The 144179-nt window shown below is 33.0% G+C and overlaps 1 protein-coding gene across 6 annotated transcripts; it reads left to right on the top strand.

Moving 5' to 3' along the window:
• The first annotated feature begins 28106 nt into the window (after window positions 1-28106).
• Oxr1 (oxidation resistance 1) lies at window positions 28107-142399 on the top strand. 6 transcript variants are annotated; one of them, XM_077800437.1, is made up of 15 exons: window positions 28107-28126; window positions 77022-77104; window positions 81930-82037; window positions 82995-83108; window positions 87720-87872; window positions 98707-98891; window positions 101757-102523; window positions 105611-105779; window positions 108512-108674; window positions 124834-124914; window positions 126745-126870; window positions 127617-127769; window positions 134579-134674; window positions 135710-135783; window positions 140522-142399. In XM_077800437.1, the coding sequence occupies exons 1-15, from the start codon at window positions 28108-28110 to the stop codon at window positions 140655-140657; spliced, it is 2427 nt and encodes an 808-aa protein (XP_077656563.1). In that variant the 5' UTR covers window position 28107; the 3' UTR covers window positions 140658-142399. The 6 variants fall into 6 exon arrangements, with proteins under 6 accessions (XP_077656563.1, XP_026240308.2, XP_026240306.2 ...); XM_026384523.2 differs by lacking the exon at window positions 28107-28126 and adding an exon at window positions 63130-63352; XM_026384521.2 differs by lacking the exon at window positions 28107-28126 and adding an exon at window positions 63171-63452.
• Window positions 142400-144179: the final 1780 nt, after the last annotated feature.

Raw genomic sequence — 144179 nt, 5'->3', positions numbered from 1 at the left:
CTCATAAAGAAATGGCAAAGATGTCCACTGCCATGTACAACTAAAAAGAAAAAAACTAAAACATGAAAAATAAAAGAAAGAAATGGTAAAAATGAGTAGAGACTTGAAGGGAGCTAAGGATTTAGCAATGTGGGTATTTGTGGAAGTAGAATTCCATGAAGAGGGAAGGTAGACTTTAAGGCAGAAACTGTCTTTGAATGTTTCAGAAATAATAGGTAAGTGTGACTGGGATGAAGAGAACACAAATAGAAAAAAAAAAATGAGATGGGTTTAGAGTGCAAATGAGGCCTGATCATATATTTGGAAGTTTTTATTTTGAATTATAAGAGTATGGTTCTTACTACAAGTGAAATAAAAAATGATCAGTGATTTTGAGCAAAGAATTGACACATCTATCTCACATTTTGAAAGACTTGTTCTAGCTCAAATGTGGAGAGTAGACTGTTAGACCAATAAGATTAGAAACCAAAAGACTAATGAGGAAGTTATAGCCATGATTCAGATGGGAAATGATGATGGTGATGGAGGTGAAAAGTGGTCACATTTCATACATATTTTGAAGGCAATCAACTGATTTACTTGGTGGTTACCATATGGAATGTGAAAAAACAGAGAGAAAATGAAAACAAAAGAAGGAGTCAAGTATTCCTCTAAGGCTTTTGAACTGAGAAGATGATGGATTTTTCCTCAAATAAATTGAGAACAATGAGAGTGAAGCCAGTGTGAAGAGAATTTGGGAATTCATATCTGAGCATGTTAAGTTTCTTATGTCCGTTAGATTTCCAAGTAGAGGTATTTTAGAATAAGCTTGTTGGCAATATGAATCTAGAAAATGGGGGAAATCTGCTGGAAATATTAATTTGGGAGTCTTTAACATACAGACAGTAATAAAATCTATGGTGGAGCTCACCAAAGGAGGAGCATACACAGATGACCAAGAACCTCAGCCTAGGGTCTCCAATGATGGCTGAAAGTAGACCTGGCAAAAGAGACAGAGAAGGAGCAGCCAGTGGAGTAGAAGACCCTGAAGATTGTGATGTCCTGGTAACCAGTGAAGAAAGCATTTGGAGGAGGTAGTGAACATTGTGTTGAATGCAAACTGATGTAACTGTGATTTTGTCAAGGTAGAGTTCATTGGTGCTTTAATAAGAGTTCAGTGCAGAAGTGCTCCTTCTCTTTTTTAAGAGAAAGCATGGGAAGGAAGTGCTTAGAAACAGCAAGTATAGAAAATCTAAAGGAATTTTTCTGTGAAGAGGAGCAGCACAAGGAATGGTCAGAAAATGGGGATAAATAAACTTAAAATAGTGCATGAGAAATCAGTGGGTGCAGATGCTGGTAGGTGGGTTGATGTTGTACTGAGAGTCTGTAGAAGTCTCTGGATACTCCATTTTTTTCAGTAAATTAAGAAGCTAGGTCTTTAGTGAAGAAGGACAGAGTTAGAGTTTACTGGGACTTTATGGAAAGAGAAAAAAGTGTGAAACCATCGTCTAGGAGAGTGGGAGGGTGATTGAATAAAGAATATACAGTGCAAAGTCCATTATAGTAGTATTAGCCCACTTGAAGCTCAGCCTCAGGTGGGGAAAGCTTGGTTATCGTGGCTATACTTATATTTGAACACACAAAGGAAGCTTTACATAGGTTGCTCTTTTAAGATGGATTTTAAATGAAGAATGTTCTCAAATAATAGACTGCATTTCCTTTATCAGGCCAAAGCAACTGATTTGTAATCATCTGCAGAGTTTGTTCAATCACATGCACACATGTAGCTGCTGCTGTACCCAGACCAAGTCTACAGCCTGGCTTGTCCTCTCCACCTACTCAGAAACCTCTCTGTATACCCTCCCTGCATGTTTCCCCTTTCTTGTTGGTATCCTGATGGAAACATTAATACCTGAATTGCTGACTCTAACTACTATTTTTGAATTGAGGAGAAGGTAAAAGGTACTCAAATGAGATAGGAGAAGAGAGAGATACGATTTATATTAGAAATTGCTCACAATGATAGACCCATGAAGAAAGGCTGACTGAACATTGTTCCGAATTTAAAAAAAAAAAAAAAAAAAAAGCAAGCAGGATGATAGAGCAGAAATTCAGTCTTCTCAAAGGATTCCCGAACACTCTTGAGCTCCCTTGGGAACTACCAGATGCTGTGTTAACTGAATACTGAACTTCATATGTAAAGATCTGACTTTTTAAGCAAGGAGAAAAATACTTCTAGGTTCTTCATTTTTATTTATTGATAAGAAACTAATATAATCCCTCTTTTAATTTTAAACCAAGAAGTTACTTATTATGTTACAAAATAATTGAAAGCTTCCTATCAGGGCTCATCTAGTTAGCTGCATGGTTGTGGGCAGTTTACTTAATCTCTCACTGTTTGCTGTTTTACTACCAAACTCAGGTTTATAAGTAGTAGAGGTATAAATAAGTTACATTTTCCTGCTTGTTCCCAGCCTCCCAAGTTCATGCAGTTAGTAAGCAGCACATAGCTAGGAACTAGAGACCCTATTCCCATCACCACACTCCATCCAGTTCTTGTGGTACTCCTGATTTCCCACCTAGATGAAATGAGAAGGCAACAGTTTTTCTTCATCCCTGAATTGAAAACTCTGTTTTTACAGAAATGAAAAAGATGGTTTACAATTTTTTTTCTCCAAAGACATCAGTTCTTCCCTTATATCACAAGATGCAATGATGTAATGGAAAATTTAAATACAAGGTCATTCTTTTAGTGGGAAGATCATTCATTTAGAAGACACATGGGTCTTAGAGCTGCAGGTGCTTCTGTCAACACACTGCTGCCCTCTGCTGCCTGACACGTGCTTTTCCTCCTTTACACATAACCTTACAAAACAAGCAAATTTGTAATCAAAGTTCCAGAGCCATACTAAAGCAGAAACCCAGGCCCTGAAAGTGACCACGGGGACATGGATAGTGGAAGGTTCAGCATTAGACGACTGGAAAGTCCTTTCTTCCTGCTTTATCTTCTTGGGTTTTTTTTCCCCTATTAAATTAAATATCATATCATTTATTTTGTAGCTACTTAAGAAGCTCTAAAGATTTTTTTCACTACAGAATTCATATTCTTGTGGGTGTAAATACACAATAAGTATAGGAAGGACACAGATAGATAAAATAATTTAACATGATAATAGATATATAGTAATGAGAACATGGAGCACTGGGACAACATAAAATCAGAGGCTCTCTACCAAATGTCTTTCATGATTACTTTTTTTTTTTTTGACCCTACAGCAGCTTTCAAGTAGCTCCTTCACTTACAGAGCAAGATACCAAAGCAAAGGAAGAATGATCCTAAGGGGTGGAACCAAGATCTGAAACAAAACCACTTCTGATTCCAAAAATGTTTAGGGCAGGCTTTTCTGGAAAATAACACTGAAATGAAGAGACAAAGACAGGTGTTTGAATGTCTAGGGGAAGTGCAGGAACAGAGACCCAGAAGTGGAAATGAGTTTGAAATATCAAGGTAGAAGGAAAAAAAAAGAAAAACCCATATGGTTGAATTCGAGAAGCATGCAGAAAGACTAGCAGAGGTTGTGGTAAAGAGCTTGAATTTTATTCCAAAGTACAAGAGGAAAATACTGAAGTATTTTGATCAGAGGAATGACCTGATTCATGAGGTAAGAAGCTCATTCCGGATGTTGAAAAGAAAGTAGATTGTAGAAAAGAGTAAAGGGCAACAAGTTAGGAGAATAGTAACTTAAGTCTCACCTGGGTCCCCTCTAACATTCTGAATTCTCTCACTCCCTCTCACCATAACCTAAAGCCTGGTCACTTTCTGATGGCTTCTGGTTTTTTTACTGTCCTTTTCATGGTGTGGCTCCCAGCACTGGTACCCTCTCTAAAAATCATCTGAGGATGGAACAGTAAACTCTCTTAACCACATCATACCATCACCTGCAGTTGAGACTCCTACTTTTCTTCCTAATGACCCCGAGGAGGTGAGATTGAAGGTGGCCAGTTAAGTCACCCTATCTTTAGTTTGATCTTCACAAAGCCCAGAATCTCACATCATGTCATTAGCAGTAGATTTATTTTGATACCTCTTTTTAGAAAACCATGAAGACCAACTCTCATGTATCTAAATGTAAAAATTAACTTTGTTCCTAACCTTTCTTCCCAGCAACAAAGATGCTTTGAATTTTGAATGCTTCTGATTTACCCTTTTTTTTTAGTTGAAAATGTTCTCCTTGCCCAAACTTTGAGTGAATCATTCTAAAACCTCTTAGCTAGGTTATTTAACTTTACCTGGACTAGCATTTTATGATAGGGTTGGAGGGAAAAACCCTCTTTGAAGGCAATAGCAGAACGGGAGTGGAATGGTAGAAACTCCTCAACTTTATTTCTATAAGATGCAAATCTCAATGAAAACAGCATAGTAGAATGGCATTTTTCCATTATAAGTGAAAATGTGTATCAAAAGAAGTAGGATTAGCTCTTGATAACAGAGACCCAAGTCCAGTATATAGAAAAATTAAGCCTTTATACTCATGTAAAATGGTCAGGAGTAAACAAAGTCATTGCCTGCTTTCTATCTTTGGTTTTGCCATCTTTGGTGCATGGCTTCCATCTGTGACATGTCTGCTAGCTGTCCAGCCATTATGTCTACCTGCTATCGTCAGCTGAACATTCCTCTAGATCATTAAGCTCAACTGTCCCTATAACCCCTGATTTTCTTTAGCACCAACTTTCTGCTGAGCACCCCACCAAATACCTTTGTTTTCAATATTTCCCTCTTCTGAACATCCTCTATTGCCAAAGTGAAGCTCTGGCTTATTTAATGAGAACCCTTGTATTTAAGGCCTTTGGAGTCAGAAAGGAACTTGACTTCTGCTTTCCCATTTACTAGTATGCAGAGCCATGGAAACATTAACCTTCCTAACCTCAGTTTCCTAATAGGTAAAATGGGGACAATGACAGTACATATTTTATAGGACTCTCACAAGATTTAAATAAGATAACTCATGCTAAAGGCATAGCAAAATTCTTGACACACAGTATTTAAAAATTATTAGCTGTTATATCTATCATTAGCTTCTATTCAGAATACTTAAGAGAGTGACCACTGAATGAGAAGCAGAATCTGCAACTTGGCCTTCAGAGTCTTCCACATCATGGACCCAATCTACTTACAGAGCCTTATAACTTATATCCTCTACTTAAATAAATATCACACAAACGCCAGCAATATTGAACCCTATGATGTTTCCCATGAGTACATCTACATTCTCTGCCCTGCTCTTTTTCAAGTGTTTTCTTCTATTTAGAAGTTCTCTTTTGAGTCCTCACATTCTTTCCATTGCCACCTAAATTTTGAGAGATTCTAGAAGCTTTTCCAGAACCCCGGACTGTATAATAATTGCAATCTTTGTTGTAGTATTTCAAATGTCCTGTGTTGACCTCTGTCCTAGGAGATTCCTCACTTGACTGCCTGCTTCATTGTTTAGAGTTCGGTCTTAAGACCAAGCACAAGGACTTCAGAGCCACCATATATGAGCATGCATAGTCCCTTCAGGAAGTCATCTGACCAAGGCTGTTTATGGCTGAAATCCAAACTATACTCTGTTCATCAAATTGAGCTCCTTGACATAGGATGCATCTACCAAAGGGGAAATCTTCTTTTGTCTGTTTTGCATTAAGGCAACATATAGAACAGTGGATCCAGTAGCTAATAGACCAACATGGTTTAATTGATTCTGAGTAACTAGGTACAGTGGAAAGTGAACCACAAGCTCAAGGTTCATGATATCATGGGTCATTTTATAGGGGTGGATGGGGTAAAGGAATAGGCTTGGACATTCTATCAAGCTCCACTGAAGGTATCCCATATTTCAGTTGCTGTGCCTTAAAGTGGTGAACTTGTTTTAAGGCATAAAATGGAAATAGCCATTGTGTTGAAACATTACAACCCTGCATTGCAGGGCACCGTACTCTGGGAGGCCACAGGTTAGAAACGTCTGTTCATACTGGTGATGACACATTTCAGAGGAGGACACAGAATGTCCAGGGGAAGTAAGACAAAAAGGTTCTATTAGATTGTTGAGACTTTAATTTTTTTCTAACAAAAGAACATGTAGCTCTGATTATTTTGAAGTCTGATTTTTTCTTTGTCCCTGATAAAGTGAAATCTCAACAGGGATATGTCAGCTAATATTTCTGTGTACAAGAACCTTCTTGTCATCTTTTAAAACTACTCAGAATCAAATGCTTTGATTATCTATTTCATCTTGTGGTGATAAAGGTGGCCCTGAAACCAGCAAAGTGAGAGACAGGGCTCCTTTTTTTTTTTTACACACTAGAATGTAGAAAGGATGTAGGCCCCTCATGGAAGCTTTGGAGACCTCTTCTATTCCTTCAACCTGCTTAGCACTCTGCTACTTTATTTGAAGAACTTTATTATTTAGTTGAGAGGTATAGTTCCTGTTTGGAGACATCTTGGTACTATCATCTTTCTGCCTTCTCTGTGAATATGTTCAAAATCTCTTCTAAGAGCAAGTTTAGTTGAAAAATAACAAAACAGCAGACAGGGCACAATTGAACCAGAGCTGGTCTATCCTCAATGCAAAGGTGATCAGCCTCCCATGCTTGCAGAGGCCCGTACTGCATGAGAGGGAATGTGGCCTGGGAGAGATGTTACAACCTGAAAGCACCTGTCTGGTCCAACAGGCAGCTTGTGCTTTGTTTCAGTAAGCTACTGCCCTGCAGAAAGGCCTGCCTTTGCTGTCCAGTTTTTTAAAAGGAGTTGGCATTCTGGTTTTGGTGGAAAACTTGCTCTCTTTGAAAATTAACAATAAATTCCAAAAGGTTTTTTGAAACATGTAGACAAAACAATAGGCTTCTTTGTGTATGGCCTGTGGAACACCAGGTTGCAATTCTTGCTTTCTTTTTTTTTTTTTAAAGAATTAAAACAGATTCCTGAAAAGGAGCATGCATAGAAAGCATTTTGCTTTATGAATGACTGGTTGCATCATTACATTGCCATTCAAATAAGACCTCATTTGTCTTTAAGAATGCAAAAACTGTAGCACATGGGGAATAGACAGCAAGAAAGGCAGCATTTTTCTTGTTTCTATGGTCACTGTTACCAGTATGCAATAATGGCAGAAACGAATTTGTCCTTTTTGCTTGTAAATCTACACACCCAGGCATAATAGGGACAAGGTGTGTCCAATAAAAGTGTCAAATAAAACTCCTAGAGCAGGCTTCAAAGTATTCTCTATAACCCGCTGGAATCTCAATTCAGTACACACTTGAGTATTTTTGGAAATGAAATCTGTGGCATATCTAGCTGTAGACAGTTAGAGACCAGGTCAGAGAAGACTAGTTAACAGGAAATCTTGTAAAAGAAAGTATAGGATGAGGCTTTAGATTTTTGAAAAATGCATTCACATTGTTTCTTTTTATAATTCATCATATTTTATTTAAAAAATATAAATCTTAGCAAAGCTTTCCCTGAACCATTTTCTAACATCTATTCATTTAATTTATTCAATAAATATTCACTAACTACTTAACTGGTATGAAGTATCCATCTAAAAATATAAAATTACAAATCATGAAGATCCTGCCTTCAGGAACTTAAATTCCAGAACTAATAAATAATCAGTTTCATGGTGTGTTAGAAGGAAATAAGTACAACAGAAAATGCAACAATAAAGCAGGCTCAGAAGGATTAGGGATGTGTTTCTAAATAGAGAGGGTAGGGAGGGCTTCAGCTGACTGCTGAGCAAGGACTTGCAGAGAAGGGGGCTGGTGTTTTTAGTTTTCTACTCAATAGAATAAGTGGTTCTCTTCATTTATCAAGGTGCATAAATTAAGTGGTGAGGAACTAGCATCTTTTGTTTACTAACAAATACTTAGTTTTAAAGGCAAGCAAAGAAGCACTTGATGTGAATATTAGCAGCTGAGGCCTATCTGTTTAATTAAGTTACTCATCTTTAGAGGTTCCTGTGGATCCCCCAGATTCCCCATATCTTTGATCATAATCCACAAGGCCCTTCATGATGTGGTTTCTGCTTAACTTTTCATGTCATCTCTTGACAGTTCCTTCCCTGTCCCATGCTGAGCTAATTCCTTCCCTGTTGGCTAAGCTCTCTTTTTCTTGCCTCTGGACTTTTGCACATGCTATTCTCAGTCACCTCCCCTGGTCACCCTCTAAAGACTCTTCCACTCTCTATTTGGGCATCGCTTCTTTTGATGAGCCTTTCCAGATTGCATAAAAGGTGAAATTGGTGACCCCACACCTATGTTCCCTAGCACCCATGCCAGTCTTCATCATGGTGCTAACTGCTGTTTTTATACTTGCTTGTGTCCTTGTGTGTGAGCTCCTTCAGGGGAGACTGCATCTCGTTCATCTCTGTATCTCCAGTGCCCAGCATGGTTTATTGCCCATGTGGGTCTTTCAGCCAACAAATAAAAAACTTGATTAATCAGTTGTTCAGCCTACCTGTGGCATTGTAGTGCTCAAATTTCCCATACAAAATCTTCTAAGTCTAGGGCCTTCCTCATATCCCATGCACACCTCCTGGTCCTTACAGTCCATCTCAGCACTGCCCCTTAAGAATCCCACATGGTGATCCCCACCACTTACCTGAACCTTCTAAACTTGTTCTGGGGGAGTCTTATAGCTTAGATATGGCAAACCCTTAATCTGACTGGCCAACATTTCCCCACCGAGTTTTGAGTTCTTTCTTGAGCTTTCCAGATGATAGTTCAGTCACTTCATGCCTCCTATGCAGGGTTGCTGTTTAGGTGTCTCCTGTGTCTCACTGTTGCTAACCTTGGTTTTTTCCTGCCAGGTGCTTTTGGCCTTGTTACAACTCTGTCCCTACAGGGGAGAAGGTAACACCCTCTTCTCTTTCTCTGGGCCTCTCTAGAACTCCTCCAGTTTGGGTAATTACTTACCAGTGCCCTGCAATTTCCTAGTCCCATAGCAATTGTCCTCTCTTCACTCTGCGCAAAAAAAATCCAATAATGCTCAGTGGTGTTTGATTTCTACTTTCAGAATTGTCTGCTGCTTCCTTTTCTCTTGGCTAGCACAGATCTTGCATGTAGGTGGAGAATGTCCAACAGCTGTCTTATGCATCTAAATGGCTGAGACTTTCTTCAACAGAACAATTAGCAGTAAAGATCATTAACTAAGAGAGAGAATAAAGATCATTAGCATCATGGTCCAGTTTTTCTGACGTATATGTTTGGGTCAGGGCATACCAATACTGCTCAGCTATTTTCTTTTCTCACACATAGTAGAAATAGAACACTGGGAAGCTGATCTCATAGAAGTAGAAGGTAGAAGAGGAGTAGGTACCAGATGCTAGGGAGGATGAGGGAAGAAGTAATAAGGAGATAAGGGTGGGTACAAGGTTACAGTAAGGGGGAGGGATTAAGTTCTGGAGTTCTATTGCAAAGTATGATGACTGTGATTAACAATATTTGTGTTGAATATTTCAAAATAGCTGGAAAAAAGAATTTTGAATATGCACATCATAAATAAATGATAAATATATGAGATAATGGATGTACTAAATACTTTGAACTGATTATTATACAATATATATATATAAACACAACACTGCACCCCACACATATGTATAATTATTATGTGTCATATAAAAAAAAAGAAATAGAACTTTGAAAATCCTTATCCTTGATCACCTTTTCCAGGAATACAGGTGATGGATGGCTGGTTTCAGAGGAGAGAAAAATGGACTGAGTTGTTTTAATTTGGAAATTTGACAGTTAATATATGAGCTTTCTCGGGTCCTTCAAGAAGACAAAACTCTCTCACCCACATTGTTAATTTGGTTCTCACAGCCCCATGAAGCCTATTTCATAGATGAGGAACAAAAGGCTTAGAAAAGTTGAATGATATTTCCAGTCCAGGATTGTGCAGAAGTAGCAGGACCAGGACCTCACCCCAAAGTTTCTTCCATTGCATCAGACCACCCCTCCAGAGCCCCTGTTCATATCCCACCCATGCTGCTCTATAGTGCCAGGGACTTTTCAAGGGACCAGAGCCTATCCAGCAGAGTTCTTTCATCCCTTGCTCTTGCTTAGACTTTCGCTTCATTATGAGTTCTTATAGAGTAATTAGCATTTCAATATTGGTACCAATTACTTAAATCCCCAGCCCTAAGCTTAGGAAAACTGTTAACCAGAATGTGCAGACAGTTTTGCTTAACTGAATTTTCAGATTGACAGAACTGAGAGAAATATATTGGAAAGATTATTCTGTGCCTCTGTTTTCTTATGTTGAATTTGAAAATGTATGTAGAATTTTGAAATGTAGTGAAGAACTAAGTAGAGCTCTTTAAAAAAAAAAACAAACAAGTGCAAGTGCCAATGATAAGTAAATATTCTACCCAATCATAAATAAAATTGGAACCAAAGAAAAAGGTTATTATAATTGATGGTGTTAGTGATTCTCATAAATGTGTGCTGTGTGTCTTAACTGCATGTGTCTTTTAACCTCCTAATGTTGGGGAATTTTCTAAAAATAATCAGATATCTGAGCAGTCAGGCCTGTTTTTCTCCAAGTCTATGCCATTAGGAGTTTACAAACTGATTGTTATTAATGCATTAAATTATATCCTGGCAGCTCAGATGTATCCTATAAAACAAAATTATTCATGAATATCTGAGATTATATTTTAATTTTGACTTATGTTTAATATTTTGTGTTAATTGAACCAAAAGATTGCAAAAATCAAGGCAACTGTCTTTCAGCAACATATAACATAGCTGTATTGTAATTCTAACTAGTGCCTTTTAATATTTATAGAAAGTACAAAAATATCTATAAAAATAAATCTCATGAGCAAACCACTGCTAATTTTGAAGTGCTTAATATTCATATTTACATAGTCCAGATGGAATATATTCAGGATGAAGTTTTAGTTTAAATTTTGCTCCCAAATTATTCTTCAAAAATATAATCTCACAACTGTGGAATATCCTGCTCTCAGAAAATTCAAAGGAGGTACCTGATGTTTTACATAAATATAGCTTCCTTGAATTGAGACTGATTTTTTGCATGTCCTTAATTTTTTAAAAAAATCCCTTATAGACATCATTTGATTAAACCTAGGAAATTACTTTAAAATTGGCACTTAAAAAGATTGTTTCAAGTTTCTGGGAAAGGTAAAGTTACAGTTTTTGAGAAAATTATAAACAAATAAGAAAGAAGGGACTTTACAGACAAGCTGGATGGCTTTTCTTAGGAGGCCTCATTTCATATAAAGGAACTAGCTGAATGGCAGGTTAGAAGGATACTGTTACCTCCTCATCACAATGAACAGTTTTCTTTCTTCCCAGTTGCTGTTTATGATTGAGAAGAAAAAAAATGTCATCATCCCCTTTGTGAGTATCTCACATGGTAAAACTAGGTGGTGGGATACAAAGTCACTCAACAACATTGGTTTAAATTTGTACACTGATAAAATGGAATACAGTTATAACTCAGGGTATGGAATCAAAAAGAACACTGAGCTCAAATTCAATATTTACATCATCAGAGAGACTTCTTACTTTATATATCTTCCTTCTAAAGTCTGAACTGGGTCATATTTATTTTTCAACCAGGAACAAAAAGAGATTCTTTGATTTTCCTTTTGGTCCACATGTGTATTGGATTGTTATTGAGTTTCTTACTGGGAAAGGTTAAGTTAATATTTTGATAGCAGATAAAATCTTCAAAGTGAGCCACAAGCTTAAGTAATGAGAATTAGATTTCATGGGCTAGTGTGTCCAGGATTAAAGGATAAAGAAAGGATTTGAAAGACATCCAATCATGATTAATCTTAGTGCAAAGTTTATATCCCTCGCTACCAACAAGTTTTTTAGCTTATTACCTTGTCCTTTAAATTCAGGTGTCAGAAAAGACCTTAGAGAATCCAAGAGTAGAAACCCATATGCTTGTTTGGAGCCAAAAGCTATTATAAATGAGGGTATCCATCATTTCTAAATAGTAGGAGTGACAGGAACCATGGGAATGAGAGCAGATGCCCTATCTAAAAATATTCAAATCAATTTAAAAATAGTGTTCCTTCCAAACAAAACCTGTCCATAAGCCAAATGTAGCCTATGGCTCCCCATTTTGTCCTCTCACACATTAGGATAGTCTAGGCTGCAGTTTCTTGCAAACTTCTCGTTCAAGGCTCAGGTGCCTTTTTGAACATTCCTTCTGGTGGCCATTCAAATTCTGTTTGAATAATTCCAGTGACAGGAACTCATCAGCTTTTGGAGCTACCAAGTCATTTGTGGGCTAACTTAGTAATGATATTCTCTTTCATGCTTTAGGGTAAAAATAACAGCAGATTGATAAAATTAAGCAAATTGCCATGACCAATAAAGGCCCAATGGGCCTGTTTTTGTTTTGACTGTTACTTTAGGCTCTGTGGAAGACTACAACTCTGTGTTTCACGGGTGATACAGGTTTTGAAGTAAAAAGAGTCCTCATATTTTATTCCAACTTTACTTATGTGATTTATTTCATATTAGCTAATCTCAAAAAGGCCTATTTGCCATTAGTATTTTTTCACCCCATCACAAACTAGCAATTTCTTCATGTTAGACATTGTGTATGTCCTGGATAGTGTAAAAACAAACACATGAAGGGCTCTGTTTTCCTTGCACTTATATTCTAGTCAGAAAAATGAACAATAAGCAAGAAAACAAAATCAAGACAATTAAAAGTACTAAGTTCTCTGAAGGAAAAATGTCTGCAGAGCTGGGCAAGAAAGGGCTAGATCATGCAGGGACATCTAAGGCAATAGGAGTCTGGAGTTTCCTAAGAACACAATGAGAAGCCACCGGGGAATTTTAAGAATGACATGGGGCTAGTAGGTCTGCAGTAGAGAACCTGCCTAGCCTAAGTTCCCTGGGTTTGATCCCCAGCATTGCAAAAAAAAAGAAAAAAAAAAGAAGAGAAAAAAGGAAGCAAAAAGCAGACATGGTCTTAGATAACTATTTCCTTCTATCCTCATATAACATGTCCCTTCATGTAATACAATAAAAGCATAAATCCCATCATGAGTTTCACTCTCAGGACCAAATCTAACCCTAATTATCTATCTCCTTAAGATCCCACCAGCTAATATCACCCCTCGGACAGTTAGGGCTTCAATATCTGAATTTTGAGACAACCATAAATATGCAATCCATAACAGCTCTCACAATTCCCATTCTCTGACATGTCTTCCCTGTGTAATCTTTCCCTGGAATCTGAAAGGGAATTGGAATGTGAACATGAAAACATATATTCCTGATTATGTCATGAGACGAAGGTGGAGAGATTTCAGAAATATAATTAAGGTCCTTCCCCAACTGACTTTAAGTTATTCAAGAGGGAGATTATCCTGAGTGAGCCTGTTGTAATCAAGTGAGCCCTTTAAAAGGGTGTCTAAAGGTCAGAAACAGAAGGCAAAGTGATATGGAGCTTTCTTTCCTGTTGGCTTGAAGAAACAGGCTGTCATGTAGAGAAGCCCACATGACAGGGAACAGCAGGTGGCCGTAGTTGCTGAGGGCCTCAGTTCTACAACCAAAAGAACAAAAGAAAATGATGCATGCCAGTGATCCGTGGCTCCATGAGGACTGTGGCCTGAGTCCCATACCTTGATCTCCAGCTGATAAGATCCAGAAGAGAGAACCCAGCAAAGACATGTCTGAACTCCTCAACCACAGAAAGGATGGTTAGTAAATTGTGAGGCTTTATTGCTTCTAAGGCACTAAATTAAATAGTAATTTGTTACCCAGAAACAGCAAATGAATGCAAAAGGAATGGCATGATCTTCTCTATGACTAAACTGATTGGGGAAGGACAAGAGTGGGAACCACTTAGAAAGCCACTGTCATGATCAGGCAAAAGACAATGGGAGCTTGAAATCGGATTCTGGCATTGGAGATGGAAAATAAATGGGCAGGTTTTAAATACATTTTAGAAGTGATAGTGGGCTAAGCTGATATACCAACTTTGGAGGGTCAAAGAAAGGAAATGATCAAGAACACTTCTTGGGATTTTGGCATCCTGAGCAAATGACTAGATAGGGATGCTGTTCTGTAAATATTGAAAAAGTAGGGAATGGAACATTTTGGCCTGTGGGATGACAGGCAAAAGATGATGTTTATCTTAGAAATATTTAATCAAGTTAGCAGTTAAATACATTTTCTACACCTGAGCATGTGTAGATAAAACACAATTGGATATTTGTCTTTCAAATATTTCCGTATGGTTCTCCACTTTAATTTTTCTCCACTTCATTGTAAAAACATGAATATTAATGATTATAAAATATTCTACTGTGTGATATGCCAAGTACTTAACCAGTTTTTTATTTCCCTATTGCTAGTCAGCTGTTTTTGTTTCATTTACTTCTATGAATGATGTCCTAGTAAGTATTCTTATTGGATTTTATAATCTCAAATATTTATATCACTCTTTAGAAATGTGACTTATAATTATATTCCCTCTAACAGTATATAAGAAAGCTAGCTGACCTCACTTCCTCCACTGAGTATTATTATTTTAAAATTTTTGCCAATTTAAAGTGAAAGAAAATCTCACTTATGTATTAATTTATCACCACCCTTGTTATCTTGATGGCATGCTTTAGGGGTTTTTTTTTGCCAGTTTGTTTTGTTTTGTTTCTTCTTTCTTCCCAGCCTGACCTGAGCTCTTTCACTGGATTCTAGTGCCTATGTCTGGAGTCAGATCCAGCTGTCCATAGCACCATGCAGAGATAGAATGAGGCCAATGTACCCAGCACCCTCCATGAAAAAAACATGAGCATTTCTTCTAAATTTTCCTAAGATTATGTCTAGAATCAAAAAGCCTCAATGCTGTCCTCCTCAGTTTCCCCCCCCCCAAAAGCATACAGAATAAAATACTTTTTATATATTTTGCCTACAGAAAAGAAAAAGAAAAAAGTCCTTAACTGTTTTTTATCCTATATATTTTTTTTATTTCTCAAATGGTACTATGGTAAATGATAAAACTATCAAGGAAAAAAAACTGGCAACATAGTTCAAGAATCAGTAATAAGTAATTAGAAAATTATATTCAGTGTCTGAGGACTGTGTATCATTTAATAGTAGCTTCCTCTGGGTAGTGGGCATGGGATGAGTGATTTTATCTTATTTTTGTTATTTTTATGCATTGTCTGAACTATTTAATATTGAACATGTAATTCTACCTAAAAAATAAAAACTTGAATAGTGCTTTAAATTCTATAAATGCTTTTTAAGATTTTTCTGAGGAGTGATTCTTTGAAAAATCCTTTAAAATAAAGATAAAAACAGAAGCAACATAAACAACAGGAATTAAATGTAAAAACTTTTGTAAAAATTAGGGGTATGGGGTGTACTGCTAATCTTATACCTTAAGATTTATCCTCTAACAAAGTATACTTTTTAAAAACCCCAAACTACCCTTTAAATATGTTTTCAAACACCTTTTCAAAAGATGAAAAACAATGGAAGGGAAAAAATATCAAGAACCACCACAAGAAAACAGAAGGGAAAAAATGTCAAGGTCCATGACTCCTATGGGTGAAGGATAAGTCATAATGCCGTTGAGTCAAAAACCTTGGCTTTCAGAAGAAAACACAAAACTTTTGCAGCTCAGCAAGCACATATAACAGTTATTAAATGGCATCGGCAAACAACATTAAAGAACCCACGGGCTTCTCTTTAATAGACTGATAATGATATATTTATTATTTGAGTTTTTCCATGCTCTGAGTAATCAGCTACATGCTTTTACATGCACTTGTTTTATTAAACACTTAAGGCATGTTTTTCAATCACGCAGTTTCACATATGGGAAAACTCTCAGAGGCAATTTGCCAACTTCACCCCTTGGTAAACAGTGAGCTGAGCATTTGACCCCAGATTGTCTGGCTCCTGATTCTTGCTCTCAGTGAATATCTGTATTCCTTAGACAGCTGTCTTTCTAAACTGCTTTCTCCCTAGCAGAGGCTCAGGCTCAGCTGTGCTCTGCTTCTGTGCCATGATCATCGTTTATTGGGCCCCTCGATAAAGTACCAGGGAGGTGCCTCACTCGCTGCCTAGGTTTACTTCAAGGTGGAAACCTCAGCTTCTTTCCTTTTGACCCTGGAACACAATCAAAACAATATTATGGGTGTGACTCACTTTATTGAAGGTTGGAGAGTAGGAAGAGGTGGTAAAAGTGGTTACTGCAAAGTACAGGAAATAACTCAAATTTAGTATCAGACACTACTCTTTCTAGGAATGTATGGCTAATTCCCCCAAACAGGGGACTTCTTTCTCAGGTTCGGGCTTCTTGACATGTTGCCAAACCTTCTGACTTATCTTTTGCAGGTTGTTTGTACAACCCCCATCTTATGTCCTATTCTCCAAAACCCTCCCAAACGGAATAGTTTGTTCAGCTGATTAGCTCTATCCCCTACCTCAGCCTAGGCACTGATCCTATGTTTATATTTCAATAATTCATGAAGATAATCTGTTGGGAAAAGTGCTATCCATTGAGGATCTCTGCCTTTATCTTTAAAAAAGATTTAATGTAAATTTGAAATTATAGTTTTATATATCATCTTTTGAGTCAAATTATACTCCCCCAACAATCTCAATAAGCCCTGCATATCAGAGCTCTCCAGAGAAATAGGCCCAACAGGATATGTTGATATAGATATAGACATGGGTAAAATAGGTAAAAATAGAGATACAGGTAGAGATATAGATATGTATGCACATACATATACACACATGTGTATGTCTTTTATCCATCTGCCCAATCAGAGATCCTAATAAATTTGAGTGGATCATGGATGAATGAATAGATAGGCAGATTGATTTATGGACCGATTGATTTTCAAAAATTGACTTATGTGATTGTGGAAACTGGAAAGTCTGAAATCCAGAAAGTAAACTTTGGGTATTCAGATATTGATACTGCAGTCTTAAATCCAAATTCCACAAGCTAGGCAAGGCAGGCTAGAAACTCAGATAGGGTTTCTATGATGTAGTCTTCAAACCAGATACTTTCTTCTTTGAGAAACCTCAGTCTTTTCCTGTAGGGCCTTCAACTGATTAAATGATACTTATACACATTATGGAGAGCCATAATTTTTATTAAAAATACACTGATTTCAATGTTAATCACGTTTTTAAAATTATATTCACAGCATCTAGACTAGTGTTTAACCAAACATCAGGGAATCTTAGCCTAGCCAAGTTGACACTTATAATTGGCAGTTACATTCTAGTTATTTGAATTCTCTGATGGGCCAGGCACAGCATAATCCCACTCTTTGTATGCTTAGGTATTATTGAAAAGTGTGTTTCAAATAGTACACAGTCTAAGAAAGATTCACTTATGCATTATGTCCCTCAAACCCTGTGCATGTCACCATCAGATTTATAATCTGGTATGAAGAATAGGTCTCTAGTGTTCTCTTTGGCATCATTGTGTTAGAGGTAAGAAAGCTCCACCATCCTAAAGGGATTCTGGACATGGTATCAATTATTAAGAAAATAAAAGCACTCATGTTTGTAGAGGAAGCTTGTCAGATACTGAGAAGAAACTCTTTTTGAGCCCAGTAGAGGAAGGTAGTCCTGAGTTGAAAATTCAAGTTCTTCCAGCGATGGACAAAACTCTATAACAAAGAACAAGACCCTCCTGTTTACTTTTCCTTTTCTTGGTCTGTAAAATAGGAGTGATATACTTTTTAGAGTTTTAATGAGGGTCAAATGAGAAAACTATTTAAGTTTTCAACAAGATGTTTGATGCTTGTTCAATGGTAGTGTTCTTTCTAGTCAAGGGTCTGTAAGTCATAGAAATTAAAACTGATCCAGTCAAAAAAGAAAGAGATGTTAATGATCAAGAAAGTGGCCCCATAGATACTCACAGGCCAGTCTTCATGGGTACAGGACTCCGTTCTAGAAAGTTAGCAGCCAAGTTTAATTATCCCTGCATTTCAAGGTCTTTGGATTTCACTTTTGCCTGTGAATATTGTCCATTCTCCTGTCCATAACTACCTTCTCTACTTATCATTAGCTTGCACATGGCTTTGTTCTTCTGACTTCAATTAGGTTCTAATTCTGCATGGTCCTTAAGCCTAGAAAATCTCTCTTATTTCTAATTGAGAGAGTATCTGATTGGCCCAGATCATCTGAACATGGAAGAACAACCCTTGGGTCAAGAATTTAGTGAGAACTCAACGTCTAATCAGCTCTAAGGAGGTGGTCATGGAATACCACATGCAACATGGACCCATCTCTTCAGCAAGGGAGCTAAGTCAGTTGTGTGCTATTCCTCAGTATCTCTACCATCTGTAGCCACAGTGGAATAACATCACCTTGGACTTATCCAGAAACTCCATATGGGTTAGGTTCTAAACTCTACATAATATGTCAAATAAGTTTTCCAATAAGTAAACCTACTAAAATTATACAATGTTACACAAAAAACAGAACCAAAAAAGTGGAGTACACCTATAAGAAAGTAAAAGCACTCTGGACTCTACTACCCATGCTCCATTCACCACTAGGGTTTCATAGTGCCCTCAAAGGCAGTGTAGTTTAAGCATTCAAATATCTGTATGTAGACTTTCCTTTTGTTTATCTAATGTGCTTAAGTTTTTCTCTACATGTGATATATACACAAATCTGTGCATACCATATGTAAAAGCGATTTAATGACTTATTCAGTATTAAATTTGGCATTCCAAGTTTTCTGGCTATTCTATGTTGACTTTAGAAATTATCCCCATGTAAGCTGGAATTCCATGTGATGGGTTTTTTCATAGTTTATCCAAGGGGCATTTAACTATTCTGAGTTTGTAAGTGGTACTTATTAATTAGTATTTAAATGTTAGAAAAAGGAAGGAATAATCCAATGAACATTAGAAAAGGAAGTGATCTTTCTCAATTTAAAATTCTTAACTAAGTTTTTATTACTAGTTATTTTTTTTCTTTACTTCTTGATACTGAGAATTGAACTCAGGGCCTTTTGTTCGCTAGGCAAGCACTCTACTGCTGAGTTACATCCCAGCCTGTTTTGAAAAAAATGTTATTTGAGATAGGATCTTGCCCAGGTTGGCTTCAAACTTCTCAATCGCCTGCCTCAACCTCCTGAGTAACTAAGATTATAGGCATGTGATACCAGGTCTGATTCCCTAATTAGTTTTATATCCTGTACTACAGTTCTGTCCTCTTTCCCTCTTGAATTTATTGTCTACCTATAAAGTTTGTTGTGTTTCATAGTCATAGTTACTTGAAAAACATAGGCCATTAATAACCAAGAGCTGTACAACAGGAAAATAGGCTATGTCAGGACAAGGCCATTGCTATTGATGGAAAGAAAGTGCACAATTTGTTCCTTATGTGCATGACTTAGAACTGTCTTTCAACAGGGAAAACAAATTGGTAATTCATTGGACAAATGCATAATTTATGTGAATTTTATGAACAACACTTAGATGCCAACATTCTTTTCCTTTCTGTTATTGTGGATAGCCTTCAAATTAGGTAAGATATTGGATTTTATCTTTTTGTAAAATTCTGTGACTATCACCATTAGGACATGCAGCATTAAACCTTGAACTCATCCATTTGTTTTGTATTGACAAATGCAGACCATTTGTGCAGTAACAACACTCAGTTGCTTTGCTAAAGTGTTAGACCATCTGATTGTACATGTGGGACGTAAAGGAGAAAAGAAGAGTTTTATTGAACAAACCTTTCCAGCACACAGTTGCTTGACAAATGGTTGTGCAGCTGTTTGTAACAGCATGGAAGACATGCCTAACTTTTGATAATTTTTGCATAAGCCCTCCTTCTTTGCTCTCATAGAGTTCTTTGCAAAAACATTTATGTAATTTGCCTGAAGGTTCTACCAAGAAGAAAGCATTTCAGAAATGATTTAAGCTGGTTACCTATGTGCAAAAACCTGTGAGTGTGCTTATATGGGTCTGTGCTATGTGCATGCAGGCAATTCACACAAGACTTTTGACAAAGGACTTGAGGAAGCACAGGTCATCATTCATCCTGGACAGAAAGCCATTTAGATAACAGTGGGTTAATAGATCAGAGTCTATGTAGTTCTTTTTTCAATTTCAATTTTTTTGTAATCTCATAAATTGAAGGAAGTAGGATCCTGGGACTTAATTTGTACTGGGGTAAAGCCATTCCCATGTGCTGGAGAGTTGTGAGGAAAAGATTCCACCAGAGAAAGCGGCTTTTAGAAGAATTTGCTGTGTAATTCATAAAGATAAAACTGTCATATTTTACACTTAGAAACAATATTTCTAAAAAACGAATTAACTATCAAAATTTAAGTTAAGAAATTAAAACTCAAGGGCAAGGTATGGTTGGCCTCCTGAGTTGCTGATTTGGTTTCCATCTGAGTCTAATCTGCATACATCAGATATTCCTCTTTCCTTTTCAACAATACTCAGCCTAGACTTGCCTAATGGCCTGCTTGAATTGGACCAATCACTTTCTGTAAGGGAGGAGCCAGGATAAAAATGGCTAGGTTTTAATGTTGAGAATAAAAAATAGCTAAAAACCTCAACTAGGATATCTCCTATTTCTTCTTTATGTTCAAACAGTCTAAACACTAAGCTTCAAGGAATGACAACTAGTTATCTGTGACAAATCATTTAACAGTCCTGGTTGAGAGTGCCTAATACAAAGTAACTAGTCATCTTAATAAAAACACAACCATAGTGTTTTTATTAGGTATGGTTATACTCCATTCTTGTTCCATTATATCATGATGTCAGTATCTTTAGATAATGAATATGTTGAGGACTGTCTTAAGAAAGATGAAAGATTCATCTAATGATGCACCTCACTAGATGTTTTGAAGGAAATCAATAGGGGGGGGGGACATAATAGGGCCTTGGGATGTAGCTCAGTGGTACAGTATTTGCTTGGTGTATATATAGAGAGAGTCCTGGGTTCAATCCCTAGAACCCCCCTCCCCCCCACACACACATTATCTATATCTATATGCAGTTAAGAGTATGGACCTTTGATATCAGACAAGGGAATGACTTCTCTAAACCTTCATTTTTATTTTCCATGAAATGGTAATATAATAGATCCTGTTTCAGACATGGTTTGTAAAGTATTTACCAGATATATTAGTTCCCTATTGTAATTATAACAAATTAATGAAAAAGTTAGTACACAAAATTATCATTATAAAGTTCCAATAGTCCAAAGTCTAAAATGCATCTCACTAGACTCAAGTCCAAGGTTTCAGTGGGGCTGCATTTCTTTCCAGAGGCCTTGGGGGAGAATCCATTTTCTTGCCACTTCCAGCTTTTAGAAGCACGTGTTCCTTGGGCCATCCCTTGCCAAGTACCATCTTCAAAGCCAGCAATGCCAGTCAAGTCTTCCTCACATTCTGACTCTCCTGCCTCCCTCTTGCATTTGTAGAGATTCTAGTTGGGTCTACCAGGATAATCCAAGATAATTTCCCATGTCAAGGTCAGTGGAGTAGCAACCTTCATTCCATCCAAAACTTTAACTTGAATGTTGGAAGGTAATATTTACAAGTTCGAGGGATTGGGATAAGGATGATTTTAGGGGTCATTATTCTGCCTACCATGTCAGAGTGCCTGCCACTAAATAAACACCCAAGGAATGTTAGTTTTTGCTGTTCTTAACCTAAGGGAAGAAAGAGCCTTCCCTGAATACTTTGTGTTTTTTAGGTAAAAAGATGCCAACTGACCAATGTCCCAGAAACCTGTTGAGTATAGAGCCCTAGCACACTCAGTTTCAACGCCTTTTACAAACAGTAGTTTGGGCACTTTACCTATTAAGTCTGACCTAAATGCACAGGTTTTGCCACTGTCTTACTTTCTCCCCTCTGTGTGCCTCCTGCTTTATTGAGGACATTTCACTGCTGTGGTATCAACTTACTCTGTGTAGCTGACACCTCAAAAGTGGAACTTTAGTGCAGATATTTTCTGTGGAGCTTAAAGCACCCCAAGTCCTGCAGTGAGCTACGTGACCTCCCCTAAGATTCTGTCTCCACAGAACACATCTTCAGAATTCAAGTGACCATTTGCCACTCAAGCCATCCCATCCTCCCTGCTAGTTGTGAGGGAAGCACTCTTCTGTCAAGTGCATGTGAACATTTGGGGTCACCTGCCTCCTCGTACTCCCTAACCTCCCTAACACTCTTGCAAGTCCTCAAAGTACTCCTCCTCACTGGTGCTATCATCCAAGGTCAAACTTTTTGTGTCTTTGCATGGACAACAGACATAGATTTCTGCCTCCTGCTTTCATTCCTCCACTGATTTGTGACATCATATCCAGGAAGGCTCAGTTCTCTCCTTCCCATTTATTCTATCTTAAATCAGTCCTTCTGCCTCACATGAAATCAGTCTTTGTCAGTATGGTAAAGGGCACAGGGAGTTATTTTTAAGCACCCACCATATGCCAGATGCTGTGTTGAGGCATTTTGCATACATTATCTCATTTAATCCTAATTTAATGCCTTGGCAGGTAGATGTTATTTCTCCTCTTTTACTGGTGATACAAGTGAGACAGAGAGCTCTCTATAATTAAGCAGACACAACAGAGTAAGTGGCAAAGAGAATTCAAACTCAGATGTATCTGGCTTTGAAACCCCTAATTTTACCCCTCCATTAGGGGCCCTATCATTTGACTTTGGTTTTAAGGTATCATTTGATCAAGGCTTGCTTGAGTTCACGTTCTTGGGGGCAAGTTTCCCAGTAACCTAATGACAAATGTGTTATGGTTTGGGCATCTTGGTGGTGGTTTCTGTGGGCAGCTGAAGATTGCCATGTGTATTATTTTTATCATAGGTATAGTACTTTTCAAACATCTCCCTTTGAAGTAGCTTGCAGATTAATCCAGGTACATTTATTATATATTTTTTAAATGCAAGGGTAGTGAGGGAAGGAAATAATTTTTCCAGGTGTGGGTGGCTTTGAGCCACAGTAAATTAGGGCTCTTGTGGAGGTAAATAATCCTGACAAATCTGTTCTTTTTCCATTAGAGATCAACTGTCTGTACCCAGTGACAGGCCAAAACATGCTTTTCTTCTTTGACCAAAACACCCACAAAGGAAACAAAAACCAGTTTAGCAACTTTGCAAGTGGGTGTAGAAGGATTCCTATAAATAAAGCTTCCCATTGTGCCTCTCTGGTCATGTTAGGTTTGGAATGCTGCTGGTTTATAACTTCCTGCTCTGAACCCCTAGTGGTAACATCATGAATTTAGTTCTCGCTGATGCTTAATGAACTGCATTTTGTAATATTCAAATTTTGATCCTCCTTAAAGGTTACCTATATCATAAAGTCTGTAGAATGAACTTTGCATCCCCATCACCATTCCACCTGTCCTTTCCTCATTGGCTTGTATTTACTTTTTTTTTTTTTTTTTTTTATTGTGGTTCTGGGGATTGAACAGGGCCTTGTGCATGTAAGGCAAGCACTCTACCAACTGAGCTATATCCCCAGCCCTGTATTTACTTTTTTTAAGACAGAAAAACATAATTAAAACCAGGTGATCTTAAAAATAGGAAGAAGGGTTTTTGGGTCTTAATCAGTTGTTGTTGTTGTTTCCTTCTCATGAATAAGCATCAAAGCAAATGCTGTATACAAAGAAAGTCAATTTTTATTTTTTTAGTTTTTATTTACATAATAGCCTTGTCCCCATGGATTCTATGAAGATGATGGAAAAGCTGGAAGAAATGGCCTTCAGAAATACAAAGACATTATATTTCTTTTATAGGAAGAAAAATGCAAATTAAATCAACCATTAAATGCTGTTATTAGATTTCCATGTAATTGTGGAAGCTGAAAATAACAGAAATAGATCTTAACCTGGGAATTTTAAAAGGTTAACCAGAGTCATTATTGAATCAGTAGTCAAGATTGGAACACAGATAATAGATTATAAAAAGGTGTTTTATCAATGAAAAATTTATTAAAGTCTGAAAGCTTTACTGTGGTTATATATAAAAGAATATATGTAGAAGAGATAGACATTTAAGTATTTAAAGGCAAAGGATCATGATGCATGTAATTTATCCTCAAATAGCTCACCAAGTACATATGTGTTTATATATATATATATATATATATATATATATATATATATGTGTGTGTGTGTGTGTGTGTGTGTGTGTGTGTGAGTGTGTGTGTGTGTGTGTGTGGGTGTATGCATGTTTGTGTGTATATGTGTGTGCATATGATATATGTATAGATATGAATGTGAGAGAAAAAGAGAAAGCAAATGTAAAGCAGATGGTATAAAATATTAACAATAATTGAAACTGAATAGGAAGTACATGAGATTACATTCTTCATAAACAATATATATATATATATATATATATATATATATATATATATTATGCCAAGTCCTATTCTAAGCATCTCCAGTGTAAAAAGTTACTTAACCCTCCCAACAACCCATATTTGACAGATAATGTTAAAATCCTAGTTTCACAGTTTAAAAAATCTGAGAAGCAGAGGGTTTAAGTTATGGAAATAGGCTTGAACCCCGGCAGGCAGTCTCCAGAATCCAAACTGTACGTTGCTCTGCAGTTTTTGCTCCCAGAACTTACTAGCTGACACAGTGTAGATTACCCAGCAGTGTAACAGAAGGGACAAACAGAGTGGAAAATGTCCTCCCTACATAATATGACACATTCTTCCAAAGAGGAAACCACAGAACATTAAGGGACTTTTTTCTTAGTCGGAAAGTATGTTCACAGGAAGGAAAATAGAAGAAAATATAAAGGTCTGCATATATCCAGTAGCTGAATCACCATTATGAGCCCAGTGTGGAGCCTACCTCCAACACATAGTTGTTCACTAAATAAAATTAATTTTATTGCATGGTATGTGATCTTGCTTAGTGGAAGGTCTTTTTATACAAGCTATCACTTGGAGGAACTTTGTGAGCTATTTATTTTCCATGCCTGATACACTTTATATGTCTTATAAATATCAACTAGTGATAATTGCTGCCATAAGCACTTCAAAAGTTCTTTTACGAATCACTGAAATACCCACTCTACTCCCCAGGAAGGAAGTTAAATCTTGATAATTAATTATTCTGACAGAGTGAGGCTAGGTCTTTTATCTGGACCAGAGTGGATCACTCTTCCTTTTCATCCATCCCTTGGAGATTCTGTTTCAGAATTGATGACATTCATCACTGCTTCGTGACGACATTTTATTTCCCATTCAGCACCATTCCTGAGAGGCAAAGAGCTCCTTTTACTCTTCTACAGAGCACATTTTGATAAGAATGCATGTTACAAGTAAAATGCCCCTCTCAGTTTAAGGCTACATCCTTAGCATTGTAACATGATATTAGCAAAAGCATGTTTATAATTCTGTTAATAATTAGGAAGATGATTGCTAATTTCAAAATCACCTAAGTCTTAGAAAGATGTTTCTTTAACCATAAAGTTACTTTTTGCAAAAGATCTATTCTTACCAGCTTAAAATAAAAGAAAAATTCATTCACCTTGAACAAACTGAAGCAGATATAACCAAGTAGACTTACTAATCTCATAAAAACAAATCAACAAACCTGGACATTTAAAGACACATTATCATAGATTGATCAATGTCTATAGTGTGATAACATATCTATGTTTAATAAAGTACTAAACTAGAAAAAAATAGTCTCAAACAAAAACAACAGGAGATTTAGAAGCAAGGGCATTCCTGACAACATTAAGAATGCTTTTAAATCGGGGCTTCTTAGCAACCTGCATCCAAAAGTAATGGACAGCCAACATTGAGTCAATATTCATCAGAAACTATGTTTATTAGGTACCTAATGGAAAGCTCTAAGCACAATGAAGAGATTAACTTAGTGTAACTTAGGTGAATGATGACTCAAGTCTATTTCTTATCAGATTCCTAATGAATGCAAAGAAAAGCAAAACGAAAAAAAAAATAGTGGGAAGTATGTATCTTATGTAGATATTGCACATATATAGATAAAATAGGTATATTTATTTGTATGGGTACATGTCATATGATCAATTCACAGGGGTGTTTGATATGGGTAATATGAGTGTATGCTTGTGTGTATGTGTGTGTGTGTATCTTCATAGCTCTTATTCATATTTAAACACAATGAAGGTATCTATGTGACATGTAAACATGTATAAGTCTCATATTTACATATTTTGCAGATGATGAAAACCATATATGTTTATAGTTTGTTTGGAGTGTTGTTTGTATATTTTTCCTTCTTGTAAAACAAAGTCTTGCTTTAAAAAAGAGATAATTCCTTCTTGCTTTCTACCTGCTGCTATTGTTTCCCAAGAGTTTGCAGCTAGGCTGAATTATTTGAAGTTGAATATCAGGGTGTCTTTGAAACACTTCTGCCCTCTCCTTTTAGCTCACCATATAAAGCTGCAAGGAAACACTTTATCATTGATTTTTCTATACATAGTTGGCTCTGCAAAACCTTGAGAATAAGCAACATCTCCCAGGATAATTGTGTGCCTAACAAGAGATTAGTGGAAGCACTTTGTAAATGATAAAGCACCACTGATGAGCAAAGCACTGCTATCCTTAGCATTACTTTAATGTGATAGAATGGTGTTTAGGACTGGAATAAGCCAGTCATGTTACTAAGGAAGGAAATGTAAGTTAATACCTACTAAACACCTATTTATAACAGAATGTCAGGAACTTAAGTAGAAGTTTTGCATAGGTTATCTTATTTATTTAGTAACATTCAAAGGTAATACCGCTGCAGCACTTAAAGGAGTCGAGTAAAGAATATGTACTGAGTAAAAATGCAGCTCCACAGAGAACATAGACATCATAAATTTTCATTTGGGAATGAATCATATTGCCAGTTTATACCACTTACCTTTCAAAACAAGTTGACTTGGTCATACACTTTGGTAGTCAATGAGTAGCTTATTTTGGAGCAAAAAAAACATGTATTGCACGCAAAATCTTGGGTGTTATTACTATTAATTACAAGAGCATCAGTGTTGTGAATTGTTGGTAATGTGAACTCTAGTTTCTTTATGATCATTGACTTTTTTTTAACAATGTAGTAACTCACACAGTTTTCAATACCTTGTGTGTCTTTTTACACCTGTGGGGACATTCAGTAGTTATTGGACTCAGAAGGATCTTTACCTAAGAATTGACATTATATTTCCTATGGTTGCTATCCTAGACCCAAATAAAAGAATATTATAAATGTATATATCTCAGTATGTTGCCATTGAAAGATCTCATTAAAAAGTGATAAATGGGGAAAATCAAGGGAAATATCCACAAAAATCTTTCTCCAGGATTCTAAAGTTTAAGGTCATGAACAGCGAGTCAGAAAGAGCCAAGCTGTAGATGCTGCCATTTTTGCTTCTATAGGGCTAAGAGTGAATGTGGATTAAGAGGATGCCAAATAGGAAGTAGAGTTATGATTACTCTTACCATTCATCCAGTTACTGTTCAGCACGATGTCAAAAAAAAAAAAAAAAGAAGAAGAAGAAGGAAAATAACTATAATGCAAAGAGTATGAACTATACCATGATGATGCAGTTAGAGATTCTGGGGGGAGTCAAACTTTTTCTGACCATAGCTAGCAATATTTAAATATCAGAAAAGGTACAAAATACCAACCTGGTTAATGCCCATCTTATCAAATCACTGCCTGCCAGAGTCCATTAGGACTATAAAATACACATTTGTTAAAGGTGGGTATTCCATGCATTTACTTTATGATAAGAAGCTATACAGAAGTTAGAAATTGAGTTCAGCTATCTTCCTTCATGATAGACTGTACAGGGCCAACTTAGGAACGTACCATGCAGAGTGTACTGGCACTGTCCCAAACTATTCAGTGAGCCAAGAGCAAGTCCACAGTTACAGGGCAGGTACAGTGGGATGCCTGTATGCAGAAACAGAAACCTCTGAGCCTTGCACACTGCCACCAGGGGTCAGAGACTGGGCAGGAAGAGAGGCCACTCTCCCAGAAAGGAAGTGTTGTGTTACAAAGGGAAGCACACAAACCAAAATTCTCTCTTCTTGAGAGCAGTGTATTGCTGGCTGAGAAGGATTTAAGGAGAGGACTTCAGAAATGTTCTGCCCACGTAAAGGTATGTGTAAGTGCTCTCACCTTTAAACAAGGCATTTGGGGAAGTTAGATAAGGTAGAATTTGGATATCTTGGTGTATGTTATATTTTTGAAATCTAGACAAGCTGTGCAGATTGATGATGATGCAGTTGGAACTTCTATAGCTACTGCCTACAGAAAGGGAACGTGTGGTGGGGAGGCCAGATGAGAGTATATACTATCAAAATACTAAATCTACGTAGAATTTATTTTTTTAAGGATTTTATGTGCATGTACATTATTTCATTATAATTTGCTCTAGGAGCTGCTAATAATTATGATACTATAAGAAAGTGGTCCCCAAAATCTTTCAGACAGTGATTTTGAGTGTTTCATACTCATTTGTAACAAAGCATTAGTGACTTTAATTTTTATTCACCCACAGGAAATCATTTATCAGTAGAACTTCCATTTTGCTTTACCTTACTCTTAACGCAAAATTGTGCATGACTAGGGTAATGATCAAGTCACGTGTTCTTGCTTTTATCACTAGCCTATTCTGGGTTTTAAAGGCTGGTAATACATTGCATTATGGCTCTTCGAACCATTCTTTTAAAAATTTGCTTAACTGTCTAGTTTCCTTCAGCATTTTATTACTTCAAGTTATCTAGGCTGGAGAGAAATAGGTAGGATTTTTTCGCCCTTTTTAATTTTTTAAAGTTTGGGTCAAATAAGCCAAAATAACATTATCACTGATGGATCGACCTGTACTTTTAAACGGGCAGAATAAAGATATAAAAAGAACTGAGGCATGTAAGTATCCTCTTTGATTGTTAATGGCATGCAGCAGTTGGAATTCATTATTGACTTTTACAAATGAAATTGTGGTGCATTATTATTTATTCATAGTTTTTGCCTTTCTAAAGAAGTAATTACCATTAACTAGTTAGTCCTTTTTCAAACACAAGCAACTAAGTGACAATATTGTAATGTATAATATAATATAGTTTACCCTTAGTCATGAAGCTTAATGATGTTTCAGGATACTATTCCTTTGAAATTAGTATTAAATTTATGAACATAATGAACAGCTAGAAGTTTGGCCATTTTATCATTTTATTTAGGCAATTTCAAAAACAATTATTTCATATCAGGTGGCAATTTATTTGTAAAATTCTCATTGCAGAGCAGAAATATTTTTAATTACAAATAAACTATCTTGTGTCATTTTTCAGATTAAGTACACAAATACTGTGGGGATAATGCTAATATATGCAAAATCCTCAGTTAAAATACTTAAGTGATGGCTTCAGCCCAAACAATTCTTTGATTATAATTACAAATTCTAAAGCTTTTAAGTCATTGGGAAGGTGGATAACCAGTCAGAATAAAATTTTGTTTTCAGTAGTACCAAATATTTAACCAGATACATTTAGTTCAAATTTGAGAGGCATTGAAATTGTCTTTGTAATTTTAAAAATAAGCAGAAAGAGAGAATCTTCAGTATTAGACATATGAAGGTATAGATGCTATAAAAAAAGAAGGCCCCTTTCAAAGATGATGTTTTAAAGTATCATTTCATATATAGGACAGCATTTGCATTTTATGAGGTCAATAGATTTGGTATGGACAGGACTCAGACCACTTTTGAATTTCAGTGAAACTCCTTGTTCGATTAGATCCCTCTTCCTGTCCCTTCTTCCTACCTCTTCCATGCTATCCTCCCCTCCCCCAGTATCTTCCTATGCTTTACCCATCCCCCCTGCATGCCTCCTATTCTCCTGGTACTGCACACTCAGACACATTTTTGCACAAGTGGATCTGTTTTCTTTAATATGGTCATCACTGTGAAACTGAAGGCTGACAATGAATATTTCATATGTAGCACTTAAGCCTCCTTATCTAGATTATATATTGAAATGCTTTGTAACCATCCATAGGCAATTAATAACAGCTTATTGATTCTCTAGAAAGGTTTTATTATGACTTCTTTTTTGAGAAATTTCAAGCCCTCTACAGTTACTAGACTATATCTTCCTTAATTCTAATATGCATCTTTTTTTTTTAAATTTATGTACTTACTTTTTTTGCAGTGCTGGGGATTAAACTCAGGGCTTCACCAAGACTAGGCAAGTATTTTGCCTTTGAGCTATATCCAGCCCTAAGATGCAGCTTTTTAAAGATTTTAACTTTTCAAAATCAAAAATCATCTTAGGATCAATGGTTTATAGTGATTTAATTGGCCGTTTTTAATTTTTTTTTTCCTGAAGTGCTAGAATGAAACCCAAGACCTTCTGCATGGGCTCTACCATGAGCTGCACCTCCAGCCCCTCCCTCACTCTTTTAAAAGTCTTTCTTGGTGGTGCATCACATAATCAATGATGCCTGGTTTGATGAAGTGCAATAGTAAAAAAAAATATAGATAAACGTATTCTTCAGTATGCTGAAGGCTATGCATTTCACATTCAGACATTATAAGAATATTCTTTTATTCTTATGTGGCTTATCCGTGGCAATTTAGGCCTCTCTTCACTGCTTATCTCCACCCTGATTCCCTGGTTCCGTTGCACTGTGGTTCTACCTGTTCTGAGACCAAATCTCTTGACTGAACACCCTGAAAAATACTCAGACAATGTTATTAGTAATTTAATTATCAGCATTCAGCTGTAATGAAATGGAAAGGGTGCAAGATTATTAAAACTAAAGACCTAGGTTCAAGTTATGATTCTCCTCCTTAAAACTTTTTGTGCTAAAAAATCCAATAAGTATTCTCAGAACTTCCAATTATATGTCCAAAGAACTGAAATAATATATATAATTTCTTCATCACAGAATTATTATAACAATTCATAAAAAATATTGTGCCAGTAAAAATATTGAAAATTAAATATATATGGCAGCACTTTTAAAACCACCAAGTAATGTCAAATTATAAATTTTAAATATTGACATTAAACCAAACATTATTAGACAGGCTTATGTGTGACTAAAATGTTGGCAAGAGGACAGAGGAGAAATTACATAATTCATTCCAAACTTGAGAGTAAATGTAGCTTTTTAATTATCATTGGAAATTATGATATGAACCCATTAAATGTCTGAATTAAAAGAAGAACTGTGAAATTTATCTTGAGAGAACTTCCTGCACATCAAGAGTCCTATCTACTTCAAATCCCAGTGCTGAATGCATGCCAGTCTCTGTGCGCTTTATGCAATTAGCAAGCCACAGTCCACGGCACCTCCGTGGCATTAAAAATAAAAGACATTACTTAAGAGCCTCCAATTCCTTTACTATCTTTGTTCCTTCTATTTAAGAAATAATGTAAGTACATTTAATAATGGATTTTTACATTATCAAAAACCTCCAAACAAGGTATACACTTTGGGGTTAGTATATTAAGAGGCTTTGTTCGGGTTACTTTGAACTTCCGACAAAGGGTTTTATTTGATCCTCTCTTTCAGAGGTAAAACTTGAAGGGTGGTGCCAGCAATTAATGTTCTTTATGTGTTTGTTTTAGTTGTATGGTCAAACCAAACCTTATCTTTTTTGTTTATTGCACCCCAACCCCCACTGCACATGTATACATAAAGACATAAAATGAAATAACACGAACCCACATTTGAACAGAATCTTTTCTGCCACAGGAAGAATTATAGGCATAAGCTAATTGTCCACTGGAAAAAAAAATGCCAGAAGTTTTAATAGTAATTGTGAGAAGGTGCTACTTCCAAGGTCAAGATATTCTTGGATTGGAAATGATACAAAATGAATCAAACCAAACGGGATCAGTCACATAAGTACTTCCATAGGCATGATCCTTTTTTGGCCACAAGGAAAATTTCAGATATTTTCAGCTTGAAATATCATCTTACAACTTGTCAATGAAAAATAAATTCACATAAGTACATAGGTACCCTTGCCTACAAACCAAAGTCCTCAAAGTCATCATTTAGGAAACAAAACAAACCCCCCCCAAAAAAGTGGTTATGACCATTGCATATATTTAAGCATTCTGTATGACTTAACTTTTATTGTATTGGCTTTCACAGTTTCAAGAACATAATATAAGAATAAATGTCATTGTTGTATCTTCAAAACAATTTACTTAAATGATACTTGAAATAATACAAATCCCATGGCCACAGTAACTATAAAATGTAATATTTCTTCAAAGGTAAATGTTTAGTGCATGTGTTGTTTGAGAATAGGGATACTTTTAAGAGGCAGGAGTTCGGAAATGAAGGGGTACTATGTTAAAGGCATATGCGGACGAAAAGGGGAATTGAAGAAGAGGGAACTCTTAGTCATTTCCTGAACATCTTGTTCTCTTCTTAACTTTATCTAGTGGAAAGTCTGTCAATATCTCACATTTAAGTCATTTTATTTCCCAGAGACTAAAGTTATGACTCTAACATGAGCATTTTCACATTTAATAATATACTAGGACTTAAAAAATGTATTCCCAACTCAATCTATTATTAACAACATCAAGCACATCAGGCTTATTTGACATTAAGTATTCTGTGTTTATTAACTTATTAACACGGACGAACATGTTTTAGCACAGTGACACATTCTTCATACAGTAAGTTGCATTACCATTTCAGTTAATGGAAGTACCATTTTTCTAGTTGGTCAGACCAGAAACATTAGTGTAATTCTAGACTTTTCTTTTGCTCTCTTATCCTGCATCAAGGATTCTATTCTGTTGATGCTATTCTCAGAATAAATCCAGAATCTGTCCAGTTCTTCTCACCTGCAGTGCTCCCTCCCAGGTCCAAATACCATCATCTTTCAACTGCACTGTAGCAATAATCTCTCAGCTGTTTTCTCTGCCCCTGCTCTTGCTCCATATGCCTGAGGCCAAAGAGTTTTCAGTAAGGCAGTTAGAGGAATATGGTTAAAACATGGTTCTCATTGTGCCACTCCTTTGCACCAAGCCTTTAAGGGCCCTTGTGTTTCTCAGAGTAAAAGCCAAATGAGAGTTCTAATTTATGGCCCACCATGTCCTAGCTGATCACCCTAGCATATCTACACACAAGTGCATGTGTGCACACACACAAGCACGCACACATAAACACCTTACTTCCTATAATCTCCCCCTCATTACTCCACCTCTGCTGGCCTCAGTGCTATTCCTTGAGACACCAGGCATGCTGCTTTCTCAAGGTCTTTGTACCCCCTGTTCCTTCTGTCTGAAAATTCCTCCCCTATAGTTGGCCATGACATGGCTCCCTCTCTTCCTTCAGGTCTGTATTGAGAAGTTGTCTTTTCAGTTCATCTCCTTTGACCACTTTATCTAAAACTTCAAATGCCCCAGTTCTCTCAAGCAGCTTTTATCTGCTTTTCTTTTTTTCCCCCTTCTTATCACTCATCACTAGCACAGACATGTGGGTATATTTTGATCTTCCTTACTGGAATGCCACTTTATGAAGAAGAAGTTTGTGTCTTTTTTTTTAAATATTTTAATATCAGAGTAGGGCCAAGTACATAGTATGTCCTTATTAAGTGTTTTGTTGAGTTATCCTCAGATCAACCCTATTCATTAGGTACAATCATTTCCCCTATTTTATAGAAGAAGAAGGTAAGAAACATCAAGATTAAGAAATTTATTTAAGATCAAACAAGCTAAGCAACTGTGAGATATAGGATTCAAACCCAAGACTTCAGAGTTTATGCTCAAATTTTCTTATAGCATAGTTTACCTTTTTAGGTAACTGAATAAATTAATTGGAAGAAAAGAGCAACATCTAGATTCATTTATTTTCTGCAATATTCTTCCTTCCTGTTAAATGGAAAACATGAATGTTGTCTGATTTAGCAGTCAGATGCAACATGGCTTTCTTACCTATTGCTTTTTATTTTTATTTTTTTCTCAAAAGAAGATATGAGTTTTTATACATAAAATAATACATAGGTACATGGGTAAGATAGTTAACACTAAGGAAAATATAAAATGAAAACATTTATTCCATACCTACTCTGTTCTATAATAAGTAGTCACCAGGACTACATATTTGATAATACAAATAGAGTCTGATGAGAGACAGCTATTCAGTCAATTACCTGTCACAGAAGGGTTATAAAAATATTCTAAATTGGAATTGAGTAGAAACATCAAAGAGAGATAGGCTGATAGCCAAAAGCAGGACCTTAGAGAGTGAATTCGGGCAGATAAATAACATTCATTAAAAGGAATTAAAGGACTCAAAGAGTAAAGGAACAGTTTTTGAAAGAAGCGGTGGGAGAATGCTAAAGATAAATGTGACATACCTCACAATTTCGTTTTAGAGGATGGAACTAACTAAAGGAGAGGATTTTTTAAAATAACATTTCCTGTGCTATAGAGCAGAATTATAGGCAAATCAGTTATCAAAAGGATGTTTTGGATTTAACTCATAAAAGGATGGCATTACCCAAATGCATGATACAGAAAATTGTCAAGTTTATTTCTCTTAGACTACCTCAATCTGTTCTTTCCCAGAATTTAGGATACAGGAAATTCTGTTTTCCAAATTGTTACTTTTGCTAACATTATTAGACCAACTTCCTACATGCGATAGAATTTTAAAAAATGTGTGATTTTTATCCTCATGTGCATTTCCTTACCCTACCTAGTTGCACTGGAAAGTTAAGTTTTTGACTGATCATTTCCCTGATTTGACAGGATCACTCTGCACTTTTGTCACCCAAACTCTTGTTGTTCTGATCTAAGTTAGGGACAGACTACTTGTTTTCAGATCCTGTGTTAAGAGGGCAGTGGTAGTCATTATATAAATAAGCAGGTAGAAAGAAAATAGGATGTTCAGATAAGTGCTAAAAAGAAAATAGTAGGGTACCCCAATCACCTGAGGCTGGAGTAGGTAGAGAGTGGTGCAATTTGCATGGATAATGATGGGGGCATCTCTTAGAAGGTATCATTTGAAACCCAAATGATGCAAAGAAGGAAGCCAAAGAAGAATCGCAGAAAAGTGCTCTCCAGTTAGGGAGAAAGGCCTGGAGGTAAAAAATGAATTTGCTTTGTTCAAGGAACAGAATGAATACTAGTATGACCAGTCAGAGCAGTTGAATTACAAAATGAGGTCTCAGAAAGCTGAGGGCTGGGTATATATTCAAGCCTGACCTTCACTTAATGCCTACAAGCATTGAAATCGTTGTTCTTCAGGTGTGTCCAAATAATAAACCTACTATTACTTATAATAACTTGAATTTTCTATAAACTAAATAATTTATACAAATCTTTAACATACATTCTTATTTTACTTAACATTTTCTAACATCCCTGAGAAGTGTGCAGGACTAACATTATTTCCTTTACAGAGTAGGGAACTACAGTACATAAATATTACATGATTTCCTTAAAATGGCCTTAAAGGGGGGTGCAACCCCATTCGCCTTTCCACATCACTCATATGTTCTGACTGAGCCAGATGTTAACTCAGATGACTTCTGAGACAAGGATAACTCCATGTCTCCTAGATCAACCACCTTAGTTACTAAAGGCTTTTCCCACTATTGGATCAATAATGTTTCCCTATTTTGTTGAAATAATATCACATGTTATAGCACTTAAAGATTCAAAGAAGTAAGCTATAGTTAATATTTTTTTCAGATGTTTATTTTATTAAAAAGGGATATTTTTAAATTATCTGTAAAAGTTTGTAGGAATTCCAACTGTATTTAATGCATACTTTTTTATTGTAGATCCTTAAGATTTTTCTTTAACTTATTATCTTTTCAAATACTAATCTATCCATAATTTTCAAAATTAATTTATTTTTATAAAGGAGTACTATGTTGCTCTTTTGGGATTTCATTTTGTGTGTGCATGCACGTTTGTTTAATTGCATAAATTCTTATAAGAAAAAAGAAACAATTTTAAAAGTTGAAAACAATCTAGACATGTTAGAGATATTACAATGTTGATGCTACCAAACTACTTTTTAGAGGCAAGTCAGGATTACAGAGCTAATCACAAGTTCTTTTTTTATTTTAATTTCTTAAAATAAGATGTGTTCAACTATATTATTTAATGTCTTAAACCTAATGACTAAGAAAACCTTTTCATTTTTTTTAAATGTTGAAATCAAGATATTTTTGGAATTTTTAAAAAAACTTTTCTATTTCTTGTTATTTTTATAATTTCAGTTGTATTTCTACAAATGTCATCCTCTGTATAACAAGACCTTGGCTGAAGTTTTGTGGTTTTTCCCTTTTAATTCAGTCCTTTTCATATTTTTACATTAATTGGCTTATTTTTCCTTTGATCTTCTAGTTTCTTAACACTTTCTCAATCTGGATGATGAAATCTTTGTTGTAATTTTTAAAAATTTTAAGTAGCTTATTATATTAGTTTGTTTTCTTACTTTTACACATTTATTAAGGTTGAAATAAATGTTTAAGAATGTCTTTTTAAGAAGCTCTTCACTTTTCTTACAAGTCTAAATGCTGGTTTCCTGGTTTAATACTGTAGATCCTTCTAACAATTTTTTTAAAAAAAACACCATCATCAGGTCTTAAACTTGAAGAAAAATATCTTGTGGTTATTATTCACGAGTGTTATGATGCTTTTTATCAGTTTCAAACACATTGTACAAATATAATATTGCATAAATTTCAAAAATTAAATTACAAGTTTAATATTGCATACATTTCAAAAATTACTCAGTGTATTTACAGTAATTCTCATTATGAAAATATATAAATATATATGATAGTTAACATTTTAAATAAATCATGATTTTAAGTGCTCAAGTACTTTTTCAAAGAGCTAACATAATTTTTGTTGTTATTTAAAAATTAAAATTTTTGAGAAGTATAAAACCCCCTTTCTCTTCTATGTTTTGACACTTTTCTCCAAATAGTTGCCTCTCATATCAGCAGAGACATGCATCTCAAAGTACATGTACATGTCATACAAACTGAAATCAAGGTAATAAAGCATGTATTATTAAGAAAAAATGGATTGGGATAAAAATGGTGGTTTTTCAAAGGAAATTTGGTTTTTCATTGATTTCTCGTGGCATATATTCAGATGTTGTCACACAGCAAGACAGACCAGTTCTGAATTACCTTGTTGCTGGTTCTTGAGAAAAAAAAAAAAAACGTTGCTTTCAATAATATGCTTTAAATTTCACTTGCATTTCTTACTCTTCTAAACTATACATTTTACTACTGAAACTCTCCAATAAAAGTAATGAAAAGGTCTAATGACTCCTAGTGGGAAAATTGAAACATAGATTATGTGGTTATGAAGCAATGGTAAAGTGAGACGGTCTGTATTTGCATGTATTGACTCTACTATTACATATGATTCACTGCTATTGAAGTAGTGTAGAAGATCAATAATGATAACATTATCAGTGCACAAAGCAGACAAAAATGATTAAGCCACCAAACTACTTATGTGCTGTTAGGGCATATATTTCTTTCTCCTTCTCCCCTGCAACCTAGAAAAAAATCATACTGACTCAGTTCTTCTGTTTCCACAGATGATGAAAACTTCATGCCACTTAGTAATAAGGAAAATCAACTTAATAAGACCACCATTGCTGGTGGGATTCATGATTAAAAGAATTAAGCATTTTGGAGGAGAGTCCTAAAGCTTTTGCTGTGACAAGATAAAATCATAGGAAGAGTGAATATTTGAGGCACAGAGGATGCTCTGGACATTCCTTCTAAAGGTCTGCATTATTGCCCTTAGGAGATTTCCTATTCCTACAACTATACAATATTATTCACCATAAAGAATTCCTAACTGGACTTCAAATCTGTCATCTTTCTCCTTGCCCTCTACTCTATCACCCACATTTCCATCTTAATGATCTTTTTAAAACACAGAATTTATTTGTTCTCTTGTAAAAATTCCTGGAAGATTTCCCAGTGTCTGCTTCATGTACTCCAAACTCCATGTCATGGTGCACATAATCTTTCATGCTTTATGATCTATCTTGCTAGCATCTCTTTGGTATCTTCACATAGAGATGATGTTAGGGAATCCTGTCCATTGAATTGTCACAAGGGTTTGCTGAGAAAATGCTTATAGAGTATTTGATAGTAACTAGCATCTTTTGAGCTCTTATCAACTTGCCAGGAGCCAAGGCCTGTTCTGGCTTCTTGTATGTATTCTCTCACTAATCTTCAACCAACCGCAGGAGAGTTGCTTTTATAAACTCCATTTTATAAATGAAAAGATAAAAAAAAATTAAAAAAAAATTTCAAGAGGTCAGGCAACTTGCCCAAGGTCACATCTAAGATAGAAATGGAGTTGTAATTTTATCTATCCAACTCCGAAACTGAAGCTTTTATAGATTTTACTGCTGCCTGGCACATTGCCTGATGTACAATTCCACTTGATTAAATATTCATTTATAAAAACCATTACTATAAAACTTATAGTACCTGGAAAATGACATTTTTTTTTCTTGCTTCTCTCACACTACAAGGTTAGGTGATATCCCACTTCTTTGATTCCTTCTAGATACCAAGATCTTTAATCTGCTGTCTTCTTCCATGTTCTCACTCACCACACTGTAGTGGAATCAGTTATTTAGATACCTACCACCTCTAATCTGCTAGTAGTTCCTAGACTGCTGGCAGTACATGTCCATTGCCTTTGTGTGCTCAGAGCCCAGCATCATGTGCTCCACTCCACAATTGTTGAACAATTTAACCTTTGACTCTAAGCAGAATTTTCAAGTATGTATGGGGCTTTCCACTTTCTCAAAAATGCTGAATTTATGCTTCCACTTAATGGGCACTAACCCTTCAACTAACATAAAGGAGGTCATTATGAAAGAGCATAGTCAGACTTAAAAAGGCAAGAGTAGATGAGAGAAGACAAATGTACCTCTTTTACTTCATTCCTCTTTTTTTTTTTTTTCATTAAATTGAAGAATCTTCTTGCTGCATGAAAAACTGACAAGGTTTAAGGAGAAAAGAGACATTTAAAATTAGTGAAATAAGATTTGAATCCTTTCTCAAAAAAAAATAGTAGTTATGCCTTGTGCTAAGTCTGTTAAGATTCAAGTGTGTTTTATTTATCCCTTGATCCTTTTTACAATATTTTGCAGACACAGTCATACCTACATTCACAGCATTTCTGAGGAAATTAATGAGGAAACACTACTAAATTCTACCATCTGAGAACTTGAGGGAGATCAACTGATAAGCACATGGGCACCCACTGACTCAGTGAGAATTCTAGAAATAGAGCTTGATCTTCTGACTGCTAGACCAGGGTCCTAGTCCTCCAAATTCTATCATATTCTCTGCACAGTTTGGTGAAAAATAGAAGCCCACACAATTGATAAGGAAATCCTTCCCATCGCCGTTCTTCGTATTCTATTTTTCCATGTTTAACAGTGTAATTTTAAAACTCATAAATGCATCTGTGCTTTGGGTTGTTATGTAATATTATGTCAAAAATACTAGTATAGAAATACTTCTGTAGTTTACATTAGCCCCTAAAATATAAAGAGCCCACATGTATCACTGCAAAGCATTTTATAGATTACATGAATATTCATACTTCATTGCTATTCTACTGAAGAACAAACATTATTTTTAATAAGCTGCTTTAAAAAAAAACTCACAGCAGGATCCTCCCATCCCTGAGTGAGCGTCAACAACTATAAGTTATGAAGCTGATATAGCCCTCTGGGAGCAAATAGTTATAGTGTGAAACAAAATAATAGTCAATGTGACCTAAATATCATATGGTATATATAAAAATTATAGTCCCATTCTTAAGAGAAACCACTGCTTCTGTGAACTCACAGATGAGCCTTAAAATCTCATCCATTTTGCCTTCTTTGTCTCCTCTTTATATAGAGAGATGGTGGCTTAGCTGAGATAAATAGTGCGCAAAAGTAGCAAGTCATCATACCTCCTTTAGCTTTCATCTCTTTATCTGCAACATGGGAAAAATGTTGCCCTCCTTCCCTACAAGGTTGTTGCAGACATTAATGACATGTGCAAATATGGGCTAAGTCATACAATCATGGAAGTGAAAAAGGCTTTGAAAATATGGACTCTAATGTCCCCATTTTCAGCTAAGAAAAATGAGGCACAATAACAATGAAATGCTATGCCCATGGTCATTGGACTGCCAGTGAGTCACATATCTGAGACCAGAAAGCAAGTCTTGGCCGTGTGTGCTTTGCTATTATTTTGTTGGGCCCTTTGTGGGGTGTTAATTGTTTTTTCACTTGATAGCAACAACTTGATATAAAGAAAATAAAACAGGAAGTAACATGATAGCAGATGAGAACAGAGGAAGGTACAGGAAGATTATTTTTTAGAAGTTTTAGAGAATGCCAAACAGACTTTAAAGTGAAGAACTTCAAATTAACTAAATTTGTATTACATTGTTAAATATCTACTATGATATCTATGTGATTATATATATTTTGGGGTGGGATACTGGGGATTGAACTCAGGGGCACTCAAATCAATGAGCCACCTCCCCAGCCATATTTTTAATTTTTTTTTATTATTAGAGACAGGGCCTCACAGAGTTGCTTAGCACCTTGCTTTTGCTGAGGTTGGCTTTGAACTTGCGATCCTCCTCCTCAACCTCAGGAGCTGCTGAGATTACAGGCGAGTGCCACCATACCCTGCTCTTGTTATGAATATATTTTAATATACAGAATTATATTTTTCTTAAAAACACACATTCTTTGCTTTTCCTGCTTCTGACACTCTTCTAATTCCAGGACTCAGCAGATCTTAATGTCAAGAGCCAAAATTCTGCTTTATGCTGCATTGCTTCCTGTGCCGATTGAGAGCAGAGGGTTCAGGGAGGATGCTCAAGGGACTGACTGGGTGGGGTTGGAAAGAGGTGGGAAACAATTACTTGGTGTGAAAATAATTGGAGGAGGAGAAAATATTGATTGAATATGTCAAAAAGCCGTTCAGTAATGAGAGGTAAGGAAGATCGATAGTGGTGAGAGATGAAGGGCAGAATGAACTGGAATACTGTGGAGGTGCCCAAAGATTTTAGATTTGAAATAACAGCTGACTTAACACTGTGTGTTTTGGAACTTGCCAAAACTTCTTATGTTCCAGTCCTTTTTTTTTCATTTCCTTAATTTCCTCATCTACATAAATGAAATACAAATTAATATAAACATAAGCATATAAACATACAGTGATATGAATATCACAGGTTACATTACAAATATAACCTGTGTTTTTCTGTTAAATCTCACAACTTTTTATAGTGATTCCATACCATTAGGTCATATAGGACAAAGAAACTCTTCCTGGGAGCCATTGATAGCCATCTTGGGATCTAAGGGGGGATGCACATGGATAGAACACCAAATTTAAGCCTTCAGAAATATTCACCCTTGAACTGTTCATGCATTTCACTTTTCATTTATCAATTAGAGGAGGGGGGTTGGCAAGAAAATAAAAGTTTTTGAAATATTTTTGTGTTTTTATATTTTAAATCATTATAAATGAGTTGTAAAGGTAAAAGAGTCCCTGAATGTCAAGTCTAGATTGAGAGCAGTCAGTGAATTTGTAATATATTTTCATTGCAGTGTCAGTGTTAATGATACAAACCATTCAATGTATGTATTGAAAAGCTGCTGTGTGCCACTAATGAGACAAATCATGCCATAAGATATCATGGTCACTCTACTAAGAAAGGTTTGATTCTAATAACATATAAATTTGATTCTAATATCATATAAATATTCAATGCTTTACAACACAAATTTATTTGGGGCAAATGTTACTTATATAATCATTTAATTGCCAAATGAAAACTCCCATTAGTGAAGCTTTAGTCTTATCTTCTGAAGAAATTGCTATGTTTGTTGTTTATTATAACATGTGCTATACTACTGTGACCCTCTTTAGGGTACAGTACCCAAATTATGCTAAATATTTAGTTAGGAAATTAAAATAAAATCATAGGTCCAGGGAACATTAGCTTATATCCTAGACAAGAAGAGAAAAATGTATGACTTTATTATTGAGAAAATGTTATTGATATGTTCCCTAAACTTAAATAAAATTAGGAAGATAGTTTTCCTAAAAATAAAACTTAGAGTAGAGAAAGATACCACATGTTCCCATTAGATATATCCTTCAGATTTAATAAAAGTTCTGGGGAGAAAAAAATAGTATTCTTCATAGTATAGAAGCAGACTTTTTACCTCCAAGTGGTAGTACATACCTTTGGTTAGTTTTTAAATTTTTTTTGTCTTTTGTCTTTATATGGATGAGGTTTGGAAAACTGTTTTGGCCCAAAATCTGAACATGTTTTTATAGTGCTATTTTGTGTGCTTTTGAGAAATCATATTCCTTCTAGTTCCTGTTTATGTTTGGCCTTTAATAAATAATTTCAGGCTAAATGCAACCAAATATCTATAAATAGAACAAGTTGCCAAATAAAATATTCTGTTATCTAATGACAGAAGGATTGTCTTTGTTGGCTACTGCTTATTCTGAATTGATCTTGATTCTGGATCAGGCACAACCGGTGGATGAATAGATGAATGGTTGGTAGGCAGGTAGGTAGATAGATAGAACATTTTTAATATATCACTCTTGATTTCATTTAAAATTTTTCTGCCTTTTGTCAAGTTCAATGTAATTATGTGGTTTATCATACAATTTCTACTTATTCTTTTCCTCACAGCCTGTATAAATATTGTGATTCCAAAAAAGAAAGACACCTAATAATGAACACTAAAATATTATGGTAACACCACTCTTCTATTCTTCAGTTACATATGGCTGTTTTGCAAATAACTCTTCAAAAGTCATTGACTTTCAAACTGTTCTTTCAAGTATTTTGCCTTGGTCTTAGTACTCTGCTAACTGCACTTTCTTACATTTTTCTCCATATATCATTAAACTAAGACAGTCATCTCTGGTGCACATAAATACATTGTAGTTCTATAAGAAAGACATCTGAGAAAATTGAACCCAATTGAAAAAAAAAAAAAAAGAACAGTGTCGAACAATGTTGGGCTCATCGCCTAATTTATTTTTGGCCCTGATCATCTGGGTCAGCACTTGCTTGTTATGAAAACTGACTCAAAGTTACTCTTGGCTGATGGAATTCATTATAAAGAAAGGAATCATTTACAAGTCATGCCTTCAATGTATAATTACAGTCTTCACATCTATGTAAATCACATGCTGTGTTCATAAGTCAATCACAAGAAAATTCAGAATGTACTGTGCTGTTTTTGGTTGTCCTAGGCTTCCTACTCTAGTTTCTTAGATTTCCCAAAGTATCAAGTTTAAATTGGGGATTCTCTCCAAACTGCAGAGGCCTGTTATAGAAAGATTAGGAAAAAACAGAAGCTGATAAACTCAATTTCAGTAATCTCCTGGAGGTTTTCTTTCTGACTGAACCCCAGTCTTCATATAAAAAAGTGTTTACTTGGATGACACAAAGAAATCATACAATCTACATATGATTTATATGAATGAACAATAAGCTCCCATAGTTGTTGTTTTTTTTTTTTCAGGATGCAGGACTTTATTATGCAATATGGAGGAAACATGCTTTCCCCACCTGCCCCAGACATAAATCATTACCACTCAGGAACTGGCCAGCAATGCCCCTCGTGGACCCCTTGCAGGGTTATAAAGACAAACCAGAGCCGGAAAATTCTCTCTTTCCTTAAACACACCCATATCATTATTTACAGAATTTGTTAACAGCTATTCAATATGGTTAACTTTGAACCAATTAAATTTATACAATGTTATTTTTTAAATTTCTATGATAAACTACTAAGATCTAATGCTCTTAGAAATATTTAGTTGGAAGAGTCTTTATTTGTAGGCTTTAAAAACCATCATAACCTGAAAGAGAAGATAAAACATAAAAAAAGAAATCCTCCAAAAACTTATAACATTCTTGCTGTTAGAGCCCTTCCTAGTTCTGAGGTAGGACTGTATAAAAGAAGAGAAAAATTATACTTGATTTTGAGGAGAACCCAGAATGGACAGAGGGCTGAAAGGCTAAAAAGCTAGTTTTACAAGAAAGGTTCTAGCAACTAAAATATTTCAGTGTGGAACAACAACAAAAAAACCTCACAGGAGGCTGATGCAGGAGGATCATAAGTTCAAAGCCAGCCTCAGCAATTTAATGAGGGCTTAAGCACCTTAGTGAGAACCTTTCTCAAAATAAAAAATAAAAAGGGCTAGAGATGTGGCTCAGTTGTTAAGCACCCCTGGGTTCAATCCCTGATACAAAAAAAAAAACAGAATCAACAATAAAAATATATTTATTACATATTTTCCATTTGTCAGTCTTCACAGCAACTATATAGATTAGGTATGATTATTAAACTTTTTTACATATAAGGAAACTGAGCTTTAAAGAAATATAGGTAACTAGTTTAAGATTGTATCAGTAATGATAGAGGTATAAGCTGAATCATAGAAATCTCACTCTTGAGCCCACCCTCAAACACCACAGTTACCATAAAAGTGTAAGTATAATATTTATACAGATTGAATAGTTAATTGAATCACACAACTCCTTAAAATACTCACACAAAAGAAGGTGAGATTGTATCTGTTCTAGTCTTTAGAGTTAACATCACTGATAAAAGGGTAATGGAGGAGGAATGAGTTTACTTGCACCTGGAAGTAAACATGCAAATCCAGCTCACAGAAAATAGCCCAGGAGAACTGATCTGTTTCTGCAACAAGTAAATGGTATGCCACAAACAAACAAATAAAACCAATGAGCCTTGCTAGGACCTTGCTGCTGAAAGTGTGGTTCACTTAGGAGATTTAAAACATGCATTCTTTTAGGTTGATGTTATTAAATCTTAGGATCCCAAAGTGATTCATTTGTATATTAAAGTTTAAGAAACCTTAGTTTCAAGAACTACAGACTTAACCAATTATATAGAGAAGTTGTTTGAATCCTGATTAAATAAACCGACTACAAAAGGATAGTTTGACCAATTGGAAAAATGTAGATTCTACCAAGGGATGAGTGCAGATTTCATTAAGCATATAGTGGTCCCAAGTGATTATGGGTGAATTTCCAAATCCTTAAAATTTAGGCATGCATACTGATGCATAAATGTCTGGAATTTGCTTTAAAATGCTGCAGCAAAGAAAATAGCAATAAATGATGCAAATGTAACAAAGTCTTGAAAATTATTGAATATGTGTCATTGGCCATTCTGTTCTTCTACTTTGGAGGATGTTTGAATTTTTCATAAAATTCTTTTAAATGCAAAAAGAAATGGGCTTATGCCTAAGGAATTATAATGGTAGCAATAAGAAAGAAATTTCTTATACTAAGAGTGTTTAATCCTTTAATGATATGCCAGAAAATCTTTCTTCAAAGGATTTTAAAAATAGGACAAATTCCTTGGTCTGGAGCAATTTTAGATGTAGTCCTGGGGAAAACTAGGAAACTTCAAAATCTGTCAAGCTCTCTCAAAAACTGCTTCTATTGTAGGTGTTGTACTTTGTAAATATTCTGAACCATCGATCTCAAATTTAATGCCTTCGTTATGGTTTAAACATAACTAATGTTATGTTTGATAATGCCTGTTTTAGAGCTCTATTTCCTCTCATGGCGTTCTTCACTGGCAGTTCACTGTAGTAGTTGACTGATGGAATGTTGAGATACCTACTCATCCAAATCAAGCATTTAATAGCGTCCTATACTGATCTCGTTCTATTGGAGTTCTATGCTTGTAAGTGCAGATTTATGCCTTTTGATGTACATAATCAATAAGAAACCCTTTCAGCTGGTATGCTTGTCATATAGAAAGGCATTCCTTTCAACATTGTATAACCCTTTAATGTTCTCACCACTGTAAAGCATATTATTTTTTGTTTATAGGAAAGAGGGGACAAAATAGAACTTTATAAGCTATTAAAAACCAGCCCCTTTTAAAAAGTATTCGGTGGCTGTGTTTGTGGTAATATGTTTTATAAATTTCATCCTATAGGAATCTGAGATTAGTTCTCAAACACAACAACAACATCCCCATAAGTAGTCACCATTCTGTTTGTAGATGAACCACTGACGCCTGACTGATTTAGTAGATGCCTCGTGTTTATAGAATGAGTCAGTTTTCCAGCATAAATTTGCTTCCACCAAACTTCCCATTTCAAGTACAAGGAGTTTTCCCAATATTGAACTATATTTCGGTCTGCTTGTTTGGAATAATTCTAGAGGATCTAAGTTCTTCTTTAGATAATTGTAGATGAGGAGGAACAAATCAATAAATTAATAGTCTAGAGGAGGGAATGTTGGTTGCAGCTTCAAGACATAGTTGATAACACTTGAGAACTGTCCCCTACATCCATCTAATCTAGGCAAGCCTATAGCAAGAGGCTCCACACTTAGACATATATGATTTTCAAGTGTTATACACTTCAGTTGTATTTACTGGACAACTTATTCTTCTCGTAAATGCTCAGTCACCTAGTCTCTCTCTGATCTGTCTACAAGCGGATCCTCTGCATAAAATTCTCTCTGTTGCTCCATAACTTTCCCTCAGTCAGTGCAAACAAAACCTAGTAGTTTGAATTGTAATCATTCCTTTGGCATTCTTCAAACACATTCCACCCATCCCTCTGCCCTGGGCTTGTACAATTTTATAATTGTACTTTGCTACAGTACAATTTTATAATTTTGACTACAGAATGATAAATAGAAAAAAATGTGTTACCTTTCCTAGCCTTGTTCCTACTGTTAAAGTCATTACTAAATTATTATATTATTATTAAAATATAATAATATTACAAGAGATCTAAAATGCCTCTGCTACTGCAGGTGGATTTGAGAAGAGGCAGAGTACAAAATTTCCCAGTTCAAAGAATTAATGAATACCATATAGCAACAATCATTTCTTTTTCCCATTTTAAAAGTATGTCATTAGGGTTAAAGAAAAGAACTCTAATGTGGGTGTGTGCACTGTACATGCACATGTGTGAACCTGTATGTATATGACTGAATGGGTGTTCAATTTTAAGAATCATTTTCTTCCCCTAAAAAGATAAGATCATGATCAAGATAGATATAGAAATGAACATGTGTTAAGTATTTTATTTTCCTTTTTATTGAAGGAACCTAGTAAGATCTTTTTTTTTTTTAAAGAGAGAGTGAGAGAGGAGAGAGAGAGAGAATTTTTAATATATTTTTTTTTTTTTAGTTCTCGGCAGACACAACATCTTTGTTGGTATGTGGTGCTGAGGATCGAACCCGGGCCGCACGCATGCCAGGCGAGCGCGCTACCGCTTGAGCCACATCCCCAGCCCCTCTAGTAAGATCTTAAAAGGCAGTTTGAAGGAGAATCTAAACCAAAGACATATTTATAGGTAAAGATTATTGAAATGAATGTGTGAATGGAAGCACATTCTTCCACTGTTGGGGAAAAAGTCAATTCAAAATCTATTAGACAGATTTTGGACACACAAGAATATCTTAGTTTATAGACAAGAATTATTTAAGAATGCTATCAGCTTTTACAACTTACAGAGCTGTAAATTAGCTCCCCTAGATTGAGAATCATATAACCTAGAAAAGTATATTCTCTTCACTACATAGTTTTCCATTCAAGTTCACTTATTCAACCATCCCTGAGCACAATACACACTTAATGACTCTCTACTGCTAACAGAAAGTCCAGACTCCCTAGACAGACATTCAGAAGTCAGCTGAACCTCTTCCCCAAATTTTCTGTTATCTACCCCAGTGCTTCTGCATCTTACTTAATTCGGCCAATCTAACTGTGTATTCCCAAATCCTACTAATCTATCAAATCCCTACCACTTACCTTCTCTATGAAGCAATGTTGTGCTATATCCAGGAATTGCTATCCTATTAGAGAGTAATTCTTCTCTTGGATAGTCCTTAGCATTCCTTCTTGTTTACTATCTACTATTCTCTACAGTTCCCATACCTGAAATACATCTTAAGAATTAGAGAATTTGTTAAAATACAGATTGCTGAGCCCCACCCACACAAATATCAGAGGTCATTATTAAATTAAATTTGTGATAAGTCAGAAGCTCCTGTACTAGGAAGAGCTATATCAAAAAAATTTTCAACAAATTAAAAATCTAATAAGTTTTCTGTTTTTAGTGATTTGCGAATCAGGCAGCATCCCAGCTATAAAACAGAAAGATGCTCCAACGAGCTGAGTAGAGGAGGTAAGCTTTATAAACATAAAGGAGCTAAAAGAGAAACAGGGAACAAATAGGGGAATGGTCCATTTCAAAGTAACAATCCTTATAGAATTAAGACAGAGAGGTCGTGGTTATCATGCCAGGTCAGATTGACTGGGCCTCCACTGATTGCAAATCAATATCTCTCTCTCTCTCTCTCTCTCTCTCTCTCTCTCTCTCTTTAACTGATGCATTTAAAGTTCAGTTGGATTATGTGGCACAGATGACTCTGTTCTGGTTTGGTCTTACTAGGGCCTAGTACAGGAGCTTCTGACTTATCATAAATTTAATTTAATAATGACCTCTGATAAATTTAAATAGAGAAACTCATGTGAAAAACTTCAGATAAGAACATCATTGAGTATAGACTCAACTTTTTAGGAGTTTAAAATCTAGTGGGAGTATTGAGAGCTGGCACCCCAAAATATCACCTTTTGGTAGAGCAAAGTTTTAGTTTATTAAGATAAGGGAGGTATCACCTCCACAGAGAATCCCTTGTGCCTGGGAGGAAGGGGCAGAGGGACATAGGTGTGATATTTAGGATTTTCAAGTGTGATTTAAGGAAGATCTTTAAATATGACTTGGTTAGTGCTGAGTAAGGATCATAATATGATAGTTCAGGATTAATAAAATAAGATGAGGATTTTGAAGCAAGGTCTTCAAAGACTTCTATTGTATGCATTGATCAATGCTTTCTACAGAAGAGTTGACAACATCATTCAGCATGCTGGTTTCCATGCTCAGAGACAGGCATGCACAGAAAAACAACTAAGGCGGTATGAGAAGTATTGTTGAAGTAGTCACAGAGCTTTTTGGAAGTAAGTGTATACTAGAACCTCCCTGCCATCTGCCACTGCCAAGAATTTCAAGATTGTTAATATCTCACTTTGGTTTATCTCTAGTATATCAAGGAAATGGAATTTTATTTTATTTTTTATTTGTTCTTTTTAGATATACATGATGGTAGAATGTATTTGACATACGTATATAACTTCCCATTCTTGTGGTTATACATGATGTGAAGTTACATTGGTCATGTATTCATATGCGAATGTAGGAAAGTTATGTCCAATTCATTCTACTGTCTTATTCCCATCCCTTTTTCCTTCCCTTCATTCCCCTTTATCTAATCCAATGAACTTCTGTTCTCTCCCTGCCTTATTGTGTGTTAGCACCTGCATATCAGAAAGAACACTGAGCCTTTGGTTTTGGGGGATTGGCTTATTTCACTTAGCATGATAGTCTCCAGTTCCATCCATTTACTCGCATATGCCATAATTTCAGTCTTCTTTATGGCTAACTAATATTCCATTGTGTATATACACCATGTTTTATTTATCCTTTCCTCTGTTGAAGGACAGCTAGGTTGGTTCCATAGCTCAGCTATCATGAATTGAGCTGCTTTAAGAATTGATGTTCTGCATCACTACAGTATGTGATTTTAAGTCCTTTGGGTATACACCAAGGAGTAGGCTAACTGGGCCAAATGTGGTTCCATTCTAAGTTTTCTGAGGAATCTCTATACTGCTTTCCAGAATGGTTGCACCAATTTGCAGTACCATCATCAATGTATGAGTGTACCTTTTCCCCATATCCTCACCAACCTTTACCATTACTAGACAAGTTAAACATATTTTCATATATTTGTTCACCTTTGTATTCTTTTGAGAAGTGCTGATTCAGTTCCTTTGCCCATTTATTGATATGGTTATTTGTGTTTTGCTGTTAACTTTTTCGAGTTATTTACATATTCTGGAGATGAATGCTCTACCTGAGGAGCAGGTGGAAAAGATTTTCTCCCATTCTTGATTGTTTCCTTTGCTGTAAAGAAGCTTTTTAGTTTAATACCATCCCATTTATTGATTCTTGATTTTCTTCTTGTACTTTAGGAGTCTTGTTGAGGAATTTGGCTCATACCCTAACATGAACTGATATGGGCCTACTTTTTTTTCTAGTAGGTGCAGGATCTCTGGTCTAATGCATAGGTCCTTGATCCACTTTGAGTTGAGTTTTGTTCAAGGTGAGAGATACAGTTTCAATTTCATTCTGCTACATATGGATTTCCAGTGGAAAAGGCATTTTATTTAATTAGGTAACTGTTATGATTTAGATAAAAGATTTTCCCCAATACAATGCAAGATAGTCTAGAGGTGAAATGATTGGGTTATGAGTTTTAACCCAATCATTGCATTAATCCCATGATAGGGATTAACTGGGTGGTAAACTATAGGCAGGTAGGGTGTGGCTGGAGGAGACAGGTCATTGAGGGCTTGCCTTTGGGTTTTATATTTTGTCCCTAGTAAACAGAACTCTCTCTGCTTCCTGATTGCCATGTCCTGAACTGCTTTCCTCCTTTATACTCTTCTGCCTTAATGTTCTGCCTCTTCTCTGAGCCAGTGAAATGGAGTTGGCTATCTAAGGGCTGAGATCTCTTAAACCTTGATCACAAAATAAAATTTCCCTCCTCTAGAACTGTTCTTGTCAGGTCTTTTGGTCAAAGCAGTGAAAAAAACAGACTAAAACAGTAACATTCCTCCTTACTTCTTTTTATTTCTATGGTATTAACATCCCTGAAATTGACACATATGTTTTCACAATATATAGCTTATAAATGATCAATATTAAATGGGGGGAGTAGAAATAATTCATACCATGATTGTATATGATACATATAATACATATATATTTCAAATTACTATATTTTGGGTTTTCATGATTGTTGTAATTTTGCCCTTGCAAATTCATGTAATCCTCATTGGGACCTTAAGGATAATTGGACTTATGGATAGAGATCCTTTTTATCCAAAATTCATGGCCTCTTGTTTGTGGGAGTAAGTAGTTAGTATAATAGTTTTGCAGTACAGTAATCCTCTATTTAAAAATTTATATATATGTATGTAATATATATTTTACATATATAAATTAAATATATATTTATATATAGGTGTGTGTGTATGTATGTATGTGTTGTGTGTGTGTGTATAAAAGGTTGAATAGTAAGTAATCATTATTTCAGGAAATAATTCAAATTATAACATTTGATGGTATAAAATAACATCTCTTGATTTGCAAATTTACTTTTAAAAACACCCTAAGGTGAGTATATTATAAAGTATATCTGAGAGAGAAGAAGTAAGTCTTGAAATTCAAATTCTGCCAGTGATTCAATGCTTAAAACTCAAATTCTTGAATAGTTAAAATTGTGTTTACACAAATATACCCTATGTTTAATCACATTACTTAAAAGAATACTTAGCATGTTTCTACAGGTTTCAAAATCAAAGCAGAAAGTTAAAAGTTTGTCATGACTTATTCATGACAAAATAATACACATTTTCTATAAAATCCTTGAGGTAAAATTCATTTAAGTATTCATTCACTAAAATCTTAAGGAAACATCTGCATTGATGGTAGTATAATCTTAGGAGTTGTCAATTAAGCTTGATATGGTGTTGCACACCTGTAATCCCCAAAACTCTGAAGGCCAAGGGAAAAGGATTGCAAATGCAAGACCAGCCTTGGCAGTTTAGTGAGATCCTCAGCAACTTATCAAGACACTGTCACAGAATAAAATATTTAAAAAGGAATGGGTATGTAGCTCAGTGGTAAAGTGCTCCATTCTCCAGGATCTATATACATATGTATTTGTGTGCGTGTATGTGTGTGCGCACACACATGCTATCATTAATGGCATTCACAACATACAATTTTTCTAGCTAAAGAAGCATCATTCTGTTAGCAATAAACTATTTTGCATAGAGCTATCTTCTCCCTTTGCCATATGGACTATATCACACCTTTCTTTCAGTCCCAGATTTCTCTGTGCTAATTGCAGCTAAGTCAAATTGGTGCAAAGAGGACTTCAGAGAGAGGGTGTCTTAAATGGAACCACACAGATTTTGAAGCTATTAAGTGAAAATTTGGGGCTGAAGGAGCAAGCCCAGGAAGACATGCTGGAAAGCGGCAACAGCCTGCCCACATCTCCTCTGTAGACGAGATGGAGGCATATGGGGATCAATAGAAGCATAAGATCTCCACGCAGAACATACAAAGATTCAAAGATAAAAGAATATTAAATATTTTAATCAGTTACAGAATGAAATAAGCCTTTATAAAAACAGACTATAAAAGTTTCCAGAGGCATGGTTTGGTTATGACATTTCTTAATCTTTCCCAATATCTGCATCTACTACACCAAGGTTTTTCATTTTGGCACTATTGACATTTGAAGCTATATATCTTTGTTTGGGGGTTGTATATTCATTACAGGATCTTTGGCAGCATGCTTGGCCTCAGCCTACTAGACAGTACTAGCAAACTGTCAGCTGGAAAATCAAAATATCTCTAGACATTCACAAATAGTTCCTAAGGGTAGGGTTGTCAGATTTAGTAAAAAGAGAAACACCCACATAAATTAGAATTTCAGATAACAAAACAAATAACTTTGTTATAAATATATCCCATGCAACATCTAGCATTAACTTATACTAAAAAAGTATTGTTTATCTGAAATTCAAATTTAATTGGGATCCCTGTTAATCTGTCAAACCTACTAGGGTGGGGAGTGCAGATTACCCCTGACTGAAAAATCCCTGTGCTCTATATAGTACTAAGTTAAGAGCAAGACATCTAGGAGTCTCTTGACTGAGCTAGTAGATATCCTTCCTGAACCCCTCTAACCCCAGTAACATGGTCTGCAAAAGGGAGGTCTTCAACTTCCTTCACAGGGCAGATATGAGATTTAAATGAAATAACATGAAAAACCCTTAGTCTAATATCTGGCACAGTAACCAATTGATGTGTGATGTTTATATCTGTCTAATGATCTTTCTTTGGATATAGTCATAATATATACTGGTCTCTGGACTTTATTTTCATTATTAAAATGGAACCATTATGGAAATAACAGGATCCTGGCTGTAATTCTCAATTGTGGATGCACAATGAAGCCACCTGAGGAAGATCTGCCAGATATCTGTGTACTACACCAGAGAGATCTAAATTTCATGGTTTTAAGTGTGGCCTGAACATTAGGATTTACTGAAGCTCAACAGTTGTCCTAAAATATGTGGCCAAGGCAGAGAACCATTCTCAGAGAAAAACATATCAGATAATATCAGGTAATAATGAAAAGAGAGAGAGAAAATGCAACTAAACTCCATCTCCATTTTGGGTTGCAGAAAAGTGGGTTGGTATAAAATTTAGAGAAAAACAGATGAGATTCTTTCATTCACTCAACAAATGTAATACCTTTGTGCCTACTATGAGCCAGGACATGTTCTCAAATGTAGTGAGACTCCTGTCCTTAATGGATGCTACTAGGGAGAAAAAGAAAATAAACACATAAGTTGTTTTAATCTAACTTTAAGGACTAGACCTAAGGCCTACATAGAGAGGGTAGCACCCAAAATATCAAAATCTGGCAAAAAAAAAAGCCATGAATAATTTTAACGGGAAAGCAAAATGGGGAGAAGCCCAATGTGATCTGAAAAGATATCTTCTGAGCTTCTCTTAAAAAAATAACAGTAGGAAGGGCCTGTTACCAGAAACTAAAAGAGGAAAAGGGCACAAATGTATGAAAAGAGCATCTTAAAGGTCGTGAACACCATGACACAGAGTAAGTTTTTAGGTACCTAGAAGAAACTTCACTAACTAGAATTAGTCTATGAAAAGGGAAGTCCTGGGATGAAGGAGAAACAGAAGTTTGAGTGAGGCTCTCTTTTGAGGAAGTTGTACACTGTTTAATATTTTATTAAAAGGCAAAGCAAGTTAATGTCTATTGCTTTATTTTTCTCAAGAAGAATGAACTCTTAAGAAGTATACAAGTACTATGAAATGAAAATTTGTAGGCTAGGGTAGATGAGGATATACTGAAAGAACACCCACCTCTACTTTACTTGAACTGAAACCTCTTGGTTCAGAGAAAACTCAGTTTCCTGAGTTTTCACCCTACAACCCTGGAATAAGGATCTCAGCATAGAGTTTAGGAATTTGCATTTTAAAAAAGTTTCACAGCTGATTCTCATTGTCAACAGGAAGCAATGCTGTGAACACAATATATTTTTCAAGCAAAGGAAAACCAATAGATTTTTTTTCAGTACTGGGGTTCAAACCCAGGGTCTTATGCATGCTAGGCAAGTGTTCTGTTACTGAGCTACATCCTCAGCCCAAGAGGCAATAATTAGGTCAGTGAATTTAAGCTTATCTGGTCTGCAGTGCTGGGATGGATTAAAGAGGAGAGAAACTAGATATGGGGATTTCACTTCATCTCATAATGTATAGCATTTAATGAGCAAACATAAATGCATGTCCTTATATATCATGCAATGTGTTAGCAAGACCAACTCAGTATGAGGGCCTGACAATGTTGTTATTAAGTTCTCTGAATATTTTAAGAATCCCATCCCCACCCCTTCCTTCCTGGCTCCCAGAAACTTAGAAGGATAGGTATGAAGTGGCTGCCAGATGGTCCTTATTCAGTTTTATTCAATAAAGGCTGTTGATTCTGTTGGTTGTAGAGCCCACTCAGAACCCATATGAATCCTAGGATAGGGCATAGGAAGGGGAGTGGGTGCACATGGCTGAGAGGTGACTGGTTAGGGCCCAAAAGACTGTTAGGTCAGCACAGATTGGAGTTTAATATATGGTTATATTGCTGTGCTTGCTGCCTTCTGGGAAGACAAAATTAAAAGTATACCTACAACAGGAAAAAGTGAGTTATGAATGATTCTTTTTGAAAACCAAAGTTATCTAGTTAGTGCTAGATTATTTAAGGATTGCCTGTCCAGTTTCATTTTTCTATATGCTGATTGCCTTTTGGCTGATTCATCTGGTATTGTTAGCATTTCTGAATAAATGGTGAAGAGACAGGGTATCAGGGAAGCACCAAACACGTTCAGGAAAGGAATGTGTTCTCTTCCCTTCAGATATTAGGCTTAGCAACTTCTCAATTTGCTGCTCATGTACCACTAAAACAAGTGGAATACCGATAAAAAGCACTCAAAGAGAGAAGGATGGACTTGTAGGCAGGCTCTCTTTTTTATTGCCAGATTTAATTTATTTAGTATTGATACAACCCCACAGTTCATATTTTCCTCCCACAGGAGAAAAAAACCAATAGCCCAATTAAGAGTGGCAGTCTGGAGCTGGAAAATGGTATTTTGGCACAAAAGCATCTAAAACTAGCAACAGAGTTAGGTGCTCCCCAAATTATTTTGTCCTTTATTTTCTGTTTTCCCTTTCCATTTTGAATGGAATCAAATCCAATATGAATCAAAAAGGGGAAATCATTCTTTATAATTTTAACCTAAAAACTCTAAATTTTAAGTATATACTATATAACTTGCAAATACCTAAAATTAAGACCTGTTAATATCAATATTAATTAATATATTATGTAAGTCATTTAATATAATATAAATGTTTATTTTACATCTTTTTAGATTGAAAACAATAAATACTGGGCTGGAGTTGTGGCTCAGTGGTAGAATACTTGCCTAGCATGCATGACATCCAAGGCTGCAAAAACAAGCCAACAAACAATCTAAATAATCAGTATCAAAATTCTATTAAGTAAACACAAGAAGTTGAAGCAATATATTAAAGAATTAAGAGAGGAAAGAACAAGGATGGAAAGCAAGTCCAGAAAGAAGAGGAGGCCATAAGAGGGTATGACCACCCTATGGCTATGAATGTAGTCTCATCTGCAGACACTCTCCTCTACAACCCTACAGGAAACACAGGCAGAAAAGGAAACTGAGATAGAAAGAGAATGAGACTGTTCATCTTCACCCTCTAACATTCCTCTTGGTGGTTCTGATTAGCTATTATTCCTAGAGACTTCTAAAGCTTTGTGGAGTTTTCATGACTTAAGGCATACATGGTAATACTCCTTGGCACTTGCTCAATGAGCTGAGTGAAATTGATCCAAAAGCCCCAGAAGCTGCCACATTCCAGGTAGGGAGTATTTGGGCTATAATTATATAATTGTAATTACAATCTTCAATAGGATATAAAAATAGTACTGAAATAATTCTATGTTAGTTGATGTGAGTTATTGTGAACTGAGTTTTAATTATAATTCTTAATGATGGTATTGCTGAGTCCCTGTTTGGCTTCACTGACATGCAATGTTTTTCTGACAAGTGTGGGAGTTAACACTTTTCAGACAATTTTCAGAATTGGGAAAAAGTTTCTTGGTGTTTAGTAGGGTTTGTAAATAATTAGATCCAGGATTGGTATCAACCAGCAGGGTTTTTTTTTTTTTTTAAATCAATATTAGGTTCTTTCCCATAATTGAAAGGCCATGTTAAATATTTATCATATAGTGTTCAATACTGTAATCATGATTGTATCCAATGTCTCTTCTTCCTCTCTGGGCTAGTGCTGGCACAAGCAAGATTCTCATATTAGATAAGGAATTTGAATATAAGCCTTTTAGTAGAGAAAGAAGTCCTATGGCTTTAAGTAAAGTAAGTGTCAAGGGTAAAAAGTTTGGCTCTCTACCAAGAGAGGCTTTAAGTTTACTGACAGATCTAGATGTGCAGATTGTGTAAGAGCCATCAGTTGTTTATTAACACTTACAAAAACCCCTTTGCTCAGTATCTGCTCTATTGATTCTATTAATGTTTCCACTTAGCACACCAGGAATTTGAGTGCTCATATTTCTGTCCCACAGAATAGTTGCCAGGTAGATATAACATGATTACTTTGACTTGACAAAATCATCTTTTTCATTTCACTCTTTCACAATCCACTTGTTTTTCTGGGTTTATTACTATAGCTTAGCCTTTTAATGAGATCATGGATGTCACTTTTACCATTTTGCTTAAAGATCTGAAGATGCTTGGTACTCAGTAGCTCATTGTCTCTGTATTAGAATATTATAGTTCTACTTCCAATTTGAATCCTATTTTCTCCCTATGATCCAATAATTTTATCTGCATTGTAAGGTATTTTCAAAAACTAATGACTACAATGTTGCAGTTACTCTTAATAATTTCAGGGGCCAGGAAGTATGCCAGGAAATGGTTATTAATAGCAAAGTCATTTGATGCCATCTTTACAAAAAGAAAGAAGTGAGCTTAAATTTGGAGAACTTGGCATATAGTGTGACTGCTAGAGATAGGAGTTGAGGAATGAACAAAAAAGTGAATATTAAACTGTATTTCAGTGTTAGCCAGTGCAAACTCACAAATCAGAGAATAACTCTTTTAAAATATGAATAATTTAATTCATCTATTTGGAAATCTAGTTCTGATTATTTTTAGGTAGCTGTGTATATCATTCTTCTACTAGAAGAATGATATACACAGCTACCTAGTAGAAGAATAAAGTGAGAACCATTTTGCTAGTTTCCATGACATTGTTTTTCTCCAGTTCAAATCTCTACAAATGAATGTTTTGTTTGAAAGTGTCATATTTAAAAATAAGTTATTGATATTACTTTAAATAATAAGTAGTAAAATTGTCATAATTTATTCCCACAAACAAAATAACAAGGTTTCCTTTAAGAAATGAAGTCATAAAAGCAAGATTTCTTAAATCACGTTGGGGAGCTTTTTTGTAAGTAGATAAATAAATTCAGCATACTAGTGCACTAGATTCCAACTAAATAACAGGTGCTTTCCAGTGAGTTATTACTTCCTACAATTTGAGGGTAGTAAATATTATGTAATTGAATTTAAAAGTTAAGTAATCTAGCAACTGACATTACAGCCTTGTTCAACAGATAACAATAAATTCAACTCTGAAACTACAAAAAGAATGAAGTGGATCTGATATGAATGAAGTGGATCTGATATGAATTCTATGTAAATGTGTCTGAAATAAAAAATTGGAGTTAAAAAAATTTTTACCAAATATTGTAAATATTATGGACAAGATGTGTTTTCATTTGTTTTGTTTATCCATGTGCATATATCTTGCTACATATTGTCCTTTTTACTAAAAAGTCTAGTAAAAAAATAATTTCAATTAAACTAGAAATTTTTAAGCAAAAGAAAAGAGAAAAGTCGCTTCTACTTTTCTGAAACAAAAGGTGGTCATTGTATTTGAAACTTAAGGCAAGATGATAACATATATTATCTGATTAATGAATGTCTGTGCTAGCTTTTCACAAGGATTTTCCTGGACAGGGAATTCTTAATATCTCTCAAAACTGTTTTAAACTTAGGTATATTAAATAACAGCATAATGAGTAATGTCTTCAATATCAGTTCATTTCACAATTATTTCTGGCATTGAGCTTCAATAAAAGTCAGAATATAACACTAAAGGCATAATTCAATAAGGTATTTTAATAGAAAGCATTACAGCTCACCTTATGAAGGACTTAATGCATTCTTTTAGGTACATTGATTGCACTTTCTTATTAAGTCTTCTCAGCATCTCTCTTTGTAATTCACAAGTGAAGAGCCTGAGGAACAGAGACTAAGTTGTTTCCCATCACACTCCTAGTAAGATGGGTAGCCAGAACCTAAAGTTCAACTCAGCTCATGTGCTTAAAGATAAGGCAACACTGCATTCTAGGCCATGTAAACTACCTTCAAATGAACTAACCTGATATGAGGATGACTCTCAGAGAAAAAGGCAAAATGGACTGCAAGTTTCCTATTGATGATTTCTTAATGCAGTCTATCTCAAGAAAAAAAATTTTTTTGATACTGGGAATTGAGCCCAGGGTTGCTTAACCACTGATCAACACTCCCAGGCCGTTATATATTTTATTTAGAGACAGTGTCTCTCTAAGTTGATTAAGGCCTCCCTGAATTGCTGAGGCTAGTTTTGAACTCAGGATCCTCTTGCCTTGACCTCCTGAACCACTGGGATTATAGGCATGCTCCACTGTTCCCAGCCTCAAATGTTTTCTGATGGCTAAATAATATTCAAATCAAAATTGGATAGTCTAGCAACTTTCCACAAGATAGAATGGGCTCACTGAAATAAGGTCCCCTTATTTAACTAATAGAAGACCATTTGTGACTAGATGATTCATGCACATTATACACATGATGAAAACTAAGGCTCCTTATCCCTAAGTTACCTACTTCTTCTCTCATAAAGCAACCATTGTAATTGGCTTCTGTTTTTGTTTGTTTGTTTGCAGCACTAAGGATTGAATCCAGGAGCATTCTACCTCTGAGCTATATCCCCAGCCCTCTTTAATTTTTTTGTTTGTTTGTTTGTTTTTGAGACAGGATCTTTGCTAAATTCCTGAGTCTGACTGTGAACTAACAATCCTTTTGTCTCAGTCTCCTGAGTTACTGAGATTACATGTGTGTGCCACAGTGCCCAGCCCTGGTTTTCTATGGGTGTGTGTGTTTGTGTGTGTATAAATATTCTTTTATATATGTGGATTTTTAAAATATATGTCTTACAGAATGGTAGCATACCACATGCAGTTCTGAATCTTACTTTACCCCTGAAAACATTTTCTAGATTCGTCTCTAAGCAGTTATATCAAGGACCGATTATTTTTAATGATAGAATAATGTTCCATTATATAGATATGTCATATTTTAATCATTTCTTTGTTAGTTACCGTTTAAAATATTTTCAATATTTTTCCACTGTAAGTAGAAAAGGGGAGTAGATTCTGCCACTAACACTTTCACACAATGGGGGGGGGATGTAAAGAGTAATACATCCTAGAGAGGGCTATTTGACAGAATCTAGTTGCTTTTTTAAAGTATGTAGCCTTTGAGCCAGCTACCTCACTTCTTGTGGTATGTCCTACTGATATGAAATGATGCATTTTTCTACTTACAGTGACAAAATATTGAAAAAAATCTACTTTATATATATATATATGTGTGTGTGTGTGTGTGTATCCAAGTGAAATAAAACATATGCCAACATAAACTTAGACACATAGATGTTCATAACAATATTCTTCATAATATCCATAAATAGGAGCAATCCAAATGTCTAACAATTGACGAACAGATAAATGAAACATGATACATCCATATGGTGGGATATATTACTTGGCAATAAGAAGTAGTGAATTTCTAATACATGATACAACACAGATACTACTCAGAAACATTAAATGAAAAAAGGCAGACTCCAAAGATCTTATATTGTATGATTCTATTTATGTGAAATGTTCATAAAAAAGGCAAATGCATAGACAGAAAACAGGATCAGTAGTTGCCTAGGGCAAATAGATAAGAGATTTATTTTTAAGGTGATGGACATGTTCAGAGATTAGGTTTTTGATACTTAAGGTTAACTGTACACTTTCCACAGGTGAATTTTATGGTATGTAAATTATTTATCAATAAAACTTTTTAAAATGAGGCAAAGGGTAGTTTACCAAAGTAGGTATGATATATAAGGAATTTTTTATAGATGAAAGGGATTTATGTGGCTGATATAAGTTGCATAAAATAGAATCTACAGTGGAGGGAGAGAGAAAGAATACAACAAAGGGGACTAATAAGGTTGGCAGATCACAGATGATGTAAACTAGACTAAGAGCAAAAGTAAATTTGGAAGAGAGACATGGATAGGAGTAAGGACTTCTTTGTAAGGCAAGATAGGGAGAGGAGCTTGTATGTAGATTGAAGAGAAAAATGTGTGTTCATATTTGATGGGCAAGAAAAATGTGTGTTCATATTTGATGACCTCTGATTTTCTGGGTCATGTAAAAGGCAAAGTAAATATGTTTAAGGGATACATTTGGTACTTCAGCAGAATGATGACAGTTCAGACAACAAATGTAGGAAATAAAAAAAGGAAAACTGACTACATGGACAAAAGAATTTTGAAAAGATGTTAGGGCTCAGCTGAGTTTATACTAAAATATGTAAAGCACTCAGTCATCAAGGTTATACCTTCTTCTCTATCAGTTCTAGTCTTCAATGAGATAGAAGCAGAAAAATATTGATGAGTTAATTCTCATTTACTGTATTTAAACTGGCAGAACGCAGGTTCTTGCTAAGATTGTTAAAGTGAAAATTTATAAAAAAAACAAACATGTGGATATGTTTATCACAAACCAGTAAATTTCATGAAGATGTAAAACATATCTTAGAAAATAAATTAAATTTAGTTAATCAGTGTTAGATGTAAGTCATTGAAATTTGTAAAAATGTTTATGGTTTACCAAGACTCACACAGAACTTAGAAGTGGTACTGAGCATAATAATGCTTCCTGATTAAATGTAATTCTCAAAAATAAGGAAGAGTAACTTACCACCTGGCTAAGTTCAGAATGCTATACTAAGGTACATAAATAGGGTGGCTTATAAATAACAAAATTTTATTTCTTATAGTTCTGGAGTCTAGAAGTGAGATCAGGGTGCCAGAAAATTCAGGTTGTGGTGAAGAACCTCTCAGGATTATAGTCTGCTGTCTTTTCTTTGTATCTTCACATGGTAGAAAAGTGAGCGACTTTCCTGGGAACCTTTTATACATATACTTATCATTGCATTCATGAAGTAATCACCCTCTTGACCTAATTACCTCTCAAAGACTCTACCTTCAAGTTGAGGTGTTAGGATATCAAATTACAAATTGCAGGGAGGGGCACAAACTTTCTATCCTTGGTGCCATCTAAAAGATAAGTCCTTAACAGGAACAGAAGGAAGCTTGGAACAAGAATTCTTCCCCAAGTAACACTTCTGAACCTATGGGTGATTGCTAGATATGCAAATACCTGGGTCCCTTTCTCATAAACACTGTGAATTAGGTACTCTATGGCTGCAACCCAAACATTTTATATTTTTAACTAGTTATAATGCAGATGCTAATGTTAGAATGAGGAAGTTTTCCAACCTAATAAGAATTTAAAGGGAAAATGGTGAGGGGTGGAAAAGATCAGAAAAAAAGATTTAAAAAATTGACCAGAGGGTAGAGGCCTCGGGTGAGTGTAAAGCTTCAATTCCAGAGTTTCTGGACTTCATTTATTAGAATATTTAGCTCTTCAACTTCTTAAGTAATTCAAACATTTTCTTCAAATACCTTTCTTGGTGATTCCAAGAAAGAGGGTTTATTTAATGCCTGGGAAAATTAAAAGGGCTATAAACAGACAGAGTAAGAAAATAACCAGATCTCACAGGAAAAAAAAATCGAATAGTAAATATCCGTCAGATGTGATATTTTCTCTCTCTCTCTCTCTCTCTCTCTCTGTGTGTGTGTGTGTGTGTGTGTGTGTGTCTTTGGCCCTATAAGTCAGATGTGTTCACTAAAGCGCTCCCTTGCCTTACAGGACTGGACTCACGGAAAGCCAAATTCCAATGTGAGTTGGTGTGTTATAATGAAATTTAAATGTGATTATTAATGCTTTATTTTCATGACGACTTCAGTCTTATTATTAAATGTATCTCTCCGCTCCTAAAACAAACAAAACTGTGAGCTGCAGAAGTTTTATGTGGATTGTGCCCTTCCTCTCAACATACACATACAAACTTTTTGACACTATTTGCAAAACTCTTCTAGTCTCGCGAACTCTGTGTAACTCCAGCAGAAACTCGTCTGGGTCATTTGTCTCCCCGTTCGTCCTCAGGCAGAAGGCCAGGCGTCCTTCCCTCTCCCTAGCAGTCCTGAAAGTCCGGTCCGGTCCGGGACAGGGCGGGGCGGGAAGGGTAGGCTTGCTCCACTGGAGCCGGAAGGGTGGGGGAACAGCAGATGGGACCTGCCAGTTTCCTTAAAAACCACCAGATTTCTGACCTTAATATGTTCCATTAAGAATGTACCCATTTTGTAAGCTAGTTGTGTTTGGCTCAGCCTTTATAAACCTCAATAAGAACTTTCTAAAAACTTTTGTTTATCTCTGTCCCCCCGATCCGCAGTTTCCCGATGGTCCGCTCCCAGGCCCGAGGCGGGACGCCCCCTCCCCCGCCCCGCCCCGCCCCCTGAGAGGCGCGCGGAGCCGCCGCGCCCGGGTCGGGTCGGCAGGGCAGGCACGCCGGTGGTGGCTGCTACTGCTGCCGCAGAAGTGGTCCACCTCCGCGGTCCCTGCCCCGCTGCCTGCCCCGCGACGGCATGGACTACCTGACCACGTTCACGGGGAAGAGCGGGCGCCTTCTGCGGGGCACGGCCAACCGCCTGTGGGGGTTCGGGGGTGGCGGCGAAGCCCGGCAGGTGCGCTTCGAGGATTACCTGAGGGAGCCCGCCCAGGGGGACCCGGGTTGCGGGCCCCCGCCGCACCGGCCCCCGGCGCCGTCCAGCCCGGAGGGACCTGGTGAGCCCACCTTCCTTCGCCTCCCGCACGGCCGACGCGGGCTGAGGGCTGGGGGAGGCAGCGGTAGCGGCGGGGTACACGGCCTGGCGACCGCAGGTGTGCCGGGACCCGGAGCCGGCGACGCGGCGGGGCTAGCTGCGGGTGGGGTGAGGAAGGAAGGACTGGTTCAGTCTGGGGACTGAAGACTTTCGACTGCGTAGCTCTTCCTGCCCGGCTCTTCCTGCTTTCCTCACCTAGACTGGACTGACTTTACCCCGCCAAGTATTTCCAGGGTCTGATCCATTTTACCTCCCAGTGGGACGTGAATATTGAACCAATTATGACCGTCGTGGTTTTAGAGACTTATAGAACGCCGGATCTGCTTTTGTTTTGCCTTGGGTCTCTCCTTTTATTTGATATTTGCCAACTGTTAGCATTCACTTCCTGACATAAAATAAGAAGCAAATACTACTTCGTGATAAAAAATGCTTCACTTGCACCGGAGCCTGATTGATTTTTGCATCTCGTACTTTGAAAGACTGCGTGTTATCTTGGGGTGGTAGAACTTTGAAACTTTTTCCCAGTTGAGCATTGTGTTAGTGTTCTTTCATCATAGTGACTTTGTCCTATTCTTTAAAAATATCAATAGCAAGATATTGACATCTTACAGAATTTTTTAAAGTGCTGCTAAAGGGGTATTAGGCAAAATACCCATGATCATATCTTTTCACTGTCATTCGCTTCCTTTAAAGGTCTCAGACCTAGTCATTTATATTTTATTTTTGTTACTTGTTTTAATATGTATTTAGGGGTTATGAGAGTAAATATATGAGCATTAGAGAGTTTAGAAAAAAATACAGGAAAGCACAAAATATATAAAATTATCCCCTCTCCTGACAGTAATTTCAAAGTAGTGAAACACTGAGAATATCCATTGATCTGTGTGTGTAGGTATGTAATTTAAGCTTTGGAGTTAGTGCAGTATTCAAATCTATTTTAGCATGGCTCCTTTAAATAATTTTCCTTCACTTTACATACAATATTTTCTTTATAGAATTCCTGCTTATGGAATTAGAAAGCAAAAATAGGGGAAAATATTGTCTGCTTCTAAGGGCTTTGGACAAATGCAGAATCCTTTCAAAGGTGAGAACAGGGATGAGGTACAGAATTTTTTTTTTATCTTTAGTTTTTATTCTTTTGGTAATGGGCTTTGAGCCCAGGGGCCCTTTACCACTGAGTTACATACCCAGCCTTTTTTATTTTTTATTTAGAGACAGGATTTCACTAAATTATTTAGGGCCTTGCTAAATAACTGAGACTGGCCTCAAACTTATGATCCTCCTGCCTCAGACTCTCTAGTATCTGGAATTACAGGCATGCAGCATCAGGCCCTGTGAAGTTACAGAAATTTCAAGTGTTCAAATAAAGAATTTTTTAAAAAAGTTTTCAGTTGCCTAACAGTTGATGTATAAGCAGCTTCTAGGTGGATGGAGAATTCAGAAATATGTAAGGTAACTTAACTAGAAAGCAGTAAAATTAATATATTAATAAATATGCTCAAATATATAATCTACATCCAGATCTTTTGTTCATAAACATGTATTGAGCATGCCTCTATGTCTGATATTTTTGTTGATTGCAACTTTAAAAGCCAAAATTATTCTATTGAAGCTGCTTTATTAATTCATTGTACATTTAAAAAAAACTCTTGGTGCCTCCAAATGTCTGATAGGTTAGAGAGGCCTTATGATGTCACAGAAGTATGACCACAGTCAACTGGGCAGGTAAGCTAGTATTAACTTCTTGAAAGAATTTGGCAAGTTACCTATTCCTTTTGGGTCTATATTTTCTTGTTTCCTGTAAGCAGGTTGGATTGGATGATCTGAATTTCCAGTTCTAGAACTTTTTTTATTTGGAGTGGAACTAGTGAAGATGATGGGTGATAAAGCTGGAAAATAGCATTTAGTGGTAAAAACTAAAATTAAGATACTGCCTTCTGAAGACAGTTCAAAGAATAAGTGTTCTAGCAATCACTTGATCATCCTTTGCAGTGTTTAGACTAAGTTTGGCTTCCCTAAGTTTCTCTGACTGAGAGAAGCAGCATGAATATATACAAGTAAAAAATAAACGGTTCTTTTTAAATTTCTAGCCACCCTTTGCTTAAATGAGAATTCTATTCTTTGGAGCTGCATGCCAGATGGGTTGTGGCTTTTGAGTTGATTTTTGCATTTGTATCCTTTTGAGTATGGGTCAGTTTATTTGAAGGATATCCTTTTGCCCTATATTTTGTGGCTACCTTTATTTCTGTGTGTGTGTGTGTGTGTGTGTGTGTGTGTGTGTGTAGATATATATTTAACAACTGCTTAAATTACCTGCTGTCATTCTTCCTTAAATTCTTGAAAAAGTTCTTCGTATTTCTTTTACAAAAACTTTCTCACTTGTAGTTTGGCTGCATTCCAAGGCCCCATTTTTGTTGCTCATGATCTTGTCCCTCACCATTTAATCTTCAGTAATGATGTTGAAACAATAGTTTTCACATTGAGAGACTAAGGGGAGAGCAGATAAAACTGGTTAGTGCTTCTGAAATTCTATAGGCAACTTACTTACTGGACTATTAGTATTATTGCCACCTTACTCCTGTCTATGATGGCTGCTTTTGCTTTTAGTGTTTTTTCACTCCAACATTATAGCCCCCTTAGGAAAACCATAACTGAGACTTGGACATATTAAGGAGATTGTCACACCATTGGTCTTATTAACAATTGCAAAGAAAATATTTAAAAATGCTTCTTCCTGCTTATATTAGTATTTGATTTAAAAAATTGTTTCAGTTCTGTAGTATTCTTGTTTGGGATGGGACCATAGCACACATTGTGTAGTCTTTAAAGGTATTCACTTCACTAGATCATATTTTAATAAATAAAGATCAATAGATTAATTTAGAATTTTATATAATATGAACATGAAACAGCTTTTATCAAAACTATTGTTATATCAACCTGTTTTCTCAGTTGGTGACAGAATCGTTTAAGTTTAAACGATTAAGTTTGAACTTAAACTATGTTTAAGTTCAGCCCTGTTTAAATTTTCTTTTGATTTATATTTAGCAGTTTAAACAGCTCCTTTCAGTCATTTCTTAGTCACTTTATTTTGAAAATTAAGTCTCATATTCAATTTAAAACCTATCTCCCTATTAATTTCCGTTTCTGTTTAGGTTTGAAGTAGAGGAGAGGTGTGGTCTAACTCTTAAAAATTCCTGCCCACCCTGTCCTAATGAATAACTCCTTTGATGTTGGGATGTGAGAAGGGAAGGAGTCTATTTTTCCATCCTAGTCTTCCTTTGTCCCTTGGTGGGGAAGTATAGTAGTGGATAGCATCATGGAAGTAGTAATGAGACCAATTCTGCTAAGATTGCTATTCTGTGTACAAGTGCTGACCTTAGTAGTCAGCAGTTGTTTTAACTTTGAATGTAGGCCTTAAGCATTTTTATTACCAACCACAAGAGTTTAGTTGCAAATTGTTGATTAAACTGGTCATCTAAACCTGCTGCTACATAACACATTGATGAGTGTTGTGTGTCTATGTGTATAAATAGAGTTTATGAAGAATGAAACAAAATAGGGTCATTAAAATTTTATCACTTGAATTATTTTGCATCTCAGGGAAAAGCTTTAATACTTTTTCTTAAATCAGTTATCCCTGATGCTTCTATTTTGTGAGTTAGAATTTTAAGTAGGTTTCTTTTTACCTGGGTATTTTCCCTGCCTCTTACTTTGATAAAATATATTTTTTAAAATTATTTAGTATTTGTGACTGTAAAGGTATATAGAGCTGAATTTAAAAGGTAGCCTTCAAGAAGCTTAATCTAGGAACAAAACAAATTATATTTTATTGACTTTAAATTTCAAACTCATTAAGAAATTATGTAATAGGTTCTTTTTTTCATATTATAGCACAAAAGTTCTATATACTGAATGTGTATATACCTGAAGGAGAAGCCTGAGGTTGATAATTCTTCTTAACAATTCACTTTTGATTAATAATGGACAATAAGTAAACCAAGACATGGACTTCTGATAATAGTCAACATTCTCTTTGGCTGCTCTTGAACTTTGGAGCCTTTATTAAATAAAATAAAGGTTACTTAAACACAGAACTGCAGTACCATGACAATTGAGATGACTTAAATGACTACTAAGTGATCAGTGGATGAGTAATGTATAGAGTAGACACATTGGACAAAGGGAATATATCTGTTGCGGAATAGAACAGGATGACATGAGTTTTATCATGCTGCTTGGAACAACGTGAAGTTTTGACACTTTTTATTTCTCAAATTTTTCACTTAATATTGTTTGAAATGTAATTAACTGGGGGAGTAGCTGAAGCTATGGAAAGTGAAACTGTCTATAAGGTAGAGAAGGGGCTACTCTGAAAGGTCCTTTCATAGTCACCTGTTAACTTATATTAAGAAATTTTTAATAAATTTTATTCAATGAGTGCTACTAATACAAAAAAGGAACATGTTTTTAAGTGCAGACAAATGTTGGAGAAAGCCCCCAAATTTACTCTTGTTTTCTTGCAATCAGTAAAAGAGGGAAATGTGACTAGACATAAATAACATTGGCCCTAATATAAAGATAAACTTTTTACTTAGGCAGGCAGGAGAAACACAGCTATCCACAAACTAAGAATAAAGAGAAAAATTTTCTCATGGTACTCTATAATATAGCAAAAAAACAAATATAAAACCTTATCACTTTAGTATGTGCAGATTGCAATTTCAGAAAGCTATTTTTTAAACACTATTCTTAAATTAGGTTAGTGGTATAACTCCAAAATAATAGTAATGGCAGTTTTGTATGGGGACAATATCATCCAAATGTGCAGTTATTTCATAGTCTGAACTGGGGGATAGGGTTTTAATTTAAGTATAAATTTTTAATTATATAGTCAAGGCTCTGGAGTTTGTATTTTCTGAAATAGTACTAAAAATTTTCAATGATGGAAATGTTTTTGTATCTGTGATATTTAGTAGTATATGACATCAAATGTGGCTAGTACAAATAAGGAACTGAATTGAGGAATTTGGATTCTGGATTCAAAGGAAAAGTTATTTAATAACATTTATTAAAGCATGATAAGAGATTTTAGGACTGTTGCCATAGGTATATGGGCTATGGTTGTAGAATTTCACAATGGGGGAGAGAAATTGGGCCTAATTTCAAATATAGTATGGGCAAGAAGGAATTTATAGCCAAGAGGTAAGGTGGGAGTAGGTGGATGGAAAATTACGAAGAGGTAAGTAATAACAGGAGTAAAGGGAATTCTTGTTGGAAAAAAAAAAAAAAACAGGATAATCAGACTTCACCTCCTGGGTGCAGAGAAGGATGAGATTCCTGATCTTCTGTGGAAGGTGATCAGATATCTGGAGGTAGAGGGTATTCCAGTTAAACTGATTTAGAAGGTTCTTGCTAAAATTGGATTTTACATGGAAGTGTACAGACAAAAAAGCCTTTTTCTTTTTTTTTCTTTTGTGTAGTAAAATGGATGCATACTATCTATAAAGGACTTCTTGTAAAGATTAAACTATAAATCACCTTAAATTTAGTCATCCAGAGAAATAATTAATATTAGGGTAGCTATTACTACTGGGATCCCCCTCTATGTGTATATAACTATATCAAGGATGAATGAATACAAGGAGGAAGTAACAGAATGAAAGATCATACTTCATTATCATGAGAAATTAATTTCTCAAAGTACATCTATGAAGTTAGGTTGATTCTCAGAAAAAAACATTAACAGGTTGGTAACCTGTTAAAAACATCAACAGATCTTTTTTTTTTAGTTTTAGGTGGGCTGTAGTAAACATGCTTTGATATGAGATTAGCAATTTCATCTCCCATTTTTTTCCTCACATCCTGATATTTCTCATTATATCATGTTTACATTTTCATGTTTGTAAAAAATTTTTTCAACTTTATTTTTATAATTAAATTTTTCTGTTCAGTATTTCTTAATGGCACTTTTAGCATCTTGAGCCCATATTTCGATACAATTGACATACTTTAACTCTTGTGGTTTCAGTAAAGTGTTCTCATGCAAGAAAGACTGTTTTCTTTTTCCCTCTGGAAAGTAATTTGGTTTTTATACACGAATTATTGAAATAATTCTTATATATTCAAAGAACAATAATTTAACCAGGAACAAAAATGGGAATAGTCAGACTTGTGTGCCTGCCACATATGTGTATATGGGCAATAATCTTTTAGAAATTACATCTTTCCTCTAGATTTCATGTTGATGGAGCAACCCCTTTGTAGAACATCTCTGGTCTTGAGATAGAGTGAAAAGAAAACAAATTTATTGTCAGCTCTATACAGTTCTCCTTGGAACACTCATACCATTTCTGTTCTTATTCCAGTGGCAAAGCAAGTCATATAGCTATGTGTAAAATCAGTGGAATGATGAGGTGTATTTTATATTTCTCCTCAGGGAGAAATACAACATAACCATATAATATAGTCTATCACAATGACTAATTTAGAAAATTTGCTTAGAAACAATTATATTAGTTGGACAGAGATTTGAAAACTGTTAGTATTAGATGTCATTAAGTAGGAAGTTATTAGTAAATAACATTTATTTTGTCAATTATCCAATCAACAGTTTGATTCCTTCAAAATCTCTTTTACGGTATTTCTCAAATTCATTGTGCATACAAATCAATCACGAATCAGCTCTCTGATAAAGAACCTGAGATCCTGCATTCACAGCAGGCTCCTAGCTGATGCAATGCTGCTGGTTCCTGGAATATACTTTTAAGTAGTAAGGCTTTTATATAGACTTTTATATCATGGCACTTTCACTTAGATTAGGGCTGCCAAAAAGCCCTTGGTGGCCCTTAAATGTTAATTTAAGGGTTGGATGGAGGAAAAAAGGATGCTGAAAGGTGGATATTAGTAAGTAGGAGACAAAGAGAGGTGTAATGTTTCCAAATAAAGGTATAGAGATGCATGCAGAAGGAATTGGTTGGAAGCTTCACAGAGTTTAAGTAAAATGAAATTAGAAGAAAAAAATAAATCCATCAGGCAGGCCACAATGGTGCACACCTATAATTCCAGCCAATCAGGAGACTGAGGCAGGAGGATTACAAGTTCAAAGCCAGCCTCAGCAACTTAGGGAGGCTCCAGGTGATTTAGTGAGACTCCCTCTCAAAATAAGAGAGAAGTTGCTCCATTCAACCCCAGCACCCCCTTCTCCAAAAGAAAAAAAAAATCAAACAAATAACTTATTTGTTCCAAAGCACATGTAGTGAACTCTGGGGAACAGAAGTGATTTCAGCGCATTGTGGAATCAGTAAAAGATGGAGCAAGGACAGTGAAAGATTTGTACTTTCAAAAGTTCAACTATTAAAAGAAACAGATGGGGTAACCTTTTAGAGAGGATGGGTATAGAGTTGAAAGAAAATTGAAGGCTTTTGTTTTGTTTCCTTTCTGAATAAGGAGTCAATAGAGAGTGAAGAGTCCAAAATACAGACATTTTTCCTCCAGTACCTCATGATAGAGAGGATCAGTTAATCAGAAAAGCTATAATCAGTATATCTTTTTTAGTTCAGAATATAGTTTTAAAGTATTTATATTATTTGAAATGATTCTATATTATAAAATATACAATCCATATTTTTAAAAAAATCATCAAGTTTTTTTTTCAGTAGCTACTACCGAAATTATAATGTTCAGTTATAATAAGAATTTTTAAGTACATGGAAACTAGATCTCATATTAGTTTAATTGTTGATTTCCAGGCTTGCTCTCATCCTCCAGTTTTACTTTCCCATTCTATTATCAAAATGATCTTTTTAAAGGTCAGATACTGCTTTGTTAATTTTCTGCTTTAAAATTTTTGAGGACTTCTGAGCTTGGTAATAGCACACTAGATAATTCAGACAACCCCCCTGAGAACAAAACACTGGGCCAAAATAAAGGATATTATCAGAATGTTAACTGGTATGATTAGGTTAGGGTATGAATGAAGACACAGCCGTCTAAAGAGAAGGCACCTGTCTTTGAGGTTTTCTTTTTTCTTTCAAAAGCATTGATTCCAGAAAAGAGTTTTAGTGCAAGGCCCACTATAGGGAAGAGGGAAGAATCTCTTGTACTTTGAACCCCAAATCTTTTAGCATTTGGTGAAAGATTTTTAAATCAGAGTAAAGTCTGGAGATACACTGGTAGAATTATGTTCCTAGAACACAAAAGGCCCTTGGTTTGATCCCTAGCACCAAAAAAAAAAAAAAAAAAAAAAAAAAAAAAAGATTGTAACCAAAGTTAGGCTCTTATGGTGGGATAATATTTAGCTTCATCAAAATTTTTACAATTTCATTTAAAAAAATCTGGTATTGCTAATATCCTCGAGTACTTGATAGACACAAACATTAATACTCTGGAAAAATATAGCTCTGTATGTCAAATTATTTCTATAGAAAATTTTGCAGATTTAGTATTCAGCACACAAACTCTAATTAGGTACATGGTGAAACAAGATATAAGAAACAGCAGAGACTAGAATCAGCCCTATAGGAACTTTAGATATAGTTATTGGATTTAGTATGGCTCTGTTGAGAATTTTCAGCTAATTGAGAATATTATAAACTATAAAAAAAGAAAAATGCCTATTTTATAACTGAAAAATATAATTCCCCAAATTAGGACTTTTGTGGATGGATTTAAGAGCAATCTAGACAACACAGAAGAATTAATGAATTAGAAGATAAGTTGGAGGAAAATATCCAGAATAAACAGAGGACAAAAGAATGGAAAATAGAGGAGAGGGTAAGCTTAATAAAAGATTTAATGAGGACTTCTAACATAGGAGTTTTGAATCCCTGAAGGAGAAGAAAGAATGCTATAGAAACATTAACGAGAGAATGACTGAAAACTCCAACGGAAGAAGGACTTTATTTCACAGATTCAAAAATCCCTATGAGCCACTGGTAGAAACCACACTAAAGACCAACAACAACAACAACAAAATCTTAAAGTCAATTCAAATAAATAATCCCTAATCTTTAATGATTTAGTATTAAGATTGATATTGATTTTTCCACCAGAAACAGTCGCAACTGATTTTTATCTTTAAAGTCTTAAAAGTACTTGCCATCCTAGAATACTGTGACCTATGAAATTACAGAGAGGTGCAATAAAGGTGATAACTATGAGGATAAAACTAAATGTTGAATGTTTAAAAATGTTATAATTTCTTATGATTTTATATACACATGTAATAAAGGTACATAACAAAATATTGCATGTAAATCTTGGTAGTAACACAGTGAAAGGAAAACAAAATTACTACTTAATATTAAACTCTAATTTATATGTTAGTAATCCAAGCTGTAATCTCTGGAATGACCACTAAAAGAATTATTTAATTGTTGATTTCCAGGCTTGGAAATATGTAACTTCCAGATTAATGGTAGGAAGATGAAAAATTAACAAATGCTAATCCAATGAATACAAGAAAGGAGAGAAGACTAACAGAACAAATAGAAATAAAAAGAACCTACTTAGAGATATATCAAAAGCATACAGATTCAGAAAGATTGAGATTGGAAAATAAAGGCAAAAGCTAATGAAAAGAAAGTTGGTATATTAACATTAGACAAATCCAGCCTTAAGTTAAAAATTCTGAGAAAATATTCAATTTTCCAGAAAGATATAATCTCATGAACCCAATAATATGGTCTCAAAATACAGAAAGCAATGTAGAAGAGACATGAAGAATTAAAGAACTCTTAGTCATAGTGGGAGATTTTAACAGTATCCATCAGAAAAAGCACACAAAAATAACTCAATGCAGATATTTGAGGTTTTGAACAACAGAGTAGCAAACTTGACCTTCTGCATAGGGACACTGACAAAAAAACACTACATCCAACAGGGTAGTATATGTGGTTTTTTTTAAACTTTTGCTAAGTTTACATATAGTCATAAAGCAAGTTACAACGTTTTTTCAAAAGTTTGAATTTCTTTTGAATATTTTATTTTGCCACCTAATAATTTATCTAGAAATCAGTAACAAAAGATAAAATTTTTAAATTATCATTGGCAAATTAATCAGTACTATCTAAATAGCACTTGGGTAAATGAAAATTAGAGTAGAAGTCAGAAAATATTTAGGGTTCACATGTTAGAAGACCGTGTCAAAACTTGTAGTATTCATTGTAGAAGAGAACATATGCATTACATAATTAAGGTTTTGGCTTTTGGTAACACTGATAAAATCTAACTCCCTTTATCTTTCCACTATATCAAGAAGATGATATCTCAGGGAAAGTCTTATTTATTCATTTTATCAAATATTTATTGAACACCAGTAGTATGCCATGCCTAATACTATGTGCTGGGTATGCGACAGGCTTTCTCAGCCTCTGTAGTATTTACATTTTGTGACTGATAAATCTTTGTTGTGGGAGATTGTCCTGTGCATTACAAAACTTTTAGCATAGCCATGACTTCTGTACATTAGGTAACAGTAACATGCCCACAATTTGAGTAAGCAAAAGTCTCCAAGCTTTGCCTGCTGTTTCTGGGGGTCAGGGAAGGCAAACATCTATGGTTGAGAACCACTTGTCTGTATTGGTGTAACTAATAAGTGTGTCTTCTGCCCTCATGATGCTGATAATCTAGTGAGTAGTTTTAAATAGCAGAACAATTATTTCAGACTGAATTGACTTGAGTTTGAATTCCATCACTATTTTTTGTTGTTGCTGTTGTTGTATAGTTGCTGTTAATTTCTCTGTCTCAATTTCCCTAGTTATAAAATGGAGATAATAATGATACGTATTTCATAGGGTCAATGAATTAGAGATAATATATGTGAAAGTACAAAAGTGCTTGGCGTGTAGTAGACAGTTGGTAAACATCATCTGCATTTTATTATTAAATAGACCACGGTGAGTATGTATTTCTAAACTGCAATAAATTTTGTGAGGAAGAATAGGGCTCCTCCTCTCCATGCTCCCAACCAGACTCATATTTGCTGACAGTTGTCTTTAAAGGATACTTTGAAGTTACTCAGGAAGAGACTGTACTTATGTAACAATGATGATCACTTTGAACTCTCAGATACTGTGATTCTGATTGTATTGTTTTTTGATAGACAAAGGTGAACAGTTAATTTTGTTCTGGCATTTATGTTTATTAAAAACCTAATATTGATAATTAATACTTGGAACTATTTTATAATAGATAAAATTGTTACAAAATGTTTTATAGTTTTAAATTATGAAATACTTCAGTTTGTTTTCAAACTTTAACTCTGAGATTATTATATTACTTAATTTTCTTTCCCTGAATGGCATTCCATGGTGAGCTCTTGAAAATTAGAGTAATTGCAATTTTCTTGTGATTAAATGTATAATTAACCTTGGGAGATTATGAAACACAGGTTCAAAAGCTTCTAAAGTTGGAGTGTTCCTGATCCAAAAAACCAAAGTCTGAACTGCTCCAAAATTTGAAACTTTTTGATCTTCTACATAAATATCCCTAAATCCAGTATAATTCAAAATCTGATTTTTGAATTAATTTCTGGTCCCAATAATTTCAAATAAGGGTTATTCAAAATAAATGTAGACTATTGATAATGGCTAAAAATGAGATAAGGAGAGTTACATTATTAGTGAAAAGTCATCTGTTATTTTTTTTTTGCATTGCTAAGAGAAACTTAAATTGGAAAATAAAATGGTTTTGACTCCTCTGCCATTTTTGAAAATACAGTAATAAATTACTATTTAAACTTAATTTAAAATAGTTTTATTTTCCCAGAGAAGCAAATTTAAGTATAAGCTATTCAACATAGAAAAGATTTAAATTTTCTGATGAGCAAAAATAACATTCTTCTTCATTACAATTGTAGCATTTTGCATTAAAATCAGAAATATGGAAGAATTATTTTTTTTTTTTACAGCCAAGTAGTGTGTGGGCAGGTTTTTGAATTTTTACCATACTGATAGGGGAGAAATATCTTGCAATTTAAATTTGTATTTCTCAAATTTTGAGTGAAATTAAATATCTTTTAAGCTTAAGGGCCATTTTTGTGACCTTTTGTGAATTCTCTGACTATATATTTGGCCCCATTTTTTTCACCTAAGTTCTTATCTTTTTTTCTCTTCAAATTTTAAGAATAAATTTATAGAACATAAAAATTGGATTTGTATATGTGTGTATATAAACACACTTTCACTGCAGTTGTAATATATGAACTGTAACTGTCTACTTTTATTTATGGGAAATGTAATCAATTTTTTTTAAACAAGAATTCTTATAATTCTAGGTACAGATCAAGTTGTTGCTTCAGTTCATTCAAATTAGATGTTTGCCATGTTAGGCCCATTGTTAAGCACTGAGGAGGAAATGTAGAACAAAGGCAGTGTTTTGAAGGTTACAGTTTAGTGGAAGAGATTAAAAACAGATAATAATTTCAAAAACTGTTCCAGATGCTGTGTAGGATGTAAAGATACTGAGTAAATAATAATGAGACTTGGATTATCTTGAGTGATCTGGAAGGTTTTAGGACAGTATTCTGGATTTTGTGGGGTTCAGACTTTGTTGTTATTATTAATATGTTTCATTAAAACTATTCACCCAGCAACTGGGTTACTTAGATACATGTAAATAAACTAGTATGGTTCAAATATCAGTCAAGTTTGGATAGAGGGAGAACTGTAAAACATACATTTCTCTAGATTAGAACTAGCTCAGGTGGAACTAATTTGTCTTTGAAAACTCTAGTTTTTAATCTTAGGTAAATGTAGCATTCTTTTCTGTTTACTATTTTGAGTTTTCAAATTAGCATTTTAGAAATTTCCATTTTATTCATTTTTAAGTGTTTAGTTGAGAGTAGAATTAATAAATCATTGTACTAATTGCATTGAAGTATGGATAAGGTTAAGCCTAGTATAAAGTTTAAACTGAAACAAGTTAGCTTAATGTTAATGATAAGGAAATATTCAAATGAAATGTCATGATAAGCAAATGAAAAATAATTGATACATAAACTGAAATTAAATACGTGAAATTTTCATGTATGAAAGCAAACCTTAATTTACTTCACTGTGTAAGTAAGGAAAATAACAATATTATTGTATTTTAGAGAAGATTCTATAAGACTTGTATATATACACATACACACACATACACAAATACATAAGCATATACATGTATATATCTTCAAATATATTTTTAAAATGTCTTTCAAATTATCTTATTATAATGTAGAAATAATGACCCATAATCTAGTGTTTAATAACTTAATAAATTTTTCTGTTGACAGTTATTTATGTTTTGAATTGACTTCTAATTACTATAGTGGTTTGTATTGGTCAGTTCCTTTTTTTTTTTTTTTTTTTTTTTTTACAGTCATTTTTTTTCTCCAGAGCAGGGAGTCCCAGGGAGCAAGCTGTATTATTTGTGAATTAGATATCTGCCCAGTGAGTTCTATTCAGCACTTCTTTACATTACTCTGAAAGGAAAATGAACTTAATAGGATTTTTGCCTCATTTTTTTCTTTTTTTTTTTTTTTTTACAGACACTGGCCAAAAAAAGACCCTAGACAAGAAAGATGGGAGACGGATGTCTTTTCAGAAACCTAAAGGGACTATTGAGTATACTGTAAGTTGTTGCTTTTAAAAAACGAACTTAACTTTGAAATTATGTTTTTTAAGACAGTTTCTGTTCATGCTACACATATGGCAAGGATTGTTAATTGCCTTATTTAAAAAAAAATCTGTACTTCCCTCTGGATAACTTTTATTAATAATAACAGTTAAGTTTTTTAGGATTATTTTTCCTTAATAAGAAAATTTACTATGAGCTATGAAATATTTTTCCACCAAATTAAATTTAATATTAATGATAATTTAACTGTGAATCAAAGTTCTTATGCTTTAATAATTCTATTAGGTTAGACTTTTAGGAAAATATTTGCTTTTTCTAGAAATGTGACTATCATTATGTTTCCAGTAGTGCTAATGATAATGTTAATGACAGATAAAATGCTTTAAAAGACCTTGGTGGTATGGTACATGCCTGTAATCCCAGCTGCTCAAGAGGCTGAGACAGGAGGATCGAGAGTTCAAAGCCAGCCTCAGCAACATTGAGGCACTAAGAAACTCAGTGAGACCCTGTCTCTAAATAAATAAAATACAAAATAGGGCTGGAGATGTGGCTCAGTGGCCAAGTGCCCCTGAGTTCAATCCCTGTTTACCCACCCCACTAAAAAAAATACTTAAAAGATAAGTTGATAGATTTAGTTTGATTTTTCAGCTATGCAAGTGGAGGTTTTTTTTTTCTGTTATTGAAGTGACAATCAAATCTTCCTGCTATCATTTTTTTTCCATTTCTGATTCAATTATAGAAAACTGAAGTGAGAAATTGACTTTGGTGTTTGGTGTGCTGCTTATTTGGTGGAGTGTAAATAATTGTTTATTTAGATATTTTGACATGTTGTAAAGAAATTATTTTAGCTGAGTTTAATTTTTAATTTTTTTTTTTACTTCTTGATAGACCTTTATTTTGTTTATTTATATGTGGTGCTGAGAATTTGAATCCAGTGCCTCACACATGCTGGGCAAGTGTGCTTATGCTGAGCCCCAGCCCCAGCCCCCTGAGCTTAATTTTATTTTATGCTTTTCTAATATATTATGAAGAAAATAGTGATTTAAAATGTTAATATAGCATTTGTTTCTTCATGAAACTTGACAGTATGACTCTTGGTTATTTTCCATGAATCCATAAAGATAAACAAATTGTCAAAATTTTGAGTTATATTCAATTTTCATGTAATATATAATTGACAATATCAGATATATTTGGTTTACTTTTTAAAGGTTAGAAACCAGTTAATTAAAGGTAGAATTAATTTACTACTTTCAAAAGGAATCTAGTAAAGCATTTTATAAAACTTAAAATTGTGTATGCTTGAACCTGCATGATGGAAAAGAGAGTAAGTTTAAATAGTAAGAGTGAATAAAATAATTTGATGTATTCCTTATGTTAAGACATCAAATTATTGTTATACGGTATAAAAAATCTAAACATGTAATCATGATTGTGAAGAATTGTAAAATTTTTGTTAATTTTGAACTTAGGAATTTACCATTCTTTGTAATCAAAGTAATTGAGTATCTGTGGTAAAATTAAAATTAAGACCATTATTTTTGTAGAGAAGGTTAATTGAAACCTAAAATCCTCTCCTCTAACATTATAAATTGCCTTTGGAAAATCAAGTATTTGCTGGAAATCATATTAAACAGCTAACAGGTGTTTGTTTAGAGCTTTATTTTTTTTTCATTTTATGTTTTCCATATTCCAGATTCTAAAAGAATCATATATTTCTAAAACTAAGAAAGAGATTATTGTTTTATAATCTCCTACTTTTATGATCTACCTTAAATATATTTACAAACCTTTTGTATATAGTGTAAATAAAATCAATCTGTACTTTAGGTAACCTTAGAGTTAAAATCATGTATGTCTACATATGTGTGTGTATATGTACATATATGTGTGTGTGTATATATATATGTACATTACACATATATATAATTTGTACACATATGCGTGTCAGTTTAGTTATAAAATTAGAATAAAATCACTGTCAGTGGGAATTATAAGTATAACTTAAAAATGATATATATATTTTTTCCTTTAATAACTTAATATTCCTATATTTTTCTACTGAAATGCCTTTCCAATTATCAAACACAGTGACCTTTTTTTCTTGTTGTTTCCTGTTCATCATTCTTTCTACTTTTACTTTTCTTTCTGAGGGTCTATAAAAGTGCTTTCAGTGAGAACTTGAAGCTGTAAAATCAGTTTATATACCAAAAAATCTTTATTGAACTCTCATTCCTCATAATTTAGCTGTCTGTAGTTGTAAGTTGATAGTTATTTTTCTGCCAGTCTTTGGACAATGAGTATTAATAGATATGTCCTGTGTACTCTGTTGTTATTTTATTTTTTAAGCAATCTTTTTGTTTATAGGTTACTTTTAAAGTTTTGTCTTTGTCTTTATAGTTCTGTAGTGGCATCAATAAGTTTATATATAGCATATTTTATTTGTCTTTTGTTTATTGTATCTCTTCAGTCTAAGGAATCATCATTCTTACATTCCAGAAAAATTGTCAGTCATTAGTTATCTTCAGCTATATCCTCTCCTTCTGTCTCTATTTTCTCTTCCTAGAACCCTACTTTATTCTTGAAACTAATTGTACTATATTTTACTATCATTATCCTTTATTGCCCTTGTATTCTTGCTATCATTTTGGTTATATATTCCATCTACGTCACTGGCTGTTCGTTTCTTCTTGATTCCAAATATGAGTGGTCCCTTGTTTTTTCTCATTTTTTCTAATGTTCATTTTGTTACTTGCAGAGTTTAATAACTTTACTATATGAGCTACTTAGAGTAAGGTCAGACTTTTTCTACTCCTGATTTTTGGGGTGCTTACATTTCCTAGTATCATGTCATATTTAAAAAGTATAGCAAACCTTTTTTTCTTCCATCCTTGAATAATGTCAGATTTTCTTATTTCTGTTCAGTCTGTTATTTATCTAGGTTGGAATTTTTAGAGTCAGTATCGGTTGCTTATTCACATTTCCTTTCCTGTCCTACTACTATTACTATAAAAACTCCATTTAATCTATAAATTAAAAACTCTTTAAACTTAGTTGAAAATTATGTACCTTGATCTATTTCTTTACATTTTGTTACCTTAAACCTAATCTGCAATAGTGTTATATTGATTTTTCTGTATCCATTCTCTTGTCCCATTAATCCTAGATTGTTGCCATAATATCATAAGGTGCCACATAAGCAAATTCCTTTGCTTTATAACCATTTGTGTTTTTTTTTACTAATCTTAGTTATCCTAGTTTATAGACATTGTGAGGATAAAATAAGTAATATGATTAAGAGTTATGATTATATGAGAGTCCTATGTAAACTTATAGATGTTACTACAAAATAACTTTGTTGCAGAGAACTTATATTATTTCAATAAAAGTAGTTCATTGTGTAGATGAGATGGGGGATGCAGAGATAGATCATTATTTTGCATAAATTTCATTTTATAAAAGCTAGTAAAGAAAATATTATGTTTATTATTTAAAACACATCGTCTTCTTTTTCTGACTTTCCAACTTTTCTTCAACCTAATTCTAAATGCCTTTTCCTTTTTTTTTTTTTAATATTTATTTATTTTTTCTTAGTTCTCGGCGGACACAACACCTTTGTTTGTATGTGGTGCTGAGGATGAAACCCGGGGCGCAGGCACGCCAGGCGAGAGCGCTACTGCTTGAGCCACATCCCCAGCCCCTCTAAATGCCTTTTCAATCCTGTGCTTTTTAAGAGTTTTAATTCTAATTAATAACCTTTTTAAAAATCTGTGCTTCATGAAGATTCTCTGGATGGTTTAGGAGGAAGAGGAGATATCTCACAAATGTGCTTTATATTTTTATACCTCCTAACCATGTCTGTTACCTTCATTTTAAAATTGTTTTTCTCTCTTATTCTTGCCCCTTCTTCAAGAATCAACTTACACATCTTCACTTTGAAAGTTCTATTACTTCTCTCAATTTCTCACAGTGTATCCCTTTTTTCAAGTGTTTGTTTTAAAACTTTCCTTCAAGTGTTTGTTTTACCCTTTTCTGGACAATTTTGGAGTACATAGTACACTGTCTGTACTCAAAACTTTCAGTTGCATTTGCTGTTCTGTTGTAAATTGTTCTCCATCTTTAATATAACCATTTTTATCTATCTTGTTTTCCAATCAGATTATAAATTCTTTTTAGACTAAAACCACTTAGTTGCACTTAGTTGTGTTCTCTTCAAATGCCTTACACAAGGAGGACTTCAATAGAATATATTGACAGATCAGTTGAGTTTTTTAAGTCTGATTGGTAAAATTCCATTGTTTATAATTTATCTAAATATGTTCATGAAATTATATTAATTCAAAAGAAGACTGATCAAGTTTGATTTAAATATTTTACTTTTACATATAAATGGCAGAATATATACAGAAAAATCATTAGAAATGGCATTTTTATTTTAATATAGGTATACTTTGCCAAAATACAATGATTATATTTTTAGAAGTTCCATATATTTTAGAAACTATGTAAAGGAATAATATAGTATTTTAATGACTTTGTAAAGTACACATTATGTTTTGTAAATTGTATTTGATATTTTGAAATAGCTTGAATTAGAGGTCCACATGTATTATGATAAGCATATACTCTATATTATAATAAGTTTAGATTATTTGTTAACAAAACATAATATTTCTTGACAGCTGTCTCCAAAGATAAAAATTCCTTTTATTAATCAAATTTAAGATTGCTTTATAGATATGTTAATATTCATTAAACATTATAATGTAGTTTTTGTTCTAACAGATTAAAATGATTCATTATATTTTTTCTTAAACAGGTTGAATCAAGGGATTCTTTGAATAGTATAGCCCTGAAATTTGATACAACGCCCAACGAGCTTGTTCAGTTAAATAAATTATTCTCCCGAGCAGTTGTTACTGGACAGGTATTACCTTCTTTTAAAAGTGTTGATATTTAGAATCATTAAGTAGAAAGTATTTATTGCTAGTAGTTTATAATATATAAAATGTAATAAGAATAATTTTATGAATGCTTTGAACAAATCATGTATGATACATGGATGGTTTAGGATTGGAACAGATCTTGTCAGATTGTTCAATTTTCTACAAAATTGTCATTTATTTCTGAGTTTTTTTAATATATACTAAAAATAATTCTAAATTATCTTTTCAAATATAATTTTAAAGAGCTTTCTAAAGTATTTAAGTAGTACATGGATTAGATTAAAAAATTTCAACATTTTTAATGGTAATGTATGCTTCCTTCTCATTAATTTCCTTTTCAAAAGCAGCCAGTTCCAGTTACCAGGTCACATCTACTTTTAGAAGTATTTTCTTTTTTTTATTTTTAGGGCTTTCATTTTTCATTTTAAATTTAATTATTGTTCATTGGAAAATGTTCTATTTAAGCACAGCAGATTTTTTCATGTGTGCATACTGATGTATATCAGTTCAGTCACAGTATGCTTTGTCTTGCTAATGTTAACATGGCTACAATGAATACTCTTATGCATATTTAATTTTATTCATGTTTCTGTAGGGTAAATTCTGGAAGTAGAATGGCTAGGTCAAAGAGATATGTGCAGTTTTAATTTTGATTTTGATTTTATACTATTGCCAAATTGCCTTTAAGATGAATACCTATAGTATTTGAAAATTATTGTTTCCCCACCATGTGTCAGTACTATGCTTATCAAATGTGTTTAAATTTATTTTTAAATATCTTTTACTTTTACTCCATAGACCTGTTATGGTAAAAAAATATTCTTATAATCTGAAAGTTTTATTTTTTTCCTATTTTGATAATTGTATTTGCTTATAGGACATCATCTGATTATTAACATTTCAGTTTGACTCATCTTTATGTGATTGCTTTCTTACAGGTTTTATATGTTCCTGATCCTGAATATGTGTCCAGTGTTGAGAGTTCGCCATCTCTAAGTCCCATAAGTCCTCTGTCACCAACATCATCTGAAGCCGAATTTGAAAAGACCACTGTAAGTATCTCTGCTTTTTCATGATGGCTATGAAGAAATATTACTGTGTATACATTTATCATGTTTTTTCATTCTACTTTGACTATGTTTAAAACAAGAGTGTACCTTTTGTTAATTAAAGTGGCAAGTTTTAATTTTTTACGTAAATATTCTTATTAAATTTGATTTTCTTTTGGTGGTGATCATCCAAAGGTGCTCATCAACTCCATGTAATTTAATATTGAAAGGAATTTTACATAATACATGAGAGTATCACAATAAGAAGTCCATATCCAATTTGAATTTTATTTGTTTCTGTGAATATGCATATACTAGTACTTGGAAAACTTACATTTTTTGATACACTGCCTTTTAAAAACAACTTATGAACTTAATCATTCTTTTGAGTATAACATTATGGATTAATTTATCTAGCATATCTAAGGAATGAGTGTTGTATGTAAGTTACATTTTCAAACAAATTTCCAGGAAGAGACTATGTAATAATTTTGATTAAACTCTCTGAAAGGAACTATATTTTTCTTTGCCTTTCCTATATAAGTTAATACCAATCATACTTTTTCATTTTCATAATGACCTAGTATTTGCATATGATACTGTCTCCATTAAATAGCTAGATTGTTGTGTGGAAATCTTCCTTGTTGCCCTGTTATCTTTCTGTGGCTCATTTTTCTTCTCTGCTTCAATTTGCATGCAAATAAAGTTTAGGATACCAAGTACCAAAATGGTAACAAAACACAAATTATTAATTTGCCTACATTTATTCATTTTTAAGTTTTTTGATTTTTTTGATCCCTATTATTTCATCATATTCCTCTTTTTTTATAGAGTAAATTAAATGTTATTATTGATAACTATTTTATCAAGGACTTTTTCCCTTGTGCATGTATATAAGAGAGAAAGAGACAGATGTGAGGTCTTTTTCCAGTGCTTACTTGTTGTATCTTATTTGTGTCAGTATGGAAACCTTGTACTTTAGAATGCAGTCACCCAAAAGGAATGTATAGGTTGAGCATCTCTACTTTTGACCAGGTTTCTTATTTTAGAATATTTCCATATATGTATTGAGATATCTAAGTCTAAACAAAATTCACTTGTGTTTCACATATACCTTAGGACATGTAGCCTGAGGGTAATTTTATACAGTATTTTCAGTGTGCCATAGTTTTTACTGCATCTAAGATCAGGTGCTGAATTTGCCATTTGTGGCCTCATGGAAGTACTCAGAAAAGTTTGGATTTTAAGAGCATTTCAGATTTCAGATTAGGAATATTTCCATATCAAGTCCCATTCTGAGAATTGCTCTCACATAGCCATACTTAAATAAGTCATAACCTCTCATCTTTCTCTTTGTATTTCTATGTATTTTTAAACTTATAATTTCTAAACAGTAATATCTACTATTTTAAGACTATATAAAAATGTATTATACCTGTTTTTTATACTATGTAAATTAGAATTTTAACTTTAATTTTGAATTTAAATCCTAATATCCAAATATCTGCAACTTATATGTACTTTATTAAATGTAAAGCTTACATATTATAATAAAGTTATGTAAATATAAGTACCAAACAAACATATGATTAATAAATAAACTGTAATATATAATACTTATATGTTATATATAGTTTAACTTTGAAATTTTAGCTTATCTTAAATTCAACAACTTATTTGGGAATTATATTTTATTATGTGCTTTTAATATATTATGCCTGAATCATGGCTTGGTCTTAAATTTTTAGAACAGAATTTTATGTTTAATATCTGATAAAATAGAACTTTAAAATATGGCTTTTTATTTATTTAGATTTTAAGAAATTAATTCTTTTATATACAAGAAATTCCTGTATTTTCAACATCATAAGAAATGGTTGAAGTACTGAGCAACAGTTTTTTTCTAGATTCTAAATGGATGCATCACTTCCATAATTAGAATAAAAAATTGATCTTGCTTTGCATTTAACCAGGTTGTTAGAAAACTGAAAGCCAGATCCAAAGCTCCTTGTATAACACTAATGGTGTTGTTACAATTGCATTTATTTTTCTTTTTGTTTTTTTTGTATTTTATTTTGGATTTTGATTTTTAGCATTCTCAACTTCTTGATTCTAAGAAATTGAATGCAATAAATTCTGAAAGGTATAGGAAGTAAATGGTACTCATTATATATCATATTAAACAAAGAAATTAACATACATTGCTTTAATATTAAACATTTTCTTTTAAGTTATTTAGCATATATATGTTGTATGAAAACTGATGGTATTTCTGCCTGTATGGCTTTTCCTCCACAAACTTCCTGTGTGTTACCTCTGTGTTACTAGAGAACATTTCTACAAATTTTCAACCACAAAGGGGCAAAAACACAATAAAACCAAGGCAAGAAGGCAAGTGAAGAATTTGGAGTTATTAGTTTATGGTAGTGACTTATGGTAATATTATATAAATTATATTTTTAATAATGTGTAGTTATCACATGAAAAATTACTCTGATTCAGCTTTTTCAACAATTTGTCCTAGTAATACTTCGCTTTTTCACACTTGAATATATGGGGCAATATCGGGGCTAGATAGATATTTATATGTCTGGATTTCTAAGGACCTTTCCTTCTCCATTGGCTGAAACAAAATTACACAGAGAAATATAAGAAAGTCCTCAAATGAGCTTCAAACAATTGTATTAAGAATCACATCTCTAAGTATCAGTCAAAACTAGCTACTTTGAGATACTTATACACTGCATAATGTAAATTTATGTAAGTTGTAATACTGTCTGATAATAATTCCTCTGAACAACTTTGACCTTTCTGAAAGAAATCATCTTTTTTGTGCTATATTTTGAGCATTTGCAAGCTAACTCATGTAATAGGATTACACTGAAAAATCAGAATTTTTGTAGATACTGAGTTATAGAATTATATCCTTTTAGGGAACCTTGGAGATCATGTTGTTCAGCGTGGTTTATTTTCATTTAAGGAAGTATTTGATAATGTACTTTCAGATATCTATATCTGTCTTGTCTTGTGAGTGGGGTTACATATTACATAATAATATTATTGTTAATTTGGAAGTAATTGAGCAGTCATAAAATTGTTGATAGCTTTCTGCCAGCTTGCATTGGGCCTTTCTGGTGGTTCAACATCAGCTATTTTTCTCTTGGCATATTTGCAGTCATTTGATGGAAGATTTGAAAGGGAAGGTTTATAGTGTAACAGTTAAACTTACTGGCAACATGTGTTGGTAACATGGATTTGCATCTCAGCTTCATCTTACTCATTTGTCCATTTACAGAATTTAGCTGAGTGTAAATTTCCTTTAAAAAGTCTGCTCTATATGGGTTGAAGAAGTTACATTTCTTCATTAGGTTAGAAAAAGTTTTGTAAGGCTTGCTGTCTTTTCCAATATCTCAGTTATGAGACAGAAGAGAAGGCAGTCTTCTTTATTATTTCTAAAATCCAAATTAAAACTATTAGTTAGAAGTTACAAAGTGACAGATTTTAACTGAAATCTGAGAAGTATTGCTACTATGAAAACTGTTCATAAGGCAGTTACATTTATTCATAAAGTATGAAATAAATGCCTCTGTGGACATATTTTTTAAAAAGGTTAAAGGGAATCCATCTACCCTTCTTACAGTGTTCAAGTGAATATTGAATTTCTGTAGGAGGATATTGTGTGTAGTGATTTAAAGGGTCTGAGAACTTGGATATAAAAATTTTAAGTGTAGTCAGATATTTTTAAAATTAAGATTATGAATAAATAAGAATTTAAATGGCAAATATATAATAATAGGCATACCTGTGGCATTCTCCTCAATATAATGCATAGATATTTTCAGATCACTTTATTCCTGTTGTAAACATCACAAAATGTGGTTTTCAGTAATTGAACAACAATTATATTCAACATTATAATTACACATTATATTATTTATAATTAAGTCTTGTTAGTGTATTAAAAACGTATGCACTAATTTTCAGTTTGTTTTTAAAAATGTTTTGATAATTATATATCAGTAATGGTTTTTTCTTTTACATTTTATTTGAACCATTCAATTACATTGTGAGAACACATTCATAGGCTGTTCTGCAAAAGGTTCATGGCACCAAAAGTTTTAAACTATAATCTAACCAAACTTTGTAGTTTGAAATTTAATGGTATTCCAATGAATGCATTTTACTGTATATTTAGGCAACAAATACAAGCTTTTCACCTCTTCTCTACTCCCAAAACCGGATGGGTATTGTACAATCTTGTGAAGAACAATATTTTAATAAACGCTTCACTGTGGGTGCTGGTGGGGGTTAGAGTACAAGTAATGTAGTTTTTAATGTTTTCCTGATGATTATGCATGTTTTTATTTACATATTTTGTATGTGTGCCTGTGTGATTAAGAAATCACTAGAAGTGTATGTTTAAGTTGTATTTGAGATCTTTACTATTGTTTTCATAAACAACACTATTATTATAATTTTTTTATATAAGAACATTTTGGGCTAACCTCCAGAATATAGTAGGAAAGAACAGTACATTGGGAAGAACTGTTCGTTTGACTTTCATGATGTGTTTATTATTTAGTTTTCTAAAGTGCCTTTTTTTCTTTTTTAAAGAATATTGATGTAATCCATCCAAAAGAAGCAACTCCTTCATCAAATTTTACTGGTATTCGACCTGCACGAGTGGTATCTTCAACTTCTGAGGAAGAAGAAGCATTTACTGAGAAATTTCTTAAAATCAATTGCAAATATATCACCAATGGCAAGGTAATGGATGACATTTTAGAGAAAACTTTTAATCATGCCTAATTTATTAACTAAAACATGACAGTTTGCCATTTACATTTTTTCTCACCAACATTAGCAAATGCCTGAATATTTTTTTTAATATATTTTTAGTTTTAGGTTGACATAATGTCTTTATTTTACTTTTACATTTTGCTGAGGATCAAACCCAGTGCCTCATGCATGCTAGGTAAGCACTCTACCACTGAGCCACAACCCCAGCCCCAAATACCTGAATATTTTAAAAAGGCATTTGTGTGCGAGACCCTGGGTTCGATCCTCAGCACCACATAAAAATAAAATGAATAAAATAAAGGTATTGTGTCCAATTACAACTAAAAAATAAAAAAAAAATTTAAAAGCATTTGAGATAATTCCTAGCTTGAGTCAGCATGGTCTTTTCACATAACCTAAAGTCTGGTGGTCTGTTACAATTGTTAAAGGTAATGGAGTACAAATAAATTCACTATAAAATGCAGTTAATTACTATTTCTAGAATGTTTCAAGAAGCATGTAAGAAAAAATAGATCATTAATGAGTACTATTTGAAATACTACTTTTGTAAAGTTATTATAACACATAAATGGGAAGAAAACTATTTATTGAGTACCTACTATATGTCAGAATGACTTGAGGTATACTAATTAATTGATCAATTCAGAATAATTTGTGAAATAGGAGGTCCTATTTCTTCTTCATAGGAAAAAAAATCAGAAAAGATTAACATAGCCAAGGTTTCTCCATTATTGTCAGAATTCATAGTTTGAATCTGTTTTATCTACCATACCTGGCTGCTTTTTCAAGGAAAAACTTCCAATTTTCAAAGGAATTGAAAAATAAATTCCAGGTTTTACTTGGAAAATGACTATAACTTGATACTGACTTTGCAGGCATACATGAGAACCATTACCTAGAGTCAGAATTCATGAACTATTTGAAATAACAAACATTTAGTGCATAAATTCCTCCTGAGCAGTCTTTTAGCTACATCCCAGAATCTGGATAATGTAGTATTTTCATTCATTTAAAAATATTTTCTCTTGATTTCTTCTTTGCCCCATTGAATATTTTAGATTGTTTTAATTTCCAAAATTGGGAACTTTCTAGATACTTTTTTACAAATATTTTTTAGTTGTACATGAATATAATGTCTTCATTTTGTTTATTTATTTTTATGTGGTGCTGAGGATCGAACCGAGTGCCTCACATATGAGAGGCAAGGTCTCTGCCACTGAGCTACAACCCCAGCCCCTCTAGTTATCTTCTTTTACTAATTTCCAACTTCATTCTATGCCATCGGAGAGTATACCACTGATGAGACCTGTTTTAAAGTCTAGAATACAGTATATCTTGAGAAATGTTCAATGTGCACTTGAAAAAATGTGTATTCTGCTGTAGGTAGAATATTTTATAAATCACGTAAGTCAAGTTGGGTGATAGTGTTGTTCTTTTTTTTTTTTTTTACATATATAAATTAATTTAATCCATTCCTCCACTCTAGGATATAAATACTGATATTGTGTCCATAGTATATATAAAGAAACTCAGGCAGTTGTAGTTGAATGACTTGCTCCAGGCACAAGGCTCATATAAATAGCAGAGCCAGGATTTAAACCATACTGTCTGCTTTGGGTCCCACACTCAATCTACTGTATCTTTTTTTTTTTTTAATTGGTCGTTCATAACATTACATAGTTCTTAATACATCATATTACATGGTTTGATTCAAGTGGATTATGAACTCCCGCTTTTACCCCGTATACAAATTGCTGTATCACATCAGTTACCCTTCCATTGATTGACATATTGCCTTTCTAGTGTCTGAAGTATTCTGCTGTCTGTCCTATTGTCTACTATCCCCCCTCCCCTCCCCTCCCCTCCCCTTTTCTCTCTCTACCCCTTCTACTGTAAATCATGTCTTCCATTTGTATTCTCTTGACTTACCCCTCCTTACCTCTTATATGACATTTTGTATAACCCTGAGGATCGCCTTCCATTTCCATGCAATTTCCCTTCTCACTCCCTTTCCCTCCCACCTCTCATCCCTGTTTACTGTAAATATAGTGTTGTTCTTAAGTATTCCTGCTGATTTTCTATTTGTTCTATTTCTTCTTAACAGAAAGATGTAGAAATATCTCACTGTAATTGTGTATTTGTCTATTCTTCTTGCAGTTCAGTTTTCTTTTGGGGTGTGTGTGTGTGTTTTGAAACTCTGCTATTAGGTGCAATAATGTTTAGGAATTTATATTGACTTGATGAATTGAATTGTTTATCATTATGAAAGCCCTCTTTATTCTTGGTAATATTCTTGGCTCTGAAATCCACTCTGGGAATAGTATTATATCTACTTCAGCTTCCTTTCAATAAGTGTTACCATGTTTTATCTTTTTCCATTTTTTTACATTGAGCCTAAATATGTATGTATGTATGTACATATTTTAGTTTTTGGTACTAGGGACTGAACTCAGGGGTACTTAACTATTAAGCCACATCCCCAGCCCTTTTTTGGGTCTCCCCAAGTTGCTTAGCACCTTACTTTTGCTGAGGCTGGCTTTGAACTCCTGATTTTCCTGCCTCAGCCTCCCCAGCTGCCAGAATTACAGGTATGCACCACTGCACCCTGCAGCATTGAGTACTTTATAATTTCATGTTATCTCCTTTGCTGGCTTATTACCCATAGCACTTTATTAGTGACTCATTTAGAATTTACAGTATATATTTTAATATGTCATAATGTAATTTAAATAATATTAAATTAGTTAACATATTGTGTAAGAACGTTATAAAAGTATGCAGTTCACGTTTGAGCAACATAGGAGTTAGTTAAAACTGCCCCTCCCCATGTGGTTGAAAATCCACTATAACTTTTGACTCCTCAAAAACTTAACTAATAGCCTTTTATTGACTGGAAGCCTTACCAATAACACAAGCAGTTGATTAACACATATTTTGTGTGTTATTATATTATATATCGTGAGACAAGTGAAGGGAACTGCAAGAAATTTCATTTTAGTGGCACATATAATTTATTGGAGAGATCACTACTCCTGTAGAGATGATTAATGTAACACATTGTTTTTTTATTGGTTCTTTTTAGTTATACATAACAATAGAATCTATTTTGATATATTTATACAAGAATGGAATATATCTTATTGTAATAATGGATCTCAGTCTTGTGGATGTACACAATGGTAAAATTCACTTAGGTGTATTCATATAAGTACATACGAAAGTTACATCGATTAATTCTACTATCTTTCCTATTTTCATCCCCCTTTCCTTCCTTTCATTTCCCTTTGTCTAATCTAATGAACTTCTGTTCTTCCTCCCTCCTTTATTGTGTGTTAGTATCCATCTATCAGAGAGAACATTAGGCCTTTTATTTTTTTGGAGTTGACTTATTTTACTTATCATGATAGTCTCTAGTTCCATCCATTTACCAGAAAATGCCATAATTTTGTTCTTTTTATGGCCGAGTAATAGTCCATTGTGTATATAAACCACATTTCTTTATACATTTATCTATTGAAGTGTATCTAGGTTGGTTCCGTAGCTTAGCTGTTGGAATTGTGCTGCTATATACATTGATGTGACTGTATCACGGTAGTATGCTGATTATAACTCTTTTGAATATATATATCAAGGAGTGGGATAACTGAGTCAAATGGTGGTTTCATTCCTATTTTTTTTTGAGGAATCTCCATACTGCTTTCCATAGTGATTGTACCAATTTGTGGCCCCACCAACAATGTATGAGTGTACCCTTTTCCCTACATCTTGCCAACATGTTAACTTATGTTCTTGATAATTGCCATTATGGTTGGAGTGAGATGAAATCTCAGTGTAGTTTTAATTTGCATTTCTCTAATTGTTAGAGATGTTGAAGAGTTTTTCATACCTTTGTTGACCGTTCATATTTCTTCTTTTGCAGAGTGTCTCTTTAGTTCCTTTGCTCATTTATTGATTGAGTTATTTGTGGGGTTTTTTGTTTGTTTGTTTGTTTTGTTTTGGTGTTAAGGTTTTTTAATTCTTTGTGTATCCTAGAAACTAAAACCCTATCTGAGGGATGGATGGCAGAGATTTTCTCCATTCTGTAGGCTCTCTCTTCATGTTCTTGATTGTATCTTTTGCTGTGAAGAAGCTTTTTAGTTTGATACCATCCCATTTATTGATTTTTTTTCTTTTATTTCTTGTGCTTTAGAAGTCTTGTTAAGGAAGTCCATTACTAAGTCTACATGTTCAAGTGTTGGGCCTATACTTTTTATTCTAGTAGGCGCTGGGTTTCGGTCTAACACCTAGGTCTTTGATCCATTTCGAGTTGAATTATTGAATTTTGTGTAAGGTGAGAGATAGGGGTTAAATTTCGTTCTACTACATGGGGATTTCAAGTTTTCCCAGCACCATATGTTGAAAAGTCTCTCTTCTCTGATGTATATTTTTTGTTCCTTTGTCTAGTATGAGATTAACTGTATTTATGTGGGTTTGTTCTGTGTCTTTTATTCTATTGGTCTTATGCCTGTTTTGATGCTGGTTTTGTTACTATAGTTCTGTGATATAATTTAAGGTCTGGTATTTGATGCCTCCTGTTCTGCTTCTCTAGCTAAGGATTTCTTTGAGTATTCTAGGCCTCTTATTTTTCCAATGAATTTCATGATTGCTTTGTCTCTTTCTATGAAAAATGTCATTGCGATTTTAATGGGAATTGCATTAAATCTCCATAGTGCTTTTGGTAGTATGGTCAATTTGACAATATTAATTCTGCCTATCCAATAACATGGGAAATCTTTCCATCTTCTAAGGTCTTCAATTTTTTTCTTTAGTGTTTTGTAGTTTTATTTGTAGAACTCTTTTACCTCTTTTGTTAGATTTTCAGTGTTTGAAGCAGATAACCTCAACACTTAAGCCCACCATAATACAAATGGGAGAGATGGCTACAAAATTATTAGGGTAATACATATATACTGTAATTAGTTTTATATTCTATGACTTAATGCTGCATCTTTCCTTTTTTTTCATTTTTCTTTAGTGCAAATGGTGCTGTGTATTGTCTATTAAGTGTTTATTTAAATTTTGGAAAAATTTTAACTTACAAGATTCCTGTATATTGTGGTAATTAATAATAGACTATTATATACAAATATTTTATGCATTCACGGCACAGTTGTTGTTAATTTTTTTAGTTCAGTTGCCAGGTTTTAAAAATTTTTATGAATCACATGCAAAAAAAATCTGCTCATAAGAGAATTCATGAAGTTCAAACTCTTTATGTCAAGGGTCAACTGTATTGTCACACCTTCCCCCACAACATTTGTGCTCTTATTGTTCTACCTTTTTATTTCTACATGTTTTAAACTCCAAATGCATTGTTATTTTTGCTTTTAAAAGTAAGGAAAAACTATTATATCTATCCACTTCTTTTTCATTCTCTCTGCTTTCCATTTTTTTTAAAAAATAGATCCAGATTTCAGTCTTGTATCATTTTTCTTTCTGCTTGAAGATTTTTAAAAAATAGTGAAATTCAACTGGTGATAATTTTTTTCAGTGTTTGAATATCTAAAAAAGTGTTTTCCCTTCTTTTTTAAATAATACTGTCATATTTATGTATCTTTTCAAAATTGTGTATATATGAACTTTTAAAAAAAGAATCCTTAATCCCTTTATTTTCTGCCACTGTATCCTTTTTATCCTCAGTTGATTTAAAAAAAAAAATAATAGATTTTATTTTGTAGAGCAATTTTAAATTGATAGAAGAATTTTACAGAAAAAATTCACATATACTTTCTCCTTCTTACCCCCTTACCTCTATTAGTAACATCTTGTATTTGTGTGCTATATTTGTTATAAATGATGAACTAGTAATTATTAAGTCCATAGTCTACAGAATTGAGTCTTGTGTTCTACTGAACATTCTATAGGTTTTGACAAATGTATAATGACATGTATCCATACTTGCCATATTATATAGAATAGTTCCATTGCCCTAAAAATCCCCTGTGTGTCACCTACTTATCCCTTCTCTAGACCTCATGAACCCCTGGTAACTAATTATCTTTTTACCATCTCCATACTTTTATCTTTTCCAGGGTGCCATGTAATTGAAATCAAATAATATTATTATAGGATTTCAGATTGACTTCTTTCACTTAGCAATATGCATTTAAGATTCTTCTACGACTTTTCTGGCTTTACATTTCATTTATTTTTATTGCTGAATAACATTCCATTGTGCTATTATATTACAATTTATTTAGCAATTTTCCCTATTAAAGAACATCCTAGTCTTTTCCAAATTTTATACTTATGAATAATGCCATGCTAATTGTCATGTACAGATTGCCGTGGATGTAAAATTTGACCTGATTTGGGTTAATGCCAGGGAACATGACTGTAGGATGGTATGATAAGATTATGTTTAGCTTATTAGAAATTGCTGAACTGTCTCCCACTGAGCCTATAACATTCTGTGTCCTGTTGTACATCTTTTCCAACATCCAGTGAGTTATAATTCTGCTATTTTCTGGCTTTTATTTTTCCAAAGAGAAGTCTTCTGTTGTTTCTATATTTGGTATTTTGTGATAGAAATTATGTAGTTTTTCTTTTATTCTCTTTGTTACTAATTTTGAACAATTTGATTATGGTATGCCTTTTTTATATTTAATTTGCTTTGGCTTTATTTAACTTATAATATCTGTGGGCTTGTAGCTTATGTCAAATTTGGAATATTTTTGGCTATATTTCTTCAGATATCTTTTCTCTTCCATCTTTTATCTCTTTAAAAACTCCAGTTAGGCACACAGGTTATTTAACATTATCTCAGAGGTCCCTGAAACTCTTTTCACATATTTCCTGTCTTTTCATTTATATAATTTTAATTGCTATATTTTTTTCCACATATAGTACTGGGGATTAAACTCAAGGGCACTTCATATCTCCCATCCTTTTATTTTATTTTATTTTGAGGCAGGATGTCGATAAATGGCTTACTTCCAATTTGGGATCTGCCTCCTTAGCGTCCTCAGTTGCTGGTATTATAATCATATACCACTGGCCCCAGCTTAATTATTATATATCTTAAAATTAACTATTGTTTTTCTTCCCATGTATGATCTATTGTTATTTCTTTCCAGAGTAATTTTCATCTCAATCTTGAAAGTCTCATCTTTGTAAGTCTATTTTTTATATCTCCACCTACATGCACCATCGTTTTTCTCTATTTTAGAATATCATTATAATAATTGTTTTAATAGTTTTTGTACTATTTTTTTCTTTTGTCTCACTTCAGGATCTTCTGTTAATTGAATTTTTTCTTTGTTGTGGGTCATTTTTTTTCTGTTTCTTTCCATGATTAGTGTCTGGTTTTTGGATACAGTTGTATTCCTGTAAATATTTTTATAGTTTTTTCTTGGTTAAATTTCTTATAAACAATTTAATCCTGTCGTGTTCTGTTTTAAAGTTTTTTTGTTGTTAGTTTTTTCGGCAAGACTACTGCAGCCTTTAATCTGTGACTGATTTTCCCTTTATTGAGAAAATACTCTTCAGAATATTCTGAGGCCCTATACTAATACAAGGCTTTTCTCTCTGATTAACAAGCATATAAAGTATTCCTGACTCTGTGGCCTCTGGGGGGTTGCTTTTGCTTCTTTTGTGTGCTCCTTTCTCATCCTTGGATAGTTGTTCTATGCATAGTTAGTAATACGTACTTGTTCAGAATCTTGAAGGAAACCCTTTATAGATGTCCAGAAATCTCATACTGAGAATTAGTTCTTGGCTTGAAGCAGAAATTTATTTGCAAATATACAAATAAAAATTTTGTTTAAGGATCAAAGTAAAGATAAAGTCACTGGCAGGATTAAGAATAGCCAGAATACTATGCTCCCTGATGTTATTGTAATATAATCTCTTATGGAGTCTGGCTCTCTTTATTATAATGCACAGAAGAAAGTAAGCAGGATATTGTTATTTCTTTTGCAATTTGTATTTTCTTCTTTCATCTTCCTACATATTGATTATAGTAAAGTTATTCACATAAAATAATAGAAATTTATCAAAATTATAATGATTAAATTATTGTGGACTTAAAAATAAAAATAAAAATCATTGTATACTTTTCTATTAACTGAGATGGGTTCCTAAATCATAGTCTTTTTTTATCTTTTGGTATTTATTGAATTATTATAAACGATGACTTTTCTCTTGGAGATAGACTTTATATTAGAATATAAATAATTTCTACTTGAAAGATTCCAGGAAATTATACATAAGAAAGCGAAAATGTTAATACTAAAGAATAATTTGTGTCTGAAGTTTCTAAAAGTCATGGATTAAGAAGATACTTAATTGGAAATCTTTTGCTCACAACAGTCTTAATATAATGATGATATGTCAATATTTTAAAATAATAAAAAAGGAATGCATTAGTGTGAGTTTATGATTTTAGATTGGATCTTGGTCAAATGAATTTTTTATTACTTTCTCAAGAAATTTTCAAGAATTGTAAGCTGAAGAAACATTTCTCATGGTCAACTCTTGATTTATAGAGAATGCATGTGACTGATTGCCTCTAAAAGTGCCAAGTATGGAAACCTTGATTATGCTGCAGAGGAAAGAAAGCTTGAAGAATTCACCTTTTAGTAATAGCATATAAGCATGGATTCCTGGAAATTAGCTTCAGCAGATTGATCCATCTAGTAAGAAGGGGTTTGAAGTCCCTTCTAATCTAAAAAGTAGTAGCATAGTTTTTGATAGAGTTTTCAATAGTACTAATGTGCATGGACAATTAAAAGTGTTATCATTACATTGGACCTTTTATTGCAGTGTAGCTAGTTAGCATTATCTTTGAGAAAGTACTCTTAAGATGAAAGATAAAATTTATGTTATGCTAGTGAACCAAATAATCTGGTTAAAATCAATGAACATAAAATTAAGAGTGACCTAAAGTTTTTGAGAGAACCTTAAATTTGCTCTTTTTTAAAAAAAATTTCTGGCTGATTGCTTGGTTTAATTTCTGAAATAATTTAATCTACAGGAAAGAGAAGATATGAGATATTGGAAACCTTTAAGGTTTTTTACATTTTACTGTAGTCTTGATTATATGTTTTTTGGATGTACCTTGCAATACAACCCTAACCCTAACCCTAACCCTACAACATACTTTACTGTCTCATTGACTTGAGTCAGCATGTACTTCGGAAATACAAATTAATATATATTAATCTAATTAAAATATGAATCAAAAGTTAAATAAGCTGCTATTTTACATAGTTACTGATTACTTAGTTGTTTCATGGTCTGGACCAAAAGAAGCGCTGCTTAGTTTCAGATTGATTCCCTTTATCCACCAAAATGTATCTGCACATTCTCTTCTCTCCAATTACATGCATTTACTATAAATAATAATAAGTGAAAATATTTAATTATCTGTAACACATGTAGACACTTTTTTCCAACTTGTTCTTGGATGACCATATTCATCATTAGGTTTTTTTTAAATTTGGCATTGGTCATTCTTAATGACAGTGTTTTCCACAATTTAGTTATTTATGTTCTTAAAGTTGAGCTAGGTAAGCTCACAGAACTGAATATGGACTTGGAAGAAGGGTATGATACTAAATCAAGCAAGATTTATGATTTTCTTTCCCTTAATAGCTTCAGGAAAAAGGAAGACAGCTTTGAAGTAACCGTAGGATTTTTAGAATTCTTTTTGCTCTTCATTTTTGCATATATAGAACACAGTGGAATAAGAGCTAAAAAATATACTAGTTAAAGAATATTCCATACTTGATTTGGAGTGATTGTATTTTGTAACCCATATGCCAAAGGAATATAGTAAAGAATTCAGACTATCTGGATTTTTAATCCTGCTTGTTTAGGTCAACATGTCTTGATTTTCTCAGTCTTAGGCTTCCCATCTACAAAACAGAAACAATTCTACCATCTCAGAGATACGATTATGAAGATCAAATGAACAACAAGTATATAAAAGTGTGATACATATGAAGTATTCAGTAAATATTAATTAACATTAATGGTATCAGCAGCCTGTGAAATTTAGTTTATAAAAATAGGCTAGAAAGCAGATTTGTATCAGTATTTATATAAATGTGTTTAAAATTTTATATCTTTTCATGGTGAAATTAAAAGTAATTGTATACTTTAGAGGTCATCTAATCTGTCTAATTTTGTGAATAAACAATTAGACCCAAAGGCATTGCTTCCCAAAGTTACATAACTTGGAAGTAGCAGAATTAAGAGAAAAGCAGTCATTTTTTTAAAAAAAAGATATTGTAAAGAAATTTTGCTCTTTTCCTTTTATAATGGATTAAACTGTCACATGATTTGATAGCGTCTGCACTGTATACATTAAACTATATTTGATACTTGCAGTGAGGGAATAGCACAGGAAGAAGGATGCAAATTAAGGTTAAACATAGCTTTGTGCTTTTGCAGTACTTTACAGTCCTTTCTACATTACTGAAATTATTTTTCTGATACATGATAATATAATATTTTGCTGAGTTTGCAGAATTAATTCCTGGCTTGTTTATTTTAGGTGGAGTATGATATTCTTTGTATTCTACCTCTCCTAAAAGGCAGAATTCACTGGGAAAATGGATTGTCATTTAAAATGTTTTCATGAGAATGTCCTAGTTATTGAGTCATATATATGATTTAGTGTGTGTGTGTGTGTGTGTGTGTGTGTGTGTGTGTTTGTGTGTATGATAGCTGAATATCATAAGACCGTTAGTAAATCTTGCTAGAATTTTTGAAATTTTAAACTTTGAAGATTAAATATTATTTTCTTTTTTCATCTTAGGGCACAGTCAGTGGTGTGCTGCTAGTTACTCCAAATAATATAATGTTTGATCCACATAAAAATGACCCGTTGGTTCAAGAGAATGGCTGTGAGGAATATGGCATCATGTGTCCAATGGAAGAGGTGATGTCAGCTGCAATGTACAAAGAAATTTTGGATAGCAAAATAAAGGAATCCTTACCCATGTAAGAGTGAAATTTTTGCTCCTTTGCAATTTGTTTACATCTAGATAGTGAATTCTGTTGTAATGCTCTTAAAAATATTTAATAGTTTTTATACGTACTTTTCATCTTATTAATAATGAAACAAAAATATGTGCAGTATTAAAACTATTATTCTTAATACAACCAAAAGCAGTTAGCAATTATTTTAGGTTTATGTTTGTATCTTTGGTCAAGAACCAGATATTTGAGAAGTAACCTATAGTACTGATTAATTCAATGTTTATCAGTTTTCTTTTTTTAATTTAGATACAGTATCTAGAATTCTGACTTACTTCTGTGAATAATCATTGTCAGTGATCGTTTTTAAATTTTCCTCAAAAGGCCTAAAGAGTGAGTGAGGTGCAGGATGTGGGACAGGCCACAAAAATAAATACTTGACACTGCTATAACCAGAATAGTTTTATTTTTTAATTATTGATTTTTAGTTTTGCACTCTTCAAAAAAGTACAGAATGTGAAGGAGAAAACTTAAAAGTTGTATAATTAGGAAGCATTAACCTTGTAATACACTGTTCAGGGATTTATATGTTTCAATAAAATGGGGATGTGTCGTAGATTTTGAAAGCTGACTAAATTAGTGACCAGAGAGAAAAAGAGGAATGAGAAATAAAAGGAGAAAATGATAAAATATAGGTCTACAGATAATGAAAAATGGAAAGAAAGAAAACTAATATGTAGTAGAAAAGAACCTCCCTATCCTTCTGTGTTTTACTTTGGCAACAGTTTAAAAACTGGCTTCACTTTGACTAATACTGATATTTCCATCCCTTTATGAACTCATAGGTGTGATGATGACTGTTTCAAAATTGGCTCTTGGGCACAAAATTTATAAAGGAGAAAGGAGCAATTGTTTTTGTCTCTGATTAAAAATAGATGAGTTGTTAGGATATGTGTAATAGAATAAAAAATCTCTTGGAAAATTCACCAGTATACCTTCCAAACCACACATATTATTTTGGCATGATAAATTAATCTTTATAGACACAGATAATTAGAACGTGTCATCATCTTCTTCTATTGGTTATGTTTGTAGATCATTATTCAGAATCACATTCAGCAATTAAGTATTATTGAGGGTGGGTGGCAGGATGAGACAGGAGAAAACCGAAAGAATAAGATTCAGAGAGAAAGAGGAAGGATATATTTGGGAATATTTACAATCATTGGTAAGATTTTTTTTTTGTTGTCCTACTTTTCTATTTGTTTTATGATACTTTGGAGTTATCTTATTCTGAACAATGTCTATTCTACTAGGATGTTCTCTTTTTTCCTTTCAGTTCACTGTTTTGTCATTTAGAGTATCATGTGGAAAGACTATGCACTAAATCCAAACTTAAAAAAAAAAAAAATTCCTCCAGAAAGAAATATCTTTAAATCTTGCCATATAGATTAATGAAAAAGAATATTTGGCACCAAATTAGATAAACAAAGCATGAAATTATTTGCAGAATAATGCCATATGTAGCAAAAATGCCTTGAAAATTTTGATTTGTCTTTTTATACTTTCTAGAAAGTTGATTTCAGAGATACTGTCTGGAACTATATTGAAACAGTAGCAGCTTCATTGGCATAAATGTTTAGTCTTTAAACATATTAACTCTGAAGAGTTTAGCGCTTACCTAAATGTATTTCCTATTAGGCTCTTATTTTTATCTCTTACCCTAAGGGTCTTATAATTCTAATGTACAGGTAAGATTTCTCAAAATTAGTGTCCGATTCCAAGAACTCATAGATGCAATTTAAATGAAATACCAGTAGATGACACTATTGTATATTAAATAACACAAGTTAGATGCTTGTGTTAATTAAAAGATGAATCCAGTACATTAGAGGCAGAGATATAAATTGAACTTCAACTGAATAATATTTTAAAATTTTTACTTAGTCTAGTTATAAAAATTATGCAGATTTATTACAGATAATTTGATAAATGCAAGAAAGAGAATGAGATAAAAAGATGTACAACTTTTCCATACAGAGAAGTAACTATTTTTATGTTACCTTACTTTCCATTCTTTCCATTTATAGTGTTTTTAGGTTGTCCTCCAACTGTATATGTATAAATATTAATACTGTATCCACTAAGAATTCATGTAGTTTCTATTTGCCACAACCATCACTGTAAATTGCTGACTTACATTTCATGAAAAAAGGTGTGTACTTACTTTTTTCCAGAACTTAAACTATGGCCTTTGAACATGAGTGTTTGTCCAGACAAATGGCAATAAAGAAGTAAAGCTGAACCCAATTATGAATCATTCATTCCAATGTCTAAGTTCTTTACCTGAATAAGTTCTCTTACAACTTTAATTTAGGATTTATTAGCTTAAAGATTTCCTGAAAATAGTTTTGCCTCAGTTCTGTTGAGATTGTTTTTAAGCCTTCTATTTAAACCTTATATTTTAATTCAACCCCTATTTGAATATAAATGAATGCTGTGTGTGTATATAACAAATCGGATGTATTCTTACTTTATTAAAAGATACAACATTTTAATTGAAATTTTCTTTAAGCTATTTTCTATGCTCCATCAATGAGTAAATATTAGTTTAAAATTCTAGCTTCAGCCAGAATTAGGTTATCAAACTTTCTTTGATTCCTTTCAAGGAAATCTTATATTGTTGTTTTCCAAATCTTAAGCAGTTACTGAAAAATTGAATGTGATTACTTTCTCCTTGTGAATAAATCAAAATTTTTATATTCTATTGAGACATATACTTACTTTATCTTCTTTGAAAAACCTCTTCAGTGATATTAATTATTCAATTGGTGGAATATAAAAGATAATTTTTAAAGTCTAATAATATTTAACTTTGTTTAATGACAGAGAACTAGATCAGTTATCAGGAAAGGACTTCTGCCATTCAAAGAAAATAACAGGAATTAATACTGAGGAAATGGACTCAAGAATCCGTGATGCAGGTAATGATAGTGCCAGCACTGCTCCTAGGAGTACTGAGGAGTCTCTTTCTGAAGATGTGTTCACAGAATCAGAACTTTCTCCAATTCGAGAGGAGCTTATCTCTTCAGATCAGCTACGACAAGATAAGTCATCTGGTGCATCATCAGAATCTGTGCAAACTGTCAATCAGATTGAAGTAGAATGTTCAATGGCCAAATCAGAGTCTACTAGTACTCTTGATCATTCAAAATCCAATACTGAACATTCTACAAATGAAGTTGGGGCTTTATCTCATGCAGCTGATTTAAATAATCTGGAAATGTCCACTAAGGGAGGAGATACAGTTACAGATAACCTTCAAGAATTATCAGCCCCTAAAGAACAAAGCACAAGTATAAAAGATCATGTAATCCAAGATGGTTTTCGTCATGAGGATTCATTGCATCAAGAAGAGAGTGGAAAAGAAAATATGCCTTATGGAGAAACGACAGAATTTAAACAAAAGCAAACTGTTGACAAAGGCAAACAAGGAAAGGAACAAAATTGGGACTCGGAGACAGAGGTAGAAGAGTTACGTAAACTCTGGAAAACTCATACCATGCAACAAACTAAAGAGCAAAGGGAAAATATTCAGCAAGTGTCACAGAAAGAAATCAAACATAAAATTATATCTGCTGATGGGCATGTAGAAGGTAAGCGTCAAGGAGCTTATGAAGTTAGTTCATTTTATTGCATGTTGTCTCTTCTAACTGACTCAAACACTGCTGTATCTTAGACCAGTCTGAAAGATAATCAAGTAGCCCTTGTTTGAAGTTACTCTGGGGATAAGACTTTGATACCTGCTGTCTTTTCATATCCCAAAGATACAGGTTCACAAAATGAGAATCTTTTGTATCATTTTTAACATTCTTGACTGAATGCATTCTTTCTTAAATAGCAGTTTGTTTCTTGGAAATTCACAGAAGTTTTGTAATAACTTGTTTATTCCATTGTGTCTCTTAGTTCTTAGTATGCCTTTATCATTGCACATATATTTTAGTTGAAATTTATACTTATCGAAGTTGTAATTTCATCTTTCTTTTAGAAAGTACAATTGGATATAAAAATCTATTCCTAGAATACTTCCAAATATCCAGAAGTTTCATCATCATCCTATTATATGTTTTCTTTAAAAAAAAACAGGATAAATTAAAATATCATATTCTCTTTTAGTTCTGTTTTTGGTAATATTATTTATGAAAATTATAAAACAGTCTCCTTCTAATATACTGTGCTTATACTTAGTGCATTATGGGTTAAATGGGCTCATATAAACAGCAAACATGTCTAGAATTAAGTAATTCCATTGAAATACTGATCCCAATTTACATATGAACTAAAAATTCTTCTAAAATATACATGAAATAAATTTACCATTTTAACTGTTTTTTTAATTGTGGTAAAATATACTTAAGATTTACTGTTTTAACCATTTTTTAGTCTGCAGTCTAGTGATATTAGATACTGTTGACATCCATCACCAACATCCATCTCCAGAACATTTCATCTTCCCAGACTGAAACTACATACAAATAGTAAATGGCCATTTTCCCTTTATCATAGCTGTTGGCTACCATCATTCTACTTTCTTCTTCTTTTGACTACTTTAGGTACTTCATTTAAGTGAAATCATGCAGTTTTTTTTTTTGTGTGTGTGTGTGTGTGTATGTGTTGGTGTGGATCATTTTACTTAACATAATGCCTTTAAGGTTTATGTATGTTATAGCATAGTTAGAACTCTCTACCTTTTTAAAGCTTAGTAATTAATATTCAATTGTATGTTTGTCACATTCTATTTATTCACTTTGTTATATCTTTCTTTTTGCTGTTGTGAATAATACTTCTGTGAACATTGGTATACAGATATCTGGTTGGGTCTCCTTTTGGTCTTTTAGAGCACATATGAAACTACTGGATCATATGATAACTCCATGTTTAATTCTTTGTGAAACCATCTATTTTTCATAGTGGCTGCACCATTTTACATTCCCATTAGCAATACGTAGCGATTTGTTTTAATTTTTAAAATACTAAATAGTCCTTGCATCATCAATTGACATACCCTTAAGATCTAAGGATTATATTTATTAGAATATTAAAAAATACATTTAGTTGAAGCATGTTTTATAAAAGATTTACTAAAATCAAGGACTATTTCCTCTATAATATTTTTATTTAGAAGTAATATTTATTAAGGAATATATGAAAAATATAGGAGGCTATTAGACAATTTATAAAAATTACTTGTGATTTATCACCCAGAGGCAGTCATTATTAACATTTGGAATATTTGTTGTTAGAGGATCTATGTGTTTATATGCGTGTGTGTGTGTGTGTGTGTGTGTATGTGCATAATTTTGATATTTACATGTACTATACTTATAGATTTCTCTATCTGAAATCAGGTTTACACTATATATAATATTTTATCCTGCTTTTTTTTCCACTTAACATTTTTGTCATAAATATTTCTATGTTATAATTCTTTGAAAACATGGTTTTAATAGCCATATGATTTATTCAACCATTTTCATATTGTTAAGACTCTCGGTTATTATTAGCAATTTATATTATTAAGACATTTACTTTCTTTGGTATAAATCATTCTTATGTGAATATCTTTATTTGAAGACCTTTACATCTGATTTTTGCCTTATATTTTGAAGCCTTTGAAAAAGATAAAATTATGGATTCTGTTGACTAACAATAATCTGTTAATGGGATTGTTGTGGGGGTTAGGTGAGATCCTTTTATAACCAGATAGATACTAAAAGGAGAAAAATTGGTAGGTATTCATAGAGTCTGTATTCATATAGTCTATAGATTGCTATTTGGTTTCTTCTTTTTTATATCATGAAATTAATTTTAAGTATTTTTTAAGTAACCTGATACTCTACAACAAGGAAATATTAAAACTTTCTGATCTTTATGACTTTGTAATAAAACTATATAATAAATATAAAGCTGAGAAATACAGCTATGGGAAGAATACTTATAGTTCCTCCTTTTGACCAGATGTAAATACTGAGGCTAAAATAGATTATGTACTTCCCACAGTATTACACAGAAGAAAAGCCATGTACTTTGTATAGTTTTACACAGAAAAAATGCCAAAAGGTATCCAGATCTCTGTAAGCACACTTCCTTTCATAATATGCTGCCTTTGCAAGCTAATTAATGTCCGGATTTCATGAACTCAACTATATTATCAAACGCTCAAAATACTTCATATCTGTATCTTTGGTAGAGAGATTTAAAGATTAGTCAGGCTTAATTAACTGTCCAAATAAGTGAATGAATCTAGGTTTATCACACTTTGTGTGTATGTAAAAATTCAGAAACTTACTCAACTTTTGTCTATACTTACTATATTAAAGTCAGCCTTACAATATCCTGCAAACTTACTTAGATGCCATTCTAAAGACTGATAGAGAATATGCAGAAAATTATAAATTGCATAGTATGTCTAATCAAAAATTTAATTAAGAATTTCCTGAAGCTTTGCATTTTTCCATAAATATAATTTCACTTTATTAACTTGGCTCTCTCTTTTGGTCTTGCTGTGTTTGTGACTTCAACTTTGTTGGGAGAAAAATATAGGTCACTTAAGATAATTCATCTGGTAGCAGTAAAATGAGTTTTGATTCTGTAATTAGTCTAAAGTTGAAAGGTAAGATTACTTAATCTAAATTATGTGATGCATGAGGATTGTATAAATACTGTTTGGCTCTCACTTCTAGGTTCTGCACTTTTAAAGGAAAAGAGAAGAAATAGATTACATAAGTTTTTGTGTCTCAGAGTTGGAAAACCAATGAGGAAAACATTTGTATCCCAAGCAAGCGCTACAATGCAACAGTATGCACAAAGAGATAAGAAACATGAATATTGGTTTGCAGTGCCACAAGAAAGGTAAAGTAGAATAACATAAAAACAAAAGTAGAATAACATAAAAACATTAAGATTCCATTAATTAAATTTATTTTGTATACCTGCATACCAGTGACAAAGTACTGTAAAAAGTAGTTTCTAATTAAAATTGTACTTTAAATCTATTTAAAATCATTTAACTCCTACTTTGTACACCTAACTTTATCCCATTTTTAATTATATCTTTGTTAAAAATAATTATATTTTGTTAAAAAAAAGTGACTATGTATCCAGTTTTAGTGGCAAAAAAAATGTTCTTTAAGATATCTTAGATATGGAGGTTCATCAAAATATTAAATGAGGGGCTGAGGTTGTGACTCAGTTGTAGTGCTCGCCTAGCACATTCGAGGTGCTGGGTTCAATCCTCAGCACCACATAAAAATAAAAACAAATAAAAATAAAGGTATTATGTCCAACTACAACCAAAAAAATATTTAAAAGAAATATTAAATGATATGGCCTTTACCTGAAGGCAGGTAATAATCTAGAATTATAATCTCTTTATTTCAATTGCCTCAAATATATTGAATGCATTCTATATACATGACACTAAATTAGCTACTAAAAGGATGTTGTATTTTCAAGCTGTTTTTGTGTACATTAGAGCACAGTAAATTTCTTTATTATAAGTTTAATCAACTAAAAGTATGTCTATTGTTAGTAAATTATAAATATTGATATTTTAACTTAAATTATTAAGTTATCTTTTAAATACTATATATCCAGTAGAAACTAAACAGCCTAACAATTTTCCATCTGCCATAATCCACTTGAAAACCCATATGTTCTCTTTTTTTAAATTTTTTAATGGGTATTAGGATTGAACTCAGGGTCACTAGACCACTGAGCCATATCCCCAGCCCTATTTTGTATTTACTTAAAGGTAAGGTCTCACTGAGTTGCTTAGCACCTCAATTTTGCTGAGGCTGGCTTTGAACTTGTAATCTTCCTGCCTCAGCCTCCCTCCCGAGCTGGTGGGATTACAGGTGTGTATGATCACGCCCAGCCTATATTCTCCTTTAATAGTTAAAAATTACATCATTACATTTTTAGCTTTGTATTTCTACTTTCCATTATGCCTCCTCACAGAATTTTATATAAGGTATTTTTCTTTTGTTATTCTTTGCAACAAACTACACATCATAGGCATTTACATATCTTCATATATGTATACTGAAATTCCATTTATTTCATAACTTTCCATTACTGTTGTCAAAATAATAAAAAGCCTAAGATTTTACTCACTTGGAAGCTTACAAGTCAGCCTGCCTTGGTTTGATACATGGTGGCAGAAAACAGTCACAACAATAGCAGTAATCAGATATCGATTGATGAAGGTTGTTCATTGAAAGGATGAGGAAGGATTCAGCATCACTTTTTCCCTTTTTTATTTTCTTTCTAAATACTGAGAGGCTTTGTTTATATAAAAGTCACTAACACTCAAATACTTTTATTTATAATGTCATTCAGTTCTTTCAAGTTGTTTTATTATGTTCCAAAACTTCATTATCTTTCATCAAAATCGGTTTTAGTGATCAACAGTAAGAAACTCCATTGAAAACTCCTTCAGTTTTGTGGAAATCAATGGATTAGAAACAACTGAGTTTTACAAAAGAAATAACCCAGTTTTATAATTCTCCATGTTTCAATACCAGTCTTGGGCGGCCTGGAAGTAGTTATACTTTAAGGAATGTACCATTGTAAAAATCTGAATGGAAGATGATACACCTTTCTTTTACAAATTAGTAAAAGTATTTTTAGCAAAAGCAGAGAAGGAGTAAATCTGCACAGCATCATTATTGTATAATTCTTAGGGAGATTAGTATGAGAAGAGAGAAATATAGAAATTATAGAGAAATTGATTCCCTTAGAACCATCTTAAGTGTCCATATACCTCTTAGAAAAGATTTCTGTGTTGCTTTGAGTACTACTGCTTTGGGGGTTATAATGATAAAGTTCTCCCTATTTCCCTTAACCCATCAGACAATGAGTATGCCTTCAACAAAATGTGGTTACAATAAATAGAGTTTATGGTATGTTTGTATAGTTCATAAATAATTAAAAGGGCTAGAGCCAGATAATCAAATTCGTCAGTCATATTGAAATGACTCCAATGAAAATTTTAACTATATTTAGTTAAAACTAACAAAAATTTAGTTTTTCTGTTTACTCTTGGTTATATTTTCATTTTTACATGGAAGTTTGTTTTAATAATGTCCTTTCATGTTGGCTAATGTTGATTTAAAAGTAATTTTACTAGAATTCTAAGCTTTATTTTTAGACATGACTTAATTTATATTGCTTTTGATAGGGACAAATTTTCTGAAAGATAAAACAGTACACTCTATGTTAGCTGTCACATAAGGAATGACAGGTTTTTAAAAAAATTATTAGTGAATTAGGACAAAGTTACAGATTCAATTTTCTTTCCCATCACTAATATCTTTAAAGAGGAAAAGTATTAGCTATATATCACATTTGAACTAGTCAAAGCATGCCAAAGAAATTCTCAATATGGTTTTTCAAAACAACAGAGTATAGCCAAATAAATTGTTTTTAAGTTAATGTTTTACCAATGGGCTTTTTATATAAAGTGCATTATATTTTGTGTACATTTTGTCTATAAATTTTACCAAGATATCTCACATATGATTTTGTAAATGTAGTTAATAGCACAGAATACTAGTTATAGTAATACTCCCTTGTTCTAATAGGACGGACCACTTATATGCCTTCTTCATTCAGTGGAGTCCAGAAATATATGCAGAAGATACTGGTGAATATACTAGAGAACCTGGGTTTATAGTAGTAAAAAAGATTGAAGAGTCTGAAACAAATGAGGATTCTACTAATCAAGCAGCAGCCAGAGAATGGGAGGTAAGAAGAAAAATATGAAGATTTCATTTATTATTTTTTACTTTGTATGAATTTATAATTTTATGGTAGTATTAAATACAAGTTATCTTTGTACAAAGGAGTTGTTTTTTAAAGGTCCAGAATGAATCTGGCAGTAGCTTTAATACCATTTGTTACTCTGCTTTTGATTTAAAATACTAGAAGAACAACCTAGCAGCTTCTAGATTACTTTTATTCAGTGTATTTTAGAATCTTTATTTTCAGAAGGAGTAACACTGTGGCAAAGATGGAAATAATATTAACTGCTGTTCTATTAACTTTATTAAAACTTTTATTTCATATTTGATTCATTTTAATTTCATCTCCTGCATGGAGGAGGTGCAATACTTACTGAACACCTGGAGGCAAATAGCAGTTCTTTCAGACCTAAGCATTATATTGACATGAGTTTAGCAATAGTAATGTTAGGGAATGTTAGCTTGTGCTAATGTAATAAAGTTATAATTTTTATGTGCTCAAAGTTAATGAACTTATTTAATTGGCCAAATAAATATTGATAGGCTTTATTGAACTCCATTTAGATCAATCTGTTGAGATTAAATGATCTCATTTCACATGCCTTAAGTTTTATGGTTGATAGGTTGACAATATCAGTTTTTCTTATTACCTGAATTAATCTATTCTTGATGTATTAGAAAATATAGAGCAGATGCTAAAATGTGATTATCAAAGAAATCAGTTTTTGTTAATCATTTGGTTAATGTTTGTGGTTGTTTATGTTATATGAATTTATTATGCATGAACATAACATGTATAGTGATTAGCAGTATACATGGCATGTCTTGTTTAAAAGGTGAACTTGATTGTGAATGTGTCTACTTTCGTTCTGTGTGGTATATACAGCATCCATTTCCACTGTAACTTCAATATAATGGAAGGAAAGAAGTGACAGTTATTGAGCATTTATATTGGAATCTTTTAAAGCTTAAACCAACATTATTAATCTTCATACCAGCTTTATTCATATCCAAAATGGAAATGACTTGAATGCGCATCTGCAGGAGAATGAGGATATATTTGTGAATATTAATAAAATTTCCAGTAATATAGAGCTAAAAAAGAAAGATCAGAAACAGGCAACAACATTGGATGAATCTCTTAGACATTCAAATAAAAGAGGCTAGGCACAAAAGCGTATATACTATGTAATTCCATTTACATCAAGTTCAAAAGAGCAAAATGAGCTTAATAGTCATCAGACTGCTGAGGGTTGAGGAGATGGCTAAGGGGCAGGAGGGAACTTTATTTTAATCTGGGTGGCGATTTTGTTGGTGATTGCCTTATAAAAATCTCTGAATCATGACTTTAGGAGGCAATTAAAATAACACAAGTTATGAAAAATCTACACTTATACTAAGTAACAGTTAAAGGTAAAGTAGAACAGGATGAAATAAATTAGAAAAATATATTACGTAGCTAATTAGGATGTAGTGACAACTGGGATATGAAATAGTTTCTAACTTGGATGGTGAAGTGGTGGACAGTAATTTTTCCAAACCAGTAAGCTTTGAGACCTTTCCCTCAATTAGGTTGGAGCACTTAACTTTGGAAACAACAGACTTCTGATATTTTGATTCAAAGGCTTGCTTATGAAGTAAAAATGATGCTACAGTAAGATACATCCAGAGGTACTATGGCACATTTCTGTATCCCTGAGCTATATATGTCACCATCCACGTTCAAGAGGCTCTGTTCTTGAATTCTTTGAGAGTCTTGGATTTCATACTGTCACATGTTTTGGGTATACCCATCTTGCTGCGTGAGACCTCAAAGATAGAGCTTTTTAAGCTAAAATTGCTTGTTCACATCCTTTGGGTGACTTTTTATTTTTTTGGGAATTAAGATCTGGACCAAAAAAAATGTCTTGCAAAATTCTTTATTATAAAATTAGTTTTAGTTCAGTTTTCCCATATTCCAAACTTATTAAATAAAACATCAAATCCTCCTAGTATGATAAATAAAAATAGCTAATAACCTGGCTTTTTTGAATCGGCTTTAATTGATTTATTTAGAAATTCATTTCTTTGGCTTAAGCTTTTTGATTAATTTTTAAAAAATTAGTCTATTTTTTCACTTCAGTAGGTTACATAACATAGTAGTGTTTTTCATTTTTAAAATGATTGGTATGAGCTGGGCATGGTGATATACTCCAATGATCCCAGTAGCTCAGGAGACTGAGGCAGGAGGATGGTGAGCTCAAAGCCAGCCTCAGCAACTTAGCAAGGCCCGTAAGCAATTTAGAAAGACCCTGTCTCTAAATAAAATATTAAAAAAGGCATGGGGATGTGGCTTAGGGTTCATTATCCCATACAAATAAAAAACCCACAATATTAAAAGGAAGTTGTTTTGATATATTTCCTACCTCTCACCATTTTTAAAATCATGTATATAATCTGCAGTTTTATTTTAATTTCTAGTATTCTCTCTTAATTTTATAAATGCCAAATATTTAAAATTAATATAAGCCATAAAATCCATCATATTATATAATTATTGGATTTTTTTAACCCTTGTGTGGTGGTTGTCTTATGTTCTCAGATTTGCTTGCAGAGCTGCTATTAGGTATTGCCATAGTTCTTGGGTTTCTCAGAGAATACCTCAAAAGAGGTACTACTTCAGCTTCTAGGAAGCATGATATCAAAGGGCTTCAATAATATGCTTAGTATTTTATTTACTAAATGTCCAGGTAGGAATTATTCTGGTGTTCATTTTAATAAATCAATATTTTATTGTTATTAAAGTAAAATAATAGCAAAATTAAAATTAAGTCATATAGCAAATAAACAACAAATAATAAACTCTCTTGATCTCTTCTCAGCCTCGCCAGAAAATCCACATAGAATTGATTTTGTCAAAAAAATGAAGGAAGCCTTTGTGTCTAAATTCACTATATAGAGATTCATTTTTTCAGATATGGATGTTGAATAGATAACCAACAGAATATGCTATACCTGATGGCTTTTTCTTTGTTTTATTTTTAATATCATACTTTTTGGAACACATTTAGTATTTTTCATTTAAAAAAAATCTGGCTAGAAGTCATGACAGGTTTTAAAAATGCCCTCCCCCAATTTTATAATATTGCTGATGGTTGTATAGGGAGAATTCGTGATAAGAAGATGGTGTGTGACCAGTATGCACTGTAAGTTTGAGGACATTCTAAGGCCTGTGTGAAGTTAATGATGGTGTACCGATGTGGGGGGAGTCTTAAAATGCTTATGGTGGGGCTGATTGACAGGAATGAGAGGATGGCTAGTATGTGGGAAGGGAGAGTATTCACTGTAGAGTATGCTATGTCCCATGTATGCTAGACTGAAGTGTGGGCATTATTGTGGGTGTTCAAAAAGGTGATGTGCATTTGAAGACTTGATGCTTGTGTAAAAAATGGCAAGATTACAGGGGAGGAACAGGTTTACCTTAAAATGGAAAAATATATTCAGATATACAATTACCATGTTGATATTGTAGTTAAAATTGAGTCCTATGATTTTTGTCAATGTATAGTTTAAATATATTTCTAATTTAATCTTTTAAAAATTCAATTATATGCAGAATACTACTTATTGAAGTATAGTATATGTAAACATATTATATATAAATACCTTTTCAATAAACAAGTTATTAGGAAATGTAGTTTAATATGGACATCTTATTTTTAAAAAATCACATAAAAGATGAACTTTTATACAGTTCATAGCTGTAAAGAACAGGGTTTTATTACTGTATGAGCAAATAAAAGAATGTTAATAGAAATCATTTATATAATTTGGGAGGGAATCTGAAAATTGTGCTTAATACATTATTATGACAAAGAAACTTGTAGTATATTTGTTTAGTGTACTGGTGTTTGGAAATATATGCTCTGTATCTTTAAAGTTTTGAGCCCTTTCTCTGTACATTTGGGTACAGTGCAACCAAACTTTAGTATGGGAAACCTTCTTTTCCCTCCCCAGCTTTACAGTCTCCACTCAGGACTGTCTTTGCAATGGATACTACTTAGTGATTAGCTCTCTGTCTTGTCAATCAAATCTTTCTCTCTAGCATACTATTTTGTCACTGTAGTAAGGCTCTGGTGCTGGAAATTTATCTTTGACAGAGGAAGAATGCTTTTGAAAACAGTTCTTACGTGATTTGATGTAACTTAAATTTGCTCTGGGAAGGAAATGTCTCGACTCTGGTATGGGAAAAAAGTGAGAAGACATCAACCAGTTAATCATAAATATACTCTGGTAAATCTTAGTCAGTTATTTCAATCTATATATACTAGTCTGTTTCTGATGACATGATCCAAAATTATGCAGTTTCTGAAAGTATTAACAGAATATTTATAGATGTCAAAATTATATGATTACAGAAAATAACTTTGTTGATTGTAGATATTTCAAAAAAGAAAATTAGTAAGGGACTGTAATTTTGTTTTTAAAGGTGTTTTGATTCTACTATTCTCACTAAAAAGAAGAAAGATATCCAATCTTAATTGCTACCTTAATGCTTTTATTTAAATTTAACTTTGAAGGGAAATATTCATATATTTTTCTTGCATAAGAGTAGGACAGAATAAAATAGTTTGTATTGAGTAGATTGCAGACTAGATTCTGTTATAATGTTTGTTTAAGTAATCTGAGAAAATGCTTTTTTAAAGGTATTCAAAAGTTTTTAGGCAATACTACCTATTACAAAACTTTAAAAAATATTCTAGTAAAGGAAAACATATGTTATCTGTACTATTTTGAGAATTCTACTTATAATTTTTTCTAGTTACTATTTAGTGTAAATGTGTATTATTTGTTAATGATGATTTTTTTTGCTATAATTATTGGTTAAATAAGGACAGATTACATACTTAAGACCAGAGGTGACTTTGAAAAATGCCCCCAAAGCATCTCTTCTCTCTTAAATGTTTTATATTTCAAAAATAACAAAATGATCTCAATTAGTGTTATTTTTTAGTTATAATTTCAAATTTATGTTATATATCAATCCAGAAGGTTTTCGGCACCTGAAATAATTGAATTTGCATTTGTGATCAGAGTTGCCAGATTAGCTAAAGCTATTCATATATTTTTGACTAGTAGATTGAATAAACATCATTAATTTATTACAGATACAGCAAAATAAATCGTGGATATTTTAATTTTAAAGTTCAGTGTAATGTATATCGTAAACTTATACTCACCAATTCCTGTTCATTTTATAGTAAGCTACTATGTAATTTTATCAGGTGTTTTACCATTTTTCTGAGCAATCATGCTCATCAGCTCCTTCTATACATATAGTAAATTATGGGCCAAACTGATTTATATGGATATTATATATATTTTTCCTATATATTTTTTATTTATTTATTTTAATTAGGTATATATGACAGCAGAATGCATTGTGATTCATTGTGTACAGTTGCAACACAACTTTTCATTTAACTTTCACAGTAACTTTGAAAGTACAGTAATATTACTTCCCATTTTAAAGATAACAAAACTAGGACATGGAATGGTTACTGAACTGAGGTGTCCTGGAGTACAGAGACAGCTTGACCCTAGCACAAATTTTTTCCTTTCTCAGAATGCCTTCGAAGTCACTCTAAAATTATATAGTGTTAAGACTAGAAGACAAGCTCCACTCTTGCTTTTCTAGCTGTTTTTTATTGCTTTATAAAGTGGATTTCCTATGGAGCTGTAGGGCAGGGGAAAGATGTAAGAAAATTGGGTTAAAAAGGGGTAGTAATTCTTTCATTTGTTTATAGATTGAGATTCCTTATATAAGATTTTGCAGAAGACAAGGGCTCTTCTGTATTAAAACTGATAATAGAAATTGTTTCTTCTGGAGGATTAGCCATACTTTAAAACAAATGAAATTTATTATTCTGGGACTGTTTTTTGTAGCTTTTTAGGATTATTCACATATTTCACTAAACAGATTAGTAGTAGTATTTATAGACTTTAGAGATAAACTGCCAAATAGAGCTAGTAATAAAGTGGCCATATATCTCTTTTAACCTTGACAGTTTTTTAAATGCTGATCTATACTATAACAGTTGACCCTTTACAGTAACCTTGTGTGACAGATTCACTTTATAAATTAACTAATTTAAGTCTTATAGAAATTAAGTTTATTCCGATAAACAACTTAAACTTTAATCTTCAATTATTCATTTACTTGAAGATGTTCATATATTTTGTATACTCCTCTCCTACACCCTACCTTTTTGGTGTCTGTCAATAATTTATATTTTCTTGCAAGTTATAAATTCACTTATAATAGGATTTAGGCTAATCAGATTCAGTTCATAAATTATTAGATATCAACATTTTTTATTGTCGCTGTTAATAATTCACTGATTTTGACACCAGATTTTTGTTTGTTTTATACCCTCATATCTAAAAAAGACAGATTTTTAAAAATTTTCTTTCAAGTATGAAAACATAGGAGAAAAGCTCCTGGTGATTTATTTACATCTGTGTAAGAATTCTCTCATATGTAGAATTGTAGGAAAAAATTGACCTCAACTTGAGATAATAATGATAAAGATGGTAAAAATAATTACTTCTTTTGATTCTATATTGTTCTAGACACTTAACATGAATTAACTTATTTCTTACAACCCTGTAGAAGTGTTTCACTTTATCATTTCCATTTCATAAATGAAGAAACAGGTATATAGCAATCATGTAATCAATAAGAGTCAGAGCTGAGGTTTGAATCTAGGTTTTCTAACTCTAGTTCATGCCTTTAAACTCTTTGCCGTTCTCACTCTTAAAATCTTCGATATATAAGAAAAAGGGTTTTTTTTAAATATCATGTATTTAATGTATCAGGATATATTTTATATGTACCTTATTCTTATTTATTCCTCATGAAATGTGGATTAATGTGGATGTTATTTCCATTTGAAAAACCAGAAATTAATTAAATGAGGTTGTTTCAATTCACAAAACTACGAAAAACTGAATCAAAAGTAAGGTAGAGTTATAAACACAAAGCCATATTCTTTCCACTATATTATGCTGCTTACCTGTAGTACACAGTTACAGGAAATTAACAAGTATTTATATCTGCCTTATTATAAGGAAAACATTTTTTTCCTCTTTATCAATTACAACTTAATGGAGAAGATCTACACATGTGTTCAATATAGAATTTTTTTGTTTTTGTATTTGAGTCAATAGTCAAAAAGTATCAGATATACAAGTTATAAGACATAATAATAAAATTATCATTTGTGAATACACTAACCAGCATAAAAACTAGAACATTACTAGTGTACTTGCATCTGCCTATGTGTTTTTTGTCTTATCTACTATCTCCCCCCAGTTGATAATCACCTCCCTCAATTTTGTATTGCCTATTTTCCCCCTACCTTTAAATTACTAGATTTTAAGTTTTAGAACAAATTCAGATTTAAAGAAAAATAAAATGGAAATTGTAGGGAGTTTCCATATACTGTCTTTTCCCTAAACACAATTTACTGTATTATTAATACGTGGCATTGTGCAGGTACATTTTTTCAATTTATGAACTAACATTAATACATTATTTTCACCCAGAGTCTTTAGTTCACATTGGGGTTCATTCTTTGATGTTCTATAATCTGTGGGCTTGACAAATGTATAATGATATGTATCTACAGTTATAGAATCAAAAGAGTATATTTTGACTGCCATAAAAATTCTCTGTGTTACACTTATTTTTCCCTTCATTTGTCCTGTGATCACCTGGTACCAGCTGATATTTTTATTGTTTCTATAATTTTGCCTTTTCATGAGTGTCATATAGTTCAAATCATACAGTTTGTAGCCTTTTCAGATTGGGGTCTTTCACTTCATGTTGTGCACTTAAGATTCTTCCAGGTCTTCTTGGCTCTTCAAGTAATTTCTTTTTATTGCTGAATAATATACCAGTATAAGCTATATCAGTTCATCTATTCACCTACTGAAGGACATCTTGCTTGTGCTTCCATATTTTGGCACTAATGAAAAAAGCTGTTGCAAACTTTTATATGCAGATTTTGTGTGAACATAAGTTTGAACTCATTTAGGTAAATACCAAGTAGCACAATTACTAAATCATATAGTGAGAATATAAGAATCTGCCAAACTGTCTTCCTAAGTGGCTATGCACTTCCTAAGTGCTCTAACAAAGAATGGACAATTCCTATCAGGACTTTGAATTTTGGTCATCTCATAGGTGTGTACTGGTATTTCATTGTTTTAATGTGCATTCCCCTGGTGAAATATGATAGTTTCATCTGCATATCTTCAGTGAGATTTTTATTTAGATCTTTTGCCCATGATTTAATTGGGTAATCTGATTTCTTACTACTGTTGAGTTTTAAGAATTCTTCATATATTTTGGATAATAGTCCTTTATCAGATATATATGTTGCAAAGATTTTTCTCTAAGTCTGTGATTTTTCATTCTTTTTAGTGTCTTTCACTTGGCAGAAGGTTTTACTTTTTTTAAAAAATTGTTATACATGACAGTAGAATGTATTTTGACATACGTACATGGAGTATAACTTCCCATTTTTGTGGTTGTACACTGGTGGTGTATTCGTGTAAGGACATAGGAAAGTCATGTCCGATTCATTCCACTGCCTTTCTTATTCCCCATCTCCCCTCCCTTCTCTTCATTCTCCTTTGTGTAAACCAGTGAACTTCTGCTCCCTCAACCTGCTTATTATGAGTTAGTTTTAATGAAATCAAACTTCTTATTTTTTATAATTGTACTTTTATTGTTCCATCTAAAAATGTATCATCAAATTTTAGATTTTTTAAGTATATTATCTTCAAAGAGTTATATAGTTTTGTGTTTTCTATTTGGGCATGTGATCCATTTTTAGTTGATTTTTGTGAAAAACATAAGGACTTTGTCTCAGTCAACTTTTTTTACATGCTCCAGTTATTGGACCTTTCCTTTCTTCATTGATTTGTCTTTGCTTCTTTGTCAAAGATCATTGGATTGTATTTGTATGGATCTATTTCTATGTGCTCCTTTCTATTCTATGTGTTCTTATTCCACTACTTTGTTTTGATTACTGGAGCTTTATAATGAATCTTGAAGTTGAGTAGTGTCAGACCTCCAACTTTGTTTTTTTCATTATTAACTTGGCTATTCTGGGTCTTTCTGTATGCTTCTCATATAAACTTAGGCATTTCTTTGCCTAAAGACAAAATAACTTGGTGATCTGTTAATTGGAATTCTGTTGGATCTATATATCAAGTTGGGAAGAGCTTATACCTTGTAATATTGATTCTTCCACTCCCTGAACACACAGTCTGTTCATTTAAATCTTGTTTTTATCATCAGAATTTTTTAGTTTTCTTCCTATAGATCTTCTATGTATTTTTAAAATTTATATCTGACTATTCCATGTGTTGGTGCTAATATAAATGGTATTTTAAAGTGAAAATTCCATTTTTATGCTGTTTTAATTTAAAATTCTTGTTTTTTATTGGAAAGTAATTGCCATTTTTACATTAATCTTATACCATGCAAACTGGTGTCACCATTTAATTGCAGTAGTATTTTGGTTGATTTGGGTGGTTTTCTATTTTCACAGTCATGTCATCTATTAACAAAGACAGTTTTATTTCTTCCTCCCTATCTGTATACTTTTTGTTTCCTTTCCTTGATTGACTTAATTATATGGACTTCCTGTATGATGTTGAATTGAAGTGGTAAGGAGGGATATCCTAGCCTTGCTCCCAATTTAGTTGGAAAGAATCTTGTTTCTCACCATTGTTTGTGATGTTTACTATAGGAATTTTTTTTGGCGGGGTGATGCATGTTCTTTACCAAGTTGGGGGAATTCCCCTCTATTCCTTGGTTGTTGAGTTAACACTTAACATACATGAGTATTGGAGTTCTTTTCTGCATCTGTTGATATGATCACATGATTTTCTTCTTTTGCCTGTTCATATACATCAGTTGACTTTTAAATGTTGAACCAACCAGCCTTTGTATATCTGGAATAAATCCCAATTGGTCATTGTATAATTCATTTCACATATAGTTTTATTTGATCTGCTAGTATTCAATAGAGGGTTTGAACATGTATTTTCATGACAGATGATGGTCTGTAGTTTTTCTTTCTTGTAATGTCTTTATTTGTTTTTTTATTAGGGTAATGCTGGCCTCACAGAATGAGTTAGTAAGTATTTCCTCTGCTTTTATTTTCTACAAGAGATGTGGAGAATTAGTATAATTTCTTCCTAAATGTTTGTAGTTATTTACCAGTTAATCCATCTGGTCCTTGTGCTTTCTAATTTGTAAGGTTATTAAGTATTGATTCAATTTATTCAATAGAGACAGGCCTAATGAGATGATTTGTTTCTTCTTACGTGACTTTTCATGGTTTCTGTTTTTCAGAGAACAACATTCTTTTTTCCCCTCTCTACTTTTAGTTGAACATCTTACATGATTCCACAGTCATCTATTGGCATAACTATTACACTTAACTATTTAAAATTTTTTGTAGTGGTTGCCATAGTTTTTTCATTGCACATTTTTTTGTTTTATTTTGTATTTTAAGGTAGTATTCTTCTTTCCATACTTTTCAATATAAAAAATAATTTTCAATTTTGAAAATAATTTATTCGAAAACTTCTTATTTAATATATCTACTTTCCTAAGGACATGCTGTGCCACATCACATACATCAAGTTTACTCCTTTCCCCCATCCAGTGAAGAGAGCATTGGTGTTGAGGTATTTTTGGTTATTGGTTTTTGTTCTTTAAAAAAAAAAAGATTTGCATGAGCTTGTATTTCCATACTTTGATTGAAATTCTCTGAAATTTTGTTTCTTAAAGTCAAGTTAATGAATATCTTCATCTTGCTTACTGAACAGTAATAAAAAAAAAAAAAAGAATCTTTGATGTCCCTAATGCCATTCGTCTTCTTTCCAGTTGCATGATTTTGTGGTCTGTATTTCTTCTATTCTTTTATCAAATCACAAATTAGACTTTATTATTTTATTCAGACAATTTGCTCAGATTTATATACACATTTATCATTTTAGTTGTTTTCCATTCATCCTTGTATCTCAAATCATTCTTTGGGGATTATTTTTCTTCTTCCTGACAAATATTCTTAGAAATTTCTTCTGTGAAGATTTATTCATGGTTAACACACTTAGTTTCTGTGTATCTGAAAATGCAGCAAGCCCTTCTTATCCTTGAGTTTCACATCTGCAAATTCAACCAACCGTGGATTGAAATTAGAAAAAAAAATTTGAATCTATACTGAACATATACAGACTTATCGCTATTGCCAGATAATAGAGTATATAACAACTATTTACATAGCATTTACATTGTATTAAGTAATATAATAATCTAGAGGTGATTTAAAGTACATGGAGGATGTGAATAGTTTATATGCAAATACTTTTTGTACCAGTTTGTATGAAAGACTGAAACATCTCAAAGTTTTTGGTGTCTGTGTACAGTCCTACACCCAAATCTTCACAGATAGTAAAGAACAACTGTATCTTTATCTCATCTTGGAAAATATTATTGCTTGTAGGAACAATCCAGGTTAACCATCTTCCACTATAGGATACAGTGTGTTTTGTGATTTTTCACTGCAACAGCCTTCATCCTAATATTTGCTTAATTAATAAGTTTGAAGGTCTGAATTCTAAGATGATTTGCATTTGCTGCTGGAAAGCCCACTTTCAAGTTAATTGAGATATGTCAATTTTCTCACTGGTTACTTTTAAAGGCTTCTCTTTACATATTATAAAGTTTTACTTAGTAGTATATTATGTTTCAAATTCTTATTTAGGGTATGGAATGCTTCTTGAATCTATTCTTTAGTCAGTTCTTCTCAGAATTGACTAAAGAATAACTCAGGTTATTATGTCTTCAAATGTTTTGTTTTTGCTGGGACCTGATTTTAACAGAGTATGTCTTTTTTTAGTATTTCACACACAGTTTATGTCTGATAGTTATGTTGGTTGTTTCAATTTACTTATGTTGGGCTGTGCCTTAGGTTGTCTTTCATTATGATTTTATTTTGCTTTATCTTAGTTTGTGTGAATCTTGAATACCTGAACTAAGTGTCTCCCCTGCAGGAGACTCAGTTTAGCATCCATTTTTTTGCTGATTAAAGACTTAGTGTCATCATTACAACACAGTATATTAACATTGTATAGTCTTCAGGAGGTGAAGGTCTTTGTCTTTGGCATTCACAGCTACCAGCTATGTTTTTAACCTTTTTTTTTTTGAATGATAAGAAACTTTATCAGTGAAAAAGTTGATAATTTAAAACCATATTTAATAAAAGAACCTTATGATATTTTAAATTTTAATTTTAACTAATGAATATGTGTCTCAAAAGTAACCTTATGTTTAACTCAGAACTTTATTCTTGTTCTGTAGATCATACAAAACATTCAATATTATGTAAATGTTCTATTTCCCTGATATGCTATGGAGTAAACAAGATTATCACTTTTTTATGAGATTCACCTTTTGTATTTATTGTTTCCAAAAGTTAATATAATATAGGCATATTGTGATTACATAGTTTTGAATAAGTACAGGTTTCCTTTTGACTAGAAGAACAATGACTATCTGCTTTCTCATGAAAACCTTTGAGTTATCTACAAATATAATTAGAAAGTAATTTTTAAATGCAGAAGAGTTGTTCAACATTACTGTTATATTTTTAATTCATTCTGTTCTCTCTCTCTCTCTCTCTCTCTCTCTCTCTCTCTCTCTCTCTCTCTCTCTCTCCCAGTTATCGAATTTACACTGCTCCATTTTTCCTTTTACATCTCTATTATTGTAGTTCCATGAGTGTTATTTTGAAAACAATAGTTTTAATTAGGTAGAATGAAGCAAAGTTTTAACAATCTGTTTTATTTTGTAATAAAGACATCTGTATGATGAAATGTAGTAGAAAACATTATGTGACTTCAAGGTTATGTGACTTCAAGGATGCTGTTGTATGTCATTTTGGTAAGCCATAACAGCTCAGGCTTATAGTTCCTTTTTCTTTAACATTTTTGAATACCAAAGTGTTTATAAGTGGCATTAGTTCGATGGTATTTTTCTTTTCTACCACCTCTCCTTTTACTAAGAAAGTAATAAATATAGTACAGTTACCAATATCTGCCAGACTTTTGTTAGTTTTTATGGCAGTTGGAGTAAAGGGAGGGCTTAGCTTTGGGGGTAATCTCAGTAGGAACTACTAAAATATTTATCTTGGAAGGAGGACTGTTAGGCCAAGGTGATATTTTCCTTTATGAGATTCTGATAAATATCATAAATCTAATGTCTAATAGGTGATGACAATTTCAAATTTTCTTGACTCTTTGTTGTTGCTTGTTCATTTGTAATACAGATGAGTAAATTTTCATCCTATTTGTACATTGGTAATTTTGTGGGAAAAAATGCTTTAGGAGGAATACACTTTCATGTGTACGGTTCCTTTGTCAAAGACTGAAAAGACTATAGAAAGTAGCCCCTTTTCTGCAGAGTGGAGTCATGATGTTTCATGGGACTTAGTTACTTTATGACTCAAGAAATAGATTTTTTAGCCAGACAATGAATATGCTTTTGATTGAAGATATTGGTTTTTCTCAGCTGTGTAGCCCTAATAATAAGGAATGAGATATGGGGTATTCTATAGAATGTTTTGATTTTCTATTAGGTTCCATCTTTTTGGCAAAGTAATAAATACTAATATGGAGTATAATGATCTACCAAGGGTATAAAAATTAATATGACTAAATCAAATTCAGTCATATATACTAGAAATCTACATCCTTTTATCCTTTTGTTTTAAAAGGAGGAAGTATTATTTAAAGACTTTTTTGGATAATTTTCTGTATTTTTACTTATCAGGACATGAGTGATTATTAGAGTTAAAGAAGCAGTGAATTTATAAGTCTTATGAAGGAATACAGTTTTTAAAAATATAAATGAAAAAAGGCAGATTTGTGACATTAAGAAACCATGGTTTTACCACATTATAAGCTTAGACTTTTGATGTCAGTGTATTGGTCTCTTATTAAATTCCTATTCTCAGTGATACTGATACAATTAAATTAAAATTGATCCCTTTTGTGGGAATAATTCAACTTCACTTTGTTTCAGGAAGTATTTTTAATATGGTACCTTAAATAGTTTTTTTAAGAAAACTAGTTATTATACAAACAGATTTGATAAATTGTGGTATAAAGGTATTAAGAATTGCAATGCAAAAAAAATTATGAATGTAATGCACTCCTCTATGGTGATATATGTAAGAAATAATAAAATAAATAAATTTTAAAAAATTGTGATCCATATGAAAAAAATAGTTATTAGAATAGAGTTAACTGGAGGGATAGAAGGATTGCAGACAAATACGTAAGTCTAAAAACTTGAGAATTCTTGTCTAGGAAACTCTTGGATTGAATACCATGGAATTAAAATAAAGACAGGTATAATTCGCCATTAAATACTTTATAGAAACCTTTTTTCTGATCATAAAAAAGCAAGGCCATAATTTTTCATTTTTTGTATCTAATTTTTATTTTATATTTATTGATAATTCTGTTGTTCTAATTGAAAGTTCTTTATTTTATCTACTACTAAAATTTTAAATTAATTTCAGAATAGTCAAATTGTACTAAATAGTTGAGATCTCAAACTTGAAATATTTTAATGCCAAAAATAAATAAGGAAGCTCTTTAGCTACTCTTAGTTAGTATTTAGGGTAATAGGTAAAAGTGATCAAATAAAAGTAGTGTTAGCGCAAATAACTTCTAGTAGTTCTCATTAGAAAGTACTAGGCACTTATACTCATTCCTTTATACGCATTTCTTCATTTCATTTGCATAAAATCTCTATTTGTTACATAAAACCCCTATTTGGTACATACTCTTATTGTTTCCTTTATTTGATAAAGTGAAAGACTAAAACAGGGACTATCTGACTCATCTCCCCCAAACTGGAAGACATAATCACTTTGAGTTGCCTTTTAAGTAAGAAGTCAGCTACCATATTGCATCCATTGTGGCTTAGCAAAAGTTAACCTAACAACGACCAGAATGGGATCTGTCCAGTTTCTTTTTCTTTTCTCATGTCTTTTACAGCGATTGACAAATTTTTTCATAGAATTTATCTTGATGTTTACTGGCACCCAATTTATTTCAGTTAGTTAGACCAAGAACCCTTAAAAATAGGTTACGAGTACAAACTTTTTATAGGCCACATTTCGAGGCCACAGCCTCTACACATAATCTCTTCTGATTGATGACAGGAGCTCTGGAGAAGCAGTCATATTTAGTATAGTAGTAGTTCACTATATTATGGTAATAGTTTGTGTGATTATGTCATTATCTGAAAAAGCTGTATCTGTTGTGTCAACCTGACGAAGCTTGTATATTTTGTGGGTTTTCTGTAATTAAGTGTTTATTTGTCCTATTTGGTTTTCAGACTTGGTACTAACCAAGAGAGTAGTCTAGATAATTAAGAAAGATATAGTATTTCCCTTTGGAAGTTAGAATGTACAAAGTAGTCACAAATAACTCTTACAGTACAAACCATAATCAGTGAATAAAAGGAAAAGTCAACAACTTGAAAGAAGGTACTGTTGATTAGCCATCCTTTTGAAAATTTAATTTTCTTTCTTGAGCTTTTTCTTTCTATTGTCTTGGGTTTTAAAGTGCATTTCATATGTTTTTCTTGTCCTTCTCTCCTTTTTTTTTTGATATGGGTATTATTGACACCTGTGCCTAGAAAAATTATTCCATCATAGCCATTAAGATGTAATGTTTTGATTCCAATGATTTGAGGGGATACTTTACACTTTCTTTGTGCAAAATTTAGATTTTACCATTGATGTTAGCAAAGTGTGTTATATTTTATATAGTGTTTCCTGTATAAAATTTATTCAGTTAAGTAGTCTGATATAGTGGTAAAACTCATTCATGTATGTTTTTACTCTAGTTTGATATGTAAATTTCTTGGATTTTTCAGCATGGAGTTGGGAAAGAAATCCTGATTACAGTTCTCTTTCCCCATTTAAGTTTCTCTTTTTTCTTTTCTTTCTTTCTTTCTTTCTTTCTTCTTTTTTAAATTTTCTCAACTGTCAGTGGAATTATTGTCTTCCTGTCTCCATATTCAGGTAGTGTCAGTGGCTGAGTATCACCGCAGGATCGATGCTCTAAATACTGAGGAACTGCGCACACTCTGCAGACGTCTCCAGGTGCCCCCTTCAGTAGTTTAAATCCCTCTGGAGATTGAATACTACCTGTTTTAGTGTCTTTTGTCAGGGCAAATCTCACATTTGAAGGATTTGTTTTGACTGGAGCATTAAAATATCCCACCAGAAAATTCCTTTTGTGTTAAAGAGTACAGTATTGCCTTGAAGAGCAATAGGATTAACTTTTCTGTTATCTTTTCATTTGAAACGTGTTCAGAATTTTCTGTCATGTTAGAACTTTCCTTAGTACTCTGTTCTTTGAGCAATGAGTTTTCATTTACTTTTAACATTGGAAGAATGTCTTGTGTTTTGTGATTAAATCCTTACTGAACAGAATCTGAAAAGATGTGAGATGATAGTAAAATTTAAAAATGTTAATGGATATCAAGGCTAAGATATTTTCTCTTCTTTAATGCTATTTCAGTTGTATCAACTCCACATCAAATATCTTAATGGGACCAATTGGTTTTTGTTCTTGATGAATTCATCCCTATTAATTTTGGAATAATATAGGGTAGGCAGTAGAAGTATATAAATTATTTCAAATTCTGTGAAATAATCTCTGTGATTTTTCTTACCAAGAAAGAGATATAATTGAAAACTCATTTTTAGTTTTGTTCTTATTAGTTGTATGCTTCTTTCTTTTTAATAAGATTCTTTCATATAATTTATGGCTTTGCTGGACCTACTGAATTTTTTTCTTTTCTTTTAATGCTTTCTATTGCTGTCTTGGATATCTTTTTGTCTTCTTTTTTAAACTTTTCACATCATTAAAATAAGGGTAAAACATTATAATGATGTGAAAGAACTAATATTTAGCTTCTTATTAAAGTAATATGGTTATAGAATATGTATTGTTTGAAAGTATATTCTGTTTAGGTTTGGTAAGAAATCTGTTAAAGAAATAAAATCATTTATCAAGATTTTATTTGCACATGGAATCAGCTGCTGAGCTTTGCCGCATTTTAGTTATCTGCTCCAATAGAATACTATATATTTCCCAATTTTAAAGTTTTGTCAGTAACAGTTATTCGTCATATGTTTTATTCTCTAATGTTATGTTTTACTTACATAAGTTAATATAAAAAGTAAGTACCAACAAAATGATATATAGTTCTAAGGTTTGCAAAATTAACACTTTTATCATTTTAAGAACACAAGTCACATCATTTCCATCAAGCAAAGCATTAAGTTGATCTCGCATTTTAAAAGATTTGCAAATAAATTAACTTTTAAATTTATTGTTTGGTTCAACTTAAATTTTAAAAAAATCAGTGTTTAAATGTTAAAAAAATGGTGGCATTAAAAATGGTTAATTTTTCAATGAAAAAACTAAATACACATACATACCAATGAAAATCAAGTTGTACTTTTAAATTACTATCCCTTACCTTAAAATTTTGATACCAGAAGTTTTCTTAATTAGTTTTTAAAACTTTTATGTTTCAAGTGAAAAACAATAATTTTATGTATTTTAAGTAGCATTTAATTAATTAAAAGCAAGCTAGCTGGCTCACTTTTGCACTTTAAGGACTAAAGTTTGCGTGCAACTCTCTTCTATTACACAAAAATGTGGGCATTTATTATTCATTACCAGTTCTTCCTTGTATAGTAAATGAGAAAGATGTCTTTTTTTGTTTGTTTGTTGGAAATCTTTTTCTGCATTGAATGTCACTAATAATAGATGAGGCATCTTTTACCTTATAAAATCTTAAGTTGAAACTTTAGCCACCTATTCTGAGGTATAAATTTTTATTTAACTCAAAAGGCTTGAAATGTTTAAAAGTATGTCACAATTTTATATTAATGTACTATTGGTATTTACTCTTTTAGATTACTACAAGAGAAGACTTAAATTCAAAGCAGGTTGCTCCGGTGAAAGCAGACCTGGAGTCTGAATCTTTTCGACCAAATCTAAGTGATCCCAGTGAACTTTTACTGCCAGATCAAATTGAAAAGGTATGATATATCCATATATGTACATTACTTGAGGTATGCCTATGAGAGTAACACACAGCTATTCAGTTGTGTTTGCAGTGGCAGGATTACTGCTAATACTATTCCTTTTCCATGAAGAGGAAGTAAGCATAATAAATACATTAACCAGTGTTAATGGAAGGTATTAGTAGATTTAAATAAACAGGCACTAGAATAAATAACGATAGCAATTTAGATGCAACACCAGCCTAGCCAATTTTGGTTTATTATTGTGCTGTTTATGTTTAAAATTATTATCTCATGCACTTGTTACAACCACTGTAAGAATTAGATGCTGCTATTTTGTAGTCTTATATAAATAGAGAAATTATTGACATAGTTGTTGAAGTTCAGCTATGAAGAATTGATGTTTAATATCTGTTAATCTGGCTCCCATGAGAGCTGTTTGAATAATCAAACTGACAGTCCATCTGTTATTTATGTTAACTCAATACAGAGGACATAAACAACAAATATTCCATATTTCTTATCTCTAATCTGTCTGATTCAGAATGATTCTTCATTTTCTTAGTTTATAATTAATATTTCATTCTAAGAAATGTGTAATTGCTTTTCAAGCATCTCAGAATCTTTGAGAATAATAAAAATTTCTGTTGTTTTTTCTTTGTAGCCTACATTTATAAGAATGATTAAATTCCAGTTGCTATTAGTATCCTGAATATTGACAATAAGCTATCAAGTAAATGCTGACATTTTGTTTTTCTAAGCTTACCAAGCATCTTCCACCCAGAACAATTGGCTATCCATGGACTCTTGTTTATGGTACTGGGAAGCATGGCACAAGCTTGAAGACTCTTTATCGAACAATGACAGGTTTAGATACCCCAGTACTGATGGTGATTAAAGACAGTGATGGACAGGTATGAAAAATTAACCGCAATACCTTATCCTTTAAGTGACTACAGAGATTATAGTAACAATAACTTTTTATAAATTTAGTTTTTTAATTCTATTTTTTCAATTCTTTTAGTCAACAAATCATTTATAAAGGAGCAATCCACACACTGAAAAAACATTTACAATATACCTACTTGTTTACAAAATATACAAAGAATGGAAAACTCAATAATTAGCCAATAATGCAATTAAAAATTAACAAAAATACATAAAGAGGTATTTCATTGAAGAGGAAAATCAAATGGCCAATAAGCATATGAAAAAATACTCAGCATTATTTGTTGTTAGAGAATTTTGTGTTAAAACCATAATGGGGACCTCAGAGATTGCCTGTGCTATTTTATATATATATATATATATATATATATATATATATATATATATATATATGTATTTGTGTGTGTGTGTTTATACATGTATATGTAAATATGTATGTGTAATTTTTTATTTGAAAATAGAAGTTTTAACAGATAATAAAATAAATCAGTTACTGTGTACCATATGATAAATGAGAGAATGAACAATTGCAACAAAAGCATTCCAACAATCTTCTCTCTGAGCCCAACAATAGGACTAGTCAACCTGTTTTCCAAAATATTACATCATCCAACCTATCATTGACCCAATTTTCCTCTGACCTTCATGTCAGATATTCTTTTTTTAATAATAATTATTTTAAATATATATTGTCTAGATATTATAATTAAAAGGCATAAATGTTAAGCATGTGTAAAAAGTACACAATAACTATATTCTCTATACATGTATCACACTTTAAATTTCAATGAACCAATAGGTTAAAAGCAAAAGAAGGGGGAAATAAGCATGAGAAATCTGAAGTAGAGCTATTAACATAAAATATATTTCAAGAAAAAGTATTTTCAGAGATTAAGAGAAACATTCTATAACCATAATAGAGTAACTTCTTAAAGTATTAACAATCCTAAATGTTTATGGACCTTAAAAGAAAATTTCAAAATACATGAAGTGAAAATTAATAAAACTGGAAAGACAAATCCACAATCATATTTGGAGGTTTTAAGCCCCCTCACTTTGCTGGAAGGAGTAATGATATAGAAGGCTTAACAACATTATCAGCCTCCTTGACCTATTTGTTATTTAATAGAGAACTATACACAAAAATAACAAGTAGAAAATTAGTAAGAATAGACTATATTTTGTCATAAAATATGCTTTGAGACATTTAAAAAATTTGAAATCATGCAGACTGTTTCCTGCATCATTTATTACATTAGAAATCAATCACCTTAACCTATATGGAACCCCACCCTCACGTCTCAACTACTTCAAAAAAAATTAAAATAAAATTATAAATATCTCACAGATCAAAGAAGAAAGCACAAGAAAAGTAAATAAAAAGTGCTTTGAACTATGTGGTAATAAATGCTTAATCTCTGGGACAAAATAGTACTCAGATGCACACTTATAATAACTTAAAGATACTTTGTGTCAGAAAGAAGCTCAATTGACAAATTATTTTCAAATTAGGTAGAAGGAAGGAAAAAATAGCAGAAATATGTTAAATAAAAAAGAAATAATACAGTTAAAAGTTGATAAAAATCTAACAAATCTAATCAAGAAAAAATATCAATGGAAAGAGAGCTATCAAAACAACCCTACAGATGCTAAAAATGTATTAAGGTAATATTACAATTGAATATTTACAATTAAATAGCTTACATAACTCAGTCTATTTTAAAGGATAGAAACCCCTGCTTGTTTATGTGATCCATGTGAGTGATGTTTTTTCCCATCCTTTTGCCTTCCAGCTATATATGTCTTTGCCTATGAGGTGAGTCTCTTGGAGACAACATATTGTTAGTTCTTGTTTTTTTAATCCAGTCCTGCAGTCTACATTCTTTTGATTGATGAGTTTAGGCTAATATTGTTCAAGGCTATTATTGAGATATGATTTGTGTTCCTGGTAATTTTGGTTTGTTTGTAGTTTTAAATTTGAATTAGTTTCTCCTTTGATTGATTATTCCTTTAGTGTAGTTCCTCCCTTTGCTGGTTTTCACTTTTTTTTCATCTTCAGGGAATAATTTTGTTGAGAATATTCTGAATGCAGGCTTTCTGGTTGCAAATTCTTTTAATTTTTGTTTATCATGGAATATCTTTATTTCGTCTTCAAATCTGAAGCTTAATTTTGTTGGATATAAGATTCTAGGTTGGCAACCATTTTAGTATATGTTATTCTAGGACCTCCTACCTTTGAGGGTTTGGGTTGAGAAATCATTTGAGACCTAAATTGGTTTCCCACTATATGTAATCTGATATTTTTTTCTTGGCAGACTTTTAAAATTTTATCCTTATTCTGTGTGCTAGGCATTTTCATTATAATGTGCCTTGATGTGGGTCTGTTGTAATTTTGCCCATTTGGGGTCCTGTTTGTAAGCCTCTTGTGTTTGATTTTCCATTTTATTCTTTAACTTTGGGAAATTTTTGATATTATTTCATTGAAAAGATTGTGCATTCCTTTGGTTTGGATCTCTATGCCTTCATCTATCACTATCCCGATAAATCTTAAATTTGGTCTTTTCATGTTATCCCATAATTCTTGGTAGTTCTGTTCATGTTTTCTTAACATCATCTTTGTGTGGTCAAGTCTATTTTAAGATTACGGATTTTGTCTTCATTGCCTGAGGTTCTGTCTTCCAAGTGGTCTAGTCTGGTGGTGATTCTTTCTTTTGAATTTTTAATTTGGTTTATTGTTTCCTTCATTTCAAGGATTTCTGTTTGGTTTTTATTTAGAAATCTTTATCTCTTTATTGAAGTAATCTTTTTGCTACCTGTATTTGCTCTTTTACATCCTTTACAGATCAGTTTAACTATGTAAATTCTAAACTCCTTCTCTGCTATTTCTTCCACTGTGATGTCGATGGATTCTGTTATTGGAGGATATTGGTTTGCTTACGGCGATTTGTTCCCTTGCTTTTTTATGTTGTTTGTGTGTCTACCCATCTAACAGTATGGGTCTGAGGCAATAGAGTTTCTACCCTGTGGACTTACAGTGTCCCTGACAGTTTCTAGTACCTCGCTGTTTAGGGGGAGACAAATAACAAACAATGCTAACAATTTACGTTATTAAACCCAATAGTTCTTACTATGAGGTATACAATGTTAATTATCACAATAAACAGAAATGATATGATCAGTTATGCCTCTAATAAAAATAGCAAGTTTGCAAAAGAGTTTGCATTTTCAAGAAATAATATAGGATGTTATTATTATGAGGGAGAAGAGGAGAAGATAGAAGTAAAATGTTAAAACATGAAAGAACAATAGGGATTGGCTGATACCAGAAGAAAGGAGAGAATCAAAGGAAACAGGTAGGAGAAAAAGATACACATAAGCAAAAATTTAAATAAAAATAGAATACAAAATAAAACTAAATTATACTAATCAACCTAGTTCACAAAACACTAATCCATGAAAAATAACTGGTTTCAAAAATGATAGAGGTGAGAAGAAAAAAACATAGTAAACTGTATAGATGTCCATGTACCATTAAGGTCACAATTAAACAGTGAAAAATAATTTTTAAAATATCTTGATGAAATGTTAAAGAATTATTTTCCATTGGAGTTCAACATATTCTCACCTTTTTGTCTCAGCAGTTTTAGGTGGGGTCTTCTGGAGTGTGATGCTCCCATAGGTGGAATTCCTAGAGTCCAGGTTTAGGCTTAGTCAAGTTCCAGGCTCTTCATTGAATGCCAGTTGGTCTGAATATTTTAAAATAGCACACCTCCCATGCCCAGTACTTGCTGGTCCACACTGGAGGACTTTACCCCAGGGCTTCCCCGAGTTCCACTTGTGTGGTAGGGGAGCCAATTCTTAGTCCCCTAAGACACCTGCAGACCCCACATTTCTTGGTCTTGGTTCAGTTTCCAAATAATTTCTCCTGACCCTTCCTTGACCCTGCCCTTCAGAGCCAGATGCCTCTTTCCCAACCAGTCTTGCAAGCAGTGGGATTGGAGGTAGAAGAGTAGAGAGAGAGCCTGGTGGGTTCCTGTGACCAGTTGTCCCTTATGTAAACTTCTCTCCACTTTTTATTTTCTTCTGGTCACTTAGGCACACTGTAAGTCATGTAGCATGTGTTCACTGGGCCTATATTTTGGGCAAAACTTGGGTTTGAAAGGAATCGGCTTCCTCAGTTGCCCGCCCCCCCCCCACCACAGCTGCAAAATGGTTCCTTCCTTTGCCCTGTCCACACCACCTGGAGACATAGCAGCTTCCTTCCCCATACTTGGATATCCTGTCATGGCCTTCAGGTTTGTTGGACAATGCCCTTGGTCTCTAAACTCTTTGTACCCAGACACACCTCGGGCCTCCCCAAAATCCAGGTTCCTTTAATTCCCTTATCCATCTAGTATGCTCACCATAGGATCTCTATGGCTGGAGCTTCCAGCCCAGCTATGGCAGCCACTGTGCTGCTGAGGATTTTTTTCTTTATTTTATTATATCCAACCTCCTGTGCCCGCTGTCTGCTTTTAGTGTCCAGGTTCCAATAAAATATCCACCCACCACCTCTTTTTTTTTTTTTTTTTCCACCCACCTTGTGGAGAAGCTGCCTGTCTGCTTTCTTGGCTTCCCACCATGGAACAGCTCTCCTCTACTCTGCCATCTTGGATCTCTCTAACAGTAACTTTTAATATAGTCCTTTGATAAAAATTTTATTGAGTAACCAATAATTATCAGGTTGTTTTTTTGTTTTGTTTTGTTTTGTTTGTTTGTTTGTTGGTAGTGGGGATTGAACCAGGGATGCTTTACTACTGAACTATATCCCTAAGTCATTTCTGTTTTTTATTTTGAGACAGGATCTTGCTAAGTTACTTGGGTCCTCCCTAAGTTGCTGAGGCTGGCCTCAAACTTGCAATTCTCCTGCCTCAGCCTTCCAAGTCAGTGGGATTACAGGCATGTACCACTGTACACAGTTATCAGGTACTTTAAAACACACATAGCAATATCAAATATTATATAGATGTATATGAGTGGGAAGTTTGTTTTTCAAAGAGATTGAAATGTGGTATAAAAGAACATTTAATTATACCAATATCACTAATGCTGAGCAAAATATTAAGTATAATAAGAACCCAAGAAAGGTGAAAAGTGTTTACAATAAGAGTTGTTCATATTTGGGAAGGAGCTAAGAATGAGGTTCATGCAAAGAGTATGAATTGACAAAGTCCTGAAGCAAGGATAGAGTTTTTAAGAGTTTAGGATAATTTTGTGAGAGTAATAGTAAAAACAAAATCACAGATAAAAGAGAGAAACATTGCTTTTTCCTAAGTTCATTATTTTTTTAACTCAGGAAAGCCCTGGGGTAAACATTGGTTTATTCCTGACATAGTAAGTTCAGGCTTTTTACCAGCATTGGAAAATAATTAAAAGGTGAAATGTAATATTAATTAAAACAAAATACTGGTACTACTAAAATCTTTCCTACATTTATTCCGTGCCAGATACTTGTCTGATCATACATTATGTTGTTTAATCTTAATGAGATTAATACTGTTATCCTTTTCTAGTGTTAGCTTGTGCCCATCTTAGTCCATATACATGAACTACATGCATTGGTTGCTCACATAATATTAAATTAAAAAACATACTTAGTAAAGAGTAACTCATGCCAGGTGCAGAGGTACATGCATGTAATCCCAGTGATTTATGTTGCTGAGGCAGGAGGATTGCAAGCCCAAGGCTATCCTGGGCAATTTAGGACGCACTATCTCAAAACAAAACAAGGGAGGGTGCTGGGAATGCGGCTTATTTGGTGGCATACCCCTGGGTTCAATCTCCAGTAAAATGCACACACACACTCCCACAGTAACTTTTTCATGATTCCAATTATAGAAAGTTCATAAATGAGCAAAATGAATCTGTGGTGGTGTCAGGCTAGCGTTGTCCTTCATGAAGGTGGAGCTAGTAATGAGAAGGCAAAGGAGAGCTTCTAAAGTGCCTTTCATATTCTGTGTCTTGGTTTGAATGAACACGATATGGTACTTTGCCTTGTAATAATTCTAAATTGAGCTGCAAATTTTTATATCTGCATATAAAATAACCTTTCAATCAGGGAGTCTTAAAAATTAAGACTGACAGTAAAGATAAAATATAAGAGAGACGATAATTCTAGAGATTATCTGTCAGACTTTGTACACTTCCATTTTATGTTGTGGATTCTTAAACCTAGAGCACTGAAATTTCTTGTCCCAGTATATATGTATGTATGTATTTTATTAAGGCATCTACTGTGTATCTTATACTGTGCAAGGCCATGGGTTAAAGGGCCAAACTGTTCAGATCAAAGCCTGCCTTTATGGAGTTTTCTGTCTAATACTTCCTTAGTTATAGAATGTTTACCTATACTGAAGAATTTTTTTCTTTCCTAAATACTGTGATCCGACAGCAACTTATTGTCCTTATTACATACGTTGTTCTTAGAAGTCCTCCTGAAATTTATTAATCCTTTTCAACATTGCTTGTTTAAAATAAATACTATTTGAGATTTCAAAACAAGAAGGGAACTTTTGTTCATAAGAAAGCCAATACATTTTTGTACTTGATGAGAATGTGAATTATATAATAACTGAAATAACTGATCCTTTTTCCTTTCTTAAGTACAAGGAGATAAAAACTATTCCAGATTCCAGTTTTAGTTTTATGTTTTAGTTGAACATTTATGATAAAGGGTAATGCTTAATGAAACAAACTAATAGTCATATCATTGAACATGTCTTTTTTTTATCCTTAGGTTTTTGGTGCATTAGCATCTGAGCCATTTAAAGTAAGTGATGGTTTTTATGGTACTGGAGAGACCTTTGTTTTTACATTCTGTCCAGAGTTTGAGGTAAGGACAATTTCTCCCATATTCTGTTTATATAAAAAGATGACATAATGGGGAAAATCATACTCATTAACATTCAAGTTCAACATATCAAATCTTCCCTAAGAGATGAAATTATATTTAAAATTGAGGAAAGGAATCTACATAATTGATTTTTAAAAAGGGTGATATTGAAGAGTTGTAATGAACAAAAGAGGAAGGATTTGATAATACAAAAGAAGTTCTCCAAAAATTCTTGTACTTGCCTCACCAGATTAATCAGTGCTTTCCATTCTTTCCACAAAATATATCAATTAATGTAATTAACTGAAAGCCTGTAGTTGTTACAAATGTTCTAAGCTTCAGTTGTGCTTAGTTTCAGATCCTTTTATGCTATTGTTACCTGATAACTATGGTAATGTGATTAATTAAATAATATGTAACTGAAAATATGAGTATTAAAGTTTTATTGAAAACTATAATGAATACTTTTGAAAAATATAGTAAGGGTAAAGTACTAGAAATTGATGTTATTAGGTTTAGGTAAAACAGCCATAAAAGAAGAAAGTACTTAAGAATATTAATGTCTAGTTTTCCCGTCAGGTTTCTCAAATGTTTTTAAGTTCTCACTGCTCTTTAGAGAAATAGAAACTCAAAATCAGGAATGTACATCATGACTATGCTTAATAAAAGAATGATGAACAGCAGCCTATACCCAAAGAAAAAACCTTAGTCCTGCATCAATTAGTATACTTATGTTTAATGTTATAAGTTAATATTAGAGAGAGAAGTAGGTGAAGGGATGAAATTATATTTAATATTGAGGAAAGGAATCTATCCACATAATTGGTTTTTAAAAAGGGTAAAATTATGTAATTTGAAATTATGTTGTAAACACTGAAACTGAAAGTACCAGATCCTTTTTTGCCAAGCTTTTTGTGTTGCTGTTGTTCCTGTTATTATCAGTTCAGACTTTGTTAACTCTTTTTGAATTTTAGAGAATTGTTTATTTATCATTTTTATCTACATATTCAAAGCTTTTTTTTCTTGTTTGTGTAGGTCTTTAAGTGGACAGGAGATAATATGTTTTTTATCAAAGGAGACATGGATTCACTAGCTTTTGGTGGTGGAGGGTAAGCCTCTTGAACTTTTCGTCATAAGATTTTGGAAGAAAGCTTTAAAATGCATGTGGATTAATTTTTTAAAAAACAGTTATCTTTGAAAAATATTAATATTAGAATCCAAACATATGTTATGGCAAAGAAAGTATATTTATAAAAAAAGGTACTCAAGTATAGTATTTGAAACTTTGTTAGCTTGTTTCTTTATTTTAAAATGCAGTTTAGCTGATTCTCTTTGAATTTAAACTTTTGTTTTTCTTTTTTTTTTTAGTATAGTGACTCTTTGATATTTAAAAGGCACCTATCTATCTCAATAACTTAGAAGTTATCAATTATTCAAATAAACATGTTGGTATGTTTTTCCCAATGTATAGAGCAAGCTCAATAGTTTTCTTGTTATGTTTTTCTGGAGACTATTTGGATTTATGTTTTAGACAATAATAGAAATGTTTTTTCCTGCAAAAAAATTTTGTGACTCGCCTAAGTTCTCACCATTTTGCTTATTCTTTAATAGTTTGAGTCAGTCTTTTTGATTTTTTTGATGTAACAAGCATTGTAATGAACTTTTGTTTTCTTATTCTAATATCCCAACATCATTCAGTCATTATGTATTATTTAGAGTTATCCTCCTCTGCTACCTCATAGCCTAAACTCACATCATGCTTAACAAGCGTCACTTTCTTCCATTGTTATTTCTTTTTATCCTTCAGCCTCTGACATAAGGCTTGCTAAATAATTCCTAGATTTGTAAAAGTGTTACATGATTGTAGCTCACAATTAAGGACATGTAATAATAACTCATTCAGGCCACAGAATCTTATTAGCCTTCAAAATATTCATCATCCTTGTGATTTTAACAAATTTTCTTACAACTTCTTTCTATAAACAGGTTTTTAGAAGACATGATTACAATGATTAAAAAGTAACCATGGTTATTGTAGCTTTCTCAGTTAATTTCAGTTGTTGGACTCAACATATGTTTACTCAGTCCAATTACATATTTTTGGTATGGGGAAAGTGTCATTTTAGCCTTCCCACAAATGGTTATCTTAACATGTAATTCTTTTAGCTCTGCAAGAAGTTATCACAATCAAGTATTACAATTTCAAGTTGTTATGGGTGCCTTTGAAAATAATATACACAGTGTCATTAGGTGTCTGCTGGAACAGGATCTTGATTAGGAAACATGATGTGACCAAACTAACCATCAGATCATTTGATAATGAGCCAACCTTCCCATCTTATGTTCAGAAAACAGAAACTACAGGGACTTAGTATTCTAGAATTCAAAGCAGGCATCACCCATCTTAATCCATTTGCTATTCCAAAATACCTGAAGCTGGTATTTATAAGAGGTTTATTTATCTCAAAGATGTGGAGTCTGAAGTTTGAGATTTGAACAACTCATCAGTTGGCCTTTGGTGAGTGTTCTCTTAGCTGCATCACATCTAGTAGTGATGTCACTAGAGGTATTCAGGGACCAGGCTTGCTGAGCTCCATGAAAACTGCTTAGGGTAGTACCCCCCCACACAAGAACTTGGCCACCTTCTGCTGGGCCCCACCTGTTAAATGTTTCATTACTCTCAACATGACCATGCTGAGGAATAGGCATCTGGTACATGGATATTTGGGGAACAGCCTCAAACCGTATCATTTTCAAAAATTGAAATCATGATGATGTGGGGCTGGGGATGTGGCTCAAGTGGTAGCACGCTCGCCTGGCATGCGTGCGGCCCGGGTTCGATCCTCAGCACCACGTACAAACAAAGATGTTGTGTCTGCCAAAAACCTAAAAAAATAAATAAATTCATTCTCTCTCTCTCTCTCTCTCTCTCTCTCTCTCTCTCTCTCTCTCCCCCTCCCTCCCTCCCTCTCCCTCCCCCCCTCTCCCTCTCCCTCTCCCTCTCTCTCCCGCTCTCTAAAAAAAAAATCATGATGATGTGGGCTTAATGTAGATTTTAGCATCAGATCCTATTCAGATAGTTTCAGCATATACTTTATGTGAGACATTGAGCAAACTCCTTAACATTCTAAACTTTCCTCAGTTGTAAATTAGAGGTTAAATCAACTTTATAAGAGATTGTGAGGAAAAGATATTATTCTATAATTTTAGCATAGTATCTACCACATAATAGGTCCTTAACAAATGATAGACACCTTTACCCATTTCTTTCTGCCAATAACCACCTTTTCCCATCTGGTACCATGGCAAGAGTTCTTCCTGGGTTCTTATAATATCATCATATACATAAGTTACATGACATTAGTTAAGGATTTAGAAGACTTTTTTGTTCCTTCCACTTTCTTAGCCACTCTATTTTCAGAAAGTCATGGATCATCTTTGAAAGCATTGCTAATATAAAAATACACTTTCTATGTGTTTCACCTTGAATAGATCTATAACCCTTTTGAATACATTTACCTAAATATTTAGAAGTCACATTTGAAATGCTGATGAAAGCCATAGAACTGGTAGTCCTTAAATAATTATACAAATCATATTTTTTATCTCATTGAAAATAATCGACAAAAATCTTAAAATTTCTAGTTAGAAGCTTCAGAAAATTCATACTACTTTGGGATAGATAATAAAGCTTATTGCAGAAGTAATGCCACTTATGAGTGGCTATGAGTGGCTTTGAAGTCACTTTTGAGGTAGTTCTTAGATCCAGTCAACTGAAATTTCAGCTAAATGTCTAATCTTTGTGTAAAAAAAAAAACACAAACAACACCAAAAAGAAAAAAAACACATACTGTGTGCCATGACACATACCTATAAATGACTGATAATACTGATGCAGGGGTATCACAATTTTGAGTTCAGCCTGTGCAACTTAGGAGATCCTCTGTCAAAAAAAAAAAAATTAAAAGTCTAGGGATGTAGCTCAGTGGTAGAGCAATCCCTACTACTGTAAATTAATACTAATGATGGTAATACTAAAAGACCCTTTATATTTAACAAGTTTAACAAGGAAATATGGAGCTTTTATATTCTCCTAACAGATTGGTTATGGTTAGCTATCCCTACTTAGAAAACATATGGATTCAGATATCACTTAAAGTATATTAATACTATTAGTGACTCTAGAAGACTATTGCTATAAGACTGTGAATTTTTTGATTCAAATAGTATCTAATTTATCTTCATTTTTTACAGTCATTTTCTGTGACTCATAATATATGCACATAGAAAGTTGCAAATATATATCAAAGAAGAATTCAGATTTGACCTTAAGAATCATGGTTTTCTAATGGAGCATCCATTTAGGGGACCATCTATTTTTATAATGCTTTCAAATTATGGACTTCTCCAGACTGGCATGATTTCAGGGACGTGTGTCATTGCAAAGTATTGTTTTTATTTCTAGAGATGGTTCATTAAGTCATTACTATTTATGCCATTGCAGTTTTTTTTTTCTGTACTGTCAGCTATCCTTTTGAATGATAATGGATGATCTCCTAGTAGCCACATTGTTCAGTCTTTTCTGTTTGGTTCTGAAAAGAGTTGGTAGATTACATTCTACATGTTCACTGTAGCCACTCTTCTTTGCTTATTCAGAAATATATCTCTATGCCTAGAATATCTGATTCATAATGTTAACTCTCTGATATTTTTGATTACAGAGTATAAATAAATAAATCTTTTTTTCTTCCAAAATAGTGTTAAAAGTAGATTTATTTTTCACACAAATCACTTATGTATGATGCTGTATAACTTCTGTTGGCAATCCTGAAGGTTAGAAGTTATATCTATTAAATTTTTAGACCTTAGTGGGTCTTTAGAAATTATCTAATCTGCTTTTTTAATTTTTATATAATTGTCAAATTTTATCCCAGAGAAGTTAAGTAACTTAAACCCAATTTCACATAGATAGTAGCCCATAAGTCTACAGACTACTTTTTTTTCTTTTTTCACTAAAATATAATTACCCATAGTTTTAAAACTCTTATTCTCCTCTGGCTCAGTTCTACTGGCTTAATATCTGAGGTAAATTTTATTATGTTAATAATTACTCTTTGTCCCCCTCTTCTCTTCTGTTAAGTAGAAAAAAGTTCTCCATATGGTAAAAAGAAGTCTTTTTATAACCTGTTTTTTCTCCCTCTGGGAGATATAGTATAATTAGATAAATTGGATCTTATCTATATTTTAGTTCCTATTATATCTGACTTCCGACTTGGTCCCTTTACTTAATAAAGAATCTCAGCATCCATTTAAAGTCTTTTCAAACTTAGCCCTTTAGCTAACTACTTTCTACCCAAACAATCAAAATTTATTTCATGGAGTTTAGCATGTTAGACAAAAATACTGATTTCTCTTACTGGTAATCTACTTTTGACAGCAATTCTTCTGACTTACATCAAAGAAATATGAGCTTTATTCACCAGTCCTTTAACATTAACACTGTCTTTTATATTAGATGATACAAAGTTTCATAACTTTTTGTATTGTAAAAAATATTGAAACCATATAACAAAGAGAAACTAATAATACTAAGTGAAGAATGACAGAGTAACACCTGTCTGAAATATAATTCTATAGGAGTTAATTTTAGGGGACTCATTTCATTGATCTATATAATAATCAGTGATGTTATAGTGGCACATGAACAAAAAGTTTCCTGTGTCAGTATTATAAAGGATAGGATAGGGTTTAGAAAAACTAATAATTTTAGAATTGTTGGATATTGAATTAAGTTATTTTAAAATTTAGTGCATGAATATTAAAATTTTTTATTTTTATATATTACAGAGGAGAATTTGCCCTTTGGCTTGATGGAGATCTCTACCATGGAAGAAGCCATTCTTGTAAAACATTTGGGAATCATACACTTTCTAAGAAGGAAGATTTCTTTATCCAAGACATTGAAATCTGGGCTTTTGAATAAATACAGTGCTGTCTGTCTTAGCAGGATAATGGCCCAAACCTGACATGGACAAGCATTATTTGGAATGTTCAAGAAGCAATACAATGTAACATGTCACTCATGCTTTAAAATTAGTCTCTATCACCATTTATGATTTTTCAAATCATGTTCTGTCCCAGAGTTCCCTAAGTTTAGACAATAGCCTGGGTCCATGCTGTATAATAACCTGAGTTTGTCAGAATTTTGCCAGCATTTAGATCATAGTCACTACCTTATTTTCAGGTCATGTTATCTCAGTCTTCAAATAGGATGGTGCTCTTTTGTTGAATCTTTTTTTTTTTTTAACTGTATTGTTTCTTTTACTAGAGCAGTCAAATTGGGACATTGAGGGAATGAAGTCTAAATACTTTTGTATCTATGAATTTGGAAAAAGTGATATTTGGACCTGCTCATCTTATTTTTATGGAGGAGAAACCACAAGCCAATATAATACATACTTCACAGACCACTGAGTTCTAGTTTAGATTTACACTACAATATTCTCTTTATTAATTTTTCAAGTATTCTCAATTTCATTTTAAGGAAATGAAATTTGAGGAGAATTCTGATTGTAATAGATCACAGTGCACATGATCTGCAGGTTTGGGTACATAGTTTCCTCATTGAATTGAATTAACAGATGCAGAGTTATACATTGACAAAGGAGAATGAGAACTTAATGTTTCTATTGGATTTACTATATTAAGCAAGAAATTATACTCTTTACATATTTGTAGCTTAAATAGGGCATTATTACAAAAACTATGAAACAATTGCATATTTCTTCAACATATTGTGTCAGTTATTATACTGTTTTATAATTCTGTTGTTTTAGCCTTGTTGCATACCAACTCCAAAAACATAGTTTTTTTTCTGTTCAAAAGGAAAAACAATCTTGTAGTTTTTATTTTTTGTGACATATGTTATTAATTACCATTAGCATTGCTCTTATAAAAGGGCATTGATTATAGTAGACACTATTGTAACTCAGTAGACTTGGTGAATATGCAAACTTACTGTCAAGTGACCTCAAAAAAGAAGAAAAAAAAAGAATAGAATACACTAGTAGTTCTTATCCTCTTTTGTAGGAAACCAATAATAAGCCATTGTGGCAATAATTCATCAGCTAAATTTCAGAGCTTCATGTTATGCAAAAAAAAAAAATCCTGCTGTTATTCATGTGACAGTGACTTTGTGCTGAAATTTCAGCTACTCCAGATAAACATTGTATATCTTGTAAATTAATGTTTAAAGGTAGTTTTGTTCATATAGAAAGTGTTAATTGCCAGATTGCTTCTAGCACTTTAAATTATTCTAAAAATGAATTATAAGCCAAATATGTTGGCTTAAGTAGTTTTAGTTGTATAACAATTATATTTAGTTCTTTAAAAGTTTATTATATAAAGAAAGCATAATGCTAATCAAAAAGAAAATCTGGTGTTCTATCATAATATGCTATTGACAAATATTAATAGAAACATGGGGCATCATTTCCTTGTCTATATAAAGCTCTATCATTATAAGTTAGTAACAGTATATAGATTAAATGTTTACAAAGTAGGGAATTGTAAATAAATGTATCAGTTTTTTCCCCCTTTTGGTCTTCCACAGCAGTATTATTGTCTTTGTGGAGTTGACTACTCATAAAATAAATCCTGTAATGGATTTCAAGTACAAGTTCTTAGTGGCGTATACCAAATAAAATTAAATATATAAATACAAATTTGAGTTTGGATTTATTGAATAATCAAGTTATTTTCACATCTGAGAAATCTTTTAATTAAGCATATTTCATTTATCTTTTATTTTTAAAAAGATGCTTCTAATAATTTTATTGATGTTACTAATGGTAGTGGTGGTAATAGTGTTGGAAAGATATATTCAACTAGATGTAGCACTACAGTTTTAGAAAATGGAGATAGAAGGTACTTGACACATGGAAAAGTATGTCATTTGATATTTTTGAGATATGTTTTCATTTTTTTGGTGGAGAAACATAACAAAAATAAGCCTCTCGTGTTATAAAGAGCTATGTTGTCCACAGCACCAAGAAATTTCAATCTTTTTTCATATCTCACAGGAATAACTAAGAACGTGAGTAGAGGAATGAATGACATGGTTACATGTTTAAATTTATGCTTTAGGAATAATCTCTGTGAAAAATAGATTCATAGAGGGAAGAAATAGGAAGCAAACAATGAGTTTGTTGTAAAATTCAGAGAAAAATGATGATGTCTGAATAAGAATGATAGTATAATGGTGATAAAGAAGGAGGCACATATTTGAAAGAGATTTGGGAATTAGGATTATCAAAAGTTAGATATTGATTTCATGTCAGAGAAAATGAGAATAAGCGTAGTTCTCTGGATTTTGACACAGGAACTCAAGTGCATTATTTATCTTGTTATGGTCAGTGTACATAGGAGAAATAATATGCTACAAAATGACATTAGTTATGGACTCTCACATGGAGAATCAATTTGCAGATGGCATTTAATATTCCATTCTGAGAGATAAAACATTATACAAATGAACAACATACAAATAGATGTGAACTTATATCTATGTATGAAGTGCCTTGGCAGCTTATAGATCACATCAAAAAGAGGGTCCTTGAAATAAATTTTGGTAGTATAGTGACAAGCAGAAGAGAAGTCTCTAAACTCAAGAAGTTAAAAGAACAACAAATTTAACAAAGAAAATAGAGGGTGAGCCAAAATAAAAATATAAGCAGAAATCTAAAAATTAAAAGCAAATGTCAAATTTATTTTCTGTTTCAGTTGATTTAAAAGTTCATTTCTCATAGTGTACATTAAAATTTTGAATAATTTTTAAAAATTTACAAATCTTCAAGAAAATAATAAAATTTTACATATCAAAAGTGACAGTAAGGAAGAAAAACCAAAATAAATGGTTCTTGTGAAGAAATTAAAAGGAGACATCACTACAGACCTTAAGAGATAGTATAAACATCTCTTGTGTCATTAAACATGGCAATGTAGGGAACATTTAGAAAATTTGGAGAAAAAGAAATTATGACACCTGATCCAAGAAGAAATAAATTTTTAATTAAAGAATTTAAATCTAATTTAAAAAAAAATCACTTTCTTAACAAAAATCCCAGCCCCAGATAGTTCCACTGGGTAATTTTTCTAGATAATTAAAGAAAAAATAGTGTCATTCATAGGGTTCCAACATATTGAGGAAACACCATTTCTCAAATTGCTTTTTGAGGTTAGCATGACCTCAAAGTCAAAACCCTACAACGTTCACAAAAATATTATAGGAGGATCTGTTAAGAGCATACATGCAAATTTTTAAAATAATCATGTCAAGTCCAGCAATATATAAAAAAGCAATACTTAATAACCAAATTATTCTAGAAAAGAGTAGTTAACATTTTTTTTCATTTGGGACCATTTACCACATTACAAAAGAAAAAAAAATCCATAATATCCTTGTTGTAAAGTCCAGAGAAAGCATTTGATTAAGTTCCATACTTTA

This window comes from Urocitellus parryii, chromosome 7, assembly GCF_045843805.1.
Source record: "Urocitellus parryii isolate mUroPar1 chromosome 7, mUroPar1.hap1, whole genome shotgun sequence".
NCBI lineage: Eukaryota > Metazoa > Chordata > Mammalia > Rodentia > Sciuridae > Urocitellus > Urocitellus parryii.
This window is presented reverse-complemented; position numbering and strand designations above follow the sequence as displayed.

Excerpts from the sequence above, each read along its gene's own strand:
- Oxr1 (XM_026384521.2), top strand. The coding sequence starts at position 63,254 with ATGGACTACCTGACCACGTTCACGGGGAAGAGCGGGCGCCTTCTGCGG. Across the intron at positions 105,780-108,511 it reads TTTGCAGTGCCACAAGAAAG|GACGGACCACTTATATGCCT; the intron begins GTAAAGTAGAAT and ends TTGTTCTAATAG. Across the intron at positions 127,770-134,578 it reads TTAAAGACAGTGATGGACAG|GTTTTTGGTGCATTAGCATC; the intron begins GTATGAAAAATT and ends TTTTATCCTTAG.